This window comes from Rhincodon typus, chromosome 23 (genome assembly GCF_021869965.1).
Source record: "Rhincodon typus isolate 14 chromosome 23, sRhiTyp1.1, whole genome shotgun sequence".
NCBI lineage: Eukaryota > Metazoa > Chordata > Chondrichthyes > Orectolobiformes > Rhincodontidae > Rhincodon > Rhincodon typus.
In genome coordinates this window covers 17,550,737-17,691,625 of record NC_063354.1, presented here as the reverse complement: position 1 = coordinate 17,691,625, position 140,889 = coordinate 17,550,737, and the positions used below count along the sequence as shown (strand labels likewise).

The 140,889-nt window shown below is 39.7% G+C and overlaps 2 protein-coding genes across 3 annotated transcripts; one reads left to right on the top strand and one right to left on the bottom strand.

Moving 5' to 3' along the window:
• Window positions 1–23,730: 23,730 nt before the first annotated feature.
• Window positions 23,731–96,010, bottom strand: nploc4 (NPL4 homolog, ubiquitin recognition factor). Of its 2 annotated transcripts, none has more exons than XM_048610670.1 (17): window positions 95,851–96,010; window positions 87,488–87,568; window positions 80,773–80,882; window positions 77,404–77,595; window positions 75,443–75,491; window positions 66,519–66,613; window positions 64,011–64,134; window positions 59,327–59,506; window positions 53,933–54,019; window positions 52,439–52,510; window positions 49,295–49,421; window positions 45,146–45,306; window positions 42,285–42,356; window positions 33,526–33,621; window positions 31,194–31,310; window positions 25,853–25,955; window positions 23,731–24,060 (listed from the first exon to the last, which is right to left on the bottom strand). In XM_048610670.1, exons 1-17 carry the CDS (start codon window positions 95,863–95,865, stop codon window positions 23,903–23,905), a joined length of 1,839 nt encoding a protein of 612 aa, XP_048466627.1. In that variant the 5' UTR covers window positions 95,866–96,010; the 3' UTR covers window positions 23,731–23,902. The 2 variants fall into 2 exon arrangements, with proteins under 2 accessions (XP_048466627.1, XP_048466628.1); XM_048610671.1 differs by having other exon boundaries at window positions 80,773–80,829; window positions 95,851–96,008.
• Window positions 96,011–116,799: 20,789 nt separating this feature from the next.
• LOC109936775 (tetraspanin-10) lies at window positions 116,800–126,412 on the top strand. Its single transcript, XM_020535371.2, has 3 exons — window positions 116,800–116,874; window positions 123,326–123,918; window positions 126,106–126,412. The coding sequence occupies exons 1-3, from the start codon at window positions 116,800–116,802 to the stop codon at window positions 126,410–126,412; spliced, it is 975 nt and encodes a 324-aa protein (XP_020390960.2).
• The last annotated feature ends 14,477 nt before the right edge of the window (window positions 126,413–140,889 follow it).

Below are 140,889 nucleotides of genomic sequence, written 5' to 3'. Positions count from 1 at the left end.
GGGAAGGGTCCAGACCTGAAACGTCAGCTTTCCTGCTCCTCTGATGCTGCTTGGCGTGCTGTGTTCATCCAGCTCTACACCTTGTTATCTCAGATTCTCCAGCATCGGCAGTTCCTACTATCTCTCACTTAAGAAATCATTTGTTTTCATGACTGTTTATTAGCAGTACATTTATTCCTGAAGATGACTCTGAATAGTTCTTGGAAGTGATATGAAGTAAGAATGCTGCACACAATCCTCTATTCCCATACAGAAGAGAGTGTTCCACACATAACGTGCTTTTAATTTTGTTCTGGGAGTCAGTTCCGAAGCGAAGAAAAAAATGTAAGTGAACAAACAGAGGACTGGGAAATGTAAGTAGTTATGAAAAATGTTTGTCCTGTGCACTAAGCATATAGATTTTTCAGTTACCACTCTTGAACCCAAGGGGACTGAAGGTCGCTTTTTGTATTTGTTTACATAACAGCGCAGTAGACTAATTAAATGGTGGCACAGGGAGGCCTATTTACATCTTTGCATCATTGGGGATCAGAGTAATTTGTTAACTTAGCACAAGGGTAACAATCAAATAATGTGCTTTTAGGAGTCTCTTACAGTGTGTTAACATTGCAAGCAGTTTGCAGTGTATTACATAAGAACATTAGAAATAGGAACAGCAGTAGGCCATTCAGCTCCTCACCATTCAACAAGCTCATAACTGATCTCTTCCAGGCCAGTTTTGTGCCAGCTCAGCCATAGCCCTCAACTGCCCAAAATTTCAAAAATTCAGCCACCTCCTGTTTAAAGTGATCAAACCAGTCCAACTCTCAAAAGGTAGAGATTTCCATACATTCACTACACTCTGGGAGAAGAAATTGCTGTGCATCTCAGTTTTAAGTGAGTGACAACATGCTCTTCCACTTTTTCTGTTCATCAACAAATTTGGCTACGTCACACTTTGCCTCCTCCTCCAGGTCATTACCATAGATAATAAATAGTTGAAGCCCTAGGACTGATCCTTGTGGCACTCCACTAGTTAAAATCATTCCAAGCTGTAAAAGACCCACCAATCCTGTCTCCTATGTGTTAACCATTCCTCAATTCATTCTAATAGATTACAGAATTCTGTGAGCTCTTACCTTGTGCAATAACCCTTTATGTAGTATGTCAAATGTCTTCTGGAAATCCAAATACACAACATCTATCAGCTTCTCTTTATCAACTCTGTTTTCTTAAAGAATTCTAGCAAATTTGTCAAACAAAGATACCCTTTTGCAAAACCATGTTGATTCTTGATTATGTTTGATTGTATTAGTCTTTTCTAAATGTCCTGCTATGTCTTCCTTAATAATGGACATTAGCATTTTTCACAACAACGGATGGGAGGCATATAGCTTCTGTCTCCCTCCCTTTTTGAACAGAAGCATCAACAGGATGGCTTGAACAGCATGCATTACCCACACAGAAACATTTAAAACTGCTTATTCTGGTTAAAAACACATGGGTAGAATAACATAGAATCCCTACAGTGTGGAAACAGGCCATTTGGCCCATCAATTTCACACCAACTCTCCAAAGAGCATCCCAGACCACTCCTCTACCCTCTCCCTGTAACCCAGTATTTCCCAAGGCTAATCCACCTAACCTACACATCCCTGGACACAATGGGCAATTTAATTTCAACACAGCAGCATTTTCTCCTTATATCTCCTACAGAACACATACATGAGAGTATTTTTCATAACAATGACACTGGCTTTAAGGCTGATGTTTTAAATCATGGTACATCATTCAATATCAATGCTGTGTGAACGAAGCAACAAAATGGAAATGGTAGGGCACAAATTGAGAGACAATGCAATAAATAGCTTCATTCAGGTTGACGTTTCATTACCCCGGATTTTACATGCAAATGAACATGGGAACTAGGAGGATTAGTAGGACACTCATCCCGTTGTGCCTGTTTCACCAATTGATATAATCATGCTGATCTGATTTCTCCACATTCCCACCTACCCCTATGCTCCTGGACAAAGGAAATTCTCTTTTCCCCATCTTAAATGAGCAAGCCATTATTTTGAAGCAGTAACCTTAGTTCTAGAATTATCCAAAAGATGATGCTTCCTTTCCACACGCTGTCAAGATTTTTTATTTGAATCAAGTTACGTCTGGCTCTTCTAAACTACAGGAAATATAATAGCAGCCTGTTCAACCTGTCCTCAGGCAACCCACCTATTCCAGATATTAGTCATGTAAACCTTCTTTGAACTGCTCTCAATGCATTTACATCCTTCCTTAAAATAAGACAATCAGTACTATACACCGTACTCTGGGGTGGTCCCATCAACACTGTGTATAACAGAAGAATAACCTCCCTCCTTTTGCAGAGATAGTAGGAACTGCAGATGCTGGAGAATCTGAGATAACAAGGTGTAGAGCTGGATGAACACAGCAGGCCAAGCAGCATCAGAGGAGCAGAAAAGCTGACGTTTCAGGCCTAGACCCCTCTTCAGAAATGGGGGAGGGGAAGGGGGTTCTGAAATAAATAGGGAGAGAGGGGGAGGCAGATAGAAGATGGATAGAAGAGAAGATAGGTGGAGAGGAGACAGACAGGTCAAAGAGGCGGGGCTGGAGCCAGTAAAGGTGAGTGTAGGTGGGGAGTTAGGGAGGGGATAGGTCAGTCCAGGGAGGACGGACAGGTCAAGGGGGCAGGATGAGGCTAGTAGGTAGGAGATGGGGGTGGGGCTTGAGGTGGGAGGAGAGGGTATAAGGTTAAGGCCCTGTGGCACAACACTTGTAACATCTTGTTGACCGGTTCTAGCTACTTTCTGTTTGCTGTTAGGCATGTAATCTTGGAGCCATTTCAATGTATTACCAATGATGCCGTGAGTTTTTATTTTTCTTGAATCTGAGGAACTCTGGAAAATTAAAACTAATGCATCAGCTATTTTACTAGTCTCTTGTTTTAACATCCTAGAATGGAGTCCATAAGGACCTGGAGACTTGTCAGCCTGCAGCTCCAAGAATTTCCATTACCACTTCCCTAGAGACTAATTTTCTAGAGTTCCTCTTTCATTTCCACAAATATTCTTTTCTTTAAATAAAACTCACTGTTTCAACGGAATATCATTCAATTAAAATGATTACAATTCAGCTGAAACGTTGTGGGTTGTTAATTAATTGTCATCCAATCTAACCCAATGTCCAAATTTATGACTAACTCATTTTTCCTTACTTGGAAATATATTGCCTAACCTTAGAGTAATTGCTTAGAATCTTAATTACAGCTTTCCTAAAAAAAACCCATATAACATGTTTGCCTTTTCAAAAATACAAATAAAATTGCCCCTTCAGTTTTCATTGTCCTAGCTTGTACCACACCACTAGGGTGGTCATCTGAAATTCACAATTTTTTTTCACAGTATATAGCTTCCAAATATGCACTGGCTCTGGGCAAGTCCAAAGACATAGTATAGGCAGCCTCCATCCTGTGCGCATTCACCTCTGATGGGACTTTTTGAAGTGGTCAAAATTTCAACATAGCCTGAAATTCCAGTGTATCCAGATCCTGTGTTAGTTTTAGATGTTGTAATTGACTCCCACTGAATTTATGTAGCATCGTATTGAATACAAGAAGAATTTTAGCCGCAACATTCTTTGGTGCTTGTTCCAAATATAGTGTCAAAAAGCAGCTGTATTCTGCAGATTAAGTGAATGGACATTTGCTTTTACAAATTACATTCGAGTTTTTTAGATAATGTTGCTTTATGTGATGTTTCATATGAACGGACCAGGTTTTTAAGGCCAGACATTTGTGTACTCCTTGGGCAGTCTCATAACTAGCTTTGTTCTCATAGCATTGGCAGAGGAAGGGAGGTTATTACTCAGTTGCCTGGCGACAGAATGTGTGTACGCTCTCATAAAGGATTGTCTTGGATTCTTCCTATGTTGGACTCAGAACTGATGATGCCAGAGTGATTTTAGTATTGTGTTAATTATTGTCTTTAAAGGATTGATTGAACCAATATCTTTATATTTTTACCTCATGATTAGATTTAGACTTTTCCTGTTTTACACACAAATGTCAAATCATCAAGATAAAGCCAACAAGCAATCAAAACTGTTCACGTTGGTTCTGATTAGATCATAAAACATTGGAGCAGAAGTAGGCCATTCAGCCATCAAAACTGTTCTATCATTTAGTGACTAAACATCTGATAATCCTCAACTCCACATTCCTGATGAAGGAGCCGCGCTCTGAAAGCTTGTGCTTTCAAATAAACCTGTTGGACTATAACCTGGTGTCCTGTGACTTCTGATTTTGTCCACCCTCATCCGATACTGGCACCTCCACAAAAATAGCTACCATCGAGTCCACTTTCCTGCCTTTTGCCCATAATCCTTGGCTCCCTTACTGATTAACAATCTGTCTGTCTCAGCCTTGAATATACTGAATGAGCCAGCTTTAATAGCCCTCTGTGGTAAAGAATTCCATAGATTCACAATCCTCTGAGGGAAGAAATTCCTCCACATTTCTGTTTTTAACTATGTGACCCTTTATTCAGAGATTATGCTCTTTGGTCCTACACTCTCCCACAACAGGAAACAACTTTTCCAAATCTATATATTTTCTTGGATTTGTGAGTATTCAAGGAAACAAAGTCAGTGAACTGTAGCCTAATTATTCCTGTGTACTGAAATTTTTTCCACGTATACTCATCCTAGTACTTCTGTCTGCATCCTGGCTGGTTCCACATAAGGAAAGTAGGAAAGCATTGAGACTGTTTCTATGCCTTGCTGAACAGCCTTGTGCTCACGGAGGGAGTTGGTATCCTTCCCCCAGCCTTGTGCTCACAGAGAGTTGGTATCATACTCACCTTTGAGTTGGTGGATCAAAGATTCAAGCCAACCTTCCAAAACCTAAGTGCATGAACGATGCAGACAACACACTGCAGGATTGAAGGACAACTGTACTCTCTTGAACTGCCAAACTGACTTTTAGCTGAATGTGAAAGATTTGTGTCACGCTGCTTGGAGAAGAGCAAGGGAATTGACTTGGTTAACATTTATTGCTAGACCAACACCTAACATAAATACCCAGTCATTTATTTCATTGACCTTTGTGGGAATATATTACTCAAATTTGAGATTCTGCTTGAGGAGTGCAACTATGTGACAAGTAACAGTTTGAAGGGAAGACTTTATACTGGAAATGTTAACACTTCCAGTTCCTCAGTGCATTCTCCCTATCTACTGAGTATTTCTAGCATTTGCAGTTATTTTTCTTTCGTGTAGATATATAAACCTGGAGAGGAAACACACGGAGCAGCATAGTCTCTGCATTCACTGATTTAGATTTGAGTAGACCTGCTTCACTGTCTGCACGTCCAGCATTTGATTGTTTCCCTGTAAAAAAATGTGTGTGTTGGGCGGTGGCACCAGACCCAATGTCGGCTATCAGCTATATTTTTTCATGTATGAAAGCACTTAAATACTAAAAACGAGATAGCACATTTTAAAGTAGGAAATGTTCAGCTCATATTAGTGCTCTGACATGACTAACAATGTAATCAATCATACACTCATTATCCCCATTAAACATATTGGTCATTCCCACTTCCTGAGCAGCAAAATGAACCCACAATGAGACCAAGCACTTGGCAGCTCTCCTGAATTTGTAGTAGATGTGGTTTGTTAGGAATTTCTGTTGCCGGCCCACAATCCAGATTGCATTCATTGTAAATGGAAGTGTTCTGAATATGTTGCAGTGTACTGCAAGAAGACAGTTAGTCCTAATTGGTTAAACGGTGTTAAACAGTCATCAAGAACTCACTGCATATATGTGCTGTTTTATAAATAGATTGTCGTTGGCACTTTCCTACAATCTGGTAGATTGCTGAAGTGATAACAGTTATGCAAAACTTGAGTGAACAAGTAGATAAATAGATAAATAAAACATAGAACTGTGGATGCTGGAGAACTGAAACAAAAACAGAAATTGCTGAGAAACTCAGCAGGTCTGGCAGACAAATAGTTAATTGGGACAAAAATGCATCCATTGAACTGGACCCAATATAATGCAAGATAACTCTTGTTAAAATTTATTTTTATTAATATTGAACTTCAGGGTTGGAGCAAACTGGAATTGAATATTTTATTTAATTGGGAAAAACTTCCTTGAGGCAAGGGCTGGATGGGTGCAAAATTAGGATTGAACTTTTACTCTGCCAGAAAATGAGAATATCAGATTAGAAATTAATGCAATATTATTTCTTAGTTACTAAAAATGTGAAAATTCAAATCAATCATTTCTGTTGCTCTAAATGAATATCTCAAGCTAGGATGAATTTTGTACGTGTTAGACAACTTCTTGTCAGTTGCTGCTGTGTTTCAACCCTCTACGGCCTAAACACGTGAACACTGACAGTACTTAAGGAAAACAAATTACGGAACTGTAACAAGTCAGTGTGAAACAGATGTAAACTCACTAATTACCTAGTGACTGAAGGCAGGCCATAGAGATTGGAGCATTCACAATGATGCAGAGTTTTAGTAAGATCAACTGCAAATAAAATTTGATATAAACAGGGATGAATGTTACCAAAGCCTGCTGCACTTTAATTGTAAGGGTTTTATTCAATACTAATATATCAAAATATTGTTGAGCACACCAACTTGAAATGGGCCATTACTCAAATTGCGCAATTTACCATGAAATAATTGTAATGATTTACTTTGGAGCTAATTCACTACTAAACTCAACTCGCTGGAAGACAAATCCAACAAATGTAGCCTCCCTGTTTATTTCAAGCTCCTTATCCCAAAATAAGTGAAGTTGTTTTTGGGTAGCCCCAGAGTAGAAGGCAGAGTTGGCCAGCCTGATACCCTGCTTAACCACATGAGCTGATGTTGCAATAGTCCGTGTACCGCACACCCGAGGTGTACCCAATTAAGTCCTAAATATGTAGCAAATTGGAAGTGTAATTTTTTTTCACTTCTAATTAGCATCCCAGTTGGCAATAACATTAGAATCCACCTCCCATGAAATAAATGAGCAATCACACAGCACTTCCTTCCCAATTGTGACTTCCCTTCATTTTTAAAAACCCATGGGATATGGATACTGAAATGTTAAGAAAAATAGAAGTCCTTTTAATGCTTGTCATTTATAACATAACTGCCCAATTGACGTGACATGGAGAATGACTATGTCAGTCCTGGCGTGTGTCTCCCGCTAATCAACACCCAAGTAGTCATTCTGAGTTCTGTCTGTGTGAATCCCACCCTATTACTACTTACTATTAGACCGTGTGTGCAGAATACAACAACGTAAATTACATTTTTAATTAATGTGTCGGTGGTCCAAGAGAGATGCGTCACATACAAATCCCACGACCTTCTTCACCATTTTCATTAACCCTGGTGTAGAACACATTTGCAGAATTCCTACATTAAGAATTGACGATTCCAGTTTTCAGATTCAAGTTTCCTGCAGCGAAACAGCCCATTTCAGTGGTGCGTTCGTAAACTTATTCAATTGGGCAGGTTTTGTTCTGTTCTTCTGGGAATGACATTTGCATTGTACACAGTCAAAGGAAAGCCTTGCTATGAGCAAACCCGCTGCTCTGTAAACGCTGACACTAAGACTCCGATCTACCCTTACCTTCTGATCTGTAGTCCCACTCTCGGCTCCTACGCGCGGAGCTGGCGACAGTCAGCAGAAACAGAAACACCAACTTTTCCATCTGTTTCTGGAAGAGGAACAGTTCGGTTCAAGTGGGCTTTGTACCCAATCCCTCCGAAACGCTTCATCCACACACAAATAACCGCCAGTAAGTTAACATTGACTACAAAGCTGCAGACAGAAGCCCACCAATACCCTCCCCACTCACAGACAGACACACTCCCAGTCTGTAATGAAATATACCACCTCCATCTTTCATTCACATTACAATGGCTTAGCCCAAAGTCTGCTTTCTAATTATGTCAGCTTTGATTTTAAAAAGAGGTTATTTGAATAATAACACTCTCTGGTCTCTAATTGCTGTTTCACTACTTCAAAGCCTTTTCTTCACCTTTTCAAAAAAAAAGTAGCGAGCAAGTATTGACACCACCCTTTTAACTAAAGTACAAACAAATCCTCGATTTGCGCAGGTCAGATGGTCATTGTTTAGGAATGAATTGCTGACCGCCTGCTGTGGGGCGTCTGTGAGCTGCACAAGTCCCGGCTTCTCTCAGTTCGAGTCAGGCACTTCCCCACTCAGCTTCATTTATTCAGGTGGAGGGTCGCCAATGTAAATATACCGATGGAAAATGTGCACAACTCACTTAAGATGAAATGTCTCTAGAGGACTACGGTGTAAAGAGCAAGGCAATGTTTCTTGCAGTTCTGTGGAAATTAATTCCAACATGAATATACTGCTCTGACCATGCAGAAAAAAAAACAAACCTCCTCTTGCAGCTGATCCAATGTGATGTGGTGGAGTTGTTATTCACAAAAATCCTCTTGATTCAAAGTGACTCAAGATCATGGAGAGACAATAACAATTCATTTATGTGCTTTTGTTCCAGACTTGACTATTTCAACATAAAGTCACCAATGTCCTAGCCGACCTCTCTCATTAGAGAGAGAGAGACAACTGGCGGTGATCTAACCTGTGGGGAGGGAGAGACTGAGAAGGAGAATTCTTCATGGTAACCTCAGCCGGCATAGGGATTGAACCCACGCTGTTGACACCACTTTGCAATGCAAACCAGCTGTCCAGCCAACTGAGTGAGGCCAACAGTGTGGGTTTAACTCCCATACCAGATGAGCATACCATGAAGATCCAACTTTCCCAATCTCTCCCCTTGCCTGAGAACGTGGTGACCCTTAGGTTAAGCCAGCACCAGTCGTCTCTCTCTAATGAGCAACCATGTGGGATCAAGGTGATTATTCCAATATATTTCTAGCTGGCTCCACTTTCTGCCCTCCTGCAAAATTGAGGTCACCTTTAACTGCTACCAGTTGTTCTTAGGCATCAGCAAGTCTCCTTCACACATCACTCCTGTGCTCATTGACAAACATTAATTTCTGATTAAGCAACATCTCGGATTTAAAATGATCAACCTTCCTTTCCAAACTCTCAACAGTCTTATCCTTCCTTTCACCATAATCTCCTCCAAATACACAACCCTCTGAGTTTTCCCCTATTCTGGTTCTACTCCCTCATTTTAACCTGTTATGTAAGGTAATCACTCTTAAAGACTTATTGTTGAACATGCAATAACCACACCCAATCTGACTGTCTTGCAAAAGGTCCCAATAGAGACAGACAAGATGTACTTGGCTCTGATCATTGCAGTTATGCTGGACTAGTTAGGTACAGTGTTAATTGTATTTACTGCTTTCATGCAATAAATTATACTTTGTTATTAAAGTCAAGTTCCTCAAGACAGGTCATTGTGTTAGGACTCTTGAGTGGTCTATCATCTATAATTCAACAGGTCCTTAGACATGAGGATAGAAAGGGGATTAGTGGAAGCACTCTACCACAACCATCCGCTGCCAGTGGTTGGTACCAAGGACCCAATGTGAGATAATCTTACCCCATCCTGGTGGTCTTGCCATCAACTGCCAATATCCTAAATTCTGGAATTCTCTCCCTAATCTCTTTTGCCTAAACTCCCATTTCCTTGTCCAACCTTAAGATCATTTGCTGTTACATCTCCTTATGGTGTCAAATGATGATCCATTAAAATATCTCCAGATTTAAATGTTAAAGGAGCTATAAGCATCAAGTTGTTGTTAATGATGATCCTGGAGAAGCTGGGGAGAATGTTGTTGGAAATATTTTTTGATGAGAATTTGTAATTTATTTTTGCTCAATTTAGCCCATGATTCACACATCATTGGGGAACATTATGAATAATCCTTATGCCTTCCAGAAATATTGAGGTCAGAAAAAAATGCTTTTAAAGATATTATCTGAAGATACCACTTGCCTCTGATGCATTTTCCTTCAATTCACTGCAAAATGCCCACCTACATTTCTTGCATTTGGAAACTTATTATCTTTTGATTAAAAGAAAGTCCTGCGAATGTTAGAAATCTGAAACAACAACAGAAAGTGCTGGAGAAACTTAGCAGGTCTGGCAGAATCTGTAGAGAGAAAAACAGAATTAACATTTTGAGTCTAGTGACTGTTTGTTTAGTGATCTTTTGAATCTGACATACGTAGCAAGCTACTGTGCCTTGTCCTATTAGTGTTGAGCTGTGGAAGTTCACCTGGTTTCCCACAATGTACTTTGAATGCCAAATAATTTGATTTCAATAATGAAACTTGGCTGTCTGAACCTAGACATCTGGAAGTTTTCATTCTTCTTTGATTTAAAAATATAGAGCACGTTTTGTAAAGCAATTAATGTGCGAGCATATGGAATGATTTCCCTCAAGGAAACTGCCTGATCACTTCCTACAAATAGATAATATTCTGTTATTAGGTTTATGTGATAATTTACATTCATTTCACAAAGAAATGTACAAAATGCAGCAAATAGAAGTCAATTTTAGACTTATGTTTATGGCTTCTAGTTCTAGTTTTCCCACAAATGTTTGTGTTGATTCTGTCAAGTCTTTTCACAATCCCAAATACATTTAATAAGTCACACCATTGATGATCCTTTACTATAATGTGTGAATATTTTGGTATCCTAGGCTTGGTATTCTTGCCTTCCAGTTATCAAACAAGAAACGTGAGTATGCAGAAATCAGTCATTTTTTTGTTGACAAGATATAACAAGTGGTGTACTACAGGGATTAGTACTAGGGTCTTCAACATTTTTACAATTTACGTATGTCACTTGGATGAAGGGACCAAAGGAATTGTTGCTAAGTTGGCTAACAACTCAGAGGTGGGTAAGAAAGTAAGGTTGCTGCAATGTGGCAGAGATAAGTTAAGCGAGTGGACAAAAATTTGGGAAATGCAATTCATTGAGGATAAATGTTAAATTGTCCATTCTGGCAGGAAGAACAAAGGAGTAGCATATTATCTGAAGGGGGCGAAATTTCAGAGATGCAGAGGGATTGGGTGTCCTAATGCACAAATTGGTAAAAGTTGTTCTGCAGGTGCAGCAAGTAATTAGGAAAGCTAATAGAGGGAATTGAATACAGAAGTGTGGAGGCTATTCTTCAGTTAGATAAAGTACTAGTGGGATCACAGCTCGAGTTGTGTATTAGTTTTCTTATTTGAGGAAAGATGTAGATGCATTGGAAGCAGTTCAAAGAAGGCTTTTTTTTAGACAATATCTGGAATCAACATTCCCTTTGAATTGTGTAGCTGTACATGCCATACCACTTCATGGTTCTTCACAGTGATTGGCATTGACATGCCAATGGCTGCATTGACTTCCTGTTCTGAAAGTCACTTAATCACTCAGATAGCAGGCGCCTGCACAGCCAGAAAGAAAGTTAGAAGGAACGCTGCTTGGAATGGGCAAGTTTGTCAATGAGGAAAGGTTGGACAGGTTAGACTTGAAGCTGCAGGAATAAGATGTGATTTGACTGAGATATATAGGCTCCTGAGGGGTCTTGAGAAGGTGAAGGAGGATAGGATGCTTTCTCTTGTAAGACAACCTAGAACCAAGGGGGCTCACTATTTAACAATGAAGGGCTGCCCATTTAAGACAGAGATGAGGAGAAAAGTGTTTCTTACTGAGGGTGGTGAGTTTTGGAATTTTCTTCCTCAAAAGCTGTGAAATCACAGCTGTTTTAAAATAGTTTTAAGCTATTTGATAAGCAAAGGATGTAAGATTAATGGGGGCAGATTGCAATGTGGAGTAATCAGATCAGCCATGATCTAAATGGCAGAGCAGGCTTGAGGGCTGAGTGTCCTATTCAAGTCCTAATTCGTATGTTTGCATTGTTGTATTTACTGATACATGCACTCGAGACTGATGCTCAAATGTCTATATACTGATTTATTTTGAAATCTTTGGTCATTATACATATAAGTGAGGTAAAACCAATGTGTGTAGTTGAGATGACTACAGGGGGGTGAATTGCAACAAGGCACAATTTAAATCTCATTTTCAGGCAGGTCAAGTCCAAAATTTTAATTTGTTTCATAAATCAGTTCAACAACTGAGAATCTCTGCCAACACACAGACCCATCTAGTTAGTCAATAGTTCAGAAGGATAGGTTCATGCATTAGTAATTTAATCTGATATTGCTTTGGGGTACTGAATTAATCAAAAACGCCTCCCCTCTTACATGAGGTGTATAATTACAGGAAATGACAAACCTAGAAAACAAAGGCAGGTGATCAAGTAACAAAGTGAAAAACATCAAATTTTATTTTTATTAACTCTTTCAGTCATCAGTGGGTGGAATTTTATAAATTCAATTGACATTAACAAAAATTTGACATAGACAGCAACACCCGTCTCACATGAATGAATAAAAGAATGGACATAGCTGGGATATTTGGATGTTAACTGCAGCTCCCAACTATTGCTTTAGTTGGGATTAACTGAATTAGCACAGACTAGGGATTGAATTTGGGACATTCTGATGTGTGCTTCATTGCATCTACGCTGCCATTATGCACTACACTACTGAGATGGCATGCTGCTAATTTTAAATTATTATTGTACAGATTTCATTTACAGTTTTCTCTCACCCACAAAACAGACATGAAGTTTTTCTGAATCAATAAAATGTTAATAGTGTCCTTTCTGAGAATAAGTAAAAGTTATATCCTACTTTATGGAAATATGTTTAAAAGATACCGGTCAATTCATTCTGCTCAGATATTAAGAGCAGCAGACTGCATTGAACCAGACTGTACTTAAATCAATTAAAATATTTTTAAAAACATGCAAAATGGGAAATTGTGAAGCAGTCCACATGATTCAGTGTGCACATGATTCAGTGAAAACACAAGACTGATTTAACATCTGTGGCATGCTGTTCCTTAGAGCTTGGGGTATGGATATAGAGCCAGAGCATGTTTGATGTTGAGGTACAACTTGAAAGTGTTTGACATCCTGACCTGAGCAGAAAAAACTGATTCCATTTTCCCCCCATTCCTCTACAGGAAAGACTGATCTCTTGTTGTTATGGCATCATTTTGCTCTCAAGTGTTTTTCCCTAAGTGACTACTTTGCAATATGCGAGATGTTTTTCATGCAGGCGAAGCACTTCAACCCAATCCTGTTTTCACTAAGCATACCCGCAAAATACATTTCAGCAAGATACCACTAAATTGAAACTGGGAGCAGCAACTCAGGATGATTTTCACCAGGAAGTGCCAGTGAGAGTCATAACATTGCAACTCTGGTGTGTACAGGAACAAAAGGATGTTTTTGTAGTTTTTGCATTTGCAATGACACTATGACTTTAAAAGGTATATATTGTCCTGGCTTTTTTTGTGAAGAGAAGTTGAGACAGAGGTATTTATGGTCTGCTCCAAGCCAATGAAGTAAATAGCATGTGAGGCCTTGGGGTTTTTTTTCTTCTAAGTTGGAACAATAGAGGCAGCATAAATGGTTGGATTTAGGGTCCCACATAACCAGGGTTTTTAAGTTTAGCTTTCAGTAGTTGTTTTTATTTGGAAGCTGTGAAAGCTGCTATTTCTCTCACTCTCTCTCTCAGCTACAGCTAAAAGCTTGGGATCTCTCTGACGCCTGAATCACATAAGAGACAAATCTACTTTACTGAATTTGCCTTTGCCAAGGGTGTGTTTATGAGATGTTTTGCTTAAAGCCAAGTAGCGTGACAAATCAATTACATCTGGAACACCACCTTACACTTGAACATAAGAACTAGGGAGCAGGAGTAGGTCATCTGGCCCCTCGAACCTGCCCCGCCATTTAATAAGATCATGGCTGATCTTTGACACTCAGCTCCACTTACCCGCCCACTCACCATAACCCTTAATTCCTTTACTGTTCAAAAATTTATCTAGCCTTGCTTTAAAAACATTCAGCGAGGTAGCTTCAACCGCTTCACTGGGCAGGGAATTCCACAGATTCACAACCCTTTGGGTGAAGAAGTTCCTCCTGACCTCAGTCCTACATCTGCTTCCCTTTATTTTGAGGCGATGCCCTCTAGTCCTAGTTCCGCCTGCTAGCGGAAACAACCTCCCTGCCTCCATCTTATCTATTCCCTTCATAATCTTATATGTTTCTATAAGATCTCCCCTCATTCTTCTGAATTCCAATGAGTATAATCCCAGTCTACTCAGTCTCTCCTCATAATCCAACCCTCTCAACTCTGGAATCAACCGAGTGAATCTCCTCTGCACCCCCTCCAGTGCTAGTATATCTCTCTTCAAGTAAGCAGACCAAAACTGCACACAGTACTCCAGGTGTGGCCTCACCAGGACTCTATACAGCTGCAGCATAGCCTCCCTATTTTTAAACTCCATCCCGCTAGCAATGACAGACAAAATTCCATTTGCCTTTTTAATTACCTGCTGCACCTGCAATCCTACTTTTAGCAATTCATGCACAAGGACACCCAAGTCCCTCCGCACAGTAGTGTGCTGCAATTTTTTTACCATTTAAAACATAGTCCATTTTGCTGTTATTCCTAACAAAATGGATGACCTCACACTTATCAAGATTGTACTCCATCTGCCAGACCTTTGCCCACTCGCTTAGACTATCTATATCCCTCTGCAGACTTTCAGTGTCTTCTGCACACATTGCTCTACCACTCACCTTAGTGTCATCTGCAAATTTTGACACACAACACTTAGTCCCCAACTCCAAATCGTCTATGTAAATTGTAAACAATTGCGGTCCCAACACTGATCCCTGAGGCACACCACTAGCCACTGACCGCCAACCAGAAAAACACCTGTTTACCCCTACTGTTTGCTTTCTACTGGTCAACCCATCTTCTATCCATGCCAATACATTACCTGTAATACCGTGCAACTTTATCTTATGTAGCAGCCTTTGGTGTGGCACCTTGTCAAATGCCTTCTGGAAATCCAGATACACTACATCCACAGGTTCCCCATTGTCCACCATGCAAGTAATGTCCTCAAAGAATTCCACCAAATTCGTTAAACATGACCTACCCTTCATGAACCCATGCTGGGTGTTTCCAATGGGACAATTTATATCCAGATGTCTTGCTATTTCTTCCTTAATGATAGATTCAAGCATTTTCCCCACTACCGAAGTTAAGCTAACTGGCCTATAGTTACCTGCTTTTTGTCTACTTCCTTTTTTAAACAGTGGCATCACATTGGCTGTTTTCCAATCTGCGGGAACCACCCTAGAGTCCAGTGAATTTTGGTAAATAATTACTAGTGCATTTGCTATTTTCCCCATCACCTCTTTTAGTACCCTGGGATGCATTTCATCAGGGCCAGGAGACTTCTGTACCTTTAGCCCTATTAGCTTGCCCAGCACTGCCTCCTTGGTGATAATGATAGTTTCTAGGTCCTCAACTGCTATAACCTTCTTGCCATTAGTTTTCGGCATGTTATTTGTGTCTTCCACTGTGAAGACCGACACGAGATAACTGTTTAATGTCTCGGCTGTTTCCTCATTCCCAGTTATTAAATTGGCCTTCTCATCCTCTAAAGGACCAATGTTTACCTTCGCCACTCTTTCACGATTTACATATTTATAGAAACTTTTGCTGCCTGTTTTTATATTCTGAGCTAGTTTACTCTCATAATCTTACTTTTCTTTATAACTTTTTTGTGGCTTTCTTTTGGCCTTTAAATATTTCCCAGTCTACTACTTTCCCACAACTCTTTGCTTTTTTGTATGTGTTTTTTTTTTCAATCTGATACTTTCCTTTATTTCCTTAGACATCCATGGCTGGCTCTCTCTTTTCCTTCTGTTCTTCCTCATCACTGGAATATACTTCTGCTGAGCACTGTGAAAAATCGTTTTGGAAGTCCTCCACTGTTCCTCAATTGACCCACCATAAAGTTTTTGCTCCCATTCTACCTTAGCTAACTCCTTCCTCATTCCTTCATAGTCTCCTTTGTTTAAGCACGGGACATAGGTATTGGATTTAACCTTCTCACGCTGCATCTGTATTTTAAATTCGACCATACTGTGATCGCTCCTTCCGAGAGGATCTCTAACTGTGAGATCATTAATTATTCCTGTCTCATTACACAGGACTAGATCTAGGATAGCTTGCTCCCTCGTAGGTTCCGTTACATATTGTTCAAGGAAATTATCGCGGATGCATTGTATGAACCCCTCCTCAAGGCTGCCATGACTGACCTGGTTTGACCAATCGATATGTAGATTAAAATCCCCCATGATAATTGCTGTACCATTTTTACATGCATTAGCTATTTCTATGTTTATTGCCCGCCCCACCACGATGTCATTATTTGGTGGCCTATAGACCACACCTATCAGTGACTTCTTCTCCCTGCTACTCCTAATTTCCACCCAAATGGATTCAACGTTTTGTTCAGTAGAACCTATATCATCTCTCACTACCGCCCTGATATCATCCTTAAAAATCAGAGCAACACCACCACCCTTACCTTCCTGTCTGTCCTTCCGAATAGTTTGATACCCCTGGATATTTAACTCCCAGTCATGACCATCCTGTAACCATGTCTCTGTAATGGCCACTAAATCATACCCATTTGCCATGATTTGCACCGTCAACTCATTCACCTTATTTTGAATGCTCCGAGCATTCAGATAAAGTGCCCTTATGCCAGTTTTTGCACCTTCTTTTTGCCTATAAATAAGACAAAAAAAGTTAGCCTATACCCTATCTCCTTAACATAATTGAACAAGGTTTGGTCTGGTTCACAAATTATTGCTTCCCATGGCAATGTTTAGCCACAAATAACAGAAATTGTTCAGTTCTAAAAAAATTTTTTTGCATAGATATAATAGCTATATTCACATTTTAGTGTTTTCTTTGTTCTTTAAGCTTTGACTCTTTTTCTTGACAAGATATAAACTTCCTTGTTCAACTCTACTTGCTCCTTCTGCTTTTAATTAACGAGACACACATGATAGCACTAGAACTAGGGGCATAGTCTAAAAAAATTAAGACGAGACTATTCAGGAGAGTTATTCGGAGGCACTTGTATACAGTGTGCTAGAACTTTGGAATTCTCCTCCACAAATACCAGTTGATGTTACACCAGTTGTTAGTTTTAAATCTGATGTAGATAATTTTTTTTGTTAAGCAAAAGATATAGAGGGATATGAGCTAAAGGCAGATATATGGAGTTAGGCCACAGATCAGCCATGATTTCATTGATTAGTGGAGCAGTCTCAAAGGGCTGAATGGCCTATTCCAGTTCTTGTACTCCTAAGCATAACTTGTTGGTGTCTGCTAACCTAAAATTGTGGTCAGATTGCAGCTGGCAGAAACAAGTAACTCAGCCTTCATGTTCTTGAACAGCAGGAGGTACAATTTCTAAACATGTTTTATTGGTACAGTGCAAAATTACAAATTCCCTGATCAGCCATGCAGCACGGGCAAGTGCTGCTGCTGTGCTGTGTACACTATGAACAAAAAAGGGTCAAAACTTCACAAAATAACTTAGTTGATCTGCTAATTCAGGCAAAGGTTTGAATTTTATATTATTTTTGACCCTTGGCTGTAAAGGTTAATAAAGCTGAAATGCTCCAGTAACTCAAATTAAAATAAGATGTTGATTATTGAAGAAAGTTTCACGAAATCCACTGAAGTTAAAAATAAATGAATAATATTATTGTAATGCATGTTATTGTAATGCATCTGTTTCCTGTGATGAACAACATTCTTCAACTCAATCGTCACACAATTCTGCCCATCTGGCTGTTGCATGATCTCCATACCTCTAGAGTTTAGTCGCTCATAAATACTATTGACTTAGCTGAATAGAGTATATTTCCTGAATCAGAGGTTTTGCATTTAAGACTTATCCCAGGATTTGAGCATATAATCTCATACTGACACTTCATTACTCTACTGAGCAAAGTTCTTTTGAATGCTACAGTTTAATGGACACAAAGCAAATATCAAGTCAACAGGACTACAAAGAAATGAAGTAAGAATGATCAAGTCTTCAAGCCTAAAACCTCGAACAGATAGCGGAATGTTAATTTTGTCAAAAGAAATAACACCAAATGACGACAGCGTATTATGATCATGTTACTTTTTATTTTCATTTACATTGTCTTCTATAGAAAATCAATACTTTATCCTTGTTTTGCTGTGTTCCTGGGTATTATTTGTGGCCCCTTATTGCTCATCTGTACAGGGCTTCTTGACAACATTGTCAATAAGCAAGTGTTATTCCTAAATGTGCTGATGGCATTCAATTTTAGCTCTCAGTGCCACACTCAATTCTGATTGTTGTTGTGCTGTCTTAACATTAAGTTGTGGATAAGCTAGAAGCTCCTTCTACTAAACATTGGCAAGTCCACAGTTCACCCCATATTATCTTTATACTGGAATACCGGAGGTTCATGACGGGGCTGAATCAAATTCTGCATATTCTTAGTGTCCTAAACCTCAAATTCCTGTCACCAAAACTGTTCATTTCTACTACATTCTATCAAGTCCTGTCTCCAACCCACAGCATCCACAACAGACTCTCAGCAAAATCTTTTTATCTCCAATCTTCACAACAGTCAAGATCAAAGTTTGGCACAATACATGATTATCACAAAAAAAAAATCTGTTGAACATCAAGCAGCTCCTTAATCATATCCAAAGGAAGACCAATCTATTGTAGTACTGTGTTTAAAAGTGACCAATGCTGTCCAAATTCATTCATGAAGCTGATGGATATAGAAACACTCTGGGATTCAGAACTTCAAGAATTTTGAGACCTCCCACCTCTCATTATTGCAACACAGATAAATGGCCTTATTCCAGTGTAAATTGAACACTGCTGCAAAGGACAAGCTACCTGACTGCAACAAACTTTGTCATAACAATGACAAACACAATAATATTTATATCGTGTCAATTTCACAATGAAAAACTGGCTCTTGGGGCTAATCTCTTGCTAGTTAGGGGTCATTGTTTCCAATGAGGACCCCCACATCTAAATTCAGTAGCACAATCAAATAAGTGGGGAAAAATCAAGAGTTAAAGAGAGATCGAGAGTTAGAAAGTGGTACCGGGTTGGATACCTTTCTCATCTGGCATCGGCTGAAGGGACTTGTTATAAATATTCTGTTTCAATCTAAAATAGTTGTAATTTACCTACTCAATTTGTAATTTTTACTAAGTTTAGAAATTAGGGGACAATTTGGGAAAGATAAACAAATATAGAGCACAGAAGGTAACAGGAAAAGTATTAAATTTAACAAGATTACAGTTCAACTTATCAGAATAGCCATTTCGTGTATAACTACATTAGCTAACATCACTGGAAGCAAACGTTTGGTTCTGACAAAATTTCGGCCTAATCAAGTGAACAAGATTGCAAAGCAGAGGCATCCTCTCTAGCTGCTTCCTCTCAATCAGCATCTCAGATTGTTGGTCATCAGCCCATTGTTGTTTGTGAGACCTTGCATTTTGGAAGTTGACAAATAAAAACTGCTTTTCCAACATTACACAGGTCAAAATGCAAACTTACCTGTAAATCATGTCTTGAGGTCGGGAAATGCTTTATGTAAATACAGGGTTTTCTTTTCTAAAATGTAATAAAACACAGAAACCAAACAGCAATTTCATTTCATTTTCTAGAATTTTATTATTTCATACTCAGCCACTGCAGAAGCCACAAATTCATGTGGCAGTGTTAAATACACCTGGGTGCAAAGTGAGAACGTCCCAAATTTTAATTAGAGAACAGCAGTGTTCAACTATACAGAATTTTGATTCAGATTAAGTTGTTTAACTGTGGCTAGTGAAGAAAGATCTTCAATTTTTATTGCGCATATCCAATATTTTGACTGCATAACGTAAATCTTCACTTGAACCCCACAGCTTTTACTCTGAACCAATCACATTTGTTGCACTCCTAAACATGCTTGGATGGTTAATGGCAGAAATCCATCTTGGGTCCTTGACAATTTCTCATAAACTTCCACTTCATTCAATGCTTGGATGAGGACAAATCATAAAATAGTTAACTGGACATTCAAATGTAAACTATTCATTTACAAGTACACTTTTGAGATCCATATCCCAGGTAGGAATTATTGCAGGGCAAAATTGGGTCAAGTACATCATACACATGACTAGAAAATTTGATTCTTAGCAGCACGGGGGTTTGTGCAAGCACCTAAACAATTAAGTCAAATTCATTTCAGAAAACTAGCTAATCTCCACTGTTACTCACAGGGACTGGAGACAGTAAGACCAATATAATGGTCCTGTCTCTGACAGCAAGGGCCTATAACTGCAGAGGGGTTAAAAATCTGAGCAGGGAATCCACAGGCAGGGATGGAAGGCAGAAGATTATACAGGAGGATAAATAAATATGAATGGAACAAAATCCAAAAGGTAGAACTTCTGAGAAAGGGGACGGAAATTAATTAGTGTGCAAGATGCAACGTAACTATATTGGTTGGCTTCCAGAGTTAAAACATTCTAAACAGTTGTTATATTTGCAGGAATAGTCTACTCCTTAGTCAAAAATACTAAACTGAAATGAGGTTAACTCAGATTGAAACTGCGCAAAGATGTCCATTGTGCAGTTTAATTCAAAAGTGCTTAAATCAGTACAACTGGTTAAAATTCAATTTTCAAGACAAAGGTAACTTTGAACAGGAATAGGTTGCACAAAAGATGGATGTGGTCCATGGCTCTGTAATAATGTCTCCTACATGTTCAACAAAGACAGTTATTTAAACCACAGAAAAATGCACCTTATGTTTAGGCTGCAGATGTATTTGAATTGTGATGCAAAAAGCTTGTATTTACATATAGACATGTAATTTATATTTAATTTTCTAATTATACATATTATTAGATCCCTTAAATTGTGCCACAAATGGAGACAGCAAAATGACATGTACGAAACTGAAGTCAAACAGTTTTAAAGGGAAGATGCTGACATGAAAAAAGGAGCTTGAACTGATTGAATGGTTTTTTTTGTGTGATTCAAATGAAACAGCTACTTCCTGGAGATACTAAGATTACAGTCTCTCAATCAAAATGATAACACTGTTTATCAGTTACTATTAGTTAGGTCAAGTGGTTACCTTTTAAAGTCCTGTTCTTTTGCTGAAGAGGAGAAGGGATTAAGAAGGTTCTGCTCCACGTACTGATAAAGGAATGTGTGTCTCATTTATTATACTTGCAAATGATGGACACTACCTTCTCATTACCTGGAAGCTCTAAAGCACTGAATCTCCCCTAAAAGCCTGTGTACGAAGGCTTAAAAAAGGATAAATAAGGCTTATCGAAACAGGTGAGAAACAAAAACACTTGCTATCAACTATATATCTTTAAATTGCTTGTTTTGAAGTTTCCATTTGTTGTTCTATTCAGCATTTTAAGCCTGCAAGCAAGTTCAATTATCTAGTTTGAAGATGTTACCGATTTCAGGATATGCAAACTACTTGTCAAATATCACTCCATCCACAGTTCCATTTTTGCTCATAAACAACAAACCCTCCCTAAAGCCAAGTAAATGCACTAATTTTTTATACGTTTTCCTCATTTTTTTTTGTACACTTTTTGCAGCACCAAGTCGTTTTAAAACACCAAATACTGCATCACTGCTCTTTACTGGTCTAAATTTATTCTGAAAGTAGCGCAGTGGTAAAAGTGGAGCATGGAGGTGGCTAATGTATTTAAAATATAATGTTAATGCATTTCAAATTACGTTTGTGTTTATCTAGTCTGCTGGAGGCTGCGCCAATTTGCAAGTGAACAACAAATCTGGCAGCAATCAGAATGAAACAATTTCTATGATTCACCTCTGCATCAGAGTCGGCAATACTGGAAAAAAAAGTGATTTGTCCCCACCCTCCATTTCCTCCCCCCAACCCTAATCTCCTACCCCAATATTTATTTAACTAACAAACTTGGTTCAGCACAGATTTGGAAATCAAATGATAACTTTCAGGGCAAGAGTCTTCTACCTGAATGCTGAAAGAGTCAGATCACCAGCATAAAAAGTACAGCAAAAGGTCTTGTGACTCAATCCATATTGTTCTGTCCTCAAAATGATTTTCAAGTATTTGGCTTCTAGATAGCCTGTTTCAGCAGGCAACATAGAGTGCAGTTGAGAGAGGTTTCAATGTTAATGCTACAATATGCTCAACTGACAGGTTTGGTCAAAAAAGTGGCCAAATGAAAGAACTGTAAGGCAAAATAAGATGGTCCTAAACTCTAAAGTGGAGAATCAACCCATTCTAATGGGAATACACAGTGCAGGGCCTCAAAGTTTACCTCTCTGGAAATATGTGTTATACATTTGCCTTTGTGCCAAAAGCTTGAAACCTCTCACAACTGATTGATCATGTAGGTAATGGATTGAAATGTTAGGCACAGTCAGGAATCTAAAACATCAGGCCGGAGTAGAAAACATCTTAACTACCACATTATTGGGCCTGCTTATTAAAAGTAATTTTCATCTTCCTGGGAGATCATCTATTAAAGCAGTATTCAACTTTTTTTTTGTCGTCATGCTAAGAATACAGGATTTAAAAATAAATAATGGAAGTACAGATCATATCACAATTTTACAAAGCTGTAGTCTCCATGAAACAAATAATTTGTTACAAACCCCTTAAAACAAAAGAAGCCAGCACTGACATTAATTCATATAGCAGTCCTTGGCAAGTGAAGTGTATGTAAATACAAGTCATATGGCTGAATTGAAGTGTACAATGGTACATTTGTACCATTATTTGCTGATGCATATTCTAGTTATAACAAACAATATTTAAGTTTTTCTTGTATTTGAAATTGTATCCCAACAATCTTAGTCCAGTTCACCAGCACATGATAAAAATAAATGTGCATCAGCAGGCAACTGGACAGATTACTTTAAAGCAATGCAGCGAAGCTTTGGAGAGCATTGTACAAGTAAATATTGGTCATATTTAAATGACTCATCCTTAGATGCTCTACTCCATTGAAATACATTTAACTGCACATACTTGTAATTGTCTGAAAACACTGGTACTCATTTTTGATGGGAAAGGAGAGAACAGGCTTTGTCACAGTACTAATCATTATTGGTTTTTCAAGTTGCTCTAAATTAAATTGTACGCTCCAAGTATTATAGTCACGTCAATGTCACAAAGGATAACATTCAATTGTGAGGCAGGTTTAAGACCATCAACAAGAGATGTTAACTATCAAGGCAGGGCAAACTGCCGCAGATTAACCAAATAACACCTATCATGTAAATATCTTCAAGTGTTTAAACCTATCTTGCCCCTTCAAGAAAAGAATTGCAGTAACGTACTCTCAACTCTGATTCTTCAGTCATCTATGACTTATCCACACTGATGACATCTGACAGCAGAGAGCAAAATTTGTCAAACTAAGCATCACCACCTTTTTGGTACTTTTAAGGGGGCAATTACAGGTTTTCACCACATATTTGAGCAGTTTAGGTAACTTGCTAAATTCACTTAAATTTGAAACCCTTCCATAGCCTTTGGGTAAAAGCTAACCATCAGTAGCTGTTCCTGAGCTGGGTGCTACATTTTGCTCGCCAGATTTTATAACTAACTAACAAGGCAAGTGTGTGTGTCATTATAACCCCCGTAGAATTTGTTTTGCACAAATAATAACATCATCTCAAAAAGCATTCAACTGAAACATTCAAGAAAGTAAAAGTCCTTGAAAGTAAAAGTTGTATTTAGTAATGGTTTTTAATCTCAATTAAGAAGTCCAGACAGACCTCAAGAGTACAAGTTCATTTGTAGAATTTGCTTGCTGGAGCCAGTGTTCTGGCAGCTACCTTGCCTTCCCAATGGACAAAGGATCAAAGGATATGCCCAAATCTGGCTTTCATTTGTTGCTGGCTAGATTCGAGGAAGATTGCACATTTCACATTGGTCAGTGCCTGGGTGGTTCATGAAGGTGCAATGTCTACAGGACCACATCGCAGTGGGAGCAGACTGTGGAGACCCTCCCAGTGCACCATAATCAGAAGCACTGTGTGGCTGAACACCCACTGTACCTGTAAGTGGACAGCAAATGATTAGTATCTGGGCTGAAACGTTTTAAAATCTATAGTGCGCACATGTAAGTGTGGTGTACAAGACTAAACATTCAAATTCATTCAGGTAAAGTTAAGCATTTTACGAAGAGAAACTGTGACACAGAAGTATACCAAACTTCAGAGTTAGTCACCACCAGGATTGGATAAAACAATCCAATAATGTGTTGTTAACATCATGAAAGCAATTCAGATTCTCATCTCCTGTTAGGTTTCTGTTGCCAAGCGGCAGCACAGAATCTAAACAGCAGACTTATTCTTCTAAATTTGTTAAATAGGTCATAATTGGAATTTTGTATTGTTTAAATCAAATGGCACTCTTTTTAAAACACTACAACTGAGAGAGTAGTAGTTTGATAGTCAAGCTTGCAGCGTGGTGCATAGGCTTCTGTTCTTTGTTGACTGAAAGAACATGTGCATGCAATGCAAGTGTTTCAATGCAACAGAACTGGTAACAAACATTTGCTGGTTCATTGCTCAGGGTAAAGTCCCAACCAATCACAGTCAACCTGCTTGGTTTAAAAACTAGGAAAAGTCAGGCTGTTAACTGTCAATCATTAACGGATTCACTCCCAATGGCACATTTCCACCAATCAGTACTCTCCTCTTATACCTTATAAATGTTGTTTTTCCCCTTTATTAGTATTCTTGCAAATTGTCCTGATGGACAAAAGACAAAACACTTACACAAATCTGTCTTTATTTCAGCAATACTCCGGTTTATGTAGTTTGAATGGAATATTAGATTCTATATTAAAGTGAATTCCACATTTAAAGTTCAAATAGACAAACCAATATTTTGATGTTTTGTATATTAATTCCACTGTAACTATCTGCCACCTACTGTAATCAATTTAAAAGACCAGGAAGTAAGATAAATTTTATTTTAAAATAAAGGTTAATGGTAGATGTCTTTTCCCCAAGATGGCGGATTTCAAGACTCGGGGGCATATTTTCATTGGGAGAGAAGAGAGATTTAAAGACGACATGAGGGCCAATTTTTTTTAAAAAAAAAGAGGGTGTCTTGCATGTGGAATGGATGTCTTGAGGAAGTGGTGGATGCGAGCACATTTACAACATTTAAAAGACACTTAGATAAGTACATGAATAGGAAACGTTTGGAGGGATATGGGCCAGGAGCTGCCATGTGGGACTAGTTTAACTTGGGATTATGTTTGGCATAAACTGGTTGGACTGAAGGGTCTGTTTCCATGCTGCATGACTCTGATTCTTGAGTGATCAGGAGATGTGCAAGACTTCCATCAATATCAGCACTACAAATAAGTGTATTTGTACTTCTAAAGAAACACTTACATGTAAGTAAGAGTGAAGATGAAGTAACTCTGTACTAAGTGGAGCATATTCTTCTTACAACAGCAAAAACTATTTCACAGGTATGTTACAGACAGAAAATAAGTTGACTATAAACTATTTTAGTTAGGTAACATACTTAAGAGAATACAAGGAGAGGGAGAACATTTTGAAGAATACAAGTTAATTACATGTAATCATATAAGACTAGGAAAGAATGCCAGTAAAGTTACAGTGCAACTGAGAAACCATTGAAGAAATCAGTATTCTTAATGACAGCTGTGTATGTAATAGTAGATATCAAACCATGATTTCCGAGTGTCAGGTTCTGATCTAAGACTGACTCATATGTGAAATAGATACTCCAAAAGGTTAGAAATTCAGATATTCTACTATTACTGTTTAGGGTCACTGCACTACCCATCCCCCTTAATCTCCTTACTGCAGAGCTGTTCAATGGTAGCCCATTGCTCTGATCTCTTCCAGGTCTGGGCAAGCTCCTCATTCCGTGTTTTCACTGCTTCCAACAACAAGTTGATACTATCCTGTTAAAGATATGAAATAGTGAAAGTTATGCACCCAGAAATAAGGTCTGATCTATTCGACTACTGAGAACGAGCACTGCTGGAGATGAATGAGGGCTTTAATTAGCTTGTTTATGATAACTTCCACTGAATTAACTTATTTCAAAGCCAACATTTAAATGAATGAAAGCTAGTTTTCAAATTTCAAAATGAGAGTCATTTGGATTTTTAAAAATAGCAACAGGTGATAATTGAGTATAAACTCAAGTTACAGCTGCAGTGTTAGTGGGTGGATATAAATAATTAGCATAATGATGTAGGAGTAAGATACAGCATATAAATAACAGCAAGGAGTCATCATTTGGTCACTGGCGTGCCAGAAACTTTAGTTTACACAAGTACACTTCAGCACTGAAGAGACAAACTCTACTAAGATTCTTACATAAACGCAGTTCAGACTCTAGTAATTACCAGTTAGAATAATCAATATTTTGAAATAGACAACTATTACCAATATCTGTATAGAGAGCTGTGTTTGAAGAAAATACTACAACCTGACATTCTGATATAATGATTGCCATTTGTGAAAAGTAGCTCACATTTAATAAAACAACTGTTTCACATGAACATTTAGAGGTTGTTCGACAAGTTTATTTTAGGATGTTGCATTTCATGGATAATACAGTGAAGGATTATGGCAAACAATATTGATTTTAGAAAGCTAAAACTAGAAATTCACCAAGATAAATAAATGCTACCTTATTCTTTCACAGGAAGTGGTTGCTGCTGGCATAGTCAGCATTTGCCACCCATCCTAACTGCCCTTGAATTGAGCGGCAGGCTAGGTTATTGCAGATGGTAGTTAAGAGTTAACTATATTTCTGTAGGTGTGGAGTCACATGCAGACCACATCAAAGTTGGAGAATTTCCTCCCCTGCCGAGCATTATTGAACCAGGTGGGGTTTTTACAGAAATTTGTGTTAGTTATGGTGACCACTATTACAAATTTAGCAACTGAATTTAAACTCCATTCGCTGTCATGGTGGACTTTGAACCTATGTCGCTAGAGTATTAGGCGCAGGACTGCTAATCCAGTGGTATTAGCACTGCACCACACAGTCTCCCAATCATGTTAAACCAAACAGGGAAAATCACAGGATTAGTGTTCTTATTCTCAGGAATAACAAAGTAAAAAGATTAAAAAAAAACAAATGATTTGCAGATATAAATACGCAGATTCTGGAAATACTATAAAATTGAAAATTTATTCACATCACTTGCAAGTTTTTTCAGTAAAATGGACATTTGCAAAATTCATGGTTGCCTTTTACTTGTAAAATTCACTTGTCGTAACATCTGGCTTTCTATTTTTTGCTTTTCAACAATACCTAGCCACATGACAAGGTTTAGTGTGAAGATTTCATAACCTGTGACTAAACCGATGAGGACCACTGATTTTGGCAAAGGCTTTGGTCAAAATGCTGTGAAATTAAGCATTAGTTAAAAAGGTGTGTCATCCCACTCCCAAAATATCCCACTGGTCCTAAAGCAGCCTTATCTGGCTGTACCAGATGCCCATTAAGGGAAATTCTTGCCTCGGGGATGGTTTATTGCCGTCTGATGATATAGTTCTTCAAGGAATCCTACTCTCTTGGGGAACTCTCACTTGTGGCTGGCAGAGTGAGTATCAGGTGATAATACATTTTGACTGAAACCCTTGATTATATCAACATACAACTGAAGTCTTCCTGCAATGAGAATGTGTTTTTGTTTTTCCTTTAAAACACATCTGCATTCAGTTATACAATATCTGGAAGTAATATATGGAATGTTTAATAAAAATATAAAATGAACTTAACAGTGTTGTTTGCCTTCATTCATCATTGTTTGCAATTAAAATAACATCTTCAATAACTAAATTTTAGTGTGCAAAACAAGACTTATTTTTAAGAGCTCTTCAAAAGGAGATAGTCTACAGCTGAAATTTCCTTGTTAACTTGGACTTTAGTAAACCGTTTGACAAGGTTCCACATGGTAGACTAATTAGTAAAGTTGATTACATTGGATGTCAATAGGATACAAAATTAGTTTGATGGCAGGACAGAGAGCATGGTGGTGGAAGGTTGCTTTTCAGACTGGAGGCCTGTGACTTGTGGTATTCCACAGGCATCAGTACTGGGTTGACTTTTGGTTGTCATTCATATAAATAATTTGGTTGCGAATATATGAGGAGGTCATACAGGACATTGGTGAGGCCTCATCTGGAGTATTGTGTGCAGTTCTGGTCACCCTGTTATAGGAAGGATATTATTAAACTGCAGACTGTTCAGATGGGATTTACCAGGATGCTGCCAGGAATGGAGGGTTTGAGATATAAAAATAGACTGGAAAAACTCAGGCTTTTTTCACTGGAGCATGGGAAGTTGAGGGGTGACCTTATAGAGGTTTACAAAATCGTAAAGTGAACGACAAGAGTCTTTTCCCTAGGCTGGGGGAGTTCAAAACCAGGGGCATATTTTTAATGTGAAAAGAGAAACATTTAAAAAGGACATGAGGGGCAACGTTTTAACAAAAAAGTGTAGTTCATGTGTGGAATAAACTGCCAGAGTGGTGGATGCAGGTACAGTTACAACTTTAAAAGATGTGGATAATTTCATGAATAGGAAAGGTTCAGATTGATACAGGCCAAGCGAAGGCAGGTGGTACTAATTCAGTTTGGGAACATGGTCGGCATGGACATGTAGGCCTGAAGGGTCTGTTTCCATGCTGAATGACTATGAACAATTTGGACGACAGGCAAAAACAGGAAAGTAGATTATACTGAGCTGCAAGATTTACGTTCAATCTTATAATAACTACTGAACATGGCTTTTCCCTTATCTTGGTAATTCAGAATATTGCTTACATCATTTTACTAGTTTGCAAGAATATACTGAATGATGAAATCAAGCTGTGAGCAATGGCATTTTTCCAAAGCAATGGTAAATTGAGTGAAAGCCTAATAAGACAAAATTTACAATCCAAATTGAAAAAGGTTAAATTCAACTTCAAAGACTTTCACATGAGATCTGTCACACCTCAGATGCCATGACCCTTCAGTGTGCCCATGATGAATATGGTAAAATATGATTTATTTTTTATTGCTAAAAGTTAAAATTCACACAAATTCATTAGATAAACATAATGATGATTAATTGTTTAAAATGAAAATACACTGAACTCAAATCAAATATGTGTTATAGACAATGCACAGAGTCCCAAGCAGTTCAATATTTTGATTGATCCTGATCTCCAGTTGATCACTGCCAACCAAACCATTTTACACACACACACACAGAGTCTGGAAATAATCTTAGCAGACATTCATTGGTAATATGCCAAAGCAGCAAGCTGCTTCCGACTCAAAAATCAACCCCAGGTCTGCGGGTGGCCTAACAAAAATATGCATACACAACACTTTAAGAATACGGATTTATATCTACGTTGAAAAGCAATTCATTACAGTAAATATTTTAAGTATCCAACGAGCATTAAATCCCCCAAAATAGAAGGAACGTAATTGCAAATGCAAATAATCTGCAGGTTTCAAAAATATTTCTGGAATACTTTTCTCCTGCAGAATATACAAACATGAGTAGAGTAAAGTATGCAAGGTTTCCTAAGAGAATATGCAACGCTGGACCACAAGATGAGAACAGGATACCTGTTCAGATAATATATATAGCCAACAATCTCAATGCACGTTTAACTTATTCTCTTTTGCTATGAATGTGTATGAAAATACTTCAATGTAATAAATCTGTTCTTCGTAGATGATTTTGCAAAATTATGTAGCTATGTGAATCACTCCTTTAAGCAGAAGTTGCCCCCCCCACCCCCCACCCACTATGTGTTTCCTCAAGCTCTACATACAAAATTACACATGTCTGGCACCTGCCTGACCGCTAGGAGGTGGCAGTTCATCACTGGGAAGGAGGCCCTTCTCAAATGACAGCATTCTTGCCATTTTCCACCAGGTGGCAAAGGGGTTCAATGCAGGTGAGGGGGGTGCATTGCACAGACTCTGAACTTTTCAGATGAGAATTTAGGAGGCATGGTTAATGAGTTTGCAGATGACACCAATATTTGTGGTACAGTGGACAATGAAGGAGGTTATCTAAGATTACAAAGGGATCTTGATCAATTCGGCCAAAAGGCTGAGGAGTGACAGATGGCGTTTAATTTGGATAAATGTGAGGTGTTGAAATTTCGTCTAACAAGGGCAGAACTTAAGGTTAATGGTAGGCGCCTGGGTAGTGTTGTCAAACAGGCAGACCATGGGGTTCAGGTACATAGTTCTTTGAAAATTGCATCACAGGTAGACAGGGTGTTTAAGACGACATTTAGCATGCTTGCCTTCATTGCTCAGACCATGGAGTATAGTAGTTGGGACGTCATTTGAAGTTGTACAGGACGTTGGTGAGGCCACTTTTGGTGTACTGTGTGCAGTTTTGGTTGCCCTGCTCTTGCAAGGATATTATTAAATGAAGAGGGTGCAAAAAATATTTACAAGGATGCTACTGAGGCTGGAAGGTTTGAGTTATAAGGAGAGGCTGGATAGTATGGGATTTTCTTCCCTGGAGCATAGGAGGCTAAGGGGTGATCTTCTCAAGGTTTATAAAATCATGAAGGGCATAGGTAAGGTGAATAGCAAAGATCTTTTTGCTAGGATAGGGGAGTTCAAAACTAAGTGGCATATTTTGAAAGTGAGAGGGTCAAGATTTAAAAAAGGGATCAGAGGGGCAACTTTTTCACACAGAGTGATTTGTGCATAGAATGAACTGCCATAGGAAGTCATAGATGCAGGTACAGTTAACATTTAGAAGACATTTGGATAGGTATTTGAATAAGAAAGGTTGAGGGGGATATGGGCCAAACGCAGGCAAGTGGGGCTACTTTAGTTTGGGAAACTTGGTCAGCATGGACAAGGTGGACTGAAGGGTCCGTTTCTGTGACTACTCTTTCAATCGTACTGAAATTGTCCAATTAACCACTGATAGAATTGTCCCATCGCTTTCCAATTCCATGCATTATTAACGTTTTGATTCTTTCCCTCACTTGTTCATTGCAACCTAACACCTTGGTAAAAGGAATAAATAAAACTCCTTTCAGATGTGGCCACAACTAGACAACTTAGGGACTTTAAAACAAAAATCAGAGATGTCAACAGAACTTCTAAATTGTAACATTAAATGTTCAGGGCTACTGAATGATACTTACCCTGAGTGGCATAACATCATTGGTTACCAGAAATAGAAGTAGGTGGAAATCTGAGATGACATCAAGAAAGACAGCAGACTGATTCTGTGATAGGTAGGAGGCAAGGGTATGGAAATCCTGCAGTAAACAAAGGAAGTTACTGTATGCCCCTATAAAGGAACACAAAAATAGAGACAAACAAAGAAATTGCTGAAAAAAATTTTAGTTCTGGCAGCACCTGTACAGCAAAAGCAGAGTTAACGTTTCAGGTTCAGTGACCCTTCTTCGGAACTCTGACAAAGGGTCATATTTTGAAGCCGGGTCTAGAATTCCCAGTGCAGAAAGAAGCCATTCAGCCTATTAAGTCTGCATTGAACCTCTGGTCACTGGACCCAAAATGTTAACTCCGCTTTGTCCCCACAGATGCTGCCAGACCTGTTAAGTTTTCCCAGCAATTTCACTTCTTGTTTCTGATTTCCAGCATCTGCAGTTCTTTAGTTTTTTTTAAAAAACACAAGAATAAAGCTTGTATTAACCAATATTTATTTTTTATACTCAAAGCATTACCTGAGGGAACAGTGGATAACTGGTGTGATACAGACCAAGCAGGTTGGAGCTTCAAACACTTGGTTCAATGAGTTAGCTGTTTTAATTCAACGAACAATAAGAATGCTACAATTGGAATTATCACCATGGTCTGGTACACAGAGGAGAAAAGAAACAGCCAGGAAGTCAGATGCAGGTTCAATTGAGGCATTCAAGAGAGCATTGGATGATTATATTGGATGGAAAAAAAAACACAATTACAAGGGGAAAAAAAAAGAGTTTGGCACCAAGCCAAAATTCCCAGAGTGCCAGTGCAGACAAGATGGGCTGAATGGCCACCTTCTGTTCTGTAACATTTGTGATTCTGCTTCCTATTGCTTTTGAATGGCTTGTCCTAGAAAGTGCATGCTGACAGGTAAGGACTAAACAGGCTCTGCTCTGAAGCACACCACAGCTAAACAATACAACACTCACCATCAATCTAAACAAATGACAAATGGTGACTTGGGTGCTTGAAACCATTCCTCAGCAAGAATCAATACCTTCAGGAAGGGAACAGAAGTTTTATGGCTCTGTTTTAGTCACATAACTAACAATGGTAGAAATTCTAACTTGTGATACAGTAGAAGGTTCTATTTGGATGATCCAACTTTCCTCAAAAAGATCCAGTTAATATGGTGAGTGTCAATTTAGATTGTGTAGATCAGACATTGACTTCATAGCTCATTGTGAAGAATCAATATAAAAAACTGACAACTCTGACTGGAAATCTATGCAATACGTTACTTCAACATAAACTTGGTTCAAGTTATTATGCACTTATCTAAAGTCAATTTACATTGAACCAGTAGTTCAAACGATGGTTGTAAATGAGATATTGAAACCAAGTTCTAAAGAGTTAAATTTGATCCTAATGAGCTGCCTTCAGAAGAATTCATGGTCATGTGAATAATTAAAACATAACCTGCAGGACATAGCTAGGAGTAGTTTTCGGTGTGATCTTTTTGGATCAACCATAAATCGAACATCGCTGCACTCCATAGCAGTAAGTTTAGGGAGATAAAGCTCTGTATGCATTCCCGGCTTTGGGGGGTGGGGGGGGAAAAGAGTGTGTGTGCGCGCGCGTACACCAGTGTGTTTTGGAGGTGGCGGCAGCCATGAAAGTGGAGAAATGAACATAACGAATGAAGTCGAAGACTAGATGCTCATATTGTAAATTTGGAAATGATAGAGCTTTATGCACTAAACTCATGTATAGCTGTATAGCTGTACCTTCATTGGAGTGATATTATTACAATGTGATTGTAAGCCACAATCTGGTTTATTAATAAACACTAAATCTTTTACTGGGGCTTTTTGATGGTTTTTGTTACACTACAATTATTTGCCACCCTTTCTTACATTTACTGGGTGCATTCATGCACCTCTGGCCATCTTACACTGTAGTTTAGTGGAGGAGTTTGTGTTGTAAAGACAAACAAACCAACATTCATGCCAAAAGGTTTAGTGAAATGCGAGGATAAAATCATTTTACAGCAGCTGTGAATTTACGAGGTGGGTTATTATGCCACACACATGCAAATTGTTGAACAAGTGCTGCTAGTTATTGCTTAGAACTATGTCAGCCAATTTCTCTGCAATAGTACAGAAGGCAAAACAGTCCTGTAAGAAAATTCAACGTAGGCCAAAGAGAATTCACTCATCAGTAAAAATTCCAACCCGACTGTTGGTATTCCGTTTTGTGCCTGCTTCATTTTATACACTCCTTCAAATTTTAATAGAATGCTATTAGCAATGAAGCATTTACCTGTGTCTCTCCGACGACATCCCTGTTCACAACAGGAAAGGGATGTGGGGATGAAGCAAAAGTGTAAACAGGATCCTTTGGAAAAGTCGTAGGAATCTAAATTGGATGTGCAATCAGAATCAAAAATCAGGTTTATAAATATGTAAGAGAAAATCATGGAAACAGGCAGCATATGAACAAATTTGGAGCAGATATCGGCCATTTAGCCCCTCAAGCCAAGGTCATAGCTGATCTGTTTGTTTTGAAGTCCATATTCCCATCTATTCCCAGTAACCTTTGATTCAACTGCCAAACAAAAATCTACCTCCTCAAAAACATCGAATGGCCCTGCCTCAACATCCTTCTGATGCAGAGGTCTGAAATTGTAAACTATGAGAGAGAAAATAAATTCTCATCTCTGTCCTAAAAGTTTGAGCCCTAATTTTAAAACAGTGCCTCTTAGTTTCGGACTCACCCACATGAGGAAGCTTCACTTCCAGATCCACTTTGACATAACTGTTCAGGATTTTATACACTTTAATCAAGTCTCACAATAGCATTGTTAGAGAAAAGGCAGACGAGTATTTCAGAAATAGACCATTTGTTAGAATGCTTCTGATTCGGGGTCTACACACAAAAAACATCACTCAATCCTGTCATATTGCAGAAGATGTAGGCTTGCTTAGAATTTGCCTTATTTTCTATTTTTATTCTAGAATTCAACATTTACACTTTTTTTAAAGCAGATAAAATGTTTCCATATTTGAAACAACCTTGCATTGAATTATCTTTAGGAATGAGATTAACTAAATTTTCTTCAAGACAGTAACAAATTGCACGTGCACAGCACCTTTAACACCAAAAAGGTGTCTTGCGCATCTCAGGAATATGTACAAATATAGCTGCCAAGACAATGTAAATAAGAGTGGGATCAAAACTTTTAAAAATCTTTGAATTTCAAAGAATATCTCATTAGCGGAGAAGGATGGATGAATTTAGGATGATAATCTTAGAATTTGATATCAGTACTCACGAGGAGAAGGACATGACTGATGTTGAGGTCAGGAATGAGTGCGAGTACTCTAGAGAATATCAATATATTAAAGGATGAAGTTTTGGGTATCCTAAGCTGCAATAAGGTAGTCAAGTTCCCAGGGCCAGATGGGATCTATCCCAGGTTACTGCAAGAGGCAAGGGAAGAAATTGCCAATGCCCCAGCTGATATCTTCACATCCTCCTTGACCACAGATGAGGTGGAGATTAGCCAATATTGTTCCCTTGTTTAAGAAAGGAAGCAGGGATGATCAAGGAAATTATAGGCTGCTGAGTCTGACATCTGTGATTGGGAAGCTCTTGGAGAAGATACTGAGGGACAGGATATATGCACATTTGGAAGAAAATGTGCTAGTTAGCAACAGGCAGCATGGTTTCGTACGGGCAAGGTCATGTCTCACCAATCTGATCAATCCGTCACCTCTTCAAAAAATAATTGATGAGGGAAGAGCTATGGATGTAGTTTATGGCATTTAAAAAAGACATTTAATAAAGTCCCACATGGCAGATTGGTGGGATTCAGGGTGGGCTCACTAGATGGATACAAAACTGGCTTGGTCATGGAAGACAGAGGGTAGCAACGAAAGGGTGTTTTTCAGAATGGATACCGGTAACTAGTGGTGTTCCACAGGGATCAGTCTTAGGTCCTCTGTTGTTTGTAGTATATATAACCGATCCAGAGGAAAATGTGGATGGTCTGATTAGTAAGTTTGCAGATGACACGAAGATTGGTGGAATTGCTGATAGTGCCAACGATTGTGAAAGGATACAACAGGATACAGATAGATTGGCGACTTGGGCACAGAAATGGCAGATGGAGTTTAATCCAGACAAATGTAAGGTGATGCATTTTGGGAGGATCAAATTTAGGTGTGAATTATACTGTTAATGGCAGAAGCCTTAAGAACACTAACATACAGATGGATCCAGGTGTGCAGATCCACAGTTCCCTGAAAGTAGCAACACAGGTGGCCAAAGTGATTAAGGTGGCATATGGCACACTTGCGTTCATTGGCCAGGGCATGGAGTACAAAAGTCGGCAAAGCGTGTTACCGCTACATAAAACCCTTGTTAGGCTGCATTTGGAATATTGTGTGCAGTTTTGGTCGGCGCATTACCAGAAGGACGTGGAGACTTTGGAGAGAGTGAACAGAAGGTTCACCAGGATGTTACCCCATCTTGAGGCATTGGCAATGAGGAAGAGTTAAAAAGACGAGGATTGTTTTCACTGGAAAGATGGTGGCTGAGAGGAGCCCTGGTAGAGGTCTACAAAATTATGACAGGCATAGATAGGAGGGAATAGTCAGAGGCTTTTTCCCAGGGTTGAAGTTTCAATTACAAGGGGGCACAGGTTCAAAGTAAGAGGGCAAAAGTTTAACGGAGATGTGCGAGGCAAGTTTTTCACGCAGAGAGTGGTAGGAGCCTGGAATGCACTGCCAGAGGTGGTGGTGGAAGTAGGCACGTTGGCAACATTTAAGAGGCAGTTAGATGGTTACACGAATAGGGAGGGAATAGAGGTATACGGACTGAATAAGGGAAGAAGATTTATTTTTTAGTTCAGTCAAAGCATGATGATCGGCTCAGGCTTGGAGGGCCAAAAGGTCTGCTCCTGTGCCGTACTTCTCTTTTGTTCCCCCGGAGGGGGAGAAATACCTGGATGCTGTGTTCCAGGAGGCAGTCACACCTGGTAGATTAACTAATGTTAATTCGATCAGCGGGCAGGGACAGCAGTGTGTGACTGCGAGTGAGGCAGGTAGAGGGACCCTGCAGACAGGAACACAGGCGCCGCAGCCCTTGACATTGTCCCACAGGTATGAGGCACTTGCTCCCTGCGTGGGTGAGGAACAGGGCTGCAGGAAGGATGAGTCAACTGACCATGGCACCATGGTCCAGGAGGCCATTCAAGAAGGGGGAGCAAAAAGACAGATTGTAGTTGTAGGGGATTCCATCATCAGGGGGATACACAGTATCCTTTGTGAGCAGGATAGAGAATCCCGCATGGTGTGTTGCCTGCCCAGTGCCAGGGTGCGAGACATCTCTGACCGGCTTGAGAGGATACTAGAGAGGGAGGGCGAGGATCCAGTTGTTGTGGTCCACGTAGGCACCAACAACATAGGCAGGACTAGGAAAAAAGACCTGTTGTTTCGGGATTATGAAAAGCTAGGAACAAAATTAAAAAACAGGTCTTCAAGGGTCATAATCTCTGGATTGCTGCCCGAGCCACGTGCAAACTGGCATAGGGAGGAGAGGACCAGGGAAGTAAACACGTGGCTAAAAGAGTGGTGTGGAAAAGAGGGTTTCCTTTTCATGAGGCACTGGCATCAGTTCTGGGACAGGAGGGATCTATACCACTGGGATGGACTCCACTTGAACAGGGCAGAGTCCAGTGTTCTGGCGAAAAGGGTAAATAGGGTGGTTAGTAGGACTTTAAACTGGTAAGTTTGGGGGTGGGGGGGAAAGAGAGAGAAGTGAGTGTAGAGGGAGAACAACAATTAATGTAAGGCAAAGCAGCAGGTTAGCAGGTGATGAGGAAGCTTCAACTCCATTGAAAATTAGGAAAAAAACTTGAAGGGAAGGACAGCTCAAGAGCTGTAGTAATGGAGGTAATAGGACACAAAAAGAAGGTGCAAAAACTGGCATAAGGGCACTTTATCTGAATGCTCGGAGCATTCGAAACAAGGTGAATGAGTTCATGGCGCAAATCATGGCAAATGGGTATGATTTAGTGGCCATTACAGAGACGTGGTTACAGGATGGTCATGACTGGGAGTTAAATTTCCAGGGGTATCAAACTATTCGGAAGGACAGACAGGAAGGTAAGGGTGGTGGTGTTGCTCTGATTTTTAAGGATGATATCAGGGCGGTAGTGAGAGATGATATAGGTTCTACTGAACAAAACGTTGAATCCATTTGGGTGGAAATTAGGAGTAGCAGGGAGAAGAAGTCACTGATAGGTGTGGTCTATAGGCCACCAAATAATGACATCGTGGTGGGGCGGGCAATAAACATAGAAATAGCTAACGCATGTAAAAATGGTACAGCAATTATCATGGGGGATTTTAATCTACATATCGATTGGTCAAACCAGGTCAGTCATGGCAGCCTTGAGGAGGGGTTCATACAATGCATCCGCGATAATTTCCTTGAACAATATGTAACGGAACCTACGAGGGAGCAAGCTATCCTAGATCTAGTCCTGTGTAATGAGACAGGAATAATTAATGATCTCACAGTTAGAGATCCTCTCGGAAGGAGCGATCACAGTATGGTCGAATTTAAAATACAGATGCAGCGTGAGAAGGTTAAATCCAATACCTATGTCCCGTGCTTAAACAAAGGAGACTATGAAGGAATGAGGGAGGAGTTAGCTAAGGTAGAATGGGAGCAAAAACTTTATGGTGGGTCAATTGAGGAACAGTGGAGGACTTCCAAAACGATTTTTCACAGTGCTCAGCAGAAGTATATTCTAGTGATAAGGAAGAACAGAAGGAAAAGAGAGCCAGCCATGGATGTCTAAGGAAATAAAGGAAAGTATCAGATTGAAAAAAAAACACATACAAAAAAGCAAAGAGTTGTGGGAAACTAGTAGACTGGGAAATATTTAAAGGCCAACAGAAAGCCACAAAAAAGTTATAAAGAAAAGTAAGATTATGAGAGTAAACTAGCTCAGAATATAAAAACAGGCAGCAAAAGTTTCTATAAATATGTAAATCGTGAAAGAGTGGCGAAGGTAAACATTGGTCCTTTAGAGGATGAGAAGGCCAATTTAATAACTGGGAATGAGGAAACAGCCGAGACATTAAACAGTTATCTCGTGTCGGTCTTCACAGTGGAAGACACAAATAACATGCCGAAAACTAATGGCAAGAAGGTTATAGCAGTTGAGGACCTAGAAACTATTATCACTAAGGAGGCAGTGCTGGGCAAGCGAATGGGGCTAAAGGTACAGAAGTCTCCTGGCCCTGATGAAATGCATCCCAGGGTACTAAAAGAGGTGATGGGGAAAATAGCAAATGCACTAGTAATTATTTACCAAAATTCACTGGACTCTGGGGTGGTTCCCACAGATTGGAAAACAGCCAATGTGATGCCACTGTTTAAAAAAGGAAGTAGACAAAAAGCAGGTAACTATAGGCCAGTTAGCTTAACTTCAGTAGTGGGGAAAATGCTTGAATCTATCATTAAGGAAGAAATAGCAAGACATCTGGATATAAATTGTCCCATTGGAAACACCCAGCATGGGTTCATGAAGGGTAGGTCATGTTTAACAAATTTGGTGGAATTCTTTGAGGACATTACTTGCATCGTGGACAATGGGGAACCTGTGGATGTGGTATATCTGGATTTCCAGAAGGCATTTGACAAGGTGCCACACCAAAGGCTGCTACATAAGATAAAGTTGCACGGTATTACAGGTAATGTATTGGCATGGATAGAAGATTGGTTGACCAGTAGAAAGCAAACAGTAGGGGTAAACAGGTGTTTTTCTGGTTGGCGGTCAGTGGCTAGTGGTGTGCCTCAGGGATCAGTGTTGGGACCGCAATTGTTTACAATTTACATAGACGATTTGGAGTTGGGGACTAAGTGTGGTGTGTCAAAATTTGCAGATGACACTAAGGTGAGTGGCAGAGCAAAGTGTGCAGAAGACACAAAGTCTGCAGAGGGATATCGATAGTCTAAGTGAGTGGGCAAAGGTCTGGCAGATGGAGTACAATCTTGATAAGTGTGAGGTCATCCATTTTGGTAGGAATAACAGCAAAATGGACTATGTTTTAAATGGTAAAATATTGCAGCACGCTGCTGTGCAGAGGGACTTGGGTGTCCTTGTGCATGAATCGCTAAAAGTAGGATTGCAGGTGCAGCAGGTAATTAAAAAGGCAAATGGAATTTTGTCTGTCATTGCTAGAGGGATGGAGTTTAAAAACAGGGAGGCTATGCTGCAGCTGTATAGAGTCCTGGTGAGGCCACACCTGGAGTACTGTGTGCAGTTTTGGTCTCCTTACTTGAAGAGAGATATACTAGCACTGGAGGGGGTGCAGAGGAGATTTACTCGGTTGATTCCAGAGATGAGAGGGTTGGATTATGAGGAAAGACTGAGCAGACTGGGATAAAATTCATTGGAATTCAGATGAATGAGGGGAGATCTTATAGAAACATAAGATTATGAAGGGAATAGATAAGGTGGAGGCAGGGAGGTTGTTTCCGCTAGCAGATGAAACTAGGACTCGGGGGCATAGCCTCAAAATAAAGGGAAGCAGATGTAGGACTGAGGTCAGGAGGAACTTCTTCACCCAAAGGGTTGTGAATCTGCGGAATTCCCTGCCCAGTGAAGCAGTTGAAGCTACCTCGCTGAATGTTTTTAAGGCAAGGCTAGATAAATTTTCGAACAGTAAAAGGAATTAAGGGTTATGGCGAGTGGGCGATTAAGTGGAGCTGAGTCTCAAACAGATCAGCCACGATCTTATTGAATGGCAGGGCAGGCTCAAGGGGCCAGATGGCCTACTCCTGCTCCTAGTTCTTATGTTCTTCTTGAAGCTTTGATAGCTCAATGCACAGCTGTCAACAGTATGCTAAATCTTAGTGGGATATAAAAAAAGCTGCAAACATAAGAATGGAGTTTTAGCCAGGGGTAGGGGCTTTTTAGCTGGGAAGGTTATAAAACAGGGAAAGGCTGAGGAATGTGGTATTTAGCACAACGGTGAAAATTTTTCATTGGAGACAGTAACTGACAATGTCTTGATGGAGGAGAGCAAAGACAGCGAGCAAGTGGGATTTTGTGCTGTAACTAAAGACAAGAGAGGGCTGGATTAGCTGAAGTTTACAGAAAAGAGGTGGGAGAAACCAGACAAGTGAGAACAATGGAGCTTGGAAGTATGAAGTTTTTATAAGGACATGAGCAGGCTTTGCAATATAGAAAGCGTAGAACAAGGTGGACTTTGGTGACCATAATGTCCCAATGCACTTTAAAACCAATGAAGTAGGAACCTGGAAGGTTTTGCACAGGGCATTTATAAGTTATACCCTTTAAAGATACTGCTTATGCACAGCCATACAAGATATATTTAAAAAGGTGCAGAGCATTAAAAATAACAGGCTATGCAAAAAATTTGGGAGGGATCCTGATCATAATAATCTTACACTATTATTTGTGGAGAAATATGGTTATCAGAACAGTGGCTGGCATCTAAACGAGCATGTTATTGCTAACAGAAACCAGTGCCTGGAACACCTGCACAGGAAGTGGCTTCAGGTTCTAAATATTTCCATGTATTGGCAGCTGCTGGGCTGTCTGTTGATCTTGTTTCATTTAGATTTTTCTGCAGTGCTTTGACTACTGTGTTAAGAACAGTGCCGACACACTCTAATCCTTTACATCTGTCTGTCATTTCTCAAGAGAATAATCATCTACTAAAAAGAATCAGTGCTGCATGACAAATAAATCTGTCTTAATAATGAGTGAAACTAAAGTAAGCTGTTTTGTAAATCAGTAACCAACGCAACAAGTTAAAATAATTAACTAAAACTAACAGCTTGTAACAGATGGCACAGCAATGACCAAACTATGTTTTGAGTTTATCTGCTTTGATACTAATTTTGCTTGTCAGATATTTTAACTTGTTTGGTTGGTTACCAAGTGAAAAACATTTAGGATTTGTTGAGTTTAATTTTAGTCTTAAAAATAACAAACTTCACCATTTAATATCAGCATATTCTTAATAATCGGTGCTCAGGCATAAGAGGAGGAACAGTTCTAGGTCACAACTACTGCCAAACAAAGAACACCTAACCATCTCCTGATGGCTTTCAGTGGTATTTCCATTACCAAGCTACATGCCATCAGTGGTGGAGGCAGCGGTAGTGGCGGAGGAGGGATTTCACTATTGACTAGAAACTCAACTGACATGTCAATTTTCTCCCTTTGTTTTTAGGAATGAACACTCACTTATTGTTGGGTTGCGTGTCAGATAGCCCAAAGCCAATTATCTGTGAACTCCGACAGGGAGTAACGTCAAGATGTTCCTGTTCAGAGTACGTCATTGCCAAGGCGGTAATTTGATCAAGCTTCTCCTTCCTTAGCTCAGGAATACTGAAACTAAGTGTAGTGCTTAAAATGTCATTTAGCTGGCACTTTTCCAGCCTGTGTGGCTCAGCTATTCACAATTTTAACCAGTCTTGTCATTTGGATAGCTACAATTCACCTTCAACCAGAAGCTCTACTTAACGGCCTTCTTATAAAAAACCAAACATACACAAATGTTTGGTAAAACAAAAATACTGATTAAAAGTAAAATAAATTTACCATGCAATGCGAACACAAATGCATTTAGGAAACTAGTTTTCTCAAGAAATAGGAGATATAGGTGATACATGTTGCCTATGTAATTTGTAATTCAGTAACCGAAATGACAGAGTAAAATGGGATGATCCACAAATTCTGCATACTTCTGGTCACGTTAATCATCAGCCTCAAATTTAATCAGCATAAATAGAATCAACCTAACCATTTCAGAACATGGTACCTGTATTTAGGGACATCGGGTTTATCCATTTAATTATGCAACAGAATTATTTCTATATTGCAGTATTGGCAAAGGCAAAACAAGCATTAATAGATTCAAGCCATATTATAGAGCCACGCCCTAATGTTCTTTTGCATTATCCCAGGAAAAATGAAATGCAATCCTGATCAAATTCAGGACTAAAGATTTACCTTAGTTCATACTTACATCTATGATCAGGTACTCAACTGGCAATGGCCTTGCTAACTGTGTGATTTCATTACCAAATTTGTCTATGTCCTATGAGAGAGAAACCACATGAATAGTTTACATGCATTGGGTTAACAACTATTCTTTTTATGAATCCATTCACACAAAAACTGCTTTGTGAAATTTCTACTCAAAATCAAACTTCTGTTAGCAATAGTAATTTAGCATTCAAGAAAGAGAAGAAGCAGCCTTCAGGAGAACTTTGTCAGACTGGTAAAACAGGCAGATAGAGGAAACTTAATACAGACAGGCCTAGAACCGTGGATTTCCAATGAAACAATTGGACAAGCAATGTAAAGTAAATGGTATCATTTTATAGGACATGCAGGAACATAAAAGGACTGGGTATTCACCGTCATAAATCTTTGAAGATGGTAAAACAGGTTGGTAAGAGCTACTAAAGATAATTTGATCCCTTTTATAAATGGTGGCACAGTACAAAAGCAACAACGGTTTGCTAAACATTAAGTGATGAATTAGGCCTCAATTGAATAATCAAATCCAATTTTGGGTAGAACAAATTGTATTTACATTGAATCCTTAACATAGTTAAGCAAATCAATGCTCTTCACAGGGGCTTATCATACAAAATTTGACCCCCAAACCAAAAGGAAGTATCACAACAGGTCTCCAAGAACACCTTAAAAGGATCAAAGGGTGATGAAGAGATCGAGAACATGAATTCTAGAACGTCAGGCCTTGGCAGTTAAAGGCATCCTTATCAATTGTGGAGTGATTAAAATCTAGGATGCACAGGCCAGAATTGGAAGAGTGCTGAAGTCTGAGAACTGGAGGAGATTATAGAGATAGGTCAGGTCACTTAAAAACAATTAGTATTTTGAAAACAAGGCATGGCTTATCAGAAGGTCAGTGATCACAGAAGTGATGCATGAACAGGATTTGGTTCAAGTTAGGGCATAACAACCAGACTTTTAGAAGAGTAGAAATTTATACAGTTTAGCAAGCAAGAGGCTAGTCAGAAGCATATTTTTACAGTCAAAAGACAATGACACAGATGAGAATTTCAGCAGCTGAGCTGACGAAGTATTAGAATCAGGCAATGCTACAGAGATGGAAGCAGCCAGTCTTAGTGATGGTGCAGTCATGTGCTCAGAAGCTTATCTTAAAATCAAATATGACACCTAGGTTGCATTTCAGCCTCAGACAGCTGCCAAGAAGGATGGAGTCAGTGACTAGGAAAGAGTTTGAAGGCAATGGCTTTGGTTTTCCCAATATTTAGTTTTAGGCAATTTCTGCTCAACCAATACTGAATGCCAGGCAAGCAGTCTCAAAATTTAGAGACAATGGAATGCTTGACAAGGGCATGAGTGAGGTCGAAGTGCATGCTTCAGCTGAAGACATGGGCAACTGAAAGCACAGCCACCAATGGTGCAGTGAAGAAAATCAGGGCTGCAGAGATGTCAGAATTGGAGGTAGAAGTGGCATACATTTGGAAACTGATGAGGAGTTTAGAGATGATGTCACCAAGGGGCAGCACGCAATAAGAAATAGAAGGAGGCCCAATGATAGAGCTTTCAGAACAACGTTCTGCTTATTTTGTTTGGAATGTGCTGGATTTTTAAAAATTATCCCCAGTGAAAATTTGAGAACTTCAAAAAGAATGAGGAACTTGTTACATTGGCAAGACGAGAAGAGATGATTGATTTCCTTGAAGTAGAGAATGTTAATAGAGAATTTGATTGAGGTGTTCAAAGGTATGATGTATTTTGATACAATAATCAGGGAGCAAATATTTCTATTAACTGGAAATCAGTAACTAGAGGACACACATTTAAGGTATGGTAAAACAAAAAAAGAAATGAGTGTAAAAGACAGCAAATTATGAACTGATTGCACTGCCTGAAAGAGAGCTGGAAACAGATTCAACAGTAGCTTTCAAAAGGCCGCTGGGTACATAGTTGGACAAGACGTTCCTAAAATACCTTTTCTTTTGTGCCGTAAGATTCCATATAATAATTTAATGCATTACTTTTAAGTTAGAAAAATGTTGTCAGAAGTTTCACAGGAGTGATGATTCAATGCACAGGCAATGAGCCACAGCAGATGACAAACTGGTAGGTTTTAGGAATGTCTTAAAGGAGACAGGTTTTAAAAAAAAAAGTAGGGAAGTTTAGGGAGGGGATTCCAGAGCTGAAGACATGGGCAACTGAAAGCACAGCCACCAATGGTGCATTGAAGAAAATCAGGGTTGCAGAGATGTCAGAATTGGTGGAGAGCAGAGATCTGGTGGAGCTAAAGAAAGTGAACTGTCAGGAATGAAGATGCCTCTTATGGCAATGGATGTAAGCAATCTTGGCAATGGAAAGGACATGGGATTGGTTGCTCAATTCAGAGTCTCATGAGACATCAAGGTTGCAGACAATCTGGTTCAGCCTCACACTGAAATGAGTACTCAAGATGTTTGGAGATACTTGGCTGAACAATTTTCCTCTAACATGAATACAAAATCAAACAGCATATCACACGGTCATTGATTTCATCTTTTTTTTTTTAAAAATTCACTCAAGGGATGTGGGTCTCTCTGGCTAAGCCAGAATTTACTGCCATCCCTAACTGCCAAGAGGGCAGTTAAGAGTCAACCAGATTGCTGTGGGTCTGGAGTCCACTTTGCTTCCAACCTCAATGACCCCAAGCACCCATTTTGCCTTTTCTTTCCTTTCTCCCTGCATGAAGGAAGACTGTAGTAGCAAACAAGAAGGAATAATCAATGCACAAAATTGATTTGAAATATTTATCAATCATTTGGACTCATGTTGCATATAGTATGCACTGTGTGACACAGTCAGTTAATCAGTTACCTTATAGAAAACATCAGGAACATATTGCTCACTAGAAGACTCCTTCACATATCCCAGCTCTGGTGCATCTCTGCATGGTAGAAAACAGTCATCGCCTACGAGAGCCATACACTGATTGGAAACTTGGTAACCTTCAAAATGAACCTGATTATCTGGGCCACCTAAGGAAAGTGAAAACAAATTTGCAGCAGGAAATATAGCAAGTCTCTCTTTAACATTATTTCACTTTAAACAGCAAGCTTACATGCCTTGTGCTCTCATTTAGTGTGCAAGATTTGTTTTAATACAGTTTGCTACTGGTCTGACAGAGCCATATGAACTGATCAGCATTGATTTGGATTGGTCTCTTGCTGTCTGATCCACCGACTTGTGGCTCTCTCAATCCCTAACTCACCCTCTTTCTGCCAATCCTCTGACTTGCAGTGTCTCTTGCTCCCTGACTCATCATCTCACCAAATCTCCCAAACCCTCAATGGGAATGAGGGCTTTAGACAGAAGCAGAGAGAAATAGGAGAAACCACAGATGAGATAGTAGGGACTGCAGATGCTGGAGAATCTGAGATAACAAGGTGTAGAGCTGGATGAACACAGCAGGCCAAGCAGCATCAGAGCAGCAGGAAAGCTGACGTTTCAGGCCTAGACCCTTCTTCAGAAATGGGGGAGGCGAAGGGGATTCTGAAATAAATAGGGAAAGAGGGGGAGGCGGATAGAAGATGGATAGAGGAGAAGATAGGTGGAGAGGAGACAGACGGGTCAAAGAGGCGGGGATTGAGCCAGTAGAGTGTAGGTGGGGAGCTAGGGAGGGGATAGGTCAGTCCAGGGAGGATGGACAGGTCAAGGGGGCGGGATGAGGCTAGTAGGTAGGAGATGGGGGTGGGGCTTGAGGTGGGAGGAGGGGATAGGTGGGAGGAAGGACAGGTTAAGGAGGTGGGGACAAGCTGGGCTGGTTTTGGGATGCGGTAGGGGGAGGGGAGATTTTGAAGCTTGTGAAGTCCACATTGATACCACTGGGCTGCAGGGTTCCCAAGTGAAATATGAGGTGCTGTTCCTGCAACCTTCAGGTGGCATCGTTGTGGCACTGCAGGAGGCCCAGCATGGACATGTCGTCTGAGGAATGGGAGGGGGAGTTGAAATGGTTCGTGACTGGGAGGTGCATTTGTTTAGTGCGAACCGAGCGTAGGTGTTCCGCAAAGCGGTCCCCAAGCCTCCGCTTGGTTTCCTCGATGTACAGGAGGAAACAGCGGATACAGTATACCACATTAGCAGATGTGCAGGTGAACATCTGCTTGATGTGGAAAGTCTTCTTGGGGCCTGGGACGGGTGTGAGGGGGGAGGTGTAGCACTTCCTGTGGTTGCAGGGAAAAGTGCCAACCTCCCCCCCGTCAGTGGTCGAGAACGCCCTCCACCGTGTCTCCCGCAATTCATCCCTCACACCCCCTCCCCGCAATAACAACCAAAAACAGAATCCCCCTTGTCCTCACGTACCACCCCACCAACGTCCGGATCCAACGCATCATCCTCCGACACTTCCGCCATCTGCGATCCAACCCCACCACCAAAGACATTTTTCCCTCCCCACCCTTATCTACTTTCTGGAGGGACCACTCTCTCCATGACTCCCTTGTCCGCTCCACATTCCCCTCCAGCCCCACCACACCCGGCACTTTTCCCTGCAACCACAGGAAGTGCCACACCTGCCCCTACACCTCTCCCCTCACCCCCATCCCAGGCCCCAAGAAGACTTTCCACATCAAGCAGATGTTCACCTGCACATCTGCTAATATGGTATACTGTATCCGCTGTTCCCGTGGTGGCCTCTTGTACATCGGGGAAACCAAGCGGAGGCTTGGGGGCCGCTTTGCGGAACACCTACGCTCGGTTCGCACTAAACCACTGCACCTCCCCATCCCATTCCTCAGACAACATGTCCATCCTGGGCCTCCTGCAGTGCCACAACGATGCCACCTGAAGGTTGCAGGAACAGCACCTCATATTTCACTTGGGAACCCTGCGGCCCAATGGTATCAATGGGGACTTCACAAGCTTCAAAATCTCCCCTCCCCCTACTGCATCCCAAAACCAGCCCAGCTTGTCCCCGCTTCCCTAACCTGTCCTTCCTCCTACCTAGCCCCTCCTCCCACCTCAAGCCCCACCCCCATCTCCTACCTACTAGCCTCATCCTGCCCCCTTGACCTGTCCGTCCTCCCTGGACTGACCTATCCCCTCCCTAACTCCCCACCTACACTCACCCTAACTGGCTCCATCCCCACCTCTTTGACCTGTCTGTCTCCTCTCCACCTGTCTTCTCCTCTATCCGCCTGCCCCTCTCCCTGTTTATTTCAGAACCCCTTTCAGAAATGGGGGAGGGGAAGAAGGGTCTCGGCCTGAAATGTCAGCTTTCCTGCTCCTCTGATGCTGCGTGGCCTCCTGTGTTCATCCAGCTCTATACCTTGTTATCTCAAAAACCACAGATGAGTTTCTTCAAATGAACTGATGATTAGCCTTGCCCCTTTTTGATCAGAAATCTTCTGATAACAGATCCCTGACCCCAACAATGCAACAATTTACTCAATAATCGATTCAGGACATCACTCCTCTTGGCTGATGTAAAACCAGCATGCTTATACTACCACCACTTACACTTAATCATGGGCACTGCTCCTCCAGTTCTGAAACTCAAGCAGGAGGTGCAAAGGGAGGTATCTGATCAAAAATTGGTGAAACTGATCAAAATCCACTTGAAATAAAAACTTACTACCTGCAAGGTGAAGCTGCTTTTCTTGCTTCTTACTGCTTATCTCCAAGGCACTCATCTACAGTGAGTGTTCAGGAGTGCAACAACCAGCAGCAGAATCAGGGAGCATGTTCCATGAGACAGTGGATTAAGGAGCAGATGAGGCCAGTCAGAGGGTTGACAACAAGGGTTCACAAAGGTCAGAGATTGGGATGCATGACAAGCAGGTACCACAAGTAGTAAGTTACTATTTTCATTTTATATTAAGTTCATTTTATTTGAAAAAGATTTTATTTATCAATATAAAAATTTAGCACCATAAAGAATTTTCTCTTAAAAGGCTATATATTTTAATGTTTTTAATTTCTGAACAGGAAGGCTCTACAGCACTTGTAGCTTTTACATTGATCTTAATGGCAAAATATGATTCACTTGAAGTCGCAATTTTTGGAAAAACAACTTCAAATTTAAGCAAGGAATTACTGCAAGCATGATGTAATTGGGGACAATATTGTGTCAAGATTTCCAATTCTACTCTTACTTAAATCAGGGCATTTGCATCACATTCTGATCCAAGCTAAAAATTCAGCAAAAAACAAAAACAAAAACTGAACAAAACCTACATTTTTGCTAAAAGTGTAAAGTTGACATTTCGCCAAGCTGACGGATTTTCATGCAAACATTTTGTCTCCTTTTTAGGTGACATCGTCAGTCCTGTCTAACCTCCGTTGGAGCGCTGTTGTCTGTCCCGCTCTGAATTTATATGGTCAGGTCTATCATGATGGGCAGTCTTGTTCCTAGTTTTGTGCCGTAGCAGTATGTAGATGGGGTTTATTTCAAATTGTTTGTTTATCGCATCAGTGGTTGAAAAACCGGGCCTCCAGGAATTCTCGTGCTTGGAAAAGACAAATAGATCCCACTTACATACCACTATGGTACAAAACCACAAACAAGACTATCCACCATGACAGACTGGACCATATAAATTCACAGCAGGACAGAACAACAGCGCTTCGACAGAGGCTACACAGCACGGATTATGTCACCTAGAAGGGAGACAAAACATTTGCATGAAAACCAGTCAACTTGGCAAACCAACCAACAACTCCAACCACAACATGAGCTACAGATCTTCGCTAAAATATTAAATCTTGACATGTCTAGTCACCATTGCAAACACAGTTCTGCAATATCTGTTCTGCTCCCAGCATCGCAGCCAAAAAATCAGGGAGCTTCATTTGATTCCTGATAGCAAGAAAAACAACTAATTTTCTCCAGGTGTTATACTGGCCACTGTGGTTAGCAGGTAAATTTCACTCAGATCAGTCATTGCAGCTGTTCTAAGTGGTGAAGATTGTATTTCCTATTTTACATTATTTTTCACAAGCTGAGATTTTATCACAATTAACTCATACCTGTTGCCAAGACGGTAACAAATTTGGATCCAAAATGATTGACAGGAGATAGGCGGCAAACATTGGGATGTTTATTTTGGAAATCTCCTGCTGTAATGCATTCTTCTGCACTTAGAAAATGCGCATCCTGACAGAGAAAAATAAAACCAGTACTGCTTCAAGTTTCTAAACTCAGGTTATCAGTAAAATAAACACAGCTGTCTAATTTTATTTTTGATTGCCAATGTCAAAACAGCATTAGGCCATAAGCTTAAACAAATAGAATTATTAACACTTAACTAAATGAGGTTAGGACCAGCAGTTGGTTACTCTTGGAAAGGCTGGTCTACTCTCCATACCTCCCTACATATCTCTACTCAGCTACCATAGAATATGCTAGTGACTTGGCTATATTTCCATAGGATTTACAAGGCCATTCAACCTTGTGCGTCAATGTCAGCTCTTTGTTAAAGAAATTTAAAAATAATTCCACAACTCTTCAATCTGTTTTCTTCATTTATTTCAAATATTTCACTTTTCTTTTGAAAATGCAATGCTTTCTGTTTTGATTAATCCTACTGGAAAAACATTCAGGTTTTTTGCAGATCTGAAAAAAAAGGCATTTTTCCTGACCTAATTTTGCCTCTCAATGCCAGATTTTAAAATCTATAACTTCTCAGCATTGATGACAAAGAGAGTCTTCCAGTATCCATCCTATAAAAATCAGCCATTGATTTTTAGAAACCTCTGAATCCTTTCCTGTTCCAAGGCAACATTTCAAAAATGTCATACTTTCACTTAAAACCAAAGTTACTCATCCTTGGTACCATATAGGTAAATATACCCTTCCCAGCATATCATTTTTTTGCCATTACAGAGTGTTCTAAACTGCACATACTGATCTTTAACTGTGGTCTCCTATCCACCTTTCAAAGGAAAGTCAGTGGACAGACCAATAAGTGTGCCCCGTTGCCATAACCACTGGAAGCAGCTAAAACAGGTGTAAAGTGACTGGCCAGCAACTCCAATGGTCCTGGTATGCCAGAGATCAGTAGATGCTGTCTGGACTGCAAGCTGTGCGAGGATGAAGGTGCCAATGGATCCTAGAATAAGGTAAGCAAGGACACGGGGGATGGGATATCAAGAACCTTTTGGGTGGACAGGGGCGTGAGAGAGAGTGAGGGGGAGCGCGTTTGCAGAGAGTGAGCATGAAGCAGGAGGAGACAGGAATGGGTGTGTTCCTCTTCCCACTCTTAAAACATTTTATAAAAACTGTTTGCTCACCCCTGCCTGCTTGTCCATCCTTAGCCTATTATGGTATGGGCAGGGTATGCTGGTATCAATTAAGCTGTTAGCAAGTTTCATTCATCCTTTTCTATTTAAATACGGCAAGCAGGCTGTCACTTTCAGCGGCCACCCATTCCTGCGATATGGGGGCTGTTAGGGGGTGGGTGGGAAGGTGATGGCTTGGGACACCCCCCTCAACCTCCCCATTACACCTGGCCCCCATGAAAAAGACATCTGGTTAGCTCTTAAAATTTGTCAGGACAATTGGCTGGACTTTAATCAATAAGTTGTTTTCTCTTATATTCAATGTCTCTATTTTAGCATTTTCTCCACAAAACAATTCGAGATCTGGATTATTTCTCCCAATATCAGTGTGGATGGTAGTGAATGTAAATTGCAAACTGAATTTATTTTGGTCATTAAAACTTGACTGGTCTTCCAAGGTTGAGCACATTGAAGATTTTTATTTAAAAAAGGTACATGATTTAGCTTTGCAGAGTATTTTTATTAGTTAGATACAGCCAACAATACGTGTGTGTTCAGGTCCTGTTTTATCAAATTAAGGTCTGGTCTAACTAGAGCACCCTTTTCTAACTTGAAATTTATTCATAGAATAGAATCCTACAAATACATCTTGCAGAAGATAGGCAATATCCAAGTAATTCTGTGCATGATTCACACTTTAAAATTCCATGGAATTATGAGCTGATCCTTGTCAACTCAGCACAACAGGCAGATCCGTATCTGTACTGTACTGGTGCCATTCCTGCCTGGGAGAGATTCTGGAATGCTGCAAATGTCTTCAGAGTAAACTAGCTCCAAACATTTTCAGAACTCATGCTTATTTGCCTTATTTTGTATTGAAAATCAACTTAAAATTATAAATATCAAAGGCATAGTTTTAAAACCATTTTTTTGTTCTGTTACCTAGTTCAATCTGCTACAAACACAACTCAATTGTCTGAACAGCTTATTAGGAATAATACTGAATGAAAACATTCTTAATTTGGAAAGGTTTATTGCCTACAAATAAAGTGGAAAATCTGTATTCCAGTATCTATTCCTACTACTGTTCTTTACTAATCAGTCAACAAAGCTGCACACCAGCTAATACCAGAAAGCAAAAAATAATTTTGTATGGCCTTATAACATTAAATACAATTGTCAATGGATCATGAATAGACCGGAGAAGTCAAAACAGATTCTTCTGTCCTAAACATACATTTATTCACTACTTCTGACACCATTGTGAAACAGTCTCACTGTATACCAGAGCTGCAGTCATCAGATAAAATCTGGGTAGAAATTCAGGCCCAACGTCATACTGGCAGAAGTAGAACATGAAGTTTCACTTCAGAGTGAATATAAATCTTCACACCTCTTTTACCTTCCAAAATTTAAATCCAGTAGATTTTAGCTTCACACTATGAACCAGGATGTGTGAATGCTCCATAACTCAGTGGGAGATAGATGAAGAAGGTGGAAGGAGAAAAGAGAACGCAGTTAAAAAAAAAAAAATCACAAAGTAATGACATGGGGCATATTTAAAAAGCTCAATGTATTAAACAGAAAAGTGGCACATGCAATTTGAACCGCATGTTTCTTTCAATTTGAGTGAAAGATCTCTTTAAATTAGTGGGAACAATAAGAAAAACCCACCAGGTTTTACATAGTTTGAAATTAAATAAGTTATGAAGAAAAGCATAATTACTGAAGTTAAAATTAAAATAGAAATGTGTGAAAATGGAATAGGTGGCCAGCCCTGTTCTCTCTCAGGTCACCAACACACTTGAAATGTAGCTTAGCTTTTTTTTTTAAACAAGGTGAAAATACAGCAAGCATCGAGTGGTCAATTTTCAATGAAACAAAAATCCTTACCTTATTCCTGATAAACTTGACAGTACCTTTTCTTGTGTCCTCTGATAGTAGATCTGTGAATATCCAACCAACCTGAAAATGATAATGCAGCAAGTCAAACAGAGCCTAAATTGTTAGAGAGGAGCATTTTAATGTTTCCACCATATGACAGTGAATTTCCATTTAACTTTCAGTGAGAAGCAGAGGACATGTTAACTGACTTGCACACTTCTTTCCCAGTGCTAGTGTGTGTTTGGCCAGCAAATATACTTAAAAACATTGCAAACTGAAAGGGGCCAGATTTTCCTTACCACTTTGCACTTATCCTAACTGTAAAGTTAGAGCACCAACACTTAACTGAGTTGGCACATCTGATGTTATTCTAAATAAGATCTTTTACTTGTAATTTCCAATCTGACAGAAATGGTTCTTTTACAGAGGTACTGAAGTTTGAACATTTTTAAATGTCTATTGTTAAATTTACAGGGTGGTCACATTGTATGCACTACATAAAGTATTTAATAATGAAACATATTAGAGCTGCAGCTGCACCTTCTGCTAAATAATCATGGCATAGTTTTGGAGAAATGTACATTCTGCCATCAAAAAAGCCAAATGAGTGTAGTGGAATTTTGCAGCGACAACTTCAAAGGAAAAACAGCTCGTCAAGAATGCACTGTTTGTGCTGAGATTTTTTTTTGTTTATTTACTATTTTCCATATTAAGCTTTTGTCAATAAAAAGCCAATTGAATTTTCCATTTTAATATCTCAAAGCAGTGCAATTTGGAAAATGACTGCAATTTTTTCCATAAAGAGTTTGGAAAAGCTCCTTGCATAATTTCACGTAAAGACTCAACTATATTTTGGATGGTTATTATCCAGAAATTACTTCTATTTAAAAAGTCAAGGATTCAGTTGCCACTGAATTTAAGATCTTCCTTTTTCTGCTAATGAAGGCTGGAAGTTAAATAAATTTTTCATGCATCGAGATCTTGCATTGTCCTGCCACAGCAGCTGGAAAACATTACTCCATTTACCGTAAAGCAACTCTCCACATCTGCTTATTATTAACATAACAGAAAAACAATGCAAGCTCCAACTTTTGGAAGGAGGATCTTTTTACTGCAGGACGTAGACTTCAAAATGTACATGTTCTGAAACATAAATCAGTACTTTTTTATATAAGAGGACAACCAATATCAAATCAAAGAATGACAGATTATTTTGTAAGAATTAAAACTTGGTATGACATTTATAGTTCACATACTTTTGCATGGACAAAAATAATTACTTTTGGCAAATTTACCAGGTATCTAGTGGGTCAGTACAGAACTTCACACCTTTGTGTGTTTGAATGCCGAACCTTGAGAAAGAAAGATGCCACTGCCCTCCAAAAGCTTTGTTGCAATTTGGAAGGCAACCTTCCAATTTCTGAATGTACAGTGCACATTAACATACAGACCCCAAAATTGCCATCCAGTAGTTCTAAGCCTTGCCATTATTCCTTCACTCACCTTCCTTAATCCAAGTTTAGCAGCAATTTCATCTACAACTTCAGCTTTTGGGTCTTCCAAAAATTCTAAGCTGTTTGCTGTACCAACCTAGACAAAGGACAGTCAGTCAAAAAAGCAAGCCACACTCAAAGATAAGATACACGGTAACATTTTAAGGGCGGCAGATCACTTGTTCAAGCTTTTTGAAGTTGTGAAAATGGGTGTAATTGAACATTTCTCCATTGCTTTTGGTACAATACATCAAATACTTAACTGGAAGACATATTTTAGTTAAAATGATCTGATCTAGTTCAAAAACACAACAATGAACCCAATTTAGATGTAAGCACCTTATAGTTCTCTGAAACTAATCTGAAGCAAATGAGTAATAGAATACTAATGTTGCCACATACATCTTTATTAAAATTACATTTCAGCTTGTGGTCCAAGATTAGTAAGGTGAAGTCATCCCTCAGAAGGGATGGTCTAAATTTCTAGACAAACATCTTCTGGATTAACTAAAACTTAATAGTGTGTGCTCTCAATGTCAACATTTTTGAGAAGGTATGAGTTTCATACAAAGAACAATCTTCTAGAAATAACCTATTCTAATCAGAAATCAGTTAAATCTAAGGTAAAAGGTAGCCTCCAAAGTTTTACCAGACCATAGGGCTGCTCTCATATTAGACAGAGGCGACTGCAGGTGGTTAAACATGAAGGTCACCACGTCTCAGATAAGTTTTCTTTTGGGGGTGGTGGTGGTGGTGGTGAGCCCTTCATGGCAATTTCAGCCAGTGTGGAAGTTGAACTAACACTGTTGGCATTGCTTTGCATCGCTTTGCATCACAAAACAGCCATTCAGTCAATTAAGCTAACTCACCATCATCCCTCCCACCCCATTGCCAAATCTAAGAGGTGCCCCTAGCCAAACAGCAAGTTGGAAATTGAGGAAGTGAAGTGAAGAAATAGTAAGGACAAGTCAAAAGCTTAGAATTGGTCACAGAGTTCCTTTCATCTCTTCTGTCCAGACCATTGAAGGATCCTGAAGATGAGAGGAAACAAGTTGAGAAACTTATTTCCAACACATGACAGTCTCCAAGCTGACTAATCTCTGGTCTGGGAGCAGAAGGCAGCAAATTGCCTATTGACACAAATAACTACTTCCACATAATTTAATGCATGGAAATATCCAAGTTTACCTTGAAACTGATTATTCACTCAGTGGTAGATTGAGTACTACCAACTCAATTGCCTTTCCAAGCCAAATGTTTGCCAGCTGTTATTCATGCCTTAAATTAAGTATCAATGAATGCTAAACGAATCAAGGTCAACAGAAAGCCACAAAAAGAGCTATAAGGAAAAGTAAGATAGAACATGAGAAAAAACTAGCACAGAATATAAAGACAGATAGGAAAAGTTTCTATAAATATATAAAACGAAAAAGAGTGGCTAAAGTAAACGTTGGCCCTTTAGAGCATGAGAAGGGGAATTTAGTTATGGGATATGATGAAATGGCCGAGGCACTGAACAGGTATTTTGTATCGGTCTTCACAGTGGAGGACACTAATAACATGCCAGTAATTGACAAAGAGACGAAGGTAGGTGAGGACCTGGAAACAATCATAATTACAGAAGAGGTAGTGTTGGGCAAGCTAATGGAGCTAAGGATTGATAAGTCTCCTGGCCCTGATGGAATGCATCCCAGGGTACTAAAAGCGATGGCGGGAGAAATAGCAGGTGCACTGGCGGTAATTTTCCAAAATTCGCTGGACTCTGGGGCAGTCCCAGCAGATTGGAAAACAGCAAATGTGACGCCACTGTTTAAAAAGGGAAGTAGACAAAAGATGGGGAATTATAGACCGGTTAGCTTAACCTCTGTAGTGGGGAAGATGCTTGAGTCTATTATCAAGGAAGAAATAGCAAGGCATCTTGATAGAAATTGTCCCGTTGGGCAGACGCAGCTTGGGTTCACGAAGGGCAGGTCATGCTTGACAAATCTTTTGGAATTCTATGAAGACATTACGAGCGAGGTGGACAATGGGGACCCAGTGGATGTGGAGTACCTAGACTTCCAAAAGGCCTTTGACAAGGTGCCGCACAAGAGGCTACTGCATAAGATAAGGATGCATGGCATTAAGGGTAAAGTATTAGCATGGATAGAGGATTGGTTGACTAACAGGAAGCAAAAAGTGGGGATAAATGAGTGCTATTCTAGCTGGCAGTCAGTGACTAGTGGTGTGCCTCAGGGATCGGTGTTGGGACCGCAATTATTTACAATTTATATAGATGATTTGGAGTTGGGGACCACGTGTAGGGTGTCAAAGTTTGCAGATGACACTAAGATGAGTGGCAAAGCAAAGTGTGCAGAGGACTGTGAAACTTTACAGAGGAACATAGATACATTGAGTGAGTGGGCAAAGGTCTGGCAGATGGAATACAATGTAAATAAATGTGAAGTCATACATTTTGGTAGGAGTAATAGTAAAAAGGATTATTACTTGAATGGTAAAAAGTTGCAGCATGCTGCTATGCAGAGGGACCTGGGTGTCCTTGTGCATGAATCATAGAAGGTAGGTCTGCAGGTACAACAAGTAATTAGGAAGGCAAATGGAATTTTGCCCTTCATTGCTAAAGGGATTGAAATAAAAAGCAGAGAGGTTATGTTGCAGCTGTACAAGGTGCTGGTGAGGCCACACCTGGAGTACTGTGTGCAGTTTTGGTCTCCTTACTTGAGAAGGGATGTATTGGCACTGGAGGGGGTGCAAAGGAGGTTCACTAGATTGATTCCGGAGTTGAGGGGGCTTGGCTTATGAGGAGAGACTGAGTAGATTGGGATTATATTCATTGGAATTCAGAAGATTGAGGGGGGGATCTTATAGAAACATATAAAATTATGAAGGGAATAGATAAGATAGAAGTAGAGAGGATGTTTCCACTGGCAGGTGAAGCTAGGACAAGAGGGCATAGCCTCAAGATTAGAGGGAGCAGATTTAGGACTGAACTGAGAAGGAATTTCTTCACCCAGAGGGTTGTTAATCTATGGAATTCCTTGCCCAGTGAAGTAGTTGATGCTACTTCAGTAAATGCTTTTAAAAAAAAAGGTAGATTTTTTTTGGACAATAAAGGAATTAAGGGATACGGTGAGAACGCGGGTAAGTGGATCTGAGTGCACGAAAGGATCAGCCATGATCTTATTGAATGGCGGAGCAGGCTCGAAGGGCCAGACGGTCTACTCCTGCTCCTAGTTCTTATGTTCTTATGAATCCCACCTTGCTTGTTGGCATTTGACAGTGTGCTTGTTCAAAGATACATGATTTACTTGTGCCACATTAGGCTGCTGTGGAGTTCCAGTTAGGTTGCCAAATGTAGCGTTGATGTTGCCATCACAATCTTTGGACTAGTAAGCACCTCCTGAATGCACATGCAACAAGAAATGTGTGTCTTTGTTCTAACTTCAAGGACAGAATCCACGGTCAGCGGATGGAGAAGTGTTCACTTATGATGCATTGTTTAGATCACAATGGGATAATAACAATCATGTTTGGTATCATAGGGCTTACATGACTGGACTAGTCATTCAGAGGCTTGTTAAGGATTCAGAGAGAATTTAATTTAGTTATTTAAATACATTTGTAATAAAAAGATGGTTTCAGTAATGATGGCCATGAAACTACCAGATTGTCACTAAAAATCCATCTGCTACACCAATGTCCTCCAGGGAGGAAAACTGTTACCATATCCGGTCTGGTCTGTGCACTCCTGCAAATTCACAACACACTGGTGTACTTTTTATTGCCATTGAACTGGTCTATCCAGACACTCGGTTCTTTGAAGTGCAAAAAATTCTGACCAGCTAGCAATGCCCACATATCATTAATGAATTATAAAATAAAAACCCCTTCCACAATGTCTAGTTAGAAGTAGCATGAAATGTGTACATTGACAAATTAATAAAATATTCAAGAAATTCAATACAAAATGCAACAACGTCACAACATTTCCAAAAAGACATGCATTTTAATCAGAATGAATTTGACACATTCAAACTGGCATTGCAATGTATATAATATTAATTTATATTGCTCATTTATTTGACAATATTTTCATTGTTTAAGAGTACTCAACTCAAATCACACAAAATAGAATTCTTCTCTTCAGAGAGGAGACAATACAGGGCCATCTGGTGGATCCAAATGGCTCTCATTGTTCAACTGGAAAGAAGTGTACTCAATACCAACTTCTCAACTTAGCTAAGTATATATACAGAGGATAAAAAGTAAGTAATGTGATTTTAACTACATAATAAAAATCCATGTATTTTTCTGTTTGCATGAAGTAGTTGTTTTTGGCATCGAATATATAAGATGTCATACATTTGAGTTATTTAGATAGAAAGTATTTCTTTTTCCACATTTGTTCCATTCTCTTCAAGGTCCTTGAGTCTGTTCTGTACTGTATGATTCCAAAGAAATGTAGTAAATAGGAAGCATGTACCATAAGCTTCACTTGTGTAAAACATCTACAATAATCTGTGTCATACTCAGCCTGGTAAAGCAGATTTATTCTATTGGGTGCCAAACAACCTAAGTTATGACATTTCTCCTGTAGCCTCTCAGATCCCTTCATTTTTAGGGAGCAGTGCTAATTTCTCTTCTCTTGCGGCCCTTAAACACAAGGCCATAAGGATTAGGAACAGAAATTAGGCCATTCGGCCCATCAAGCCTGCTCTGCCATTTAGTACGTGTCTCAAATCCATTCTCCCTGTAACCCTTGATAATCAAGGATCTACCTATCACTGTCTTATATATACTCAATGACCTGGCCTCCACAGTCTTCTGTGGCAATGAATTCCATAGATTTGCTACGGTCTGGCTGAAGAAGTTTCTCCTTATCGCCATTCTAAAGGGTCTTTACTAAGGCTCTACCCTCCCAAACTAGTCTTTCCGGCCAACGGATATATCTTCCCAACATCCACTCCATCCAGGCTGTTCGATATTCCGTAAGTTTCAATTAGATCCCCCCTCATCCTTCTAAATTCCACTGAGTATAGACCTACAGTCCTCAAAGGTTCCTCATATGTTAAGCCTTTCATTCCTGGGATCATTCTCGTGAACCTCCTCTGGACCCACTCCAGGGCCAATATATCCTTCCTGAGGTATGGGGCCCAAAATTGCTCACAATACTCTAAATGTGGTTGACCAGCACTTTATAAAGCTTCAGAAGTACATCCCTGCTTTTACATTCTGGTCCTCAGGAAAAAATGCCAACACTGTACTTGCCAATAACATTGAACTCACTCTATAATTATGGTAAAAATGCAAAATTTTGTTGATTATATAAACGAACAAAGAATACAAAGAGTTTTTGCAATTTACTATGTTACATCCATGAATAAATTGTGAAAGGAGATCTGACCTGTGGAGGTTCGTAGATGGCAGCAACCTCTGCTCGAATACCTAGAGGAATGTCCGTGTGCTCGGTGTAGCGACCATAAAGGAACCCAAGGCGCTGGTTTCCTGTTTGACGCCAGAAGTTGAGGAAACGGTCTGCTATTGTATGATTCTCAAACATTATGTTGTCCACATGCCTGTATTTCTGTCCAAAAGATAATAACAATGTAAAAGATCCTGGAAGCAATTTTCTAAATACAACTGAGACCAACATACAGAATTTTGTAATATTTAATGGCACAAACATGCTCCACAAAATACAGCCATAACGTGTGATTTATAATCTTCAAATTCCTTGAATTACCATACTCCAAAAGGCAATGTCCGAGTGGTATAATTGCTGGACTATTAATCCTGGGGATCTGGTTTCAAATCCCGCCACGTCAGATGGTGGAAGTTAAATTCAGTAAAATACCTGGAATTAAGAATCTAATGATGACCATGAATCCATTGTCGATTGTTGGAAAAACCTATCTGGTTTACTAATGTCCTTTAGGGAAGCAAACTGCCATCCTTACCTGGTCTGGCCTGCATGGGACTCCAGACCCACAGCAATGTGGTTGACTCTGGGCAATTAGGAATGGGCAATAAATGCTACCTAGCAGCAATGCCCTCACCCCATTAATGAGTAAATGAAAAGAAAAAAAATCAATACAAAGCTCCTCCTGGTAATCCTAATTGTTTCAAGAATAATGTTTTGGATTTTGCATTTCAATGCAAACATCCAGCATAAATTTGGAATCAAATGTCCAAGCATTAAACAACGAGAAGTGCTCCAAGGGAGATATTTAAAATGAACAAAAGATTCAAGAGGGTGGCGACAGAAACTATTCCCACTGATTAGAGGTTCTAAATCAGGAAGGTTCAAGTTTAAAATTAGCATCAGGCTATTTAAGTTTTTTTTAATATTCATGGGATGTTGGCATCACTGGCAATTCCAGCACATGTTGTCTATCCTTTACTAGTCTTCCGAAAGTGATGCTGAGCCACTTTCCCAGACCACTGCAGTTCATATGGTGAGAGTCATCCATAGGGCTGTTAGGAAAGGAGTTCCAAGTTTTCGATCCAGCAATGTGAAGGAATAGAGATACAGTTCCAAATCAGGATAATGTGTTGCTTGGACTGGATTGGATTGAATTGCATTGCTGCTGGAGTTTTTGGAACAGGTAACCAAGAAGTTTGAAGAGGGTAAGGCTGTTGATGTGGTTTGCATAGATTTCCAGAAGGTGTTTGAATTTGCACAAAGTATTTAGTAGATTTAAACTAGAATATTATGTTGTGGATGCTAGATTACAGGAAAGATGTGGACCCATTTGGAGAGAGAGTGCAGAAGCAATTTACAAGAACATTTCAGGAATGAGAAATTTCAGTTATGAGGATAGATTGGAGAAGTTGAGACAGTTCTCCCTGGGAGAAGGCAGAGAGGAAATTTGACACAGGTTTTCAAAATCATGAGCAGGGTAGATAGAGTAGATAGGGGAAAGCTATTCCCTCTCATAAAAGGAACGAGAACAAGAGGACAGATTGAAAGTGACGTGCAAAAGAAGCTAGGGTGATGTGAGAGAAAATATTTTCACAATGCGCAGTTAGGATATGGAGCACACTGCCTGGAAGTGTAATGGGTGCAGATTCACTTGAGGCATTCAAGAGGGCATTGGCTGATTATTTGGATAGAAATAGTATGCAAGGGTATGGGGAAAAAGGAGGAGGTTGGCACTAGGTATTTATGCTCGTATGAAGAGTCAGTGTAAGCACTATGGGCCAAATGGCCTCTTTCTGCATAGTAACAATTCTGCTGTTCTGTGACTGGAATACTTTCATGTAAGGAATAGTGAAAATTTGGAATTCACTCCCACAAAAAGAACGTGGGATGTTGAAATTCATTAAGAATCAATAGTTTTCACTTATGTACGAATATCATGGAATACGGAAAAAAGGAGACATGGTACAGGCTAGCCCAAACCTGAATGAACAATAACAGACTTCAGAGGCTGAATAACTTGTATCTGTGGGGCCAGGTTTTGTTTTGACAGGTTTTACCAGCTCATCTTCACCACGGCAACAGTGTGTAAAGCAACAGTGGGCTATAAAGGGGTTGAAGAGCAACTGGATAGAGGTGAGGACACAATTGTACTCATTTGTGGTGCATATGCACCACATGCCCACTCCACCACTCAGAGTTCTTGTGGTGCAGTGGTAGTGTCCCCATCTTTGAACTAGGAGCCTCAGGTTTAAGTCTTACCTGCTCCAAAGGTAGGTAATAACATCTTTAAACAGGTTGATTTTAATAAAAAAGTGCACTTCTTCACCATCTAAACAGTTTCACAACCCTCGAAGATAGCCATGTGTGAATAATGGCTCTTTTGTTATTGTCTAGCAGTCTCAATGGAGGTCTGATTACAAGAATTGGTCAATTGCAAGCACTGGCAGGCCAGATGGAGGTGAGATTTCATTAGCTTTCTAGTGACTTGTCTATGGAAAAAAATCTTTCTGAATACAGTGGTCAATCTTTGGTCCATGACAACCAGGGCTCACTGATCACTGTATAATGTAACTCAAAACAAGGCAACAAGCCATGGACCAATAATAACTGATTTATCTGGGGTTGAAAAAGTCTTTTCAAAAACATCTGACTCTAACATAGTAACATCACCCGAATGCCCCAATTCAGCTCGTGTACTGTTGAAAATCACATTCATGCCTTTGTTACCTTACACTTAAGTTCTATGCTCTCCTGGCACAATTCCCAGCTTGTATCCTCCATGAAGCTGAGTTTCTCTAACATCTGTGACTTGTATCTTAACACACACTTAACCCCATTCACTCACAAACCTGGCTCCTGGTCTGACAATGCCTACGTTTTGGAATTCTCACTATGGAGGGATTTAAAAACAATGGCCTCACCCTGAGATCTCCCCAGTTTTGGCTTCTTGTGAATTTCAATTTAATTACTCCATCATTGGCAACTCTCCTTTTAGTTTCTCAGACACTATCTCTACAATTTCTTCCCTTAAAAGAAGGAAAGAGTGCAGAGATGTTAAGATGCTGTTAAAACTATCCATTTAACCTATCTTTTGGACTGCTGTCCTAACATCCCCTTATGCAGCTCCATTTTAAATTTTGTTCAATAACACTCCTATTAAGAACCTTGAGACTTTATAAAATAATGGTTATACATAAATACAAGTAGTTGCAATTATACAATGTCCCATAGTGCTTCACAGTAGCATTCATAAACAAACTTTGACATAGAGTCACATAATGAGATAATAGGTAAACAGAGAATTCAGCAGCAATGGCATATTGGCCTCCAACACAAGGGAACTGCAATATGGAAGTCTTGCAGCAATTGTCAACAACCTTGATGAAACTGCACCCAGAATAGGTGTACAGCTTATATCTCCTTACGAAGGAAAGATATACTCGCCACAAAGGGAGTGCTATGAAAATTCACCAGACTAAAAAGGCAAATGGAATTTTGTCTGTCATTGCTCGAGGGATGGAGTTTAAAAACAGGGAGGCTATGCTGCAGCTGTATAGGGTCCTGGTGAGGCCACACCTGGAGTACTGTGTGCAGTTTTGGTCTGCTTACTTGAGAAGAGATATACTAGCACTGGAGCGGGTGCAGAGGAGATTCACTCGGTTGATTCCAGAGTTGAGAGGGTTGGATTATGAGGAGGGACTGAGCAGACTGGAATTATACTCATTGGAATTCAGAAGAATGAGGGGAGATCTTATAGAAACATATAAGATTATGAAGGGAATAGATAAGGTGAGGGCAGGGAGGTTGTTTCTGCTAGCAGGTGAAACTAGGACTAGAGGGCATTGCCTCAAAATAAAGGGAAGTACATGTAGGACTGAGGTCAGGAGGAACTTCTTCACCCAAAGGGTTGTGAATCTGTGGAATTCCCTGCCCAGTGAAGCAGTTGAAGCTACCTCATCGAATGTTTTTAAGGCAAGGCTAGATAAATTTTTGAACAGTAAAGGAATTAAGGGTTATGGTGAGTGGGCAGGTAAGTGGAGCGGAGTCTCAAAGATCAGCCATGATCTTATTAAATGGTGGGGCAGGCTCGAGGGGCCAAATGGCCTACTCCTGCTCCTAGTTCTTATGTTCTCATGTTAATCCCTGGGAAGGAGGGACTGTTTTACGAAGAAAAAAAGAGATTTAGAAAACTTGCCTGTATTTTATCTAAAACTTTGAGGATTGGATATAGGTAGATGTTACTCAGCATCTTAAAGAAAATGTGAAACGGAGAGGGATGTGGGATGCAATTCCACAATTTGGGGTCTAGGCCACTGAAGACATAGCCATTGATGGACAAGAGGCTAGTGTTACGGGAACTCAGATTCTGAAGAATTGGTGGGTCAGAGGAGATTATAAAGAGAGAATGGGTCAAGGCCAAAGTGATAGACAATATAATAAATGATTGGTCTCAGTTTCAAATCTGACAGAATTGTTCCAAAAAGCTGCCAATTTTTCAGCGTCATTTTATGGTAACTTGTAATAGACCATCAATTCTATGCTTAAATTTTTTAACATAATGGATTAAATTTTCTTCTAAATGTACTTTACACCCTTCTCTGATATAGCCCATACTCTACATAATGAAGTTTGTGAATTCATGCAATGACAATTAATTCATACTTGCCTGTCTGTTAAGAGTTATGGCACTCGGTTGGCACTTTGTACAAATTCCATCAGGCCACGGAGGATGTCCTTCACACCCAGATTTGATTTTGCAGCTAATATTCTCCAAAGCAACAAACTTGCCTCTGTGAGCAGAAATGCAATCATAATTCAATCTTCCACCTTTCCAATAAGGTTGGGCAAATCTAATGAATGTTGCACACCACTGACATAATACTAATTGAAGCAGAATAATGAACAACCTCAATTAACATATTAACCCTAGGGTTAGGATGAGATCATCCGTTTCAGCAGGGAATGAAAGAGTCATTCTACCAGGGGATCCATTGCTGCTGCCATTAGAACCTAACTGCTTTTCACTACATACAGATCAAGCTTTAAGGATTTGAATACCTGATATTTTTGTTTCTAAAAAAAGGTACTTGGAGCAGGTTTGAGAGAGACTTCTAGCTCAGGCATTGGTCAGGTTTGTGGAGGCACAGAACAAAGGCCACATTTAGTATTTGAAGAAACAAAGCAAAAACTGTGAAATAAATATTAAGAGTATGTATTTAGCTAGTAAGCATTTGACTCTCACCAATAGATTTGATCTCGTTTCTCCTGCTTGCTGGGCTTGTAGAGACAGAATAATTTACCTCAAACACCCAAGTTTTGGGAGGGTGGTACAGAAAAATGAATAAGTTATTTCAGATCAGTAGATTCATACGATTGTGATCTTAAAATTTAAAATTATGATTACTTAAAAGTCTAAATTGCAAAACAACTGGAATTCTAATAAAAGTCTAATTAAAAATCAGAGACATTCTATCTCAGGGCTGGTTGTTAAATGCTCAAATATACATCAAGTTTTTGATAGATTAGTGACAGAGGTTGAACTTTCTTAATTCAGTACATGGTCCTGCAATTTCAGTGATACGGCATGTGCTGCTGGTGCTAACCACACAGTCCTTTTGGTTTTCCAATGAAACCAGTGTGGTCCGGAATTGTACTGACAGTTGAAAAGATTACCTCTGTTCCCCCAAATATCTACGTTTTGCCACATTTAATATTGCACAGCTGTTTTTAAATGTACTTAGAACTTTCCCACGAGGTCCTGCAGGCCTGAAATTCAATGGCCCAGTTCTGAAGCTGCCGGATTACAGAAGTACAAGTTGTGTATTCAATGCAATAAAAAAAATCAAAATTTCAATTCACACATTTGTGAACAAATGGACTATATGTTACAACATTAAGCTAACAGGTTTAAGTTCTTCTGTATTATTCACAGCTTTAATGAGCTTCCCAAACAGTGGATTGCAATTCCCAGATTTTGGAGTTGCTTACTCCAAGTCACTAAAGGCTGCCATAGAGCTCAGACTGATACCCAAGGGACCCCTTCAAAATGCTTGCATTTTCTACAAATGATCATGATATATTGACTGCTCATTAAGACCTGCTTTCTACTGCTGGAAAAAATTCTGTGAGAAGGTGGGTGCTCCTTTTGTTTCTTGCCTGTTTTTTCATGAACGCCCATAAACCAAATGGGAGAGGGGTGGTTTTTTTTTGCTCTTGCACTCATCAGGACAATGCCCTTTATTGTATGTCTTGTGAAAACAAGATTTTATACTGTATAAGTAGTGTGCGCTGATTGGTTGGCATAGACTCTGATGAAGAGAGACATTGCCATGGAGAATGCATGTTGACTTGACAGTCTCTCCAACTCTCAACAACTCTCTCAGCATCTAAACATTCATTTTTGCCAAACTTAAACCTTTGAATGCAATTTAAATGTTCACTATTTCTGTGGTGGCCATCTTTCACAGTCACCGATCAGTAGAAATATAATTGTGATAAATAAACTAATGACATGCAAACCCAATGTGTGAGCCTCGTGTTTACTTTAGCAATACCTCAAAACATAGTAAATTGGACTAAATGGCCTCAATTCGAAATCAAACAGTAATGTACAAGCCATTAGTGTGCTGCTATTTTAAGCAGTTACCATGTAGTCATCTTGAATCTGTTTGCAGAAAAACTTTGCGGTATTCCCATGAGGAATTGGTTTTGGAGCTGAATTTCAGCAATTTCACTTTCACACAGTGTGATTGGCTGTCTTTACAGCATAATAGGCAGCAAAGTGAAACAAAGCAAGATGGGATTATAAAGGACCTGAATATACTTTTTAAAAGGTATGAATGGAAATGTCTAGCATTAGTTTACATGGGCCATTAATTGCAAATAACAAACACAAATCAGATTAAAGGAAAATTCCAAACTGAACTAAATCAGGGTTTGTTCACTTTAAATGGACATATTCCACACAGGATATTCTGGAGAAAGGTTTCTTTTCCAGTTTTCATAATCTATTATTTAGACCACTTCATCTAGTTCACTCCATCATTTCATTATCCTAAGGCAGTTTGAAACAACACACCTGGAAATAAGAAATAAATCAGACTAGAGTAAAACCATGTTTACAAAATAATTATAAGAGGAAATCTGAGGAATTCTTTTTCCAGAAAATACTTACTTATCAGCACCACCAGTCAGTTTTCGGATGTATGCATGGAATGACATGTGTTTAACAGGTGGGTCCAAATGATTAAGGTAATCCTCATCAAAAGGCTAAATAATAGAAAGCACAGTTCATAAAAGGTACATGAGTATAAAGTAGTTAACACCAAAATGAGAACTATTATTTGTGTGCAGAACACAACAAGTCAACACATTATTCACAAATATCATTAGACATCTACTGAAGTGTGCTTAACGCAAGCAGGACGATCTGCAATGAAATAGAGTACTTTAATTACTGGCTTTGTTATAAATGTGTGAGAGAGAGATGCACAATTAAAAGCAAAATATCGTGGATGCTGGAAATATGAAATGAAAACTTCAGGATTAGTAGAGAAACTAACATTTCATGATAAAATTAATTTAGTTTAGTCATATTCACAAAGTATATTCATTGATTATTCCAACACTATGATTACAGTTGAACAGAATAATAATCATTATGTAGATTTTAGTAATTTAATACCATGTGACTCTGCTTAGCCTTGCCTGACAAAGAAATGCACCACAGGATTGCAAACAGACTGAAGGCAATACACTAATGTTTGAAGGTAGAGGCCAAGGCCAAGGTACCCCTGTTTAGTTCACTCCTATTTTAGGATGGTAAGAACATGCAAACTTTGAGGCTGAAAAAGAACACATCCTCTCAGCATATTTGCCCTTTAATCAGCAATCAAGATGACGGAAGGGAGCTACCAAGGGAAAAAACATGAATACAGCTGTGCTCCGAACTGAGTTTGTTTTAAATTGAAGAAATTATACATGACTAATCCTTTTACGAAGTGTGACCTTTGTCTTAGTTAGCTTTGGAACAATGTGTGCTTAAGTTTGTGATTATAAAATCTTTTAGACATTCAACACTCAAGACTATGTATTGACTGAATGCATAAAGAATAATTCAATGTTTCATTCTCTTTACGTATTCTGGTTTAAATTAGTATTTGCAATCCTTTGTATTATTTTATAAATTGAGGTTATAAGCAACTTTTTACACTACATCTTTGTCTCAAAAAGAGATAATAAAACTGTCACAGAAAGAAAAGCAAAATCATAAGTGGCTTTTAAGAAAGAACAAATAGTCAATGATAGGAGCCAGATTTAATGGAAATTTCACACTAAGTGAAAATTGAGCCAATGAGCTTAAAAATATCAGCCATTGGGTCCTGACAATATACCTCTCCCTTTTCTAAAATGAGTAAACAGAATATCAAACTATCTTTTCATCTTAATAAAAAGTCATATAAAGTGCTAATAACAAAGCTAATGAAGAAAGGAGGCCACAGATAGTTATTAACTTAAGGTACAAGTCAGGAGACAGTGGGAACACATCAATCAACATCCATCACCCTTAACAGCCAATTAGAAATTGATCATGTGTCCCTTAAACTAATTATCAATAAATCTTGCTTAACCTAGGCAAATCAGAATGTAATGATATAATTGATCATGCTGTGGGTTGTGGCTTAGAAACAGTGATAAGCAGACAGTAACTTAGAAAGTGAAATTATCCTCCTGTCCAATTGAAAGCAGAAGATCCTGGTGGTTGTGGAAAGAGACCAGACACAGTGTAGACACAACACCCTAAGCTGAACCAGAAAGCAAGAGCCAAAGGATTGATTAAGAAGGGGAAAATACAATCCGAAAGTAAGCTTGCAGGGAACATAAAAACTGACACTAAGAGCTTCTGTACGTATGTGAAGAGAGAGATTGATGAAGGCAAATGTAGGTCGCCTACAGACAGAAATGGGGGAATGTATAATAGCAGATAAAGAAAAGGCTGAGCAAGTGAACACATACTCTGGTTGTGTCTTCACAAAAGAGGACATAAATCAAATACCAGAAATGCTGGGGAATGCAAGATTTAGTGACAGGGAAGAATTGAGGGAGATCAAAATTAGTAGAGAAAGGTGCTGGGAAAATTGATAGGATTGAAGGCAGATAAATCCCCAGGGCCTGATAATCTACATCCCAGAGTTTTTAAGCTCTAGAAATAGTGGATGCATTGGTGGTCATCTTCCAGGATTCTGTAGAGTGTAGAGCAGTCCCTGCAGATAGGAGGGACTGATTATTATTCTGCTCAACTGTAATAGAGTTAGAATAATCAATGAATTCCCTACTAATACTACAGTTTTCATTTCAGATTTCCAGCATCCACGATATTTTGCTTTTAATTGTACAATATTCAAAAAGGGAGTCAGAGAGAAAACAGGAATTATAGACCAGTAAGCCTAATATCGGTAGTGAGGAAAATTCTCGAATCCATTATCAAGGGCTTTTATAGCACAGCATTTAGAAAGCAGTGGGAGGACCAGAGAATCAACATGGATTTATGAAGGGGAAATCATGCTTGGAATTGTACAAAGATGTAACAAGGAGAGTTGATAAGGGAAAGCCAGTCGATGTGGTATATTTGGACTTTCAGAAAGCATTTCACAAAGTCCTGCATAAGAGATTATTGTGCAAGATTAAAGCACATGGGATTGGGGAAGTGTATTGAAATGGATAGAAAACTGGTTGGCAGAGAGAAAACAAAGAGTAGGAACTGATGTGTCCTTTTCAAATTGACAGGCAGTAATTAGTGGAGTGCCACAGGGATTGATGCTCAGCTATTCACAATAGACATTAAATGATTTGGATGAGAGAACAAAGTGTAACATCTCAATGTTTGCAGATGATACCACGTCCGGTGGGAGGGTGAACTGTGCTGAGGATGCAGAGATCTTTCAGCATGATCTCGACAGGTTGGGTGAGTGGGCAAATCAATAGCAGGTGCAGTATAATTTGGATAAATGTGAGGTTATTCACTTGGAAAGCAAAAACAAGGCAGCAGGTTACTACTGATGAATGGTTGCAAATTGGGAGAGGGGAGTGTGCAGCGGGACCTGGGTGTCCTTGTGCACCAGTCACTGAAGGTAAGCATGCAGGTGCAGCAGGTAGTAAAGAAGGCAAATGGTATATTGGCCTTCATTGCAAGAGGTTTTGAGTACAGGAGCAGGGATGTGTTGTTGCAGTTACACAGGGCCTTAGAATACTGTATGCAGTTTTGACATCCTTTTCTGAGGAAGGATGCTCTTGCTCTCACTCTCGAGGGAGTGCAGCAAACGTTTACCAGACCGATTCCAGGGATGGCGGGTCTGACGTATGAAAGTGACTAGGTTAAGATCGTGTTCAGTGTCCGTGTCCTTGTGCGTCAGAGACTTATAAAATTCTAACAGGACTACGCAGGGAGGATGTTCCCAATGGTGATGTGTCCAGAACCAGGGGTCAGTCTGAGGATTCAGGGTGGACCATTTTGGATGGAGATGAGGAGATATTTCTTCAACCAAAGACTGGTGAGTCTGTGGAATTCATTACCACGGGAAGTAGTTGATTCCAAAACACTGAATGTATTCAAGAGATGGCTAGATCTCACACTGGGCGAATGGGATCAAAGGTTATCGGGAGAAAGTAGGATTAGGCTATTGAGTTGGACAATCAGCCATGATCATGATGAGTGGTGGAGCAGGCTTGAAGGGCCTAATAGCCTCTTCCTGCTCCGACATTCTATGTTTCTATTCTTTGCCTGTAAAATTGTTCTCCTGCTTTGTTAAGTATTATTTAGAATTTAAGTAAAGCTTCCTGAATTACTATACCAAACTGCCTCCTATTGCTTTATCGGTTAAAGTCTCAAATGAACAAATTAATATTGTTTTATTTATCCCAAAGAACTATAGATGCTGGAAATCGGAAACACACACGAACACAAATTGCTGGAGAAACTCCGCAGATCTGGCAGCATCTGTGGAGAGAAAACAGAGTTTATGTTTTGAGTCCAGTGACCCTTTTTCAGGACCCTTCTGAAGGAGGATCATTGGACTCAAAAGGTTAATTCTGTTTTCTCTCCACAGATGCTGCCAGACTTGCAGAATTCATTTTGGAGTTTGAGTTTAAAATTTAAATTGTAACAGAACGCTACAAATTCAGCAGGCCTGACAGCATGTTCGGAAACAGAAATAGAATTAGCATTTGAGTCCAGTGGAACACAAGATGAGCTATTCGACTTGAAACGTTTATTCTATTCCTCTATTCACAGATGCTGTCAAAGCTACTGAGTTTCTTCAGTATTTTGTCAGATATAAAAAGTATTTTACACATAACTGGAATATATCACAAAACGAAGTAAAATAGTGCTTTATCCTTTTACTGCTCTCATTCTCAAGGGAGTGCAGCAAACGTTTACCAGACTGATTCCAGGGATGGCGGGTCTGACGTATGAAAGTGACTAGGTTAAGATCGTGTTCAGTGTCCGTGTCCGTGTCCATGTGCGTCAGAGACTTATAAAATTCTAACAGGACTAAGCAGGGTGGATGCAGGGAGGATATCCTTTTACAAATGCACCGCGAACCTTTGGTTTACTGGGCTGATGTTACTGTTGACAGTTTGTCAAATCAACCAATGTTTCCTGTTTTATCTTCCTAATTTGAACAATTCCGAACTAGTCTAAACAGAATGATGTGAAATCTGTCTGAACAGTATTGGGAATTTTAGACTTTTTAAAAAGTTGCCTGACCCAAAGCACAAATATAAATAAACTAATTTCTCCAACAATCTTTGGTAACGAGTAAAGAATGCCATTAATATCTACAGAATTTTTAAAATGGACAGATCAGAGAACCTCTATAATCTGCTGCTTCAAAATTCACTTATTTTCCCTTAAAGATATAGTATATCATAGAATCCCTACAGTATGGAAACAGGCCCATCGGCCCAACAAGTCCACACTGACTGTCAGAGCATCCCCTCCAGACCCATCCCTGAACACTAGGGGAAATTTAGCATGGCCAATCCACCTAGCCTGCACATCTTTGTATTGTGGGAGGAAACCTACGCAGGCACGGGGTGACTGTGTGTGGAGTTTGCACAGTCACTTGAGGGTGGAATTGAACCCGGGTCCCTGGTGCTGTGAGGCAGCAGTGCTAACCACTGAGCCACCATGCCACCGTGCCACCCCATATAGTGTTCCCTTGATCATTCAAACACTCCCAAGGCAGAACATTGGATCCCTCAAAAAACACAGAATGCTGGAAGCACTCAGCAGCAGCATCTGTGGACAGAAAGAGTTAATATTTCAACCGGGTTGAGTTTCTCTAGCATTCTCTGTGCTTACTTCAAATTTTCAGCAGCTGCGGTATTGTATTTTTGTCGTACACTTCAATCATTCTCTCCCTCTAAAGCTTCTTACGTCCGAGTAATATTAAAATCATGACCTCTTATCATTAACTCCCAAACTAGAGGAAATAGTCTTTCCCTAGTTAACGTGTCAAAACCCTTCATACAGTCATACAGCACAGATGCACAAGCTTAAATTCTTAAATTTTGTCTTGGTTTTACTGCTCCAACGGAACCAGTCCCAATAGCCAAGCTTTACAATTACATTTTCTCTCTCCTCCTATTATCTTACTTTGGCTTTACTATCCTTTCCATAATCAGGCAAACTACAAACAGCTTTTGTGTCTAAACATTTCTTGTATTCATCTAGTTTTGCTCATTTATTCACCCATTTATGAAACCCCAAAATTCTAGGGAAATGGGATTATGACTTTATTTTATGTGCTTTATCAAGGTATCTAAGTTATGGTGTCTGTTTCCGTGCTGCGAGACTCTTCATTCCAACTCGTCAGCGCTGATCAGACATCCCAATCTGACCTAGTCCCATTTGCCAGCATTTGGCCCATATCCGTCTAAACCCTTCCTATTCGTATACCCAACCAGATACCTTTTAAATATTATAATTGTACCTGCCTCCACCACTTCCTCTGGCAGCTTGTTCCATACACGTCCCACTCTGTGCAAGAAAGGTGCCCCGATAGGTCATTTTTTAATTTTTTCCCCCACCACCCTAGGAGAAAAGATCTTGGCTGTTCACCCTATCAATGCCACTCAATTTTATAAATCTCTACAAGGTCACCTCTCAGTCTCTGATGCTCCAGGGAAAAAAAATCCCCAGCCTATTCTGTCTCTCCCTACAACTCAAACTCTCCAGTCCTGTCAACATCCTTGCAAATTTTTTCTGCACCCTCTCAAGTTTAACAATTTGGATCCTCTATGCACTTTTCCAACATTTCCTATTTTACTTTCAGACATGCAGCACCTATCCCCCGTCAGCCCTGCACAAATCATCACCTCTTCTTGTTAGGAGCTTCTCTCATGCTTTTCATGGAGGTATGATACACTTAACTATTCCTCTGATGCATTTTCACTGCTTATGAATTTTTGTATCAACACTTGTTTTTATTAACTGTTCACTTACCAACAATTTTCTCCCTCTTGAAGTATTATTTTTATCCTTCCCTTCACCTGATAAAACCACTCGATTATCTCGATATTTAGTTCGCACAATAAAATATATTAAAACCTATCCAGATTCTGCTTTTATTTTCTTTGTGATATTGTCCTCGTTTGAGGGCATGTCACCCCATCTCCCTTTTGTTTCAATACAATTCAGTCAAAATGATTTGCAATGTGGACAGGATAAGCAATTAAAAAGTAATGATCTTTGCAGCCTCAACGACACCAACCCCTCCCCACACATCAGGAAATAATGAACGTTCTATTGTGAATAACAAAGAATGATGTTTTCTATTTGTTTTTGATGAATTGAAAAACAAATGGAACTCTGAAATATCATACTTCAATATCACTGAAAAAGCTTTCATTTGCATTCATTGGTATTTCTTGCAGACTGTCCTAATGTACAGGGAAAACAACATTTTATTCTGTGTAAGCATAGAGTGCTGATTGGTTGAAGCACTGCCATGGAGAATGCAATGGACAGTTTGGTCAGGTCCTGGGAAGAGTTGTCGAACAGAGAGATAGGGGTTGAGGTACACAGTGCCTTGAAAGTGGTATCACAGGTAGACAGGGTGGTGAAGGAGGTATTTGGCACGCTTGCTTTCATTGGTCAAAGCATTGAGTTTCGAAGTTGGAATGTCATGTTGCAGCTCTACAGGATATTGGTGAGGCCACCTTTTGAGTACTGCGCGCAGTTCTGGTTGCTCTGACATAGGAAGAATGTTATTAAATTAGAAAGGGTGCAGACCAGATTACAAGGACCTTGCTGGGACTGGAGAGGTTGAGTTATAAGAAGCGGCTGGTACTATTTCCCCTGGAGCATACGAGGTTGAGAGGTGATCCCATAGAGGCTTATAAAATCATGAGAGGCATAGATAAAGGTGAATAGCAAAAGGTCTTTTCCCTAGGGTAAGGGAGTTCAAAACAAGAGAGCATAAATTTAAGGTCAGCAGAGAAAGATTTAAAACGGACCAGAGGGGCAACATTTTTCCACACAGAGGGTGGTGCATATGTGGAACGAACTGCCAGAGGAAGTGGTAGAGGCAGGTACAGTTACAACATTTAAAAGACATTTGGACAGGTACATGAATAAGAAAGGTTTAGGGGGATATGAGCCAAACGCAGGCAAATAGGACTAGTTTAGTTTGGGAAACTTGGGTGGCATGGACGAGTTGGAACAAAGAGTCAGACTCTATGTGTCTATCATTGAACTGGCTCATTCCAAATGGCAATGCCTCTATCATTCAAAATTCACACCAACCAATAAGCACTCTCTTCCCACATTGTAAAATGCTGTTCACCCTTTACATTGGTAATTCTTACAAATTATCCTGATGAGTGTAAAATGAAAAGCTTCACAAAATGTGACTTTTCCAACAATACTCAAGTTCTGTACCACAAAACAACTTCTATGCTTCAGGCTAAAAAATACGCAAGAAATAAGAAGAAATTTTGATAAAAGTACTTAAAACCTTGAAGAACATACTGTGTCACATCACAGTTCACTTTACAAATATGGGAGCCAATAATGCATTAAGAGCTCACTGAATCATGTATCAAAATCAATTGAACATGAAAATTCCATTATTACAAAATAAAACCAATATGATGGCATTAAAACCCCAAGTAGTGACTGATTTTCATTTTCAACTGATAGCATGTGTCTGCACAGAGGACCATGGGAAACAAAACGCAAGCATTCGACTTGTAAACGAAGAGATTAATCTAATTGCATGTTAGCTGAATAACATAAAAGTAACAAATACCACAGTACTGTAGATGTTGGTGTTTTTGCCAAGCTGGGAGGTTCGATGCCATCAAACCTCCCAGCTCGGCGAACACATCAATATCTACAACCAGCACGCGAGCTACAAATCTTCACTCAAACCCGAATACCAAAGTACTCCTAGGGTGTTTTATCATAAATTTGACAGCATGTCATAGAATACATAAAAATTGTGTGTATAAGTGTGGGCAGGTCTCTGCCGTTAACTAAATGACAGTAAGAAAATATCTGGCATCCATTCTTATGGGATAATGTGTACCTTGAGTAGATCCAAATCCATGTACGCAGTGAAATGAGTTGTACTATAGATTTGTTTTTTTCAAACAAAATGTAGGAACTAATACAAAACACACGCTGTATTAAAAAAAGAGTATTCTTCAAGATTCTATATGTATTTAATGTGGACATTGTTATAACTGCTGTTCGAGAACCCAATGCGAACTAAATACGCAAGAATTGGTCAGCAAAAGACAATTTTAAGGCATTCTAGTCCATAACAACATTATCAAAATACACAAATCTATACCAGGTGTCTGACTTTAATAATTGCTACTGCACGTTGAACTGCTTTGAAACATTTCAACATCAGATCTATTACCCAATCATTTCGCTAAATTAAAAATGATTTTCAACAAACTTGATTGACTGAATGTCCCTCACTATTGTACAAAAATGAATGTCATAGTTGCCTCAATTATTGGTATATGCATATTAGTTATACACTAATTTTCAAACAAATTATACTACTGTGACTTCCTACTTACCTCCAGTGGTACACAATGAACACATTTACCCAGCGCTCCATGCCGACACCTGATAAATACACAAACCCAGAAGGGGGTCAGTCCTGAAAAGGATAAAATTCTGAAAGCAGAGTTCTTAGCTTAGACATTGACTACATGACAGTGTATAAGTGAACAATGGCAAACTAACAAGCTGTTTTGCATCTTCCTCGTTATTTCTGCTGAGATCAAGGGAGACGAAAGATGGGCTGTCAATTCATTATCCTGTGTTATACACCATCGCACTGTCACAATCCAACCCTTTATGTCAAAGTTTTCCAAAACAAGACAACAAAATAGATATTAGCACAACCATTTTTATCATTTTCTGTGCACGGTAAATACAAGTTTACACCTCATCGGTGAAGACCTAACACTCAGCCACATTTTTCAATACGACAGATCAAGTGGGGTAACGCTTCACAGTGACCCAATCGAGAGAATTATTTAGATTACACTATAAGCCAACATAATTAACACTTTCTTAAAATCCATATAGAAAATAGACATTGCACTTTCCTCAACCATCTGTTTTTCATCTGAAAATCAACTGGAATTGCCTTTTACAAATCTGCATTAGCTCTCCTAAATGAACTCAAACTTCAAATGCCTAATTTTTTCCCCTTTATTGTTCTTAAACTTTTCCTAAATTGAATAGCCTGCAGTTACACAACTGTGCCACACCTGCCACTTTCCAATCCACGTCATCTCTTCTGCATCTTGTGAAGATTTCCATGACCACTTCCCTTAGTGACCTAGAATGCAAGCCATCTGGACCAGTCAACCTATCCAAACTAAGCCTACACAGATTTTCCAGTATATTCTATCAAGTTTCACATAATCCATTACCCGGCTTCTATTTTTTCAAGCATCCTTTTCCTCAGTAAAGATCAATATAAAGTACTCGTTCAATTTTCTAACCTTGATCTGTGCCTCTACTTATCTAATTAGCCCTTTTGTCTCTAATAGGAGAAGATTTGTGGGTTCCCTTTTATATTCACTGCCATCCTACTCTCAATCTTTTTGCCAGGCTTACTTTCCTCTATATTTCCCCTCTTCTTGTGTTGACCAAGATCTCAATTGAAAAATTCAATAGACATATATCTTGTTTTATTGAGTCATATTCTTTATCTACCTTTTCATCCAAGGAATCGTGGCTTCGAATCCCCTAGCTTTTGCTCTTCTTGGAACGTATCTAACCCATAGCTAAATTTGTCCTTCAAGATCATCCATTGTTGAACTATAGTTTCGCCTGTCAGCCTTTGAATTCATTTCCCTTTCATCCCATGGAAATTCTCTCACAACTTTGAAGTTCTACTTTTAATTGTTCATTTTTCTTCCACAATCTAAAGCTTGACCTGATGATTATTCCTACCCAAATGTGCACATACAGGCACCTGGTCTACTTCGTCCAAAATAGGTACCAAACCTGGTTTTGAGATAACATTTTGTTGTCTGTTCATCTTGCTTCAAGATTGCAATTTACTCAAGTTCACACTTGAGTTCATGGGTACATGACCATGCCAACAGACATTTATGCCAATAACGTTTAATGCAACTAGGCTTGTAATCTTAGAGTTATGTAGAAACATTTTGCCTCTATTTTATTGGCTTAAACCAAATGAAGTGATGGGAACACAGAGACCAAAAACCAGAAATCTCCCAAGAAATGATTTAAGAAGCATGGGAATGGTCTCAGAGCAGGTTATCAATGTTCCTGAATATAGATGGTAAGTGAAAGCAGAGAATAACATAATGGGGAGCATTATCTCTCAAGGAAGTTAATAAACTTTGAGTACAGAAGTTATTCAGATGTTTTATCGTGCTTTAAAAGGTCATCTCTCAACTTGACTTGGTGTTCTGAACAAAACCAATGTTTCAATCAAAACATAAAACACACTCATAATTAACATGAGCATAGGTTGTTGTTCAGAAAGCCTTACTGTTGCTGGTCCCGGTTTCTGTAGATCTTTCCATCCTGTTTCATTAAGTACTGGTCAATTTCATCCTCCACAACAGGCACTGCAGACGTGGTTGAAACTCGAGACCCTCCAGGAGCTTGAGCTGAAGTCTCCATAACTTGAGTGGAAGTCCCAGCATCACTTGATGGAAAGAGGAATAGCATGTCTCCATGTCTAAGGCAGAAGATATTAAAGATAAATTTACCAAGCTTACACCTGTCAAAATATTGAACAGCAATTAAACATTCAAACCAAGCATGTTCTGAATTAAAGCACTCCTGCTGCCAAAGCAACCTTTCATAGACTTGGGAATCTTAGCATTCCTTCAAACAGCTGCTTTTTAAAAAATAAACAGCATCCAGCAATAAGATCAATTAGGTAAGTTATTTGGTCTTATTGTCATTATTATTCAAAGTTATTCTGCTGAGTTCTCTCTGAGCAGTTACTCTTAACTATCTAAATGTCATGTTTTCAAACACATTATAAACCCCGGGTCACAGTTTAAAGGGGAAAAATAAGATAATAAATGCCTGCTCACCATTTCTGAGCCATTAATTAACTTTTAGTATTCACACATCACCAAAATGAGACATAGGGCAGAAAGAATACAGCTGACCAGGATTCTAAAACCTGAAACATCCAGAGGTCTGTTGCCTAGAACTATCTGCAAATGATGAATGTTTTTTTCTCATTTGCTGCCCTCCCAAATTCATTTGATCTCATCTCCACTCCCCAAGTGCATAGGACTCAGGCTTGAACAAATATAGCACTTCAATGGTTCAAACATTTACCACAGGATACGGTTAGAATCACTTTAGAAGCACCAAGGAGGCCATTCAGCCCATCGTGTTTATATGGGCCCTGGAGAACAGCAATTAGTGCACTTCTTTTTGTTCATTCATGGAATGCCCTTGAAAAGGTGATGTCTTCTTGAACCACTGCAGTCAGCTTCATGTAGGTAGACCAACAATATCATTAGACAGAGTTACAGAATTTTGATCCAGCAACTCTGAAAAGACACTGATATATTTTCAAGTCAGGGTAGTAAGTGGCTTGGAGGGGAATTTGCAGGAGATGGGGTTTGTGGTGTTCCCATGTATCTGCTGCCCTTGTCCTTCTAGATAATAGTGGTCATGTGTTTGGAAGTTGCTATCTAAGTTACCTGGGGAATTTCTGGAGTGCACTCTGTAAATGGAATGCACTGCTGCTGTGTGGTGGTGGAGGGAGTGAATGTTGTAGATGTGGTGCCAACCAAGCAAGTTGCTTTGTCCTGGATTATGTCAAGCTTCCTCAATGTTGTTGGGTCTGCACTCATCCAGGCAAGTGGATTACGCTCCAGCACACTCTGACTTGTACCAAGTAGATGGGGGATAGGTTTTGGCAATTCAGGAGGTGAGAAATTTGTTGTAGAATTCCTAGCTTCTGACCTGTTCTGTAGCTACAGTAATTACATTAATTTATCAGTCCACTTCAATTTCTGGTCATTGGTAACCTCCAGTATGCAGATATGGGGATCTCAGTGATGGCAATGTAATTGAATGTCAAGAGTCAAATGGTTAGATTATGTCTTGTTGGAGACAGTCATTTGCAACACACAAAATGTGAGGCAATGTTAGTTGACACTTGTCAGCTCACACTTGTCAGCTCAAAGCTTAATACTGTTCGGGTCTTGCTGCATTTGGACACCGATACTGAACTACTCAGAGAAGCTGTGAATGGTGCTAAACACTGTGCAATCATCAGTGAACATAATCAATCCCAACCCTGATCTTATGAAGAAGAAGATCAAGATGGTTAAGACCATAAGAAATAGCAACAGGAGTAGTCCATCAGCACCGCGAGTCTGCTCCTCACATTTACTGTACTGCCTTTTCCCTGTAAGCCTCGATTCTCTGCCTATCAAGAATCTATTGCAGCCTTAAATATACACAAGAACTCTGCACCCACAGCTCTGTGCCATGGAGTTCCAAATGCTCTCAACCTTCAGGAGAAGGAACTCTTCCTCATCTGTCTTAATTTGGCACCCCTTTATTCTGAGACTGTGCGCTTTGGTCCTAGATGCTCCAGTGAGGAGAAACTTCATGTCTGCATTTACCCTGTCAAGCATCTTAAGAATCCTATATTTCAACGAGGTCACCTCTCATTCTCCTAAATTCCAGAGTCCCAACCCTTGTAACATTTATTCATAAGACAATCCCTCCATAATGGGCATCAGCAAGGGACTCTTTTCTGAACTGCCTCCAATGAAATAACCTTTCCTTAAACAAAGGGTCCAAAACTGCTCTCATTCCAGATGTGGTCTCACCAGCACCTTGTACTGTTGCAATAAGATTTCTCTACTCACACTCCAACCTCTTTGAAATGAAGGACAATGTTCCATTCTCTTTCCTGATCAACTGCTGCATTTGTGTGCTAGTTTTCTGTGGGCAAAAATTTTAGTTATCTGTCCCAATGCTTCCTTATCTTGGTGCTATTCTGTTTTATTACACCTCCATGTAATGCCTTGGATCATTTCATTATGTTAAAGGCATCATATGAATGGGATACTTTAATTACTCATGCCCCAATCTAATGCAAGAAGGGGATATTTTATATAATGTACAAATAATTGAAATCGCTTGTCACAAATATAATTTTAAACAAACACTTCCTAAAATTCAGACTCCTTGAAGCAACGAGGACCTACTTTTCCTTCCTAAGCCAACATCTTATTAAGTATTCTACTTGCAAAATGCAAAAACTGTAGCTTAACATTGGGGGAAAAAAACGAGTTAGAAAAGCTCAAGAGTGAGTGAGTAAGTAACACAGTCTACACAGATCTATTTCTTGATACACTCTAATGGCCAAGAGTTTTGCTATTAGGATAGAATGAGAATAGAAAAGAAAACAAAAGAAAACAAACATCTTCACCTCATGTACTTTCTCGTCCTTTAGAGCAAATTAAGTCAGAAAATGTGTACACGTTTTAGTCTTTTCTCCAACTACACAATAAATTAAATAGAAGTTAATTTTCTAGGTAGAGCCACTGGTTTATGATAATTAAGTAAAAATCTTTCACAACAAAAATGGATTTTTACTTATGTTTTGGAGACTGTATTCAATTGTCTTGCGAATTTTCTATCAAATTATATATGACTAAGTTTACTCAACTTCAGGTTTAAAACTTGCTTAAGAAACCCTGTTGAATAAAGTCATTTCAACAACATTTGCGAGACTTCAATAAATCCAAAGCATCATATGATGAAAGTAATCAGACAGCAGTTAGTTATATATCCCATTCATTTCCTAAAATAAATTTAACATGTTGAAAAGTTTTCATTACTATTAAAAATGGTTAATAGCTGTACGTACTTAATTTTAAGCAAAGACAGTGATTTATTCGTTGGGGAGATCTCTCCAGTTTTATTTCTGTTAAGGTATACAGAAAAGCCATTGTTAGAACAGCCAAATTCCTTTGCAACCTAAAAAGAAAAACAAATTAAATTACAATTAGGATGCCAAAGTAAAAAAGTTAAGATTTTATGCATGCTTTGATCGAAATGTGCAGCTACTAGCCCACCCTCAATTTCTGATAACAAGAAACAAGCTTTTTTAATCAGACAGAATAAAAGCAAGCAACCTGATACAATCAGACTCTCAGAATCACAACTGTCAGACAATGTCCCAAACTCCATCATGGGTTCTTCCTGTCAATTGGGACAGACTTAGAAGTGGCATCAGAGTAGTGCTTTGTTCAGAGGGGTGTGGCTATAGGAGTCCTCAACAATGAGGGTGAAGCTCAAAGAGTCATGCATCTGATCAAACATTGGCAAGGAATTTTCTTGCAGATCTACATCTTTTAGCAGATGTGTCAGTCCTCCTGTGCTGGATCCCAGTTGGTATCAGGGCACAGAATATACTCAAAAGTGGGGACTTGCAATGTCCATCACCAAGAGCAAATGGAAGCACCACTACAAAGTCGGCAAGTCCTGAAGGGACTCTGCAGGCCTACTCTGGCAGTTATGAGAGAACCAACATGACAGAAGAACCTACTGCAGTTTGTCATCACTAATCAAACTACCCCAGATATATCTTGCACAACAGTACTGGCAGGAGAACCCATTACACAGTCAATATGCAAATCGAAGTCTGTCTTCACCACAAGTCATGTTGTATATACCATAGTACATTGGACAGATTTAAAAACAGATCTTGCAGCTCACAATCATGACGTTCAGGAAGCACTGGAAGCCATCAGCAGCAGATTTATTTTCCACCGTAGTCTGCAAGTGCCAGCAAATAATCCAAGCATTGAACCTTACACATTACGATAATAGCAATAAGGACTGTCAAAGAACACGCCAGGAGCATCACTTAAGGTCCTTCAATATAAAGGTGCCAACACGGTGAAGCTACAACACAACTTGCTAAACAGCAAAAGTAGCAACTGTAGGCAAAATCAAGTGATCCTTAAACCAACAGATCTGATTATGGCTCTGCAGTTCTCCAACATCCAATTGTGAATGACATTGAATAATTAAACAACTGTTGGGAAATGAAAGGTTCATAAACATCACTAATAACAGCCGAGCCCAGCAAAACAAAAAGACTGAGCATTCACAAACACTTTCAACAAGAAATGTGAATGAATAATTCATTTCAGCCACAACCCGAGATTCCTTCCTTCACAACTGCCAGCTTTCAGTCAAGTTGATTCACTCTGTATGGTACCAAAAATAGCTGAATGCAGCAGACACAGCAAAGGCTATGACACCTAACAACATGTTGGCTGTAGTGCTGAAGGCTTGCTTTCCGGTAGTAGCTGCACCTCCTGCCAAGCAAGTTCAACAGAGTTATAACACTGGCGTTGATGCATCTAAGCGTCCTGGTCACAAAATCAAGACAAATCCAAACCACCCATTATCATCCCAATCAGCAAACAGATGAAGATGTCAGTGACAATGCTGGCAACTGGCATCTACTCACCAATAATCTGTTGACTGATGTAGGAGCAAATTACTGCATATGCTGGAATCTGTACTGAAAACAACCAATTCTGGAGATCACAGTGGGTCAGACAGCATCCATGGAGAGACAGCAAGTTAACGTTGAGTCTAGATGACTCTAGATGTCTGTTGACTGATGTTCAATTTGGGCTGAATAGGACCACTTGGACCTTATGCCTGCTTTGCTCTGAAACTGAACCAGAGATCAAAAGCCAGAAGTGGAATAAGTAACTAGCGTTGGCATCAAAGCAATATTTGACAAGGTGTGTCACTAAGAGGTCCCAGTAACATTGAATCCAGAGGGTTTCAGGAGTTGGAATCATACCTTGTGTTGTGATTGTTGGCGGCCAATCCAGGATATCACCATAGGAGTTCAAGAAGGTAGTATTCTAGGTTCAAACATCTTCAAATGCTTCATTAAGGATCCACCCTTCACAATAAGGTCAGAATTGGTTCAGCTTCAAATGGAACACTGCATCCAATTCTGGACAATGTGCTTTCAGAAGGACGTGAAGGATTTACAACGTGCAGGGAAGATTTGAGAATAGTTCCGAGGACATGGACCTTCAACTATTTGGATGGGCTGAGAGAAAATTTGATAAAAGGTATTCAAAAACCACAAGACATTTGGGCAAAGTGGAGGAAAGAAATTACTTTGACTGACAGAAGGGTTCAGATCTAGAAGCCACAATTTAAAGCCGATTGGCAAAATAGCTGAAGGTGACGAGGAAAAGTTACTTTGTGCGGTGAGTGGTTATGATCTATAATGCACTGCCTGAAAGCCTATCAGAAACAGACTTAAGCACAGCTCTTCAAAGAGCAGTTACATAAGCACTTGAAGGAATAGGCAGCTATTGGGAAAGGTACTAGCCAAATTGCTCTTGCAGAGATCTAGCTGGGACTGGATGGGCCAAATCACCACCTCTTGTGCTGGAAACATTCAATGATCCCAAAAAGAATATTTACTGATGATTGCACATTTCCATTTTAAACTTCTCAGATAATGATGCAATCTATGTCCTCAAGGAGCAAGATCTGGACAACATTCAAGCTTCAGTCAATAAGAGCTGGAGGAACATCTGTACCACAACAAATGCAATGCAATGACCATCTCCAAAAAAAAAGCAATTCTACCTTGAGATACAATGAGTATTGCCATTGTTGAATTCCCCACCATCAACATCCTCGGGCAGTGTGGCAGTCATCATTCCCTTAACTGGACTAGCTACACAAATTCCTTGTCTTACAGGTCAGAAATTTGGAATTAACCACTAAATGACTACAGCACTGTGAGCACTCTCATCACATAAACTGCAGTGGTTCAAGCAGCTCAACACAACTTTCTCAACAGCTTCAGATGCAAAATAAATGTTTGCCTAGCCAGTGCTGTCTACATCCTCTCGAATGAATTAAAAAAAAAAGTTCCTTACTTCCTCAACTTAAGTGTAACATTTTACCTTTATATCCAATAAATGCACATCTTCTAAAACTTTGTACAACTCAGCTGACAAATTCCAGCTTTAGCAATTACCAAGACCCGCACTTCAGAATTCAAACTGGAGAAGTTCCTACATCTTAAAGCAAATTAAACATGGTCTTATTTTGCATTACTTTTAGACAAGACCTTGGGAACACAGAAGGAGAATTATTCCTAGCATTCCCAACCTCTGACCTGTTTTTCTCTCTAGTCCCATTCAGTTTCTGATCAATGGTCACCACCAGGATGTTGACTGTGGGGAAATTCAACAATGATAATGCCATGAATATCAAGGGAACATGCAGTTACTGGAACATACACTAAGAGGTCACAGACATTATTTTCCAACGGTGAACAGAATATTTACCCCCCAACATTTAAACCCATCTGGAATTCACCTTAGTAATATGCTCTGGGCACAATTTATTGTAATGCAATTGCAACTAATTGTAATCTGGAAGTCAAGATAATCAAAACTTGGGAATATTTTTCTAAGTGCTCCTCAGATACTTCAAATATGTCGTTTACTGTCTTGTTGCATTTACCCATTCTTCTTAAATGTCAGTATTCATTATAACACTTAACTCATGTTCTAATATCACAAATTGTAAAAACAGATAAGGCTTAAGTTTATGAAGTCAACATTTATTCAAACTTGCCATCACCACAACTGACTGTTCCTTTATCAGTTCTGACCAGCTGTGCATTTCCAGCTGCTTCTGTTTTTGTTTCCGATATTCAACATTTGCAGGCTTTCCAATTTATTTTACAGCTTTATAAGTTTAATAAGACAGACTTGAGAAAAGCTGTTTGCTGATAAGGTGAATCCGTGTTTTGAGTCATAGTATTTGTGGCTTTAAAAAGTCAAAGTGCAGTAATAGATACATCTGAAGAACAACTGAAAGATGATCGCCGACTTCAACAGACTTTTGTACGTCGGCAACTGCTTGTAAACAAACAAATTCTCCCTTTTGACAGGCGACCTGTTCATCATTTGGATTCCCGTCTGTTCAGTTGTGATTTGCGGCTGAAATCTCATCAATAACACAGCAATTTGCTTGCACTTTGGAAGTACAATTTCAAATGCAGGCAAGTGACCAAAATGTGGCACATAGTTAACATAGACATGGACTATAATAAGATACAAGTAGAAATGAATAAGCTTGCAGAATGTAAATGTAATTGACAAAAAAATCTTTGAAGTGCATTAAGAAGGAGGTCATGCACTTTAGTAGGAAGAATAAGGAGGCCACATACTCCTTTGAAAATAATTATCTAAATGGGGTAATGGAACCAAGGGATTTGGGTTGAAAATTTACAACCTACAACAAGAAGCAAGACAGCAAATAAAGTTTAAAAGAAAGAACAAAGCATAGGTGTTCATTTCTGGGATGAGTAATTCAAAAGCAGAGAAGTTGTATCGAACCTTGGTTCCACTATACTTTACATACTTTGAGGGGTTCTGGTCTCTATATTAAAGAAAGATTAGAGGCATTGAAAAAAAATTCAAAAAGATTTTACAAGAATGATACCAGAACTGAGGAGTTATACCTATCAGGAAAAATTGAACAGATCAAGGCTCTTCTCTCTGGAAGAGAGAAGACAGAGTGAACCAACAGAGATCTATTATAAAGGGTCTATTAAGTTAGAAATTGAGAGTGCTACCACTTGCATGTGAGATGAGAATGAGAGACCACAAATTTAAGATAGTCAGAAAGAAATGTCTTCAGCTACAGAGTCAAGGCAATAGCCCAGATGCAGTTAAGGGGATGAGCTATAAAAAGAGAAAGGAACAGAAGGCAATGTTGATGGTGTTAACAAAAGAAAGTTGTAAGGAGAGTTTTGTGGAGCATATAAACTGTTATGTATGCATTGGGCTGAATAAAAAAAGGCTGTAAGGAGAAGCCTGGGAACTATAGATTGGTGTGTCTGACATCAATGATGGCTAAGTTGTTGGAGGGTATTCTGAGGGATAGGATTTACATGCATTTGGAGAGGCAAGAGCCGATTAGGGATAGTTGGCATCACTTCATGCATGGGAAATCGTGTCTCACAAACTTGAGCTTTTTGAGGATGTAGCCAAAAAGACCGATGGGAGCCCAGCGATACATGTTGTCTACTTGGGCTTTAGTAAAGCCTTTGACAAGGTTCCACATGGTGAATTGATTAATAAAGTTAGATCACATGGAATTCAGGGAAAACTTGTCAATCAGATACAAACTGGCTTGATGGTAGGAGACAGAGGGTGGTGGTGGAGGATTGCTTTTCAGACTGGAGGCCCATGATCTCTGGTGTTCCACAAGGATTGGTGCTGGGTCCACTGTTGTTTGTCGTTAATATAAGTGATTTATGTAAATGATTTAGATGAGGAGCAATGGTTAAGTTTGCAGATGACACCAAAATTGATGGTATACTCAACAGTGAAGAAGGTATCCAAGTTTCGAAAAGGAATCTTGATCAAATGGGCCAATGGGCTGAGGACTGGCAGACGGAGTTTCATTTGGATAAATGCAAGGTATTGCATTTTGGTAACAGAAACAAGGACAGGGACTTGTACAGTTAATGGTAGAACCCTGGGTAGTGTTGGCGAACAGAGAAACCCAAGGTTCAGGTACATAGTCCTTTGAGAGTTGCGTCACAGATAGACAGGGTGGTGAAGAAGACGTTTACCACACTTGCCGTCGTTGGTCAGACCACTGAGCATAGTAGTTGGGACATCATGTGGAGACTGTACAGGACATCAGTAAGGTCACTTTTGGAGTACTGTTTACAGTTCTGGTCGCCCTGCTATAGAAAGGATATTATGAAATTAGAAAGGGTGCAGAAAAGATTTACCAGGACATTGCCGGGACTAGAGGGTTTGATGTATAAGGACAGGCTGGAACTATTTACACTGGAGCATAGGAAGTTGAGGGGTGAGCTTAGAGAGGTTTATAAGGTCATGAGGGGCATAGATAAGGAGAATAGCAAAAAGGTCTTTTCCCTAGGGTAGGGTAGTTCAAAAACTAGGGGACATATTTTTAAGGTGAGAGGAGAAAGATTTAAAAGGGACCTGAGGGGCAACTTTTTCCACACAGAGGATGCTTTGTACGTGGATTAAACTGCCAGAGGAAGTGGTAGATGCGGGTACAGTTAGAGCATTTAAAAGACATTTGGATAAGTACATGAATAGGAAAGGTTTAGTGGGATATGGGCCAGACACAGGCAAGTTGGACTAATTTAGTTTGGCAACGCTGGTTGCTACTGACGAGTTGGACCAAAGGGTTTGCTTGCATGCTGAATGACTATGATGCTTCAAATATGAGACACATGCTAGAGGCAAAGCATCAGATATGTAAAAATTAACAAAGTCAGTGTATCAAGTCATTTAATATTGTATGGAATTGGACTCCCATAATCATTTAAAATGTCGAAAAAAAAAGAGAGCAGGAATTTACAAATAATACTTAGTTAACATTAAAGAAATAGCTACATAATGTGAAAAATTATGATTATTTCAGTGTTTACCAAAATCACTGGAGTTAAACAGAGAAACATAAAGGAAATATACAACAGGTTTGAGGTTCTCAGAAGCAAACTTCCCCTGAAGAAAATGATTCATTACCTTTTTCAAAAATTGGGCTCCTGTTTCTCGTTTTCCCACGTTAATCCGTTTCATACCATGTGGTGACTGAATACGGACAATCTAAAAGATTAAATAAATATTTAAAGTGCACACAAACATGATAAAGTTTTATGAAAGCACTCACAGTAACAGCACGCAATATCATAATGCTCTTGGTTAAACTACAATTAAAGCCCTTCAAAAGTGTGTTAGAAAATTGGAGATCTGGAAACATTTTTTGAGCACTCAAGATGTCAAATGGCCTGCAAATTTGTATGTATTAAATTAATATTTTCAGTGGGACTTAAGTGAACCAAAACAAAAACTAACAAAAGTACTGAGCTATTAAATATGCTACGTTTGTAGGATCTCAACCATTTCAATCTATTTTGATCCAACTGACATCAGCTTTGGGTTATCATTTGCCATTGGCAGTCATTCTTTTGGATTTCCCAATCTTACTTTCACATCTGTTTCAGCCATGCTTGCAAGGGCAAACAGTTATTCTAAAATTCCTCTATGTAAAACAAAGGTACATGGCAGATGATCATATTAAAAGATAACCACCAAAATAAGGGCACTAAACTTGGTGTGCTTCCTTCCTACAATTACAAAGACCGTAAGATAAAGGAACAGAATTAGGCCATTCAGCCCAAGTCTGCCCCATGATTTGATCTTGGCTGATATGTTTCTCAACCCCACTCTCCTGCGTTCTCCCTGTAATCCTTGGTCCCCTTACCAATTAAGAATCTATCTGTACTAAATACACTCAATGGATTTGACTTCCACAGCCCTTTGAGGCACGGGTTTCCACAGATTCACCATCCTCAATTGTCAGGTTCCTTTTGTACAATTACATTGAGTTTTTCAAAAATCTTATTGAACTGTACGGTCAATAAAACACTAGACCTTAAACTTCTATAAAGGTCATCCCTCAACCTCCTATACTCCAGTGAAAAAGGTTCCAGCCACTTCTTATAAATCAAACCCTCTAGTCCCAGCAACATCCTAGTAAATCTTTTCTGCACCCTCTCCAATTTAATAGTATCCTTTCTATAGCAGGGCGACCAGAGCTGTACACAGTACTCCAAAAGTGACCTCACCAATGTCCTGTACAACTTCAATCACTGAAAACTAAAATTCAGTGTATGAAATGCTTAGCCTGAACCTGATATTAGCCAGCCTAATCCTACGACAATGCAATGCCACTCAGTTCATTTTAAATAATCAAATGTTGTGTGCAATGCAAGCTTCAAGAACAAATGAAAGTGCATAGTAATGCTGCAGCTACAACGCTTGACTATTGTGTCTGCCATCCCTCTATGGTGTTTGTCAGTCCATATTAGATCATAAGAAAGGGATTTCTTCCTAAGCCACAACATTCATAAGATCAAATAGATAATAACAAGATCTGTAAAAATGAGCATTGACTAAGCCATTATAATCTGTAATTGATGGGGAAAGCAAGAATCTGGCTTCACAGATTACAAATCTGAAATAAATGTTGCAATACCACTGACAAGCTCATGAAGTGCCCTGAAACATCAAATGATTCCCCATAGCCATGAGCAAATAAATAAGCCTGAATTTTGCGTTAAGGGTAAGGACGACACTAATAGTATTCATAGCTTTTCTGGCGCAAACTGAACAATGTCCAGCTTTGACACCCAAAGTTAAATGTCAAAATTCAGAATGTGTTTTCTGACTTGCCCTGCTGACCCAGAATCTGTACCCCATTGATACCTCACCAATTGACTCAGCATTACAATCCATTGAAGGATGGGAAATTGCTGTACTCATCACACAGATATCTAATACTGACAACAAAAAGGTTAGGACTAGTAAGTTTAGAATTTGAATTTTTAAATGGCATTTAAAAAAAAAAAGACAATTACTGCCAAACAAGCTCTACAGCACTGGAATTTAATATTAAAGTGTGGAGTCACATGCATTTAGACTGCACTTATTCTTGGCAAGTTTCAAAAACAATTCTATTCTTAAAATTCTATTTTTCACTCTTTTATTCCTCGTTCTCAAAACTTTCTTTCCCTTACTATTTTGTATATGATTTGACAGCGAGTTAAATATTCTAACTTGAACCTCCAGGTATTCCTCAATCTGATTGGTTGAGGGGACTGCTGTTACCTGCCTCACTTATACACATCCTAGATCTCCTCAAGCAGTAATCTGCTGATAAGAACTGTATTTAGTGGGAGGTTTCAAATTAAAGCTCATGAAAAGGCCTGGGCAGTTAAACCACAATGAAAGGTCTTACTTTCACAGCTGGCTATGAAATGTGTCAAATTGAGATACTATTACCAGATGATATTGGAAAATTTAAGATATTTCTGCAAAATATATTTTAAGTGCATATCATCTTAATTTGGTCAGGCTACAGCATGAATAGCAGTGTTGTAAGATAAGCAGTAAAACTGCAGCCAAATTCCATTAGTTAACCAATATCCAACATCTGAAAGATCACAGGCAGATGGTACCTGGTGAGCAGATTCTGTGCAAGTGTTTAATAATGCATTGAATCTCGCATTGTCTGATCAAAAGTAGAGAAAGAGAGCTACCTAACTTGCTGCTGTAATGAATTGTTCTAAAGTGGTTTCTATGGAGTGTAGATAAATGTATTGTTTTAAAATTCTATTTCTCTTGCAACTTTTTGCACATATTCAAATCTATACTACTCAGTGATTCGATCACACTGTACTGTTAGGCTTGAATATTAGACTTTTCTTTGCAAAACAAAGCTTGCACACAAAAGAGGAATTTTTTCACTATAATTCAAACTATCAACATCTTGGCATTTAACAGTTTAGATGTAACTACAATAGGGGAAAAAACAGCAGCCCAAAATTTAACAAGGTACTGGCCTCTTTACATGTATCATGAAAGAAATTTCACCCATAGGATATCATCCAAAATTATTTTGATAGAAATGTCTTGGATCCAACACACGAGTTGACTTTTTTTGTTGGTATCCAAGGGATAAGCAAAGCAATTAAATCCAATTATAAACAGCTTTGAGATTTATCCAATGCTTAATTGGCAGCTTCCCTTTGAATTCAGTTAGGTGTTCAAATTACCTTTTGGCTACTTTACATTCCCTAGCTCTTCTAAAATCTTTGAAAGAAAATGGTCAAATCAGATTTCTTGATTGATGGGGAGAAATAAAGATCCACCAACACAGAAAAACAAGTTATTGTTCAACACAGTCATCACAACTGTTTGTAATTTTCTACTTCATCAAAGGGCTATTTACCACAGTTATAACAGTTTTCTTCCCCCTCACTGTTTAATAAGCTTGTCAAAGTCATGGTCTAGTGCAATATTGTCGTCTTCCAAACTTGAGGGAGAACACAAGGGCCCACGATAAAAATCAATTAACCAAACTAGAACAGACAACGTCGTATTCAATTTCTGGAATGCTACTAATTTAGTATTTTTCTACCCGTGCATTAAAAAAGAGGTACACAGAGCAACTTTTCATCTGTAGAAGTAGTCTGAGACACTGAATCCCATAAAAATGTCAGAATTAAAGTAATTTCAAGAATAAAACATTTTACTAGTCTTTTGTCTCAACAGTGGCTTGAAAGAACCAATCCCTAGATTGGCAAGAATTTTAAAATTTCAAATAATTCTGGCAACTGTCATTCTGTATGCTACCATTGCCCTAGATGCTCCATTCAGGAGTATAATCCCCTGATTGGAATATACAAGTACAGTATTTACTTTGTCAAAGTACAAATTGCATCAATATATGATATGAGAAATCCAAACAGATGAGGCATTAAATGAACTAAATACTACAAATAATAGGTCAGTAATTAGTTATACATATGCAAAAATAATCAGTTTGTGCAAGTTAATTATTCTACACATTCACGAAAAATTTAATCCCATGCCTCCTCTTGATTTTTAATGACAAAGATTATTTACTTGACTATCAGAAATATACCAATTTTGTTCAACAATTCGTTTTAACAATATTATATACATACATTTTGTAAAACCTTCAGAGAGTTTACATTATTATTTTATACTTTAACTTCATTGTTAATCCATTTTATTAAATCAGCATAATGGAGTGGATTGGATTTTGCTAAGAACAAGGAGAATAGTGTTAACCAATGGCTCCCTAAATTAACTTAATTATGCACTAATTATTTCATTTTTGTTATTGATTTCTTTGCTATGGCCTTTTAGGATGAGAAGAATATCATCTTAGGTTAGGAGTCAAGTCTGAACATGATCACACTACATTAACAATATGTAGTTTCTGTTGTGATTGTTATCGGTGCCAATTCATCTGTTGTCAGCTGTGTTCAATAATAACTCCGGCCAGTTCCCCAATAACATACTGAGCCAACACTCATTATGTAAATATTCTATAAAAAAACACGTTCTCCTTAAGGAAGGATATACTTACCTCAGAAAGGGTTAACATGACTGACTCCTATGGGTTCAACTCAAATATAAACAGCCGATACTTTCAGAAGACAGGGCTCTTGTGGTGCAGCAGTAGCATCCCTACTGCTAAGTTAGGAAGCATGGATTCAAGTGTAGAGGTATGTAATTACATTTCTAAACAGGATGATTAAAAATATCTATACTTTCAGAAGCACAAGAGGTGATCTCATTGGAAGGTAGGAAATTCTCCAAAGAGGCTGCCACAGTTGATGCAATGAGGTTTTCTTTCTCTGGCTGGTAAGCACAGAACTTAATTTCAGTCTCAAAAAGGGGTCAGCCACTGAAGACTAATGAGGACGAATTTTTTCAGAGGCTTATGAATTGTTGGAATTCAGTACTGTTGAGAACCATGGATACTCGGTTATTGAACATGTTCAGTACTGAAACAAATAGACTTTTGTGCACTAAAAGAATCAAGGAAAATGGGGATTGGGACAAGTTAATATAGAAAATCAGCCATAATTTTATTGGAGGGTGAAGCAGACTTGAGGGGTTGTATGGCTTATTTCCAATTCTGATCAACATTACATTTGATGTTTGAAAAAAAGTAATGCAGATTGCCAACCTCATGCAAACAAAGCTTCCCATCTGCTCCACACTCCCCACTAACCCTGACACCTTTCCCTGCAACCACAGCAAGTGCTACAACTGCCCCTACACCATCCGCTCCCGTTCCCCCACCTCCTCCCAAAACAAACCTTTCATGTTAGACAGGGATTCACCTGTACATCTGTCACCTCGGTCTACTGTATCCGCTGCTCCCGACGTGGCCTCCTCTACATCGGTGAGACCAAGCGTAGACTCGGAGATCATTTTGTACAGCATCTGCACACGACAGACGACAACACCTTCCAATCGCCAACAATTTTAACTCCCCCTGCCACTCCCTGGGTGACGTGTCCATCCTGGGCCACCTCCAGTGTCACAATGACACCACCTGCAAACTGGAGGAATAACACCTCATATTCCGCTTCAGAAGCCTACAGCCTGATGGTCTAAACATGGAATTCACCAGTTTCAAAATCTCCCCACCCCCCAGCCTCATCCCATGTCCAACCCTCCCTCTCATCACCACCTCCTTGACCTGACACAACCTGTCCATCTTCTCTCCCACCTATCTGCCCCACCCATCTCAGTGACCAATCCCCACCAATGCCTACCTGCAATCACCTATCACCATCCCACCTACCTTCCTCAGCCCCACCCCTCCTCTATTTATTTCTGAGATCCCTTCCCCCCCCTCCCCATTTCTGAAGAAGGGTCCTGACTCAAAACGTCAACTTTCTTGCTCCTCCAGCTCCACACTGTGTTGTTTCTGACTCCAGCATCTGCAGTTCTTGCTATCTCTTCATCATGGCACACTACATCACCATACATTTTAAAAATGGATGTGCATTTATGTTGCACATTTCACAACAGACAGACAACTCAGAGCACTCTATAATATTTTAAATACTTTTTGAATAAAGGGTATTGTAATGGAGGGCATGTAGCAACCAAATGCATGTCACAAGCCTCTATAAACAGCCATGTCATGATGCTCAGGTTTTTTTTTGTGATTTTTGGACACGGGTTAACTCGCTTGCTCATTTTTGAATGTGCGACAGGATCTTTTACATACATCCGAATAGGTAGATGGGGCCTCAGTTTAACATTTCATCTGAAAGATGGCACCTCCAGCAATGTTGCGCTCAGAGGACTGCACTGGAGTGTCAGCAGGGCTTTTCTTATACTCAAGTCTTGGAATTAGACTTGAACATGGACATTTGACACTCAGAGGCGGGCGTCTTACTAACCGAACCAAAGCCAGCATTCGAAAACTTAATTCCTACGTGTATTTCTGGCTACAAAATCTTATTTCAAACTGTAATTTTTTGTTATTTTCTATTACTAATCCATTGTAAATTCTTGTACCATCTTTTGTAACTGTCCACACCGTCACACCAATGGTAGTGTTTGAGTGATTCAGTTCTATATCTTCTAGCTTCTCAATCTTTAATGTAGACACAATATGTTCCAAAGGGCTTCCCTTTCTACTTTCCAATTGGTAGTGTTTTCATTTTTAAAACTATAAACATAAAATCAAGGTGTTATACAAATGGACATAGAACAACTCCCAACCCACTGTCTGGATTACATTCCATTGAAGATTCCACAACTAAATCTCTAACTTTTCTGTTCTCTCCAAAAAAATGCAATCTGACCAGCTGGTGTTTCCAGTAGTTCACCTTCCGTTACTGGATTTCACTCATCTCTATCTCCAATCACTGCATCTATATTCAAACTTTCTCTGACAACTACTCTTGCACTTGACATCACTGGCACAAAGCTACAGCAGACTGACCAATTTTATTTTTAAATTTAAAACATTTAAGTAAATAGCTTGCACTAACTTCCTAACCCACATTTACAACATACAACAGTTGATCACTAAAGAAAGTGTCTATTTTCCAATCTCCCAACCTAATTCATTTGTCACTACCATCACAGCCTTCAAACTGCAATGAAGTAGTAATTAATTTTTTTTAAAAAATAAATCACAACTTTCATTAATCTAGCACCTTTAAATGTCCAAAGTACTATAAAATAATTGTATGCTTCGATCCAGATAATTAACTTTAAACTCACATATTGTGTATAAGATATAATTAAGCATTTACTGAACTCTTACTACCTTAAGTATTTACATGCACATAGTACTTCAGATTGCAAGTAATTCATATTGTTTAGATAGTCTTCAATTTGCAGTCTCTTTTCAAATGCACAAGCTATGGCAAGACTTCTTTGTAAAAAGAAAAACAGGTTGTTCAAAAATAACCAGTGTGTTCCTCCAGCTTACTTCCTCAAATTATGCAGACATATTAAATTCCGTCCCCATGCAAAACTGCCAACTCATTCAGGGGTCTGAATCCAGAGGGCAGCAACACTTTGCTCAAGCTAATCTCAGTGTTCATTTAGGATGGGATGAGCTAATTTACAGACCAGGGATCCTGGCCAACATGACTCAGTCCAAAGTGTGTCCTTTTCTAAGTGACTGAGCAATTACATGACCTTATAATTTCAATCCTACAGTAAGACAAATTGAACGTTATTGAATGGGCAAGAACAGCAATTCTGAATACTGACATTTAAAAGTACAAAACCTACAATGGTCGTGAAATCTGTTGCTCAACATTTGACTTTGCAGCAATATCTAATTGCTGAAAATTGGGCAAACGGCAGAGGCCACAAACGCAGCTTTGGCTGTGAACGAGCGCCTCATACATACAAACAATACTGACAGTACAACACAGAAGGATTAGGCAACATCAGTATAACTGTGGTGGCTGCATTCTCCAAAAAGTTGTGGTAGTCAACATAATGGACTAGGAAACAATCACAATTCGATATGTTGCATCAGGCAGAGACTCAGTTTAACGGAGTGATCACTTCAAACTGGGCAGCAAAGCAAATCTACAATCCACGCACAGATTAAATAATCAAACGTTGGTGCAAGTCATGTTGGAGGTTACATCGTGTCATTTTGTGAGTGGTCGAAAGAACCCCACATCTTTCCCCGGCCTCCAGCTGGCTGAGGCATGGAGGGAGAGGGGAGGGATCTAAACCGGATCGGCTGCCTCATTGCTCTGAAACCGGAGGCGTGTGGAGATACTCCATTCCAACCCCAGCGACGGGGAGAGCGGCTGTCGGGGCCCTGGGCCTGAAGCTGTCAACCCCCACTCCTCAGTCCGGGCCTGGGAGTTAAGCGGGAGAGTCAGGGACCTCTCCACTCGGCCGTGTCCCAGGTCAGGTAATAAGGACGCCCCGCCAAGGTTACGCGAGAGGGCTTCAGGCCCCGGACCCGAGCAGGCTGCAAGAAGCTCGCCGAAGATGAAGCCGTTACTCACGATGTTTTCCGCCATGACACCCCCCGGGAGCGGCTCCTTGGCCTTTTACCGAAATTTCCCTTCCAACTGCTCCGCGTGTCACCACAAAACCCGTCCGATGCTGCACAGCGCAAGGGAACAGTCTGTTCCGCGGTATATACGTTCCCCCTTCTGTACAGCACAGTGCAACATTGACAATGCAAAAAAACTTTGCATTTTACGTACAAACTATCACACGGTCAATATGCCCAATAATTAGTTATATTTGCGCAACCTATCCTAAAATATTCCAGCAAGTTACTTCCATTTCGTTTCCCCATAAAATTATAGAACAGTTAACAGTTTTTTTGAACTTTGATACCACACACCCTAATGAGATGGACAAGTTAACATTATTTTTCTTAAACTGTCTTTGCACACTGATGTTAAAAAGCTGGTGCGTCGGGACATTTCACCAACTGGACAACTTCCTGTGCATGATGTAGTAGAAGTGCAGTGTAGTTTATAGGATGTGCTTTTATCAAATAGGTCCAATATTAGTCAATGTGGGACCGAAGCTGAAAACCATGTTACAAATACCCAACATTATTGCAACATTTTAATAGGGAATTTACAAAAAAATCATGAATGTATCATTTCCTAGAATTGTGTGTAAATTTACCAAAACAGGCCATTCAGATCTATTCTGATGTTTTAACTCTGCACATGCTATCTCTCACCCTACTTCAGCTCACTCCATCAGCATATCATCTATTCCCTTTCTGCTCCTGTGGAGTAAGTGGTCAACTATACCTTTACTCCACTGAGTGTGAGTAAGGAGTAATGCCCATCATGATGTCGGATGATGTGGAATTGGGCCCTAAATGCATTGGTTTCCCAGAGATGTCTTCTTTACCATTTTCTTATATATAGTTAATATATAATAAAGGTGGTTGATGTTAACTGACATGGAAGCAGATTACCTTCTATCAACAACCCAGATTTAATCTCAGAACATGTTGGCCAGTGGTGACCAGATCCACAGAACTCATGGCATATGTCAAGAAGGTGCCACCTGACCACAGTGTATAAGAAATTACTGCAGATTAGAGATCTTCACAAAGAGGAGAAAATAACATGTTTTTGGTTGCCATAACTCTCCAAGAAGAAAAATACTCATCGATAGAAAATGGCTTTTTCTTGGGCTACTGGACCACATTCAGTGCCTGTGACCACATCCTGTATTAGGTCAACTAGTGCTAATGGTTTAGTTGATACTAGTTTGCCATTGACCTCAAAAATATCAGATAAAGACCAAATCAGTGTATTGTTGTACGTGATCAATAGCAGTATTGACACTTTTTATCAGGTCAGGCACAGAAAAGACACTGTTAAATATGATGATGTGATCTAGTTCTTTGATTCTTATTCTAGTTTAAGACATAATCCCATCAAAGGGCAAAATTTATCTGGTGGAACAAAGAGCTAGGGAAATCTATTGATTCTTCTATAAATAATTTGTATCGGCCAGCTGCTAACTGCCAATAGGGAAGATTGAGAGATGAGCTCATAAGCTCATCAGTGTGCAAGTGTTTGATGGAGCTCTTTTGAGAAATTTCAATTTAATCATAGAACCCCTGCAGTGTGGAAACAGGCTATTCAGCCCATCAAGTCTACACTTACCCTCCAAAAAGCAACTCACCCAGCCAGCATTTCCCATGGCTAATTCACCTAGCCTGCACACTGTGGGCAATCTAGCACAGCCAATCCACTTGAACTATACAGGTTTGGACTTGGGATGCAACTGGAGCCACCTAGAGGAAATCCCTGCAGATATGGGGGCAAATGTTCAAACTCCACACAGACAGTTGCCCAAGGGTGGGGAATTGAACCTGGGTCCCTGGTACTGTGAGGCAGCAGTGCTAATCACTGAGCCATTGTGCTGCCCTCTAAATTTCTGTTTTATATGAGCAAAGGCTGTGCAGTTCACCAGATTGTACTTTGCAAATAAAGCTGGCTTTTAATTCTTGAGGACAGAGAACTTTCCTGGTGCCAGACCACTTGAATGTGACTCAGTTCAATTCATTAATAGGGAGCTACCAATTTTCTGGTAAGATAAATAACACAGAGAGAAAGGAGCACCATTTTCTCTCATTGTTTCTCGTCTGTGCTGTCAGGATAGCTTCACATTGTCATCAATCCCACCCAACCAGCAATGCTGAGTATCATTTTAGGCTGAGTTGTGAAAAAGGGTCACTGGACCTGAAATGCTAACTCTGGTTTCTCTCCACAGATGCTGCCAGATTTGTCGAGATTTTCCAGCGATTTCTGCTTTTGTTGCCAATTTAGGCTGGTTTGATAAAGTAACAATAAGGATTTTCTATTTGCTGGGCAGAAGTTGAAAAACACACCACCCCAATCTACAGTTATCTAAGAAGTAAATGCTGCCAAGGCTCAAGGCATATTCTTCTGGGTGGTGGGGGGGTGGGGGTGGTCTGGTGGTTCCACTGGCATGTATATCATGTTTAATAGAAAATAAACTGGTATTAAATTGGATACAGAGGAAAGCATAGCCATTCTTTCAGATTCACCACTGTGGTCGAAGCTTAAATTTCTCCAGCTGTCTCCCACTAAACCTCAAGGTGTAGGAGGCATTACAATAACAGTGCGAGGGCAGATGCAGGTTATCCTTTTCTAGAATGGAATGGAGATCATTGATACTGTGTACATCATTCCCAAACAGCATTGTTCTTTATCAAATGGGGCTGTGCAGGTAGCAATGAAACTTTTTTATTCCCATGCTGCAGCTGAAATTAAATAAATTCATTTCTCGACAAGAAATTGACTCCTTAATCTGCCAGCCATTTTTCATTGAAGAACCAACATCCATAGGACCACAGGAGGATGTGGCAGATCTTTCACTTACTTTGAGGAAAGGTAGGAGAAGCAGGGAATAGGATTCACAAAAAGTAACAGTGACCTGCAGCAAAGTTACCTCCAGTTGCTCTTACAGGAATGAATGAAAGAGAATGATACTGACATAAAAGCAGACAATCCAATAGATGAAAAGATCTGGAACTTGCTACACTGTTTGACCATAATATTCATGACAATTTAGCCTCTGCTTTCTTTTTTGAGCCATCTCATGTTTATTGGAAGAGGTGAGGAAGAAATGAGTTTATCTGCTTGTTCCAATGACCTTGCTGATGACATGCAACAACAACTGACAATAGGCAGCAAAAAAGTTATCCAAGGAGGATGAGATATTTAACTTTAACTTGGATTCAGCCTTTATTGAATATTCAGTAATTACTAAGCGACAAAAAAAGTCAGTTGAAGCCTGAAAGTGAGTCTCACTAACAAGTCATGGACAGTTGAGAAATACTTCATAAAAGCTTAAATCTGATCATCAAATTGAAATAAATGTATTAAAATGAAGCAAATAGTTCTGAAGAAGAGCATTGCCAGATTCAAAGTATTAACTCTGTTTCACCCTCCACAGATGCTACCAGATCTGGTGAGCATTTTCAGTTCTTAAAATCTAAAAGAGATTGGTGAAGTCAAGCCACCTAAAAAAGACTGCCAAACTAAAAGCCCAGATATTAGCAGTGACACACAGTATTCAAGTAACAGAGCAACTATCTGAAGAAGTACCCACATTAACCATTTTTCCTATCGCCAATTAAATTTTTATCAGGAATGTGCCTGTTCCTAAGATTGAACTTTCTGCTCAGTGGTTAACACTGCCGCCTCACAGTACCAGGGATCCAGGTGCTCTGGTTTCCTCCCACTGTCCAAAGATGTACATATTAGATGGACTGGCCCAACTGAAATTGTCCAGAATGTTCAGGGATGTGTTGGTTAGGTGGATAGTCATAGGAAATATGGGGTTGCAGGATACGGTAGGGGACTGGGTTCGAGTGGGGTGCTCTCCGGAGGGTCGGTGCGGACTCAATGGGCCAAATAGCCTCCTTCTACACTATTGGGTTTTAGGGTAAGTCTGAAGATCAAAGTACTACATAGGAACTTCCTAAAAATCCTGATCCAGAAGTTTATTCTACTGTAGATGATGGTGTTCTCTTAGTTCGTGTGATGTTATTTTCTGCAGCACAGCAGCTTCACACTGAAGCAAGTTTGGAAATGATACCACTAGCTGCAGAAAGTTAAATTCCTACTTCAGGTGTGGTAAGGAAGTCCTCATTTCCTTGTCTCCATAATTTTCTTCAGAATCTTCTTTGTTCTTCTTTTCATCCATTACATTCATCCCTGGATCATTGCTTCATCAAAAGGAAATGAGAGTAAGAATTTCAGTTCATTGTTTTCCTTTACAAGCAATTATAATTGGCTGAATCTTAGAATGTTTTCTGTTGAATCAGTTTTTCCTTGATCTGTCTTGTTGCTGTTACATTCAGGTCATTATAAATTTCACAGCTCAGGAGCCAGCAGCCATGAGAAGCGCCAATCCCACTCCATCGATGTTTTTACCTTCCAAGAAATGATAAAGGAGCAGATACCTCTCACAATTCCTCCAAAGGAGCTGAACGCCCTGTCAGAGATTGATGTTTTGGGGTCAAGAAACTCGGGTTGGCATTGGGTGGGATGTAGGAGTTGGACAGAATTTCTGAATAATTCATGAGTTTAACAGTTTGTTATAAGAAGAGTGATCTTGGATGAGATGTAGAATTAAGGGTTAAACACTATGTTAACCCAGTTAATGCTCCTGAGCACGTGAGTCAGGAGCGATGTTATGATTACAAGAACTGAAAGAACTGCAGATGCTGTAAATCAGGAACAAAAACAGAAGTTGCTGGAAAAAGCTCAGCAGGTCTGTCAGCATCTGTGAAGAAAAAATCAGAGTTAACGTTTCGGGTCCTGTGATCCTTTCGTCAGAACAGTTCTGAGGAAGGGTCATAGGACCCGAAACGTTAACTCTGATTTTTTTCTTCACAGATGCCAACAGACCTGATGTTATGATTGTGTCAGATCCAATGGAACCGTGACCAATTGTGCAGGGTTCCAGAGGAGTCATCTCTTACTACTTCTTGCAAATGGTTAATAATTAGTACAGATTGTTGATGTTTGCTAACATGGATATGGACTACCTTCCATTAACAACCAGACCTAATGTAAATACAGAGATAGTAGGAACTGCCGATGCTGGAGAATCTGAGATAACAAGGTGTAGAGCTGGATGAACACAGCAGGCCAAGCAGCATCAGAGGAGCAGGAAAGCCTGGACACTTCTTCAGAAATGGAGGAGGGGAAGGAGATTCTGAAATATAGAGAGAGAGGGGGAGGCGGATGGAAGGTGGATAAAGGAACAGATAGATGGAGAGGAGACGGACAGGTTAAGGAGGTGGGGATGGAGCCAATAAAGGTGAGTGTAGGTGGGGAGTTAGGGTGGGGGTTGGTCAGTCCAGGGAAGACAGACAGGTCAAGGAGGCAGGGATGAGGCTGGTAGGTAGGAGGTCGGGGTGGGGGTTGGTCAGTGAAGTGGGAGCAGTGGATAGGTGGGAGAAAAGACAGACAGGTCAAGGATGTGGAGACGAGCTGGGCTGGTTTTGGGATGCGGTAGGGGGAGGGGAGATTTTGAAGCTTGTGAAGTCCACATTGAGACCATTGGCCTGCAGGGTTCCGAAGAGAAATATGAGGTGCTGTTCCTGCAACCTTCAGGTGGCATCGTTGTGGCACTGGAGGAGGCCCAGGATGGACATGTCGTCTAAGGAGTGGGAGGGGGAGTTAAAGTGGTTCGTGACTGGGAGGTGCAGTCGTTTGTCGCGAACCGAGCTTAGGTATTCCACAAAGCAGTCTCCAAGCCTCCGCTTGGTTTCCCCGATGTAGAGGAGGCCACATCAGGAACAGCGGATACAATATACCACATTAGCAGATGTGCAGGTAAACATTTGTTTAATGTGGAAGGTTTTCTTGGGGTGAGGGTGAGGGGGGGGGTGTTGGGGGCAGGCGTAGTACTTCCTGCGGTTGCAGGGAAAAGTGCCAGGGGTGGTGGGGCTAGTGCGGAGTGTGGAGCGGACAAGGGAGTCATGGAGAGCGCAGTCCCTCCGGAAGGCAGATAAGGGTAGGGAGGGAAAAATGTCCTTGGTAGTGGGGTCAGATTGTAGGTGGCGGAAGTGGCGGAGGATGATGCGTTGAATCCGGAGGTTGGTGGGGTGGTACGTGAGGACGAGGGGGATTCTGTTTTTGTTGTTATTGCGGGGAGCGGGTGTGCGGGATGAGTTGCAGGAAACATGATATATGCAGCAAGGGCCTTTTCGACCACTGTGGAGAGGAAGTTGCAGTCCTTGAAAAATGAGGACATCTGGGATGTCCGGGAGTGGAATGCCTCATCTCGGGAGCAGATGCAGTGAGGTGAAGGAATTAGGAATAGGGGATGGCATCCTTGCAGGAAGGTGGGTGAGAGGAGGTGTATTCTAGGTAGCTGTGGGAGTCGGTGGGCTTGAAATAGATATCGGTCTCCAGGTGGTTGCCAGAGATGGAAACAGAGAGGTCCAGGAAGGAGCGAGAGGTATTGGAGTTGGTCCAGGTGAACTTAAGGTTGGGGTGGAAGGTGTTGGTAAAGTGGATGAACTGTTCGAGCTCCTTGTGGGAGCATAAGGTGGCGCCAATACAGTCATCGATACAACGGAGGAAGAGGCGGGGGATGGGGCCAGTGTAGCTTCGGAAGAGGGACTGTTCCACGTAACCTACAAAGAGGCAGGCAAAGCTTGGGCCCACGCGGGTACCCATGGCCACCCCCTTTGTCTGTAGGACGTGGGCGGAGTTGTTGGAGAAGTTGTTAAAGGTGAGAACGAGTTCGGTCCAGGTGATTTGTCCACCTTCAGGCCAATCAGTTTTACTAGCACCTTTTCCTTGGTGATGGCCACCATACTCAGCTCTGCCCCCTGACTCTCTTGAATTTTTGGGAGATTACTCGTGTCTTCCACCGTGAAGATTGACGCAAGTAATTATTCAGTTCCTCAGCCATTTCCTTGTTCCCCATTACTATCTCTCCACTGTCATTTTCCAGTGGTCCAATGTCCACTTTTGCCTCTCTTTTGCCCTTTATATATCTAAAGAAACTCTTACAGTCTTCATTTATATTACTGGCTAGCTTACCCTCATATTTAATCTTCTCCCTCCTTATTTCTTTTCTTGTTGCCCTCTGTTGGTCTTTGTAAGCTTCCCAGTCCTCTGGTTTCCAACTGACCTTCGCCACATTATATGCTTTCTCTTTTGCTTTTATGCTATCCCTGACTTCCTTAGTCAGCCATGGTTGCCTCATTTTCCCTGTACCATGCTTCTTTTTCCTAGGGATGAATTTTTGCTGCGTCTCCTGAATTACTCCCAGAAACTCCTGCCATTGCTGTTCCACTGTCTTTCCTGCTAGGCTCCTCTTCCAGTCAACTCTGCCCAGTTCCTCCCTCATACCTCTGCAGTCGCCTTTATTCAGCTGTAATACCGTTACTTCTGATTCTATCTTCTCCCTCTCAAATTGCAGAGTAAATTCTATCATCTTATGATCACTGCCTCCTAAGCGTTCCTTTACCTTAAGCTCCCTTATCAAGTCTGCCTCATTGCACAGCACTAAATCCAGTATTGCCTGTTCCCTTGTGGGCTCCACCATGAGCTGCTCCAAAAAGCTACCTCGTAGACATTCCACAAACTCCTTTTCTTGCAATCTGATTTTCCCAGTCCACCTGCATATTTAAATCCCCCATGATCACCGTAACTTTGCCTTTCTTACACACCTTTTCTATCTCCTAGTGTATCTTGTGCCCCAGCTCCTGACTACTGTTTGGAGGCCTGTACACAACTTCAACTATGGTTTTTTCACCTTTGCGGTTCTTCAATTCTACCCACACAGATTCTACACCATCAGCCAATTCGATTCACTCCATATGATACCAAGAAATTGTTGGAGGCACTAAATACAGTAAAGGCTATTCTCCCTGACAACAGACTGGCAATAATACTGAAGACTTCTGCTCCAAAACGTTCCAATACCCCTAGCAAAGCTCTTCTAGTACAGCCATAACATTGGCATCTACCTGACAATGTAGAAAATTGCCCAGATATGTCCTGTACACAAAAAGCAGGACAAATCCAATCCAATAAATTACTACTCCGTTATCTACTCTCGATCATCCGTAAAGTAATGTAAGGTATCATTAACAGTGCTGCTTGGCAACAATCTGCTTGCTGATGTCCTGTTTGGGTTCTGCCAGGACCACTCAGCTCCTGACCTCATTACAGCCTTGGTTCAAACATGGACAAAAGAGCTGAATTCCAGAGGTGAGGTGACAGTGACAGACCTTGACATCAAGCCCATATTTGACTGAGTGTGGTATTAAGGGGTCCTAGCAAAACTGGAATCAATGGGAATCAGGGCAAACTCTCTGCTGGTTGAAGTCATACCTGGCATATCGGAAGATGGTTGTGATTGTTGGAGGTCAGTACTTAACAACAGCCACTATACATTGCCCTGCATTGTGTTCCAACTTATATACACATTGACTTGCGAACGGGCTCCAGCACAGAGCCTGTTGGCAACCGAGGGGCTGCCTGAATGTTGTTTGGAGTAAAAATGGTATAAAAGTGGTCATGTGTTTAATTTTAGACATGATAAACTTGAATAGTTTTGAAAGGGATAAATTTAGTTAGATACATTAACAAAGAAGGATGTGCAATGAATACAAAACAATCGGCTTGGAAGACAAGCTCTAAAAATAATAAGTTATTTAAGTTTAAAAATGCAAGTTATGCTAAAGAATTCGACAAACAAATAAAATTTAAATGATATAAAACAGAAAATTTCAGAAAATGTTGAATTTGAAAGTAGGGGCTTGCAATGAGCTGATGTCAATCATCATACAATTGACTTGAAGTTATAGCTTTTATAAGACTAAGAATAAAGGGAATAATGATCGTAACTTTCCAGAAAAGAAGAAGCTACCTCTAAGATGGCAAATAGCTTTCAAACAGGAAAGTGGTGAAAGAAACAAGTCTGGTAAGATTAGGTAAAAAGAAAATAACACTGACCAAATTGCTGCATATCTCTATACATTTCTGCATTTATTTCTATGGAGATTAGCGCATTAACATTCCATCAAGAAATTAACAAAAGAGATCAAATTCAGAACGTTCACATGAATTAAGCACTTAAAAACTAAAAAGCAAGTCAGAGAAATGGATCACATCTACAGCAAAAATGAACTAACTTTAATTTGTTTCAAGACATAAAGAATGTATATTGACCAGCTATTCTATATGTCAAAGATCTTCGCAAGTGAACACAAGAGAATAACCCAGCAGTTACTTATGAGCAATGATATTTATCATGCATTTTGTTGATGATAACATGTGGTTATATGTATCATCCACTTGATAACTCTGGAGACCTTTTATTTTGATACAAGTGTATTTTTCCCAACTAGGAACATGGCAAGATGTACTGAACATTTAGGTTTTAACAACTGATATCTTGACACCTCTGCTTCAGAAAATTGTGCACTAAAAAATATTCTGACAATGACACTGCTGCCAATGAAGAAATTACAAGTTTCATCATTCACATTTAGCAAGTCCAATGACTTTATTTATTGCTTTGAAAAGTCATCATGATGCCTCTATGTGGTGTATCACTGTAAATTAACTGCAACAACCAGAAAGAGGCATGTTCACTGCAGATTTCCAAAGCCTCGCCTGATCTAACTCAACTGAAATAAAATGAGACCGCCTTGGTATCTTAGTCTGACTTTGCACAAAGTGTACATCTAGTGAAGTGTCACATCTGGTTTAGAAAATGGTTTGGGTGCCTATTAGTCTTCCTGGGTGCATCTAAAAGTAACCTTGTCTTAATCAAATTTTCTTAAAAGAGAGATTCTTTCCTCACCAATCACTTCTGGACAAGATAGTTAGATTTCCAGCCAGGCAGGAACTGAGCAATGTAAGTGTGGTTCCCCTCACTGGGAAAACAATTGCAGCTACCAGTTTCAGCTTAGTAAACACACACTTACATTGTTATTTATTAACCTTCTGCAAGATATGACACTATATGTTACTCTGTTTTCTCTCATTGTATAAATGGGGGATACAATCCATTGATTGGATTAGTAACATGATCAACAGGTTCTCAATGTATATTCTCTGAAATTGCTTGTCTGGGGAGGTGACAATGCAAACTTATACCTTTACAGTGACAGAGCAATGGCCCAGATTTTCTTCTGGCCAGACAGTTGTTATTTCAGCATAGATTAGAGGTGCACATGGGGACACTGTGGAATCCCTTTTATAGCACAGTCCAAAGGAATTGCCCAGGGAATTGTTTTATCTGCTGTCAAACCAGAAACTAGCATTACCATTCTGGCTGGGCAAAGGAGGCGGCACAGGGGTAAAAGTTGGGAGGGAATTCGCCTGGGACTCCTCAATATTGACCCCGAACCCCACAGAGTCTCATGGAATCAAGTCAATCATGGGAGATCTTCTGCTAATTATCATCCCTGCTAGCACCACTCCCTAGCTGATGAATCAGCACTTCTCCACATTGAGCTCTGCTTGGAAGAAACACCGGGGTTGGTAACTGCACAAAATATACTGTGGGTCAGGCTCCAACATCCATCACCAAGATTAGCTAGGTAGCACCACTACTGACCAAGCTGGTGGAATCCTAAAGAACTTTACTACTGGATTGTGTCTGTAGCAGGTTGTAAATAAAAAGAGGGAAAAACCTAATTGACATTATCTTCACTGTCCATAACAGTATTTGTAAGAATGGCCACCGCACAGTTCTTGCAGAGACAAAGTCCCGTCTTCACATGGAGGATACACACGATCCTTTTGGGTGGCACTACCACCATACTAAATGGGTAGAATTTAGATAGATCTAGCAACTCCAAAGTTGGCATTGATGAGGTGCTGTAGATTAACCAGCAGCAGATAAAGTATGTTCAATTACAGTCAGTAACTTCATGCTCCAGCAAATACAAATTATTAAGAAGGCACTTTTTTTGGATTCATGTTTAACAAATTATGGACAGTGGTTCATTTGGAGTGAGAAGAAATACTTGAACTTTTATTTAAAGGGGTCATGAGAAGGACATTGTTTGTAAAAGTTCTCAGTCTTCCTTGGAAGTCACATGGTTTAATCTTATTGCTTGGACGGGTTTAGTGGTAATCACATGCCTGGGTTTATGGAATTGTTTTGAATATTGTTTGGAGTTCAGTTGGGATACAGCCGACTGGGAAAGAGAAGCTACCCAGCTCATCGTCCACCTTTCTGAGAAAGCTCTTTTGGAGAGTCCAGTGTGAGACCTGAAAACCTAATACAGCCGTTCTTTTAAATAGCTTCTGATTACTTATCATCTCCTGAATGAACTGTGGATAAAGATCCAGGTGATGACTGCTCATGGTTAGTGGCATCTGTCTATATTTGCTAGGAAACCAAATGAAAGCCATTTTGAATTTTTGTAACATATCCTTTCTTATTCAAGAGCTAACAATTATTGGCCAAAGAGTTTTTTTCCCCAAAATGTATCTGCAGAGAATTTTTTTTTTCTCTTTTAATTGGTGTATTGTGTGCTGGGGCTTTTTAGGAAGACAAGTAATTATACTTTTCTATTTCAAGCTGTGTGCTAGTCATCTTTACATCTTTGTTGAATAAGTTCTGCTTTCCTAATAAATAATAATTTGTTGTTTAGTAAAGAAACTTGGTTGAAGGATCTCTTAATCCTAAACCTAATATAGCTAAAGTGTATAACTGGCCAAATCAGTAAACTGTGTATGGCATTTACATTTGTGTTGTAACTTATAGAGTAGTGGGACTACACAGTGATACTGCACTCCTCCAACCTCAGTTGCAACAATCTCCCCCTTTACCATCACCATCAAGCAGAGAGATCAACACCTGGTTCAACGAAGGTTGCAGGAGGATAAGCCAGGTGCAGCATCAAGCATCTCTAAAAATAAGGTGTTTTTTGTGCCCAACAGCAACAGACATAAATATGCATTATACTTTCAATTTTGTTGTCATTACTTGTGACTTACTAAGCATCTTGATTCACACTGTAAACATTTGCTTTTTACAGGTTTACAGCAAGAAAAAGTACCTTTGCCTGCATTGTTACAACCAGAGGAAATGACTTTCAAAACTGCTGTGTCATTGTGTACAGGATGGAAATTTGAGCGCTTAATATTCAAGCCTCAAATACTGAAAAAAGTGCATGCAATTTCCTTGTATGACCACTCAGTGTCAGTACAATGCTTTATCATTTCTGTAGACTAGAAAATTTGTTTCAAACTCAATGAGATTCATTGATCGTTCTATGTCGAGTTTTTGGTGCTTTTCCTTGTTTTGACTACTTGTCTACAGAATGCATACAAGTTGATATACACTCCCGTTACATACTCGAATGGTGTACTCTTCCACCTGTTATGACCAGGTTAGAAGTAATGAACTGGCTCCCATCTTTTCAATCTCCTCGATTGATCATAACAAAGGTTTAAGTTCTTCTTAACATGAGGCTATATCTTTCTCCAATTTAAAATGTAGTCAACTTTTTTATTGTATGCAATAATGAGAAAATTACAAGATTTTATTCCATTATGGAAAGAACAAGATCACTACCCCTGGAAGTATAATCAAATTGTAATGTCAAGTGTAAGGCCTTTATGTAGTCACGAACGCCCTCATGCATACACAGGGACAAAGTTAAAAGAGGATAGTGTACAGTACAAAAGGAGATAAAAGAATATACAGCTTAGTGTCCTTTGGGTGTCTTTGAGGTATAAGGTTTTAACCTGAGACCACGTTTGCTTAGTGATTATTGCATTACTCAATAAATTCTCAAATTCTCAGTACTCTGACGTTTATTTCCAATAAATGATATCGAACCAGACACCTTGTCTCTTCTTGAGGGAGAGAAATTCTTCTCAGCTTGTGTTCAGTTCTGCATCCTTGATTGCATCTCCTCCTGCCTGCCAAACATAAACTCCTTGAAAAAACAGCTTGGTTGGGTTTTCTGTGTCTGCTGAATTGAGAATTGCAGGCAATGTCTCATCTTTAGAATGTGAATATTCCCAGAATGGCGTAAATCAAACAGGAGATGAGAACCTTTGAAATGGCCCCTATGGGGCGTGGTGGGGGCTGATGTGCACAGTGGTGAGGAAATTGTCAGCTGACTGCTTCCACTGCACTTGAATGAAATGTTAATTTTGGCTCAGACTGTGTGTAATCTAATCCAAATTGTTTTTACGAAACTTGGCCAACTTGGATAGGGTCTTGGTTATGAAATTCCCAGATATTAAATTGGCAAATGAAATTCAAAGATCAACAATTCATATTCATTTCAGCATGTTATACCTATGAATAAGTTTGGTGGCATACTCATCTTTTAAGGTTCAATTCCTGCTCCATGACGTTAACACATACAATCAAAGCTGACATCCAGTGCAGCACTGTGGGAGAGCTGTACTGTCAGATGTGATGTCCTTTGGACAAGATGTCATACCAAGTCTCTGTCTGGTTTTTCAAGTGATTGTAAACAATTACATGGCATTACTTCTAAGAAAAGCAGGGGAGGCAACTACAGTGTCCTGGCCAATACCTGGCCATCAAACAACATCACACAAAACTTGTTACTTGATCCTTTCACCATTGCTGTTAATGGGAGTTTGCTGTGTGCAAATTTGCTGCTGTGTTTCCTACATTCCAATAATGACTACATAGAAAAAAGAAGTATCTCATTGGCTATAAAGCACTTTCAGAAAACTGGTGGTTCTGGAAAGTGCTATATAAACGCAAATTCATTTGTGCATTTACTGCTGTATGTAGAGCAAACAATATGTTCCTGCTTGATATCATTGTATAATAGAAAGTGACTTGTTAACTGAGGATTTAGCAAATTTTTCTGAAGTGCTACTATCAATACAATAACTAATAAATATATAAATACCATTAGATTTCCCATGGCACTACTCATACTAAGTCAGAAGATATGCTGCTTTTTAATAATACTAGCTTTATAGCATGTAACCAACAATGTATTGTAAAGCAGAGCTGTATTAACTTGACCTTAGCCTTTGAAGTCTGAAGGATCAATAGTGTCAAGGCATATATGGAAGATTAATTGTCTCTTGAGAGAACATAAAAGTTTGCAGCCTAGTGTCTGTTTGTAAATTCCCAACATTAGCTCAGAAGAAAGTCTTCCTCAAATGACTGCTTCTGTTTTTGACAATTTGAACAGTGTAGATATCGTGTCTGGACTATAACAGGCTCAAAGCCTTCATACTTAAGTAATGAATTTCCTGCTGCATTGCTCACAATGAAATCAATGATATTCAGCACAAGATGCCACAAGATTGCTCTGTCCTTGTAAGTGCAAAGAGAAAGAGAATCTCTAATTTACAAAGAAGTACTTGACCCTCTCTAATATCCCAAGGTTGGGCAATTTGAAGATTTTTAATAACCCCTTGCTCCAGTATCAGCACAGAAGGTGAGGCAGTGGGTTAAGATGGGGAAATGCTGCAATGATATGAACATGAGTCAGGATAGGGGTTGGGGGAATGAGTTTGATTGGAAGAGCTGACCCATGCAACGGAAGGTGGTAGCAAAACCCTAGGGACCTGTTGGCTGGACAGTTGGTTTGCAACGCAGAGTGATGCAAACTCTTTCAATTCCTATTCTGGCTGAGGTTACCATGAAGGATCTATCTCCTCAATTTCACTGTTTGCCTGAGACATGATGACCCTCAGGTTAAACTCACCATCAGTCTTCCCTCTCTCGAGAGAGTGTGGGACTCTGGTGACTTTATTACTTGAAGCTGGAAAGAAGCAGTTGCGACAACAACCAATTTCCACACTACAGGAAAACCAAGTGAAAGTTTCAACAGAGCAAAGACCCAGCATCACAAGGTCCCACTATAATTTCCATCGTAAATTTTCTCCAAATGCATTGGCAAGAGTACAGCTAATTTGTAATCCAATGTGCTACAAAGAGGGGAGCATTATAGCCATGCAAAATGTATTAATCCACTGATAATGTGTAGCTGTATTTAAAATGGTTTGTTTTCAGCCACAAAGTTCATTCACTGTAATCCTAAAGTTAGTTGGACATTAAATGTTAATAGTAAAATGCTTGAAGCTTTTAGATTCACAAGGTACATTGGGTAAAGAAGCTCATTTAACTAATCTTCACCATCCATCTGGAAATGCTTCCATTAAGACATATTTATTTTTAAATAGTCAACGAATTTTGCATCAACTGCAGCTGATAGTCAACTTCATTTGTTGGCCAAACTTTGTACAGAGCAGAAGGTCTGGAATCATTATCTATGTCCTACTTTCATAGTTTAATTTTCAAGATATTCCTGCTAAGTGCTGTTAACTATCGCATATCTCTACAAGATCACTTCCATTGTGCTAGTGTGAATACTATGGATATATTTTACCTTGAATATGTCTCATTTTGCAGTTTATCACCTGAAGACAATAGCTATTATGACAAAATTGCATTTTATAATCTGTTCTACTGAAAGCGAATTAGTAATTGACTAGCCTTGTGAAAAATTGATGGAGGTAATGTGGATAATCCTATTTGACTGGAATAGATTATGCAGCAACTACAGTAGCTAGGGAAGGGAAAAAGTGGATTAGATATTCATTGCTGTTTTTTATTAAATGAGGAACCGTCAGGGTTTTAAATGAAATAGTTTCTTTTTCCTTATTTCTATACTAGGTTACAGCCAAACAGAAGCTACAGCTATAGATTTCTCATGTGGTTTGAAGATCATCATTCTTCATTTAAAGTTCAGTTTCTGTGCTCCACATAACATTTGGCTCCAGCCAGGCAGCACTATACAAATTCCCCAATAGGGCTTCTGATACTTGTACAAAATAGAGCTCTCTATATGCTGAGTTTTATACAGACACACACACACACACACACACACACACACACACGCACAAGTGAATGTCTGAGCACAGATGTCAATTCCAGTTGAGTCTCAGTAGTATTCAGGAAGTCAAAGGAACACCTTGGGCACTTTTAACATCCATATTTGGCTTTATTAAACACATACCCCATGCATTGTCTAATCTCATCATTATGTTCAAAATTACTTGGCTGAGCAGAAATCAGAACCTTGTTGTGGTGAGATTCTACTTTTTTTTTCAGCATCCTATAATTCTGCCATATCTGGGGATATGCAGCTTTTATTCAGGACCCCTCCCAAACCTCAATTGGCTCTAGAGGGCATCACCAAGCAGGGCTCCTTTAAAGACATCAACCAGCTAGAATCCTATCAGTCCCACTTCTATTGTTCCTTTTTGATGTGCCCTTATATGAGGAATACAGAACATAGCAAACATACAAATTAGGAGCAGGAGAAGACTATTCAGCCCCTTGAGCCTGCTCTGCTGCACAATAAGATCATTGCAGACTCAAATTCACATAGCGACCTCACCCTGATGACCTTTCAGCCCCTTGCTTAACAAGAATCTACCTACCTCTGCTTTAAAAATATTCAAGGATTGCTTCCACCACCTTTTCAGGAAGAGAATTTCAAAAGCTCACAATCCTCCAAGAGAAAAAAAGGCCAAATGTCTATTTTAAATGAGCAACACCTCATTTTTCAACAATGACTAGGTTTTCATGCATGCAGAGCTGGCTTCCAGTAGGAGTGAGCCAATTCTGGATTGAATTGGCCATGTAGCTTTCTTTCCTGCAGCATTTGACAGCGGAGTAATCATTTGAATTCATTAAAGTAGAAATTATGACATTCTGCCTTGCAATTATTTTGTTTTAAAGATCTTCAGCTTGAGTAGTTAGACATGTTATGTTGAGACAAGTGTAGTTTAAACCGACTCCACCAAACCCCAAGTAGATCATATTCACCCTGTGCAAACGACCTTATCTACAAGACTTGGATCAACGGTGCACCCATGGGATTCACCTATGTCAGGAAACCAGAATGGGAATTTCTAGTCTACTGTAGTTTCTATGGAAAGAGCTCCCAGGAATACCTGCAGATGTTGTATGTCTTATCTGTAGGGATGCAAGGAGGCAGTGGATTATTGGTTTGATTTAGCAGAAGGGAAACATTGGTCGTACGCAGTTCGTCTTAGCCCTAAGAGTTATATGAAACAAAAGAATATAGAGTCAGGGCTAACCATTGCTACAAAAAAATGCATAGATATTTCAAGCAAGAGAAAACTCAATACCTACTACCCTGTAACCCATGCTAAGAAGTAAGATTACAAATGTGAGATATTTGACTTTTATTACAAATTATTTTGGCCAGACCGATCTATGTTATTCCATGAACTGAATCTGCAGATTTTGCTGAACTTCAGCTTTGACTTCTTATGTTAAATGCAGGCATCAGTCAACAATCTGTGGAACATGCTAATCTATTGCCTCTATTAAAAGTTTATAAGTCTCTCAGAGGAATAGTGAGGGTAAACAGAATGGCACACTGACTGACTAAATGTGAGCCCTGTGAGTGATATTCAGATCACATGGAATTTTCTTGTTCACTTTCTCTGGGGAATTGGCACTCACCAAATAAAGTGAAGCAGGAAAGGGGTAAAATCTTCTTACACCAGACATTCACCCTCCCTCTTTCTCAAATTTCATGCTACATCACTAGGCCTGAGCACGTTCCCTCCTTAATTTGCAGGTGCAGAGCTTGTGTCAGGATTGCAATGGAGCTGTGTAAATAGCCGAGGGAAGCAAAAGCAAATATGCCTGTCCTCAGGTAGGACAGTGAACTGAGGTGAGGGAAATTACTTGCAAAAGCACAAATGTATCCCAATGACAAATACTTTTAAAAAATGGAAATCAAGGCCAATTTTCTGTTACATTTCAGTATCAATTGTACAATCAAACTGGCATTTAACATTTTAAATGCACCTGAAGATCCTTAACAATATTAAATGCCACAGATGCCAGTGATGGTAAATTTGATCTGTGACTTGTATAGCTGGCTATTTGTGTGACCATCCCACAAAGGTAGTTGATTATTTATGCGATCAACGTCACTTCTGTGAGAAATGTTGATGGTTGGAACAAGGGATAGAGACCTGAAATAACCCAATTGAACACAGTTTCAACTTGTGCTAATATTTTGGGCCATTTCTTAAAATTGTTTGATTGTAGTGTAAATGGACAATCAATATTCAACTTACATCATTTCACTTTAATGCCAGAGACATTCTTTGACTAAAAATGGTTTTAAACAGTACATGACTGACCAAAAATGGCTGTTCTGATCACTTGACAAGCCCAGGCAAACCACATAGAACATACAAAACTGGTCGCAATGGAATTACCATTTCAATCAAGAGACACTTCAACTCAGTGGGGTGTCAAGAATTTTGCATTTCTTGTTTTATTCACATGTGCATGATAACATGGATAATATTATGATAATTATGCCTAATATTGGAGATGAATGGCTATGTGCTGAATGTTTAGTTTGAAAAAGGCATGGAATAAGACTTGGGCTATACCAGCAAACTATACTTCAGTAACTTGTTTTGAGCAAACAAAAAAAAAAGAGAAAGCAAGAGCAACATCGACAGATAACAGCTAGGATACCGAATGTTCTTCTCACCCTCTCTTTCTCAATCTCAGAAATCCACACCAGTGAAAATTCAATTTTGAAATATCATCATTCACCAAGATATTAAGGTTATCTGCAGGACTCACCACCCCTGAGGAAATGGGACAACAGGTAAATTATTGGGCCTCAGGTTTCAATTTTCCAACTCAAGGACTCTTAAAAACTTTAAAATGCAACTTGGCTTACCTTGCTTGCCGGAGGAGACACTCCCTCCTCTACCACCCCTCCCCATTTCCCTACCTCTACTTAGATGAAGTACAAATGTTAGATGTCACAATGTCTTATTTTTCCAGGATTTAGTAAATCAAACTAAGTATCTTTCACTGAAAAAAAACCTTGGAATTGGCTGTCCTTCATCTTTTATCTGGTTAACCAAGTTTAGTAAAAGGGTGATAGCTATGTTCTAAAAGAAGAAATAAAAATATTTGTTCCAGTCACAAAGAGGGGGAGCCTCCTCACTTGTTCTGAATAAAATAGTGAATTCAGTCTCAGCATTGTGAGATGGTAGTGTCGTGGTAGTATCACTGGGCTGGCCGGATATGCAGGCCAATGCTGTGGGAATTTGGGTCCAAATTCCACCACAGTTGAAGTTAGAATTTCAATGAAAGTCTAGATTAAAGAGCATAAAGAAACTAATGGCAACAATGTAAACACTGCTAATTGTCATCAAAAGCGATCTATTTCATTAATATCCCTTAGGAAAGTAAATCTGCCATCCTTACCTGGGCTGGCTTACATGTGACTCCAGACCCACAGCAATGTAGATGATTTTTAATAATTAAGTATGGGCAATAAATGCCAGCCCAACCAGTGATGCCTACATCCTGTGAATTTTTACAAATTAATTTTGCCCATTCAAAATTGTAAAAATGCAATAATGGAATAATTAGGTTCCTGACATCAAGAAATAATTGTTCTGATTTAAGAAAGATTTAAGTGGTGAGTTCTGAATTTCCCCAATGAGCAGAGGCCATATTATTTCCATGTGTTTGCATCTCATTAATAACTAATCTCCTCTTATCCCAATGCATCTCCTTATTCTCCCATCCTCCCCCGAGAAAAAAGAGAGTGCCAGTTCCTGACATGAAAGTCACAGCAGTTACCTGGCACCACAGTTCACCGCTTGCTTCTCAGGGTCTTATCCAACTTTGCTGTCACCACCACTTCCATGTATGCTCCATAGACACCATCCTCAATTCAAGTGGGTATTGTCAAACCAGTCTCTCCACATCAACATGGTTATTTTCAGAACAACTTACAGACTTCCGCCCTTCAGGACCTCATTTAGCAACTCATCTCATGGATTGACAAGATGCATCCAATACCTGTTGAATTCTTTTGTTAGTGCTCACTTATTTTGCATTTACTTCGAGGCTGTCAGCACCCCTGGCGTGTATTGGTTTACAGTGCAGGGAAAAAGGCAGACAGCTCGTTATATGTGTCTGCACTGCATACTCAAGGGGGCATTGCTGTATGGCACTGTGCTACATCCATGTCACACCTACGGCATATGTCCGCAGCGTATTTGGAAATACATTGCACGTACGTGAAACAAATGGCCAGGTCTGAAAATCAAAGAAGATCAAGAAAGTCAAAGTCCTCAGTGGGGTTAAGGAGGACTACAGTCAATCTGGGGGTACCACCACAGTCAGTCAAAGGGCTCATCTGATTTCAGTACAGGAGGTTGGCCATGGTTAGTTTGTCATTTGGTCCTATTGCTGCTTAGGAATCATTATTTTTGCTAGCCAGGGTTTGGGTATGATCAGGCTTTCAGGTCAAGTCCAACCAGTCCAGGATTGCAGGGAACATTCCCCCAGGCTGCATGGGTGCACCCGTGCGCAGCTGCTCTGATGTTCTATGCGCACAATTGGCATCAGTGTACTGTTCTCGGCATTGACTTCCAGTGCACAGGACTTGGAGGCCTATGTACCCCGGATGACAAATATTTCGACATCTTCAGTTGCTTTAATTGCATTTCAATGAAAACATAAATTAACCTACATAATTTCCTAGCCTTCTCCTGCTACACAGTCCAGTGCATTTAAATGAAATTTGCAACACCTTTCTGTGAATCAAGTAATTCTTTTGACAAGAGTTTCCTGTGTGAAATCAGGTCAGTGCATTGCAGACCAATCATCAGCAGTGTCTACAAAATGTCAGAACAATGGACACTGTGAAAAAGCATGACGGGCTTTCAGTAAAAGAGACTTAGATCCTTCCCTCTAATCACTTGGCTCTGACTCTCACATGATTTAAGAACTGTTTTTTTGGGGTTTGTTACTTCTCGCTGACTCACTGGTGAAACAACTGCTTTGACTTTTTGTGAATACTTTCCGTTAAAGTTGACCAGAAATTGAAAAGAACCATGGTGCAGTTCATGATGAAAATGATGCAGTGTTTATCTTTCATCAAGAAGGGAGATGTGGGTGAACTCAGTCCTTTGATTTTCAAGGTAAAAGATCATAATGATAATTTCAAAATATTATAATTATAGCTTTAATAAGTGATTGTTTGATAATAAAATGTCGCCTTGCTGTGTGAATCCTCGGTATCATTTCCAAGCAAGTATCATAATTTTCATAGAATTACAATATTCCTTCTGGAGTAAAAACAGAATATGGTGGGAGTACTCAACTAGAGCAGCATCTTTGCAGAGAAAGTGAAAGCTAACTTTTCAGCAAAATAACCTCTCGTCAGAACAACTTTCTGGATTGTTCAACGTGTTATTGAAAGGAAACTAAGAAAGAAAGAAAAAACACAGTCTACAAAGTTAGAAAAAAATGTCATTTAATAACTAGCCAAATGAAAGACATTGACAACAGAGATAAAAATGTAGTCTTCTTTGTTTAATATGTGCATTATTCCCCTTAGAAGTTATTTTTGATTATTTTTGCTTGGACAATTGCAATGTATGATGGCATTGCGAGTTCATCCAAATACTGGGACTCAATAAAATTATATCTGCTGTTAATTTCCATGCCTCATCACGTCAAATTGCAGCTGATTATAAATGTGGAAATAATCTTAATGCACAGAAGAAATCCTCACATTTGAACTACCAGTTGCGAGAGAGTGTTTCCAAAAACGGAAAACCAATTTTTCTTAGTGTAATTTTTTGAAGAATGGGTAAGGCACGGGTCAGTACATTAGTAATAAAGTCAGTCGTGTTGAAATGAGTATCTGACAAGTAGGTATACTGCAATGAATTGAAAACATTATAGAGGATCTTTCAGTCATCATTCAACCAAAATCCAATGAGCAAAGACAAGCAGGGAATTTCTGGTAATTCCTTAATTATGTTCGTATGAAATTATCTTTTTGTTTCATTGTGATAGGCAGTACATGAGTTTGAAATTGTGGTGTGGTGGTAATGTCACTGGATTAGTAAAGTAGATACCCAGGCTAACGTTCTGGGGACATGTGTCTGAAGCCCATTGTGGAAAATGGTGAAATTTCAATTCAATAAACATCTGGACTAAAAAGCTAGTGATGATGTAACCACTGTCAATTGTCATAAAATCCCATTTGATTCACAATTGTCCTTTAGGGAACAAAATCTGGCGGAATGTGACTCCATGTGGTTGATTCTTAAGTTTCTTCCGGGCAATTAGGTTTAATAATAAATGCTCGCCTAACCAGTCACACCAACATCACATGAACAAATAAAATAAAGAGGGAGTGCTGTGTACCTCAAATGCTATGGCAGTGAATTGCAAAGTTCACTGTATGTCAACAGTTACTGTTGTTCAAAGTAATTAACTGTGCATGAAGCATTTTTGGAAATGTCTGTGAGTTGTGATAAAGTACAATATAAATGTGCCTTCCTTCTTTCAATAATCCATGGTTTATCATTAGCTTTGCTTATAAACACTTTCTGCTTAATCTGTTGCATGCTATACATTATTTCTTGATATGACCAGTCCCTGGGTGAGGTTCCCCAATTTATTATGGTTCCAGATGGGACAAATTGCCAAACTCTTGGATAAGAAGGGCTGAACTAGCTCTCTTTCGTTGTTCATCCTCCTCCCTGGGTTTGGTGTAACAAGATTAATTTAAAAAAAATTCCCCTTCCTGGTGTGTATCTTTCTCCCAGACCAAGTGTTTTAAATGGGAACAATTTAACCGGGCTTTCTTGAGTTAATGAAAGTTACTTAGTTACTAAATGTGAGAAGAAGTAATAACACAATGCACAACACACAGATTAGAAATGAGGACAGTCCAAAAAACACAAATTTAAAAAATATACCGATTAGACGCTGGGTCATTTGTGAAATTTGTTTGTGGAATGTTGATGGTTGAGTGACTGATTTCAAGATTCTCCTATTTCCTTTTGAAGTGGCTTACAAGTGGCTCCCAGCACTCAAAGCAAGAGAATCCTTTACTTGCAATAAATGGTGTTAAGTAAATGGTTCTTTGACTATGATTTTTATAGCGTACAAGCACTTTAACCCAGACTAGTATACTTGAGTACCATAGCCCACAAGCTCATACAAGCACTGTATACCCACTAGCGCACATAGACCAATGTTATATCTGGCCTTTAACTGCTTACCTTGTTTATTCTTGAAAGGGGAAAATACAAAACATGCGTCCTATCCAGACTGCTGTATCTTCTCCCGTAATTTTCTCAGCCTGAGATACTCACAAGGGACTACAGTTCAGTTTGTCGTTCATTTGTCCCTTTGAAGCTTTCTTGATAGCTTCAGGTATGACATTCTAGGATTCCTCCCTAGAGGAATAATCTTTTGGCTGTATCTCCTCATATTGCAATTGAATGTTCATATATCCATAGATGATCTGAGTTTATGATCCTTGTTCATTACATTCTGTAGCTTAAATAATGTTAAACACATATTATCATGAAAAAAGATGTTAAAAATGCTTGGCCAATTAAATAAAATGAAACAAAAAGATAATTTCATATGAACATAATTAAGGAATTACCAGAAATTCCCTGGTTGTCTTTGCTCATTGGATTTTGGTTGAATGAGTGTAAATGCTTGAGTTGCCAAATGCCACTAGAGAAGTATTAAGTTGTACAATGCTTTTGTTTTAGTGATTTTTTTCTATGCAACATTAACACAGGCTGGAAAAAAGTGATCCAATCAATTGTATTTCCAAAGTACATGTTAATAAACAAAAAATCTTACAGCCACTAGTAATAAATTGTAAAATAATCTCCATATTTACATCTTTAATTCTTTAGCAGCCTTTCCCTTTCTTTCAATGTATTAAAGTATAGGATATTGGTTTGGAAATGCTTCCAAATTTTTCAACAGGGCATAATCCTGACCAGACTTCTGAAAGGAAACATACTTGTAATAATTGTTTTTATATTATGCTTCGTATCTGGAAAATATTTACTTGGGAAAAATGCAGAGATCAGAAAAGCTTGGTCAAAAGATTTTTTCAAAGAAGACTCTGAAAAGAGGGCAAGTGGAAATTTGTAAATGAGTATTTCCAGAGCGATGCACTTCGGTAGTTCACTATTACTGAGGCAAAAGAGAGTCTGACATACAGAGGATCAGAATAAGAACTGCAAAGATAGGGATTAGGTGTGGGGTTTTGAAGGGCCAAAGGAGATTACAAAGATACCTAGAGGCACAAGGATAGACAACACTTGGATAAAGAAGATAGATCCTTGGTGAACATCTGAGGTGTTGGAATCACAGAGGAAGTGATGCTCTGGACGTGATTGATAGGTTCAACTGTTGCATTGGAACTGACAAGATGGCTGGTCCATTGTGTTAGACAACAGGGGAGTGATGAGCTGACAGTGAATGGTGTGACTAATTGTCTAACACTGCAGAGCAGTAGGAAAGGATAATCCATCACAGTCACAGGGATCACCATTTATGACCGTGGTTATTGATTTGCTGTTGTGGAAGGGACAAGAACCAAATGAGAAAGATTGAACAGAGGTGCAGGAAAGATAAGAACGTGCTTGAAAGATGAAAGCAAATTCTACGGCCTTGGAGAGGAAAGTGGTATTTGACATTGAACAATAGTTATTTAGAACAAAGGATTCTTCAAGGATTAATTTTTGAGTAGGCCACGATGGTATCATCCAGAAAAATCAAGAAAAAAGCCTGATGAAAGAGACCTATTAACATGACAACAAGGAAGGGCAGTTTGATGATCATAAGATTAATTGAAATAGGTTCAAAGCACGGAAGGTAGACCTTATGGATAAAGAAAAATGCTGAGAGAGGACTTGGGGGTGAATGAAGAAATTCAGAGAGAGAGAGAGATGAAGGTGCAGAGGTCCAAAAATAAAAAAAAACATTTTTATTAGTGACAATGTGCTTTTAAAGTAAAGTAGCATTATTTTGAATGTATCTAACTAAAAGAATCTTTCAGTTTAGGGTTATGCAAATGACCTTTAATTATGTTAGGAGAGTCTCTGGGACATGATCCCATGATCTTCCCATCAGGCATCGTGTAGAAATAAACTAGTGACTGAAACAGAGAAATCTTTGTTGACTTTGAACAGTTAAGGCATTTGTGTAGAATGATAATGTAACATTATTCCATCCCTGAATACACTTTAGTTTAAATTTACCAAAATTTTTTGAAAGATAAATTAACAAAAATGAGGAGAGTAATCCTATACCTATAGATCTGCAGGATTTTGCAAAGACAACACATTGTTTTGCCTTTAGTCATTCTGTCTATGTCATGGATTCAGTGTAGTACCTTTAATCAATCAGCTATGTGAATGTAACATACAATAACTTCAGTAAGCACAGAATCCAGACTGTTCTGAAGATTGGTCACTGGACTCAAAATGTTAACTCTGATTTCTCTCCACAGATGCTATGAGACCTGCTGAGCTTTTCCAGCAATTCTGTTTTTGATCCAGACTGTGAATATCTGTGATAATATGTCTAGGTAAATAGCTGCTGTTGTTTATAAACCTCAAGACCTTTTCCTCCACACGAATCAGTCTACATGATATATAATATAGAATACCACAAACTGCACAGTGGTGTCAGAAGTGGGGTTGCTGAGAATACCATCTACAGGCACAAGTCTTCAAATTTTAAAGAACAGCAACTCTTAAAGTGACCACTCTTATTGACAGGCTTAATAACAAAGTCAGGGTTAGATCTGAGTGCACGGAGTGCAGTCAGTTCAGAGGGAGAAATGTTGGATTTGATGAGGGGGGTAGAGAAATTGAGGTGACTAATATCATGTCAACAGTTCTCAATGAACAGATCAAGTGCAGGTAAAAGGCCAGAGGGAGGTGTCCAGGTGGAGGGAGAGTGTTGGGACTGGGCAAAGGGATCTGTGGGATGGGGAGAGGACTCTTGTCCAAAGAAATGAGCACGGAGGCAAAGACGGCGGAAGAAGAGTTCGGTGTCATGTCATGCCCAAAATTCATTAAGGTGGGGACGCAGGGGGATAAAACTAAGGCCTTTGCTGAGTACAGACCATTCAGCATCAGAGAACGGAAGGTTGGGAGGGATGTTGAATAACTGACAGGAGGTGGGGTTGGGAGACGGGATGGAATCAGAGGGAAGGGGAGGAGAGGAATGTTCCAGAGGGCTGTGGGTATTTGTGAGTTGTTGCATCTTGCCTGAAAGGAAAAAAAGAAAGTTTCTTGTTAGCACGACGAATGAGGCAGAGGATGAAGTGGAACTGAGGAGTGGTGCAACCCTGAGCCAGCGTGTTGCTTTGCTGTTGGAGAGAAAGGTTGAGAGTGTGCATGTGGCACTGCATGGCACTGAGTTTGGATCTCAGGATGTGACGAGAGCAGCTGTCCATGGAACGTTGAACATCACGGAGATATCTGTGATCCTGGAAGGATTCAAAACACGAGGGATGAAACTTCAGTTGGAATCCACATGGGGTGAGTCTGAGCTGGAGGCAGTCAATGAGGAATGTGATATGGCTGTGGAAATGAGTTTTAGCAAATACTTGGTCAAACACCAGGAGTGGCAGTGAAATTAATGTCGGTGGGCAAGAAGAAAGATTGGAACAGAAATCCCATCGGAGAGAGGAGCAGAACTTCTTCAAGGTGGGCATGCGTTTTGTTCCTGATTTACAGCATTTGCAGTTCTTTCGGTGTTTATTTGGTACAAAACATGGCTTGTCTCACCCTATAAAACAGTGTCCAGTGTTGCGTAATATGTGCAGGGTATGTTTTACAAAATGGTGCAGGGCTAAAATGAGTAGGAAGTCTAACTACCAAAAGAAGAGCAAAGTACACTCCACACCACTGAGTGAAGAAATGACAAATTAACAATGTCAAAGCAGCTTCCAAAGTTCCCTCCATGGCATGCAAGCAGGCGAGCAGAGTCAAGTGCTGGAGAAACACAGCCAGTCTGGCAACATTTTGGATAGTATATGTGAAAGTAAGTTTTAAAATTACAGCACAATATACAATAATATTGCATTGCACCATTATGTCTAGATAAGTGACAGTGTGGCATGATCGAGTAACTAGAACGAATGGATGAGCAATCGTGTAGGTGTGTGCCCAGTCGGCATGTATGTGTGCAATCTATCTGGCAGATTGTGTGGAGAAATAATTCAATACGTGAGTAAATGATCTTCATGAATATGCAAAAAGAAAATATTAGGCTGAGTGCCCGCACTTTCCTGAATTCAATTAACTAAACGAACTAATGTATTTCATATTATTTAATGTGCGTTTTTAAAGGTACGCTGTCAGAAACAATGTGACACGTGTAAAGTCGGATTTTACTCAGGTCATTAATTAGAAATGGTTAGGTTTTGGATAGGACCACATAAACTGAATGGACTGCTTGTAGCCACAGCTCCACTGCTTTCTGATATTTTCCGACTGTAGAAACAAACTTAAATATCTAAGCTCTAGTGAGGCGAGCCTCGCAGTGACCTTCTCTTCCTTGTCTTTTTACACCCCACCACTCCAACAGGAAGGCACACTCCACAATGATAAACTGGGGCAGGCATCGTGCAGTCGCTGTCCACAGGCTGATGGTGCTGATACAGTGAGAGACGTGCGGTCAGAGCTTCACAACCCCCAGCGGCTCTGCCGAGCCAACAAAGTCAACGGTTGTATCAAGTACCTCATGGTCCTGTCCAACTTCATACTTACAGTGCTGGGCTACTTGATTCTTGGGATCGGGATCTGGGGACTGATAGATAAGGAATCTCTGGACCTGAACAAAATCAACACTCTGAGCACAGACCCCATGCTGGCGTTCGTTGTTGTGGGACTGATTGTTGGTTTCTTTTCTTGCTCTGGCTGCCTGGGGGCTCTGAGGGAGAACCAGTACTTGCTGAAATTCTTCACGGCTGGCATCCTCATGTTCGTGACGGCGGAGATCATAGGCGGGATTGTGGTCTACGCCCAGAGGGACAGAATCGAACGCTTCCTGAAGAATGGCATGACCCTGTGTGTCAAGAGATATCAGGACGATCCTGATGTCCGGTTCATTATCAACGAGATCCAACAAGGACTAAAGTGTTGCGGGGTCGAGTCTTATCACGATTGGCAATTAAACCTGTGAGTAAGTTGCCAGACAGATTCACAACACATCTTGACCAATGTACTAACATGTATTTAGTCTGGGCTTCAACAGTAATCGAATATTCATTCTGCCAAAAGAAAGGTTTTGTGCGGAGTTGTATTCCCGGTGAACTTTAGTCATGTTGACTTTCATTAGGGGGATCTATTGAATCAAACAGTTCTTCTCCTCACCAAAAGCAGAGAATGCTGGAGAAACTTAGCAGGTGTGAACTCAGTTCTTCAGAAGAGTCATTTCAGACTCGAAACGTTAATCCTGTTTCTCTCTGCGCAGATGTTGCCAAACCCGCTGAGTTTCTCCACCATCCTCTGTTTGTTCCAGATATCCAGCGTCTGCAGGATTTGTCCTTATTTCTCCACGCCTGTTCCTGATCCAAGTGAACTCCAACTTCCGTAAAATTCCGTAGATGTTGGAAAAATGGGCAAAAAAAAGTCGTTCGAATTATATCAGGCCGAATCAAACAACTCCCATCACTTTTTATACTTTCCTACTGCACTTGGCTAAGAAATATATACACGTCCCGTTGCACAAATTTGTTTTTAACAGCCTGAGACAGAGGTCTGCACCTGCCTCCAAACCTTGCTCCTGAGTATGGAAGGCAGTGGCAAACCTCCATTGGCAAAAAAACAGCCAAAGAAAATGTCTCAAGATGAGGCATCAATAGAAAATGAGCCAAGGATCTGCAGAGCCGTCACAGAATGGAAAATATTTTAAGCATAAGATGCATTCAGAAAGCTATTGAGTCAATCACATGTAATGAACCACGTGATACATATTTGTCATATGATGTCACACCTGCCATATAACGGTCAACTAATAGTCCAAAACTTCTACTTTAGTGCTATTTCAACAAGCAAAATAGCAGGTGCTGTTAAAACAAAAAGTCTTCCTTCAGTCCTGAATACAATGTACTGTTTCTTAACAAAACAGAATGCTGGAGAAACTCGGCAGGTTTGGCAGCATCTGTGGAACGGGAAACAGGAGACAACATTTTGAGTCTGATATGACTCTTCTTCAGAACTGAGTTCACACACTATGCCAGACCTGCTCAGTTTCTCCAGCATTCTCTTTTTTTTTCCAGCATCCACAATATTTTGCCCACATTTGCAATGTTTATTAAAATCATTTTCACTTAATTTGTTCTTTTTTTTAATCAAAATGTGCCATAATGAAGGAGACAAATTACTTAAGTAGTTCATGAAATTCAGAAGTAAACTGTCCTTTGTGACTAAACTAGTGGCTCTTGCATAAAATCTTTATAGGACAATTTTCGGTTTACATGATTCCATAATGAAAAAGTTGGTGCCATTGTGTAGATATGCCTTTCATTTTGTATTTGATACATGCTGCAATTTTAAAATAAAAATTATATTTACTTTCCCATATTTAAAATATTGACTTGCCAATTTATTTTTGTTGGCATAACAAAATTCCATGAAAGAATTGGAAAGTTGTGATATATAAATATATATCATGCACATAATTATGTAGCCTACCATTTAAAATGAAGAGGATGATTTCAAACAGCCGCAGTGTAACACAATGTCAAAAGTTCAAAAATATACTTTCAATAAAGTTACAACTTAGTGTCACATTGGGACATCAGCTTTCCTCACGGCTCTTTATTTGGTCACTTTAGTTGGTACAATTTATACACAAAAGAAGTCTTGTGGTAATGTAGGAGTATTAGTTTCTCTGAATTTGAGACCTGAGCCAGGACTTTTTCGGTTTGGGCAGTGCCTTGGTAATGTCGCTAACCAGATTGTTTATCAGCTTTAAATTCTTCCAATATGCCTGATAAGTGAATCAGAAAATAAGCATGAGTTAAAAGACAGACTCATATCCATAGTTTTAATCAAGATGTAATTTCATTTTTCATTTCCAGCTAGTCAATGGAAGGTTTCATGAGTGTAGCTAACTCTACTGACATTGCCTGTCTGATATCATCACAGCAAGTTTTCTTTCTTGTGGACTGTAGTGTAGCAGTTTTGTTGGTAATTATGGAACAGTCAAGAACCATTATATTATGATCAATTGAGCAAAGACAGGCAGCCAGCGCAAGTAGACTTGTTTAGAAACTGGAAACGAATCCAAATCATGTATGTTTTCTCTGTCAAAAACAGAACTTGTGACGTGATTTTAAACTGTTTGATTTACTTTTGCAGGTATTTTAACTGCAGCTCCCCAGGTGTCCATGCATGTGGAGCTCCTGCTTCATGTTGCATCAATCCTCAAGAAAATGGCACAGTTATGAACTCTCAGTGTGGCTTTGGCACTTTACACATGGAAGAAGTGACAGCCCAGAATTATATTTACCTCCATGGGTGCATGTCACACCTCACTAATTGGCTTAATAGCAATATAGGTTCAATTGCTGCATTTGGTGTAATTCTCATGGTTATTCAGCTGCTTGGGTTAATTTTTGCAATGAAGATACTGAGTGACATTGAACTGATCAAAGTACATTGGTAGCAAAGTGTAAAACAGAACTTTCCTGCAACACTTTATGTTAAACCTCAAAGAATGGATGGGTGGAATCTGTTGACTGAACTGTTCCATATTATTGTTGGCATCTAAGTCTCACATAGCCCACTCCTGAAATGGAGATTTATATAAATCCAAGTTCACGTTGTTGTCTTTGACTGAAGTGTTTTTTTCTGAGTTTTTTCCTGCAACTTTATTATTTATCCAAAAAATGATTATTATGAACAGAATATGGAGGTTAAGTGTACTGAGACAATTTAAGTACATGTAAAAAATGTGATTGCAAATATTAAATATTTTATTCTGCAGCTCTGAATGTAGTGTTACGTAATCTTTGCTCTTAACAAATGTAGGTTTTCTTACTAAATTAGACTACACAGACAAGTGGAGGATCTAGGATTTGTAAATTACAGATTTATTATAATATTGTAAGGTTATACTTACCTCCACAAATCAACATAAAGGTATAATTTAGAAGGCCGATTTGTTTATGGAAGCTGTTGAATTACCAGAATGTTTTGACAGTCGTTTATGTGAGTGAGATGAGGATTGTGTGAATTGAATGTAAAAGCAGAAATTATTGGAAATACTCAGTGTGTCACTGAATATATACTGAGAGAAACAGACACTTGTTGATTATTTCCAGCATTTTCTGTTTTTTTTTCAGATTTCCAAGACTGTCTTGCCTTTGTGACTTGAGTACTTGTGCTAATAACCTTAGGATATGTCATTTGAGCACACCGATCTGCAGAAGCTCTGCAAGCCAGATTAAAAATCAAGAATATCCGATGACATTTATCAAGTTGTCTTGAGAACATGAAAACTGATGTCAAAATATATCTAATTTTTGTTACTAGGATGAATTAAATTAAATTATGCCAGCAACAGGAACACACAAAAAAAGTAGCTATGGTATACTTGGGGGAAGAACGTAAAGGGAATGGTTTCATTTGTAAAAATTGTTGATTTTTTTAAAGCAATCATTAACAATAACATGTTCAAAGTCTGGGTAAAGATTATATCAGAATTTATTTATGGCTTACTATACTTGTCTGGGCGTCTCTGTTAAGAAACAAATTTGAAATTAGGAAGCAGAGAGGGAGAACAGTGAGAAGAGAAAGAGAAATGATGGGAAGAGGGATCAAATAAAGATGAAGGAGAAAAACAGAAAGAATGGAAGAGAGACAATATAGGAACATAGGAGCTATTCACCCTCTCAAACCTGCTCTGTAATTCTATATGAGCATGACTGGTCTATTTGTGTTCCGAATTCCACCTTCCCATCTATTCCCAATGCCATGTGATTCCCTTGCCTCGTAAGAAATCTACCTCTACCTTAAAAATATTTAATGACCCCGCCTTCACCATCTTCTGAGACAGAAAGAGTTCTAAAGTTGCACAACTCTCTAAGAGAAAAAAAAAATCCTCCTCATTTTTGTCCTAAAAGATGACTCCTATTTTTCAAACAGTGTCCTCTACTTCTGGCATCTCTCACAAGAGGAATCATTCTTTGCCCTTACAGGACCTTACAAACTTCAATCAAGTCACCCATCGCTCTTCTGAACTACAGTGGAAACAGGCTTAGCCTCTCTAACCTATCTTTATAAGACAACCTACTCATTTCAGACAGCAATCTAGTAAATCTCTTCTGAACCACCAACACATTAACATTATTCCTTAAATAAGGAGACCAAAGCTACATACGGTATTCAAGATGTGGTCTAACTAATACCCAGTAAAGCTGAGGGTTAACGTCCTTAATTTTATGTTGAATTCCTCTTGTGATAAAGGATAGGATTCCATTAGCCTTCTTAATGACTTGTTGTACCTGCATATCAATGTTTTGTGACTTATGCACCAGAATACCTGGAGCTCTCTGCACCTCAATTGATATAAATGTTAAAATGTTGAGAGCCCAGTACAGACCCCTGTTACATCCTGCCAAGCTGAAAAAGATTAATTTATGCGTGTTCTCTACTTTCTGCCATCCAGCCAGCCATTCTTCTATCTATGCTGGCATGTTACCCCACGCACCATGAGTTTCCCTTTTGCCAATAACTGTCTGTGCAGAACCTTGTTAACTATCATGTGGAAAACCCATGGCAGAGTCTTATTGAGGCTTGAACAATGTGGACTATTGTAAGAAATACGGCAGAATCACGCAAGAAATCCGGCGAGGCCTGTGTTGGGATGAATTCATTGATTCTCATGAGGCAGAGGCAAGTGGCCAAATCAGCAGGACTATTGTTTGTTAATGACCTTACTAACAGTAATCTTGCCTCACTTATATGCAGCTGCCCATTTTACTAGCTGCAGTGTGCAAACTAGACACCAACATTCTCAATATGGAAGTCAAAGCGGATAACTGGTGACTTCAGCTCACTGCTGGCTGTGAACAGCCGCTACGATGGTCACTCAGCAATATCATCTCAAAGCGTGATCCATGGGCAACACCCTTCATCCATGGACTTAGGCATCCGACATTTGTCAATGCCTCACCTTCCTCCTGGCACCTCTCCAATTCACGTGCAGGAAGCTTGAGAAGTACAACCTGCATTGCAGGGCATACCAGCAACTAGCATTGAAAGGCTGTTGTGAGGACATCTTGCCCACATGGACAGGCACCATATCCTTGGTTTGGAACAGAGGCTGCATCTTAGGGCTGCTCACTTACTCTCTCAGTGCTCTCAGCATCTATGCCTTACCTTGCTACGCCAAGCCCGTTAGCATGATTGCATTTTAGCTAGAGCCTAAAGGCCATCAGTATTGCCGTATCAAAGTGTTCTTCAGTGAAGACGCATGGACAGGATCTTTGTCTTGCTTGTCTGTAGGGATCTTTCTATGGGAGTGGGCTGGGACATCCTGCTGTCTATCATAATAAGATGTCAGCCTAACACCTACAGCATGTGCTAGCTTCATGTGCAGCTACCACACTGCATGTTTACTCAAACAGATGGCTACGTAGGAAAGTATGTGGGGGGTAGTCCTCAGTCCAATTGAAGGTGGGGGGCTCTCAGGCACAGACTGTACATAAGTCACGAGTTTGGCCATGGTCAGCAGTCTGCCTAGTCCAGTCATGATTGGGGATATGTCTGACTACAGTCCAGGGAGTGGGCAGCAGTCAGTCTGGTCACAAGCAGTCAAGAAAATCACTTATCACCAGTCAAAAAAAACCACAAAAACACTGGTCAGGGGTCTGGTCACTCATGTTTATGGGCTGCTTGTCAAAGTCAGTCAGAAGTCTGGGTATCCATGCCTTGAGCAGTGGGGAAGGTAAAAGGGGGAGCAAAGGGAGATCATTACCAAAATGGGGGTGGGGCAGTCAAGACCGTAGTGATTGGGATAGAATATGAGTTCCCTGATTGGGTCTGTTAATCTGGTCTAATCAGGGACCCCTGGCTGACAGATATAAATAGGAGTGTCAGAGGTTCTGTTCAGTCTGAGAGCTGGCTCTGAGGGAATTAGATCCACGTCAAGGGCTCTCCAAGTGTAAATAAAGGGTGACTTGGTGACGGGATACCGGCCTATGAGTTATTTCAGTGGTGGCAAGAATGGGATTGATGATGTAACCATGCAAAAGCACCTACGAGCTGAAGCCCAAATGGACTTCAAACAGGCACTACAACTGGCTTTATCACTGGAAAATGTGCCAAGTGGAAGCATATGATTTGTAGGGTATTCTGATGAAAGTGGACACCCTCGCCAGTCCAACTGAGCTTGGTTATACCACTTGAATGAAAGCAATTGCATAGCCTCGCTCAGGACATATCCTGAACAGAAGGACTCCAGGTCAGCCCACAGCAAATCCCCAAAACAAAGCCAAGCCTCAGCTAAACAGTTAATATTTTCTTCAGGATCCGGGCCAGCAAGCCTTGCAGTGGTGCCGGTATGTTGACTCAAGTGAGCAAAACAGTCCCATTAGATCTAAAATGACTAAGAGAACTCATAGGCCGGTATCCAGGAGAGTGCACACCCTGGAAAGTCCACCTACATCTGGTTTGGAACAGTTAAATTGCTTAGCAACATCCAAATCAGAACCAAACAAAATAAACATCTGGTTAAGTGGTCATCTGGTTCTAATAGAGGTCGATACCTGTGTGGTCATTTCAATCATCACAGAATCAGTCTTTAACAAAATTCATTCTGAACTGCAATTCTTAAGTTTGCACAAGGTGTCAGCTAGACTGAGAACCTATACCAGAAAACCTCTACTGTTTAAGGGTATGAGAAGCAGCTGATTCAGTTACCACTAATTGTAGTATAAGACCCAGTCCCAAGCCTGATTGGGTGAAATTGGTTGAGAAAGGTTCACCCAGATTGACTCAACATTTTTTGATTAGAAAATGGCTGCCTAAAGGAAGTCCTAATTGAACACCTGGAAGTTTTTCTGGAAGATCTAGGGGCTATCAAAAGAGCCAAGGCCACCTTGCATGTTGACCAGGAAGCAATTCCACAATTCTGCAAAGCCTGCCCAATGCCATTTGCCTTACAGCAAAAGTAGAGGCAGAAATCAAAAGGCTGAAAAGTGAAGGAATCAGCAAACAAGTCCAGTTTGCAGAATGAGCAGCACCAGTCACACCAATTTTTGGTTCACCTTTATGGGGATTTTAAACATGCAGTTAACTGGTTTTCGCAGCTAGATAAATACCCAATGCCTCGCATAGAGGATTTATAAACAAAGCTAGCTGGGGGCTGTCCTTCACAAAGCTGGACATGAGCCAACGTGGTGGATCTCCACATGGGGGAATGTGTGTAAATATGGTGTCTAGATTGTGCAAGATCAAAGGGGAGATGGAGAGTCTTGGGAGGGGGGGTGGTATCTGGCAACCAGGCGAGTCTAGTGCTGATAGTATCCACCGTGAGCTACATTCCTGCCATCTCTTGCTGGTCACTAAATGCTAACTGCAACTGGCAAATGGCTGGGGCAACTCTCAGGATGGGTGGAGGTACCAATTTGAAGGGTAAAAGCATTGGCTCCACATTCGTTGAATGTTGTGACATTTAAGATGCAAATTGATGATGCATGCCCTGCAATCACTAGCTGCATTTAATTTGCAATCATTTCTTTATCTATTATAATGCATGCAGAGTAAATGCGCTTAGGATTCAAATACTGGTCAAAGGTGATTTGCACTATGCCATTGTTTCTTAAAAATTGAGCATTGGCATCCCAAGAATGCCAAAGTTAATAGCAATGATGTAAAAAGAGGCAAATTCTGGCCAAAAGCAACTCATAACTTGTGATACTTGCAAGGGTCCTATGGGAGGTGGAGATGATCACTTCATTTTCTGTCATGTAAATATGATGATGGGCCTCTCAGAATGCAGTGGAAAGTTTCATTGTTGATGTGGGTCCAGGACAGGAAGGGAGTCAGAGTGCAGCAGGCACTCCCTTTTTGATGATATTTTTAGTGTGGCACAGTAGCTCAGTGGTTAACCCTGCCACTTCACAGCGCCAGGGATATGGGTTCGATTCCACCCTTGTGTGGAGTTTGCATATTCTGTATGGGTTTAGTCCCACAGTTCAAAGATGTGCAGGTTAGGTGAATTGGCCATGTTAAATTGCCCACAGTGTCCAGGGATTTGCAGGCAAGGTGGGTTAGCCATTGAAAATGCAGGGTTATAGGGTAGGGGGCTAGATCTGGGAGGGTTGGTATGACTCAGTGGGCCAAATGGGAAGCTTCCACACTGTACGTTTTCTATGATTCAGCTGCTGCAGTACCTTCACCAGTTGGTGCACAGGCTAAGGCTGAAGTTTAATGAATGATTGAGAAATGGCCCGTAATATTGTGACGCTGCTTGTCTCGATGTATGGAGGAGTGTGTTTAGCCCTCATCTGCAAGCTATGTCACCATATCTGTTCTCAAAGCTAAGAACTTGTTTTGCTTTGTTTGTTCCCAACATCGTCATTTCAGGAGTCATGCACCCAGCTGTTGGGTGTGATGTTAGTCACTGAGGCTGCCTTTCAAAGAAGGTGAAGGTGGATTCAGGAGGATCCTGCATGACGGCAAGTTCATGAGCTGCAACAGGCCACTTCAGAGGCTGAGGAGCACTTCAGGAGAGCTCACAGCTGCACGGTTTCTAAGGAGAACCAGAGCCTTTTGCCCCCACCTCCATTTCCTGGACATGAGCGAGGCGCAGTGTTGACTCAGGCTCCATCTGTCTAGGGACGGTCCGATGGAACTGTGTTGGAGTGGGTCCTGAGAGCTGTGGGAGGAGGTGGGGTGGCGAGGAACACCATCCTCTCCCGGTGGTTGTCAATGTGACAGCTGTGTTGAACTTCAATGTGACTGCCTCCTTCCAGGGAGTGACAGAAGACCTGTGTGGGGGTCTCTCAGTCGTCCACCCAGAAATCCATCAGGACAGTGACTGATGCCATCTGTACAAGACTATAGCAGTTCATTTTATTTCCTGACGATTAAGTTAGTGCTGCAGCTGGGCAATAGGATTTGGGAATGTAACTGGATTTCCCCAGGAGCCAAGTACCACTGACAGTACACACATGGCATCACGATGCTGAAAGTTCATCAATAGGGAATGGTCACATTTGATCAATGTCCAAGTGATCTATGAACACTGTTACCACTTCTCAGAGTTGTGTGCTCACTATCCTAGCAGCTGTCACAGCTCCTCATCCTGGAGCACTTTCATGTATCTGTTATGTTTGAGGGTTCAGATGCTTTACAAGGCTGGTTACTGGGAACAAGGGCTGCCACTGCACCCATGGATAATATCACCATGGTGTAACCCCTGACTGATGCGGAGTGTAGATACAGTGCTGCCTGTGCCTCAACCAGAGCCATGGTGGAGATGAAGATAGGGCTGCTGAAGATGTGGTTCCACTGCTTGGAGCCCTCCAGTATAGTCCTGAGAGTGTGCCACATCATCCTGGTGTGCTGTGCTCTGCGCAATTGGGGCAGGTAATGAGTCAATGTAATGAATGCCGAAGAAATGCAGGAAAGGGAGCAGTCTTCCGAGAAGAGTGAGGATGATGGGGAGGAGGGAGTTCTCTTTGTCCATGACAGAACTCAGCTGTGTCAGATACGACAAGCCAGACAAGACCTGATTGACACTTTGTTTCAATAGATCAAAGCTGGGTGCTGCAGACCATCAGCAAAAGAGTTTTGGTCATGATGCCAATGTTTAGTTTGCATTATGGAGGGTGAACTGCAGCCTCTATTCATTTTATTGGCATTCGTTTATGTTGTCCATCAATAAGAGCTCATCTTCAGAACTGTCCAGTTGCTTGCCTAAATGTGATGTTTCCTGAACTGGACAATGACAAGATTCTGGTCTCCATTTCATATTGGGGACAAGTAATGGTAGTGAGATGGAACATAGCTCAGGACTCATAAACTGTGTGGCCTAGTGGTTGAACAGCCACAAGAGGGAGAGAATGAGTCTCTATATGTGAAGAAGTGTCAGCCACGCCAGCTATGTGCCTTGAGCAGCGTGCCTTTCTGGCTGCTGTGCCATTACACTGCCAATAAAGGTTAACGTTGGATTGCCAACAGTTTGTCTGGGTGGATAGTGGCTCTTTGAAGATGGTGCTGGTGCCAGGGATTCCAATCTTTCAGTGGATATCCAGTGAGTGTTGAGTTCTTCTGGGAATGACAGGTGGCAGAATGGGGCTGGAATCGAGTGAGTAGGGCATCATAGAACAGGATAGGTAGTTCATGAAATAAATTTGGTCAGATGCAGTGAGGCATCTCATTATGCCTCAAGGAGAGAAACCCTCTGAAACACAAGAAAACTGACAGCTAAAATGATTTAAGATTCATAGCACATCATTCCTCAAAGAATTCCAATAAATTGGTTAAACACAATTTCCCTTTCACAAAACCATGATGATTCATTCCAATTACCTTAATTGCTTTCCAAATGCCCAGTTAAAACCTTCTTAATGATCGGCTCTAACACCTTTGCTGGGTATGTAAGAAAGAAATAGAGTGGGAGAATAAAATATAAAGGGAACAGAAAGCAGAGTTGGGGAAATACAGACTCGGGAAAAATCGTTTTTTAGTAGTTAATAAAAGTGCAAGTTTCAAAAGACATTTAGTACTCAAAAACGTTCACCTGCCCAGTTTCATTTTAAGGATGTGTGTTAGTGGCAAAACACTTCCTTTGGCTTTTTAAAAAATGCAATCCATGGTTTGATTTTATGAATTACTTTGCACAATTTCAATTTTTCTGAATTTGATTACAGAAAATGAACATACAAGTCTTTCTCTTTGTTGAATATAAAAAATTTATATCAAAGGTTTGGGGTATGATGAACTGGCATGCAATATGTTCAAGACATGGGAAATGTCCTGATTATCTAATGTGAAAAGAAACTGGAATTTAATATGAACAGTCAATGAGATAACTTTTGAACATTTTCCAAGATTTTGTCAAAATGTTACATACAACTTTCCTCATTACTCAGTGAGTTTATTCATGAATGTGAATTGGAACAGTAAAATTATCCATACTAAGGAGGAGAAAAATTATCTTGGATATCTACTGTCAAATTTAAATGATAATCTCTGGAAGTATGGGCAGCAGGAGAGAAGAAGACTAGGCTCAGGAATACTCACTGTCAAGGCTCATGAACCAATAATGAGCATTTGCCTCAGGCACAGGAAACAGTGGACCTAGATCACAGGACACAGCCAATCCGACTGAGACAAATGGTGAGATTTGGAGAGTGAAGGATTTCCATAAAACTTTTACATTAAATTTTAAAATGGTCATTGTTCATTTTTGCAAAATCAGGAGAAACAAACACTGTAGAGCAAATGACAAGGAATTGGTGAAGACTGGCCTGATTTTAACTTACTGAGAGCCTATGCTCTTGCACAGACTTAAAATCAGGGTGATTAAGCCTAAATTACACTTCTGGATTATGAATTTAAATGATCCATATGCCCAACTTTATCCATAATTACTTTGTGAAATGTCAGTCCTAGGTAACCCTATTTCAAGAAGAGAAACCATTTTTATAGCGCCCATTATCTTTGCTGCTGGACAAATAAACATATGGACTGTTGGATATTAGGCCAAACAGCTGCAATGTATATTTTCAACACTGACCCTGACCATTTTAAATTGATTTTAGTTTTGAATTGTTTAGTCATAATGCCAGTCTGCCAAGAACCATAGGCCATGACTTCTGAAGGCCCTGACGAACTGATTGTGCTCAGATTGTGTCCTGCAGTGCTGAACCCTGGGGGCAGCAGGTCACTGGGAAGGCATTTTATTTTACAAGGCTTATAGATACCCTTGTCAGTCAAGTGCCATCTCCAATTGTTCCACTTCCAGTTGTTGTCAGTATACTAAAACCCCAAACACATTCATACAACCAGAAAGAGATGCCTAGTTTCTCCCTCCAAGAAATCACTGGGACTGCCCTAACACACTCAGTATTGAACTGAGAAACATTTTTAAGAAGGACTAATCTGTTCTTTGAAAGTGCCATTCTGTTTCCCTAACCTCCTCCCATTATATTCCTGGTCTCCTTGTGTTGCCAAAGAACACTCACAGAGTCTGCTGAGTTAAGAAAAATATTAACTTCATATAACAATACTTATTGTTGCTTCATCTTGCCACAATTCTGCAAGAAATAACAAAATTTCATGATTTTTATAATTTCCTGTTCTGATTTAAAAGTAAAGGTAGTTGCCATAGTCTCAGGGGACCATAAGGCTGTTCTCACTGCTTTTATGATGTACACTGTGCCTTATCAGCATATCACACTGCCAAGCTTTACTCCTTATACTACAGCTACCACTGCACTTTGTGCTGCCTCATCTCTCTCAGCATTCTGGTCATGAGTATTAATGTAATAAAACAGGAAGTCCTGACGTAAGGATTGCCCATACCCCTCATCATGTGGTCCTATTGGCATTGTAAAAACAAAAAGAAAGAATTGTATTATACGGTACCTTTCACAATCTCAGAAGACTCCAAAGTGTTTCACCGAATAATAAAGTGTTTCTAAATAATCACTGCTGGTATTGGTGTGGAAAAGATTAGCAGCCAAAGCTTGTCTTGCCAATTTGCACAAAAACAGCAATAATGTAAATGGGCAGGTAAATGAGTATTTAATATTGGCCAGCACACTAGTAACAATTCCCTTTTCCTTCTATTGCCATGGTGCGAATCCTGGAACTTCAGAAGTCAACAGGGATCCAGCTGAATGAGGCGTTTTTCTTTCTCGAGAACATTTTCGCAGATTCCAGCTGCAGTTATAGTACAACCCTCAAAAACGTTTAGGATCTGGTGCTTCAGAGTATTGCATTGATTCAGTAACAGTAAGCACTGTACTCCATCAGCAATTAAAGTTTTGCAATATATAATAAACCATTGCTGAAAATTCTTCCTCATAGATGAAAGATTGTAGATGATAAAACATTGAATGAAAAGTCTCGCAGCACATCCGAAGCAACATTGACATCTTCCTTTCAAACCTGCATTAAACAAAATAATAATGGCAATGCATCTCTGCTGGTAAAGGAATGAAATGTTTCAAACTCTATTTGTTCTAGGTAGGGAATTTAAATATTTTACAAACCATTTTGTTCATGACTAACTAATCAGAGATAAGCAGAAATCATAGTGAGTGTAAAGGATCCCCGAATATTAATTCAAAGAATCAAAGGGGTGTTCTTCCCAGCCTATTGTATAATGTCTGTCTATCAACTAAAATCACTTTTTTAAAAAAACAGATTATGCATCAGAGTGACAGGCAATAAAAGTAGGCTCTACCAGCTGCATCCATATCCTGTGAGTAAGTAAATAAGTCAAGAAATAAACAGACAAATTACTGGGGTGGGACAATTTCCATGGCTGTTAGTCCAGTATGATAACAATTACTTTCAAATAGCTCATTAACCATAGAGTCATAGTCATAGAGTCACAGAGTCATACAGCATGGAGGCAGACCCTTCAGTCCAACGAGTCCTTGCCGAACATAATCCCAAACTAAACTCATCCCACCTGCCTGCTCTGGGCCCATATCCCTCCAAATCTTTCCTATTGTATCTTTTATATCTTTCCTAAGTGTATTTTAAACATTGTATCTGTGCCCACATCTACCACTTCCTCAGGAAGTTCATTCCACACACGAATCACCCTCTGGGTAAAACGTTTGCCCCTCATGTCATTTTTTAAAATCTCTCTAGTTTCACCTTAAAAATGTGCCCCTAGTCAGGAAATAACCCATCCTAGGGAAAAGACACCCACCATTAACCCTATTTATACCTGTCATGTTTTTATAGACCTCTATAAGGTCACCTCTCAACCTGCTGCACTCCAGTGAAAAAAGTCCCAGCCTATGCAGCCTTTCTTTATAACTTAAACCTTCCATACCTGCCAACATCTCTTCTGAGCCCTCTCTTATATGAAACTAAGAACCATGGGTAGAGAAAACTGAGGGTGAATATTCAATTTGGGAATGATGCAACTTGAAGCAAGAGACAATCAGGAGGTGGTGGGACTTTAGGGTTTCATGGCAAAGACCATGTAGGATGAAAGTTGCAGTCAGTGGAAGATTGCTGAATGCAGCAATTAAGGAGGGCAGAAACTGTCAGCATTGGTTTGAATGTAATATTCAGCAGAGCATTCCAGCCCCCTCAGCTCTACCTAAAGGCCTTGGGTGTCTCAATATTTGCTTGTAGCAAGATGGCAGTGAGTGTACTTCTGGCTAGTAATGAATGTATGTTTCATGCCCACCTTGATGAAGGCTAAGAAAGCTGTTTGTGTCTGAAAATTGGCTACTATGCATTCAAATTGCTAGTCGCTAATGTTACTTAATAAATGTTAACTTGGAGTTTGTTACATATTATTGTAAGTAGGGCATTCAATGTGCAATAGCAACTTTTTGTAAATTTTGTGCGTATGCAAACAAAATATTTGGCCACCTGACCCTACACAATTAATTAAAAAATGGCTTTAAAGTTGTCCAATATTTCTGGGTCATTGCTTGAACATATTTTGTAAAAGAAGGAATATTTGCAGAGTATAAATATTGCCATTTTGAAATGGCTTGCTGGTTCCATAATGGTACTGGAAACTGAGAAAATAAGTTTTGTCAGACTTTCTGTGATCAATCTCTCAGAATTTTGGCAGGCCACTAATATTATGCTTGGTCCAAGTGATGCTATTTTCATATTCTGGATTTAATAGGCAAATGTAATATCATCCTTTGGAAGATTTGAAATATCAAACCCACTCAACGCCTGGAACATTCATGAGTAATACACGATTTTTTTAATACCACAACACCTCTCAGATTGTTGACAAGCCAATTGACAAAGGAAGTTGCCATTCCAATTTCACAAAGTATGATGTTCACTGGTAGGTACAATCCATGACTTACTCCTGTCAATGTACAAAAAAATTATGGATAGGAGGAGTTTAACTGGTTTATCAAGGCTGACTCTGACTCATGATGGTTGAAGCAACATGACTCAACATTTCTTCCTACACCGCCACCAACCACCTGCAGCCATGTAATCTCTAAGGAGAGGCAAGACAAGGAGGGGATAAAGAGTACAGTCAATGAAGGAACTCTGGAAAATTCCTCTCCATCCCACTCAGGCAATCAGAACCAGGCCAAAGATCATGTTGATCGTGTATATGTTAACTATTAATCCATTCACCTTCTATATTATGTAATCTCTGTCTCAGCCAAGGACCACAAAGGCATGCAAAGGGTTTAAGTATGTTTACAAAAACAACTCATTCCAGAGGCTCGCTACACTCTGGAACTTGTTATTCCAAATTTAACACTAACCAAACATCTGTGAATTTTCATCGACTTGTAGGCCTCAGCAATTGTGGCTCGGTGCCAATAGGGTAGATTCTAATGGAATAAAATTCTAACTAGATTTAAAACTATTCAGATTTCTCCTTGTAAAAGCTTTCCTGCAGATACTAGTGCTTTATTGCCGAATGGGAGATTTTTAGTATTTATTTTTGTATGCCTTTCACAGCTAACAAATTTCTAATTTCTAAGCAATTATTAATTTTGATCTAAAACTAAAGCATTTGTTGATGCTGAAGATCTGAATTAAAAGCAAAGGCTGCTGGAGAAATTCAGCAGGTGTGGCATCATCTATGGATAGAGAAACAAAATTAACATTTCGAGTCTGGTAAAACTCCAGAGTCATATGAGACTGAACTCCAAACAAGAGTATTTTTGGACTCACAACATTAAATTTGTTTCTCTCACCACAGATGTTGCCTGATCTGCTGTGTTCCTCCAGCAATTTCTGTTTTTATTCATTTTAATCTGCTGTCTTGTTGTATTCATTTTGCCTTTAAACAGTAATGTTTCGGAAGATGTTTCCCCTGATTGTGGAGTCTAGAGCCATGGATAACAGTTTCAGGATATGAGGTAGGCCATTTACAACTGAGAAGAGGAAACATTTCTTCACTGAGAGAGTGATCAACCTTTGGAATTTGCTGCCAGAGAAGGCTTTGCAAGCTGTGTCAGTCAATATATTCAAGAAAGAGATCGGCAAATTTTTAGACCTTGAAGGCATCAAGGGGTATGGAAAGAAAGTAGGAAAATGGCATTGAGATTATACTGAGTGGTGAAGCAGGTTTAAAAAGCCAAATGACCTATTCCTGTTCCTAGTTTATGTGTTTTTCAGGACAGCTAGGCACAATAAATTCTCTCTTTGCCAGCAATGTCCACAATTTAAGAATAGTCACGGAAACGTCCAAAGTATATTGTAAGGCAAAAATATTGTAGCACAATTCATCACAAGGAGCAAAATTGCAAGGATTTATAATACCCCAATCTAAGTGGTATCATCAGAGAAGTTATCAAGCAGAAGAGAGTCACCAATTTGTTGCATAGGGAAAAATTGCAATTAAGTTATCTGAGTTGGAGGCGCCAGTGTTGGACTGGGGTGGACAAAGTCAGATGTCACATGACACCAGGTTACAGTCCAACAGGTTTATGTCACCACATGAAGAAGGAGCAGTGTTCCAAAAGCTTGTGATTTCAAATGAACCTGTTGGACCATAACATATTGTCGTGTGATCTCTGACTATGTTGACTGAGTGAACCAGCTAACCTGACAGTTAAAAACACTTCATCAAGTATAAGACAGTAGATCACTGACTTATCCTGGGAGGAGGTGGTGTTTTGTTGGAAAATAGGTAGACCTAGTGGAAAAGAGTAAGTTCACAAATTTAATTGAAATTGGCAAAACTTGGGAAACATGTGATGATTGGCAATCACTGCTGTATGCAGTTGCATGATGGATATTCTGAAAATGATGTTATTTTACCCTTCCATTGGAAAGAAACATTTCCTTCTTGGAGAACAGTACTATAGATTCAGTGACAACAAGGTGCAGGGCTGGATGAACACAGCAGGCCAAGCAGCATCATAGGAGCAGAGAGGCTGACGTTTCGGGCCTAGACCCTTCATCAGAAAAGGGGGAGGGGAAGGGGGTTTTGAAATAAAT

Bases quoted from the DNA above. Each gene is read 5' to 3' on its own strand.
- nploc4 (XM_048610670.1), bottom strand. The intron at 75,492-77,403 runs GTAAGGCTTTCT...TGTATTTATCAG, and splicing joins AGAAACCGGGACCAGCAACA to GTGTCGGCATGGAGCGCTGG. The intron at 31,311-33,525 runs GTAAATGCTTCA...TGTTTACTGCAG, and splicing joins ATGTCGTCGGAGAGACACAG to GATTTCCATACCCTTGCCTC.
- LOC109936775 (XM_020535371.2), top strand. From the start codon at position 116,800: ATGATGAAAATGATGCAGTGTTTATCTTTCATCAAGAAGGGAGATGTG. The intron at 116,875-123,325 runs GTAAAAGATCAT...CCACTCCAACAG, and splicing joins TCAGTCCTTTGATTTTCAAG to GAAGGCACACTCCACAATGA. The intron at 123,919-126,105 runs GTGAGTAAGTTG...TTACTTTTGCAG, and splicing joins CACGATTGGCAATTAAACCT to GTATTTTAACTGCAGCTCCC.